The sequence below is a fragment of the Silene latifolia genome, chromosome 1 (genome assembly GCF_048544455.1).
Source record: "Silene latifolia isolate original U9 population chromosome 1, ASM4854445v1, whole genome shotgun sequence".
NCBI lineage: Eukaryota > Viridiplantae > Streptophyta > Magnoliopsida > Caryophyllales > Caryophyllaceae > Silene > Silene latifolia.
This window is the reverse complement of record NC_133526.1, coordinates 90,828,650-90,972,828: the sequence shown is the minus strand read 5'-3', so window position 1 is coordinate 90,972,828 and position 144,179 is coordinate 90,828,650.

Genomic DNA, 144,179 nt, shown 5'->3' with positions numbered 1-144,179 from the left:
CTGGTTATGTTAGCCGAGTATTGTTAATAAAGCGTGATTATTATTTAAAGGTTTCCGTCATCTTTCTTAATCACTTTTACTTTTCTAAAAACCTTTCAAAGAGAGAAAAGTGTTACGTTGCTTTATTATTCGCGTTATTGTCAAATCTCAAAAGCTAAGGTTGTCGGATCGTCGTGTTCTTTACGCCGTTGAGTTCTTCGTGTCAAGGGTAAAATCCTTGTATAGTTTTTATATTGTTTCGTTGATTTTGTTTAAAACACTAATTGGGTTGAATTGGGGGTTTTGGGAGTATTATGTTGATTAGATGGTAATTGTATGAATAGGTGATTATAGGAGGAGGTTTCGTAGAGGAGCATTACTGATTAGCTGCTTGTGATGGTCTCATTATTGTTTATTCCAGGTTGAGTTTCCCTACTCGGTTATTGGTTACATAGTGTTGTTGATGGTTGTTTGTTGTTTTTGATTCATATCGTATTGGAATCGGTAATCGGTAATTATTGTTGTATAATGTGATTGGTTGTGATTGTTTGTCTGTGGTTCTCGAGTTACGTCCTCGGCTGAGTGGAGTTACTTGCAGGAGTGGCTTCACGCCCTTGATTCGCCCTCTGTGGAACCCGCCACAGAAGGGGATGTGCACATTAAGGAACATGGGTTATCGCTCGGATTAGATGAACGGGGCTTAGTTGGGAACGGCTGCGGTCCCCCACTAGCTGTGTGGAATACTTGTTGCGATGGGTATTCTGGCAGGACTACACACTTTAGTGTGTAGTCATGTGTGTGGAGTTGTGATGGAGATTGGGTGATTGTGTATTGTTTCTGTTGTATTATTTTTGCTTATTCAGTAACTGACCCCGTTTAAATGTTTTTAAAACTGTGGTAATCCATTTGGGGATGGTGAGCAGTTATTGAGCAGGTATGAGATGGATGCGCATGTGATAGCTGTGTTGAATCACCACGAGATGCTAGAAGTCTTCCACTGTGTTTTGAACATTTATTTACTTTAGTTGGTTTAACATTTTTGGGAAACAGTTGTATTTTCATTTGACAGTTTTGGTTTAGACATGTATCGCTTTATCTTCATTTAATAAAGTACGTTTCGTTATTGTCTGTTTGATATACGTTGCCTCGGCTAACCGAGATGGTAGCATTCCTATGCTTTAGGTGGTCCTGGTAAGGCACTTGGAGTATGAGGGTGTTACAAAGTGGTATCAGAGCGATGATTTTGGAACCTGTAACTAATGAACCCAATGAATTTAGGGAGTCAAAATAAAATGAACCTGGGTAGGAGTTGTTAGGAGCTAATGCAAAGGCTTCAGAGACGTCCTAAAGTCGCGATCTCGCCCTACTACTTTGAACCGGTCACTATGGGGTGTGTCATGGAATCGCTATGTGACTATTTATGTTATATTGCATATCTATATTGAAAGTGTGTTTTATGAATCAATGGGTGAATAAATGTGGAGAATGGAGATAGTAGTGGCGAAAGGTGCGTAAGTAGCATGATTATATGTTGATATGAATACCGGAATTGCATGATGATTGATTACTAATGTGGCTTATTAGAAACATGTGAATAAGAATATATGTTGTTGTATATACGTATGCATGTCGATATAAATAAATAAATAAATATATATATATATATATATATTCTCCCTTCTATTCACTATATTCTTCCCCTTTCCTTTTTGCACAAGAAATAAGAAACTGATTTTGGACCACACAAAACACACTACCTCACATGTAATTTAATTCGGACCACACAAATCAACCCAAAAAAGGAAATAGGGAAGAAAAGCTGAATAATCCGAATAAGGAAATAGGGAAGAAAATGGTGAATAGGAGGGAGTATACACACACACACACACACACACACACACACACACACACACACACACACACACACACACACACACACACACACACACACACACACACACACACACACACACACACACACACACACACACACACACACACACACACACACACACACACACACACACACACACACACACACACACACACACACACACACACACACACACACACACACACACACACACACACACACACACACACACACACACACACATATATATATATATACACACATATACATATATATAGTTGTTGTGCAAAGTAGTTGAGTTGAGCATGCGGGTAGCTTACGAGTCAGCATGACTCGATCGAGTGAGGGGCACTCGCTCGAGTAGGTGAGGGACTAGATCGAGTGCGTAGGACTCGATCGAGTGGGGGTGTATGTTGTTTCTAAGCAATTGCTGCTGTTTTTGGGCACTCGATCGAGTTGGATGGGGACTCGATCGAGCAAGGGTTACTCGATCGAGTATGTCAGGGGCTCGATCGAGTGAGGTTTTTGATGCTTTCTGATCAAGTTCTAGAGCTGAGGCACTCCATCAAGTAAGTGGGCAACTCGTTTGAGTGGCCTCAACTCGACCGAGTGGGTAGAGAGCTCGGTCGAGTAAGTTTGGCACATGTCGTTTACGTGTTTAAGTTATGGGATGTGTGTTTATATTTACCTCTTCTCTTATATAGTTCAAAGATGCCGCCGAAGAGATCTAAATTGTATGCTAGGGCCGAGATGATGAGTATTGATGAGGTAGCCAAGATGCTTGAGCATCAAGAGGCGCTTACTGAGGCCTTGAAAAAGTTTGGGAAGGATAAAGAGGCTGGGGTAGATTTTTCTAAGATGAGTACTACCATAGCCCGATTCAACCCAAAAGATTACATGGGTACTAGAGCGCTAATTTTTCTCGATAATTGGCATAGGGAGATGGAGAATATTCTGAATGTGGTTCATTACCCTAAGGATTTTAGAGTGGAACAAGCTGCGTTCTACTTGAGAGACGCGGCGGGAGAATGGTGGGATATGGTTAGGGAGAGTGCCTTAAACCTGTATGTGAGGCAAGGGAAATCAGCTATACCTTGGGATGAGTTCAAGAGAGCTATGCGTCGATAGTTTGTGCCAGAGCATGTCCGTAATAAGTTGAGAGAGGACTTTGATGATTTCAAAATGACTCCGGATATGACAGTGGTTGAGTATTATCACAAGTTCAATGAGAAGTCTAGATATGTTGAGGATTTGGGGTTGAACCAGGAGAACCTAGCTTTGAGGTTTTAGAAAGGTCTGACCTATAAGATTATGGAGAAATTACCTGTGGGAGTCCTTACTGATGTTAAGGAAGTGTATGAGCGTGCCGGGAGAGCTGAGAGGTTGGTCAGGATGGCCAAGGAGAATAGGGAGAGCGGTCCCGAGAAGAGAAAGGCGGAAAGTGATGGTGGTGGTCAGTCCAGTTACAAGAGGGGCAACCATAGCCAAGCGAGGGCTTACTCATCGGGGTCAGGGTTCAGTGGTAGAGGTTCCTACGGGCGTGGCCGAGGTGGTGTGGACACCGGCCCATGAGGATGCTTGGGAACAAGCGTTTGCATTTGTGGAGTCGTCACAAATTTATTGTGGAAAATTGAAAACCGTTCGAATACCTCGTGTCATGTCAAGACACAAAGTAGTGACATGAACACTAAGAACTCGATACCCTTTGCATTCTATATCTAGAATGATTCTCGTGGATGCCAATGAACACGGATGTTCACAGAGATCTGGAGTAAGGGGTCAGGGTACGTATTAGGAAGTCCTTTTACTGAACACCTAATCCCGCCCGCCTCGATAGCGGCCTCTACTAATGATTAGGGAAATCGTTTGTATTTGATATGTTGTCGATTATATGCATGCAATGCAACAAACAACGTTTTAGTCCTAGCATGTGAATATTAACTAAGTCGGTGAACACGTAATTTAGCACTCATTATTGTCGAATTAGGGTTTAGAATTAATTACATGTGAAAACAAGTAAATAAATCATACATAATAATGATAAATACGAGAAATAAATAACGATAATTAAAATTACAATGAATTACAATTGGTTACATGATTTACGTCAAAAATATACTTAAGACGGATGATTTGGGAAAAGAAAGGAAAATACAAGGTTAGAAAATATGGATAGATTAAGAGGTGATAATATGATTATTAGTTGATTAATTACGCAATTAAGAGATTAGGTCAAAGCAAGAATGGAGTTCAGGGACAGAAGTCACCCTGGAACAGGCGCAGCAATGTTGCGTCTCTTGGAAGAGGCGCAGTGGTGACTGCGTCTATTCCCGAGTTTAATTCTGGCTGTGAAGTCAGAACTGCGGGTTGTTTACGTTCGTTGGTAATTTTAATGATTGATTATCGATATTGGACTCGGGTAAAAGTGATTTAGCATGTTATTTACATATGAAAGTGTCATAAAAGCGATAAAACACAAGTTACAACGGATTAAAACTAATTAAAACTAATTATAAATGAGTTAGGATTAATTACAAATTAATTAGGTTATTTACGAAAACAGAAATGAGTTAGACAAACTGGAAACAAACGGTAAAAAGTATGTACAAGGGCAAATTTCAGAAACTTGATATGAACGAATCAAGTCCCTAAAATCCGAGTTTGACTTAATGGCGAAAACCCGCAAATCTTGATTATAAGGTATTTAAACCGTGAATAAAACTTGTAATTATTAATAGTGAAATAGAACTCGTATTAGAATTATTATGTACGAAATAAAAGAAGAAAAACGAGAAAAGACGAAACCAACAATGAACAGAGGAAGAAGAAGAAAAGCAGGAACTGCGGCAGCCTCAGGAAGAGGCGCAGCAGTTGCTGCATTTCTTCTCGACGTCTGGTCACTATTAATCCGTAAAAGAGGGTTTAATAAAGGGTTTAGAAATCGGTTTTTAAATATGCTTTTGACGTAAATCTTACATTAATTGATACAAAAATGAAATACAGTAATAAATATGGGATTTACACCCTCAAACTTACATGTTTGACGAAACGAAATTAACTAAGTTAACATTTTAGTGATTGCTCGACTTGAATGTATGAAGAAAGTGCCCTCGTGAGTGGATTTAGATTAAATTGATTGATTAATTGAGGTGTAGTTGGTCAAATTGGTCGGTCATGTAACGTGAATGGTACTCAGAAGGATCCGAGTTTACGTGGTCGATTGATCAAGCACGTAGACGTCAAAAGCTTAGAGCACGGTCTTAGAATGCAAAGGGAGATGAGAAGGGCAGACACTCGCGTGAAAAATATGTGGGACGGAGGTCCCTATTTATACTAGAAAATATGAAGAGTTATTAAATGACTCAAACTTTGGAAACAAATCACGAAAAAATCTGAAAATTCGTACTCGAAAAGGCGCAGCAGGTGCTGCGTCCTTTCCCCAGAGGTTTCCTCCTGGGGAAGAAAGATTTCCGCGTTTCTTTTATGGAATTGCGGTAGATCTCAACTTCCTTATAAGATTTTCGAAATATATTTTGCCAAAAGATGTAAAATTAAATTTATGGAATAAATATATCCGGAATATTCTAGGACATTCCGACTCGGCATTTTAAACGGTTTATTAGAAAATGAAGCGGTTTTTGGCCCGGACTACAAATGAACTCTAATTACTGTCAAAACGACCGTATCGATGCGTAGATGACGACCAAGGGGTAGACACAATTATTTGAGCTATCACTTGACGATAAACTTACAAACTGTCATAAGTCGTTCGTGTACCAAACATGCGGCCCAATCATCACCGGGTGGCTTGCGGGAGGTGCAGAAATGAGGTATCTACAGGTGGTGGTAGTAGCAGCTTGGGTATATCTTGCTTTAACTGTGGCGGTATAGGTCACAAGAGACATGAGTGCAACAGTGCTGTGGGTAGGGGTTTTCAGAGGCCATCACAGGGGAGTTTCTCTCAGGGTCCGTCTCAGAGTTATGCTAGTAACAGGCCGGCTGGGTCATGAAACAATCAGGGTGGTCAGAATAACAACAACGGTGGGGCTAATCGCAATGGAGGTAATTCATATCAAAAATCGGCAACAAACAACAACCAGGGGTCAGCTGCTAAGTCGTCTGCTTCTGCTAGTACTGTCAGGTGTAGATACCTCATTTCTACGCCTTCCGCCAACCACCCAGTGATGATTGGGCTGCATGTTTGGTACTGTAGATACCCAGTATCTGCTGAGACTCCAACAAACACCCGATGATTATCGGACTACAACATGTTTTGGAATCGCGGCGTTTGATCGACAGTTTGTGTACAACTTTTCGTCGGAAAACTTAAAACGATTTCGAAAATAAAACATCTCAAAACATTTCAAAAATACCCGGAGTGTTAAATGCACGGCGACGGGGTCACAATGACACTAACTAGAGTCAAAACCGACACCAGACCAAAAACGACTCAAAAATTCAAATCCCGACTCCAACAACGAGTCAAACCGAGTCAAACACAAAAACCAAAACATTTCAAACCTTCTATGCTATGATTTCCCGGATTTATGTTTGGTCAAGTACCAATCATATGACTACAAATCCTAGGATAGAACAAATCATGATTGTATTTGTTGTGAAAGCGACAACACAGCTCGAAGACCCGCGACGTGGCTCGCGCCTCTTTGAGCAGCCCAGGTGGCCACGTCGCTCAAAACTCACACAACCACTCATTATCCTATAAATACCCCTCAAATGCCACGCATTTGAGACTTACGCGAGTGTTCGCCCCCTCTTTTCTCCCTTAAAATTCTCGACTCGACTTCTTAAGTCACAATCCGACGCGTATTTACGACCTACCGATCGTAAACACGAGCCTTACACATTGTTTGGTACCGTCATCGTGCATTAAACCACTTGACTGACCACTTCGACCACTACACCATCACTAAACTTTTAAAACACTCTTTTACTTAGCAAAACGGTTTTAAACCGAGTTTTTTCCGATCAAACGAGTTGTTACACTTACGTCGGTCACTCGCCATAACCAAACATGTAAGTATGAGGGTGTAAAAATCCTCTTTTATTATGTTTTCATTTGTTTCATGACTCTAACATGCTAAAACATGCATAACATGAACCAAAACATGGAATAAACGAGCCAAAACCGATTTTTGGTCTGAGGCAGAAGCCCCTTGGGTCGCCAACAGGCTCGCGCCTAAATGAGGTACTCAGACCAGAGATCAAACGTGTTTGTTCTCGTCATTTCCCTTAATCCATTTTTCATATTTGTAATTGGTTTTCACCATTTCAAGTATTTTCGAACCATTTTTATTTCATTTCACATGTTTTAACCATAAAGCATTTTTCACCCTTGGTTCCTCATACCATGACGGTTAAATCTGTGTTTCGGTGATAATATTTGGTTAATAACATTTAGAAGGTATTTTAAAGCCTTTTATTTCATTTCTTTACATTTCTAAACAAACATATTAGTCACCAACACAAAATCATCCTTGGTTCTACATACCATGCCGGATTTTAACCCGGATACGATGACGAGTATCGACTAATTACATTCAAAATGGACTTAAAACAATTAGTCTATAATCATTTTTCAAAACTATTCATGTCAAGTTTTTCAAATCAAACCCGACACCGAATATTATCAAATAATGATGATTATTCGAGTCTAGTTCTTCAAATCAACAAATGCGGTCTAAACGACCCTTTCAAATCAAACCGGGTTCAAATACTCATTTTCAACACGCTTTATAACGTTTTCTAAATAGTCAGAACACGGCATACAACCGTTGGCTAACCCGCGCCTAAACAGGCTCTCCATTTCTCATTTTCAAAACCAGAGGGAGGCCCCTTACACCGCCGGCTGGCTCGCGCCTCTTATAGCCGTCTGGTACAGGGCTTGTTCCCTTCCAGCATTAGTCCAGGACGATCCCGACTCCGGTTAATCCGGATATAGGATGGATCAGATGACTATCTGATTATTCAAAACCATATTTGCAAAATGCCTTACTAAGACAAATGGATCATGTTATGCACCCTAAACCTAATACGGTAAATGGATGTTTAATTTCCGTCTTGCATGCAAATCAACCATTAATCCAACTCGACATCTTATACTTGATACTTGGATTAAATCAACCGACTTAGAAAGCTCTCACATGTTAGGTTTAAATCATTGGATGCGCATTCATGCATTTAAACCGTTTTATCAAGTTTTGCATTCAACCAACCAAGATCGATCAGTAGAGGCCGCTAAACGCGGGCGGGATTGGGTGTCTGATTAAAGGGCTTCCCAATACGTACCTTCACCTCTTAATCAGAAACTTTGGATAGTGGACGACCTTATCCATGGCGTACGAGAGTCATTCTAGAGATAGGATGCTAAAGAGGGACGATTTCCTTATCTTTAGTACCTATGTCAAACGCTGCTTTGTTCTTCGATTTGACCGAGGTATAAAGTGGAATTCGAACGGGTTCCAGGCATCCCACAAATGCTTGGTGGCGACTCCGAATATCTCTAATCGTTTCGAGACCCTTACCGAGACGAAACCGACCGATCTAAAATGATCCGGTCGAAAGCACCCTTTACGCCGCCGAGCGTGGCTTTCAAAAGACCGCTGCATGTCCACAGATTGGCCTGGCTTGCAGGTGGCCCGTGACTACGGATTGGTAGGTGGCCCAAATCCACAGACCGAGACGTGGCCCATGTCCACAGATTGGCGACTCCGCTGGGGACGACTAGGACACTTACGTCTTTGTGATCCCTAGATGGTGAGACTCGAACGAGGTCTTGGTTGGAATGCATTAATTGATATTATGGTCACGGTCAGGTTCCTTCTCCGGGCCCACAACCTAAACCTTTTTCGACCAATTGGCCCATCTCGTCGGCGTGAGTTTTCTCATCCCCGCATTTCGAATCCTGATTGAGTTAAGCATACCGTTGACGTTACACATTTCTGTTTCGTTAAAGAGCTTTCATCACCTTCGAGCACGAGGCTAGGGCACCCTCCTTACACATTTTGTTTGGACTGGTATCCCTCTCGCAAATCGGGGTTTGATTGCTTGGTGTGTAACCCACCCTTTAAGCCAAAACCCATGTCAGCATAATGCGTAATATAATGAACTGTGAGTGCTTATGTGCTATCTGATCATAAGTCCTTCCGTGTAATTTTCAAACTTTCAAAAACACCTTTTTGCGCCGTTATAATGGCCATTTCAAACCTCGGTCTTTTGCCGACCGATGCACGCCTTTCTAGGCCGTCGTAATGACGATTTTCAAACCTGGTTTTGTATAACCATTTCAAATCACCTTTTTACGCCGTTATAATCGTCGCGTCTAGACACGGATTTTAACCCGTTTCGCGCTGACAATGGCTTTCTTTCAAAACCCGAGAAAAGCACACACCCTTTTCTCGAGACACTTCCGGGATCCCGAGGACCATACACAGTCCCCAAGACCTTTTCAAACATTTCAAACTCGATTTTCAAAACATACAATTTTGAATTTCAAAACCGTCTTGGGGAACAATGCACTGTCTTCCGAGCCGACTCAAACTCAAACCGTCTTTTGCAAATAAACTTAAGACAACCCCTTTTAACTGATCGACTTGCGGAGATCTCTATCTTCGGAAGCCGTCCATTAAAGCGACAAATGAATCTTTTTGAAAATTTCTATTTTCGAAAACTTCAGTCCACCATTCCAATTCCGCCTCGTGTCTATCGAGTCAAAGCAAACGTACTTATGGGTCTTTACTTATGAGTCGTCTCACCACGAGACCCGTCCAACGGCGTCACGCCGTCGTGTTGGACTCGTGTCAAAGGTTCGGTCAAACACCGTCACGTCATAAATCGAGTCAGCACCGAGGGACCACACCCGGTCACCTCGTCTTGTTGAGTCGATCTTTGTCTCGTCCTTTGTGTTGTCTGCGTTCAGTCTTGGAACCGTGTCGGATTGAGTTGTAATGTGAGCCGTTTTTCTGCCTCAGAGCCATGGCCCCGTCTTCAACTTCGTCTAACAACCACAACAACAATGATAACAACAGGGATGTCACAACTGATCAGCTAGCAAGCCTGCTTACCGCTCTTAAGGTCACCCTGGATCGCGTCGAGACCCGTATCGACGCCCTGGAGAATGATGCGTGTCGTTCAACACCAAAAATAAATGCCAACAAGCCTATACTATAAATAGCTAAGGAAGTCGGGTCGATTCCACAGAGAGGCTTTTCTATTAACTGTAGTCTAATCTGACAGTCACAACTGGGGGGTTTTGATTTTGATATTCTAACTACTAAAGATTAAGGGAAAGAGAAAACAAGGGTATGAGAGAAAAATAGAGAGAGGCGTAAATAAACTATCAGATAAAGAGGGATATGCCAGGATTTCGGTCTGCCGTGCTCTACACACTATCGGAATAACTAGGTTGGTAAGTTTATTAGTAGGAAGGGCTAGGTTATCTCCTTTCGGTCTCAAACCCGACTATACCTTTCGGTCTAAAGTCGCCCTAAGGTCATCCTATTTGACTTTCGCCCTCATAGGAGTTAATTATCAAAACTAAGCAAGTCTACCCTTCCAATCTTTCGATCCAGGTCGGGGGTTAACTAAACAGACGGTCTCCTGCGTGCACTCATTCAACCGAACTACAAATAAATTGCTTAGACCTGATTCCTACCGCATAACTACCCTAGTAGTCATCCTAACATGCTTCTAACACGGTTTCCCTCATCCCGGCATATAAAGAAATTAGCTACGCATGCTAATTATATTAACTAACGTAACTAATGATGAAATGCTAACGGAAAACATAATGTAACAACAGTATAAAGCAATGACGAGATTAAGGTAAGAATTAATAATGAACTTAAGAGAGCAAATATAAAACAAAACCAAGAGAAGAGATTAAGGGAAAGAATTATACTATAATAGCAAATCCGGCGTAAAGAACAACCGAATCTCCGATCGTAAAATTCCAAGCAGTGAACAGTAAAAAGCAGTAAAAATGTATGTGGAAGGTTGAGTGATACGTCAAAGATGATACCCTAGCAACTCGTCTAATAGTTTATATAACAAAACTCTCGAGTTGATTTATTAACCTACGGGCTGCAGTGGTGGTAACCGCTGGAGTGGTGGTAACCGCTGGAGTAATGATACCAACAGAAGGAGCAGCCGTCTGAGCACTAGCAGCGGTCTCAGGTACGGTCTCAGTGACGGGGATTTCTTTACTAGAATCCATAACTACAATAGCATCAAGAATAATTATTAAAATACGATTTCAATTCGGAAAATTCGTCCTAAACAATCACATAAACCCTAAATCACGAAAAGGGAAGGGGGATTGCAATTAATTGAAAGAGAAGAGTAAGGACGAACTTACTTGATGCTGGAATAGCCACAAAAGCTTAATTAATCAAAGCAATAAACACAAATTCGAAAAATTCGAATTGATAAACCATAAAAACACGAAAACTTGAATTAATCGAAAAAGATGGGGTTTGGGAGAGGGCTTTTGATTAATTTGGGATGGTAAGTATATGGGTAAATTATTGTAGAGGGATTTTGGGCAAGAAAAATCAATTTGGCAAGGTAATTGATCAATTGAAAAACGCAGGGGTGAAGAATTTGGGGTCGAGTAAAATAAAGAGGACGATCGAGAAAGAAACTCCCTTTATATACCCGTGGAGCTTCTCGATCGAGATACAAGTCTCTCGATCGAGAGCTTTAGCTCTCAGATCCTCTCGATCGAGTTAATTCATACCTCTCGATCGAGAGGTGGCTGTCCCTTGACCTTCTTCTTACTCGATCGAGATGGTATTCCCTCGATCGAGCTCTTTTTCTTCAAAAATCCCCTCGATCGAGATATGACTCCCTCGATCGAGCTCCTTCCCTGCTAGCACGCATATCAATGTATAATTTTTTGAGTGCGGCTTCCTGTACCTGCAAAATTAACAGTAAAAAAATATCCCAAAACACCAGCAAATTGTCTGCAGTCTACAATTGTCTTCTACGCTATAAATGTCTATAGTCTAAGTGTCTAACGTAAATAAAGAAGTTTTAAAAACAATAAAAGGAATTCAAAAATCTATTGTCTATTACAATTTGCACGGGGTTGCAAACCCGGCTATAGCTCAATTAAGTCCTTTAGGCCTCTGCTAGGCCTCTGGCTCACGGAGTTACCCTCAGCAGCGGTAACTTCCAACTTCCTTCTCCAGACATAAGTACCACTTTCCGACGAATGTCCCAGCTTTATTTCTTCCGCTAGAATACGTGTCATATTGCCACCGTCACCCTTTCCCATTCCAACATTGGAGCTCACTTCGCCTTGGTCAACCGCCAAAGCTCCCCATCCAGGTCCTGTACAAGTAACGACAATAGCACTGTCCTCCTTATCGCTCTCATTCCGAGGCGGAGGTGTAAGTGTAACAGGTAGAGTAGCAACACGTGGGGACTTAATATCAACAACGGGCATGGAAGGTGACTCAATCATGGGTGGTGTATCAATACCAACCACAGGAATAGCATGACACTCCAAAACACGCATGGAACCCCTATGAGTAGCGGGTTTAGCGAAAACCAATTCCTCACCACCGACATTAAACGTAAGAGTGCGCATCCCGACATCTATAACCGCTTGCGCAGTGTGCAAGAACGGTCTTCCCAAAATAATTGGGGTGTGATTATCTTCGGGTATGTCTAACACGACAAAATCAACAGGAATAAGAAATCTTCCTATTTGCACAGGAATATCTTGTAGCACTCCTAAAGGTCGTGACAAGGTCCGATCAGCCATCTGGACCGTCATGTTGGTGCAATGGAACTTAGTGAATCCTAACCGTTTGGCCAAAGACAAGGGTAACACGCAAACACTTGCTCCTAAATCACACAACGCATTATCAATTAATTGAACACCAGTGTGACACGGTATCGAAAAACTACCCGGGTCAGCAAGCTTAGGTGGGGTCCTATTTTGGAGGTGTGCAGAACACCCCTCCATCAGAGCTACTGTCTCAACATCATCTATGGTCCTTTTACGCATTAATACTTCGCGCATAAATTTTAAATATGAAGGCACCTTTTTTAGCTGCTCGATAAACGGGACACTCACATTGAATCCTCGCACAAGTTCACCGAAACGCGCGAACTCAGGCTCCGTCTTCTTGACCCTCTTCAGGCGCCCTGGGTATGGAGCATCTTCAATAGGTGCTCCGTTATGCGTGTCACGAATCAAAGCGTTATTAATCATACGCTTGCTCAATGGTCTCGATCGACCACTTTCATCATCAGAGTCTCTCGATCGAGTACACATCTCACACGATCGAGAGACTTCACCACCAACAGTGCTCGATCGAGCTATAGCAGCTTCTCGATCGAGCTCTTTCTCGTCATTTCCTCTCGATCGAGGAACACCAGCCTCTCGATCGAGAGCTGTTGGACTGTCAGCAGCAACGACTTTGGAATTCGTGCTAGAGATATCAGTACCAGCAACATCAGTATCAGAATAAGTCAGTCCGCTTCTCAATGTTTTCATATTCAGCGTTTCTTTCCTCTTTTCAGATTGAGAAGGCAACTGTCCGGGTTGCCTCGTGGATTGATTTGCGGCGACTTGAGCTATTTGGGACTCAAGCAATTTGATAGTAGCATTGGTTGCTTGGTCCGACCTACTCACTTGTGTAGCGAGAGCTTGAATCATGGATTTCAGCTCTCCTACTTCTGAAATTCCTCCAGATGAAGAACTTCCTTGCTGCGGAATTGGATATTGCGAAGGCTTTTGATAACCTTGTTTATGCGGTGGCACATAAGCCTGTTGTTGCGGTGGAGGAGTAGGATTAAGGACATTTTGACTCGACCATCGCAAATTTGGATGGATATAACCTGAATTATACCCTTGACGGTACTGTTGGAAAGAGAAGACTTGCTCCCTATCAGCAAAACAGTCAATAGCAATGTGTCCCGGCTCACCGCATCTCTCACAAAGATTCGTATCGTCTTTCTTTAGCATGTGAACCGTTTGTTGACTTTCTGGAGACTGCATCTCCAATCGGTCAAACCTATCATTGATGTTATCGAACTTAGCATCCATATCTTCACATTCGATATTAGCTATCGTCCGTGTACCACTCCGCGGATTCCCATATTTTGCGGTATGATTAGCCATCTCCTCGATAAGCTTCCAACCCTTATCATCATCAACCTCACGTTGGAATCTCCCATTGGCAGTAGCATCTAAAATAGCTCTATGATCATCATACAACCCATTATAAAATTGGTTGCATAAAAACCACTGTTGGAATCCATGATGGGGTACCGATCTCACAGCTTTCTTAAAGCGGCACCATGCTTCAAACAGATTTTCAGAACCCGTTTGTTTGAAATTAGTAATCTGGGCCCTCAATGCATTGGTCCTCTGCGGAGGAAAGTACTTCTTATAGAAGGCCAGAGCTAAAGTAGTCCAATCCGTGATACCTTCTGCTTCTCTATCCAAGTCTGTCAACCATTCCCTCGCGTTATCGGTCAGAGAAAAAGGAAAGAGAACTTCCTTTATCTTATCTTGGGTCACTTCCTTGGACGTGGGGATGGATGAACAATAATCAGCGAATCTTTCCATGTGATTCCTAGGATCCTCACCCGGGACCCCCGATACAAATTCCGTTCGACCAAATTGATATAGGATGGCCGAATGTCAAAGGTATTGCCGTCCTCATCAGTGGACAACTTGAACCCCTTCGGAATATAATCAGCAGTAAGCTCCGAATGACTTGCGATATTAGGCATTTTGACTGGAATAATAGTCTCTCGAATAGAAGTTCCCTCGATAACCGAACTGTCAGAAGTACTCAAGACTTCCTCCCGACGAACTCTTTCTAACTCCCTCTTTCTGCGTAAGAAGGACCTTTCGGGTTCAGGATCAGCCTCAACTAATTCACCCCTATGAGACCTGCGCATACACAGCTAAAAGGAAGTAAATAAGAACGGTCTTAAGGAAATAAAATTCCTTAAGACAAGATAGAAATAAATAATACAGATAATAAAAGTTGCCTCCCCGGCAACGGCGCCAAAATTTGATGCGTGTCGTTCAACACCAAAAATAAATGCCAACAAGCCTATACAATAAATAGCTAGGGAAGTCGGGTCGATTCCACAGAGAGGCTTTTCTATTAACGGTAGTCTAATCTGTCAGTCACAACTGGGGGGTTTTGATTTTGATATTCTAACTACTAAAGATTAAGGGAAAGAGAAAACAAGGGTATGAGAGAAAAATAGAGAGAGACGTAAATAAACTATCAGATAAAGAGGGATATGCCAGGATTTCGGTCAGCCGTGCTCTACACACTATCGGAATAACTAGGTCGGTAAGTTTATTAGTAGGAAGGACTAGGTTATCTCCTTTCGGTCTCAAACCCGACTATACCTTTCGGTCTAAAGTCGCCCTAAGGTCATCCTATTTGACTTTCGCCCTCATAGGAGTTAATTATCAAAACTAAGCAAGTCTACCCTTCCAATCTTTCGATCCAGGTCGGGGGTTAACTAAACAGACGGTCTCCTGCGTGCACTCATTCAACCGAACTACAAATAAATTGCTTAGACCTGATTCCTACCGCATAACTACCCTAGTAGTCGTCCTAACATGCTTCTAACACGGTTTCCCTCATCCCGGCATATAAAGAAATTAGCTACGCATGCTAATTATATTAACTAACATAACTAATGATGAAATGCTAACGGAAAACATAATGTAACAACAGTATAAAGCAATGACGAGATTAAGGTAAGAATTAACAATGAAATTAAGAGAGCAAATATAAAACAAAACCAAGAGAACAGATTAAGGGAAAGAATTATACTATAATAGCAAATCCGGCGTAAAGAACAACCGAATCTCCGATCGTAAAATTCCAAGCAGTGAACAGTAAAAAGCAGTAAAAATGTATGTGGAAAGTTGAGTGATAGGTCAAAGATGATACCCTAGCAACTCGTCTAATAGTTTATATAACAAAACTCTCGAGTTGATTTATTAACCTACGGGCTTTAATAGCCCATGATACAGTCGTTTAGTACCAAAATTAAATTTGTAATTCCAAACTAAAATTATAGCTAGTGATAGTAAGGGTCGAACCACAAAGAGACAAGGTTGATTTTGTTTGCTAATTTTCAGTCTATAGAAGTAACAATTAAATGGGGGGTTTTGAAGTTAATTAGCTAACAGGCTAATTGCAAAAAATGTATATTCTTAACAAGATAAAAAGGGGATCGGGAACTTCGGTTCACCATGGCACATGACAGGTCAGTCAAGCAGCGGAGATCTTTTAATACGGTCTCAGGGAAGATAAGCTAATCTTTCGATCAACACTCGAATAACCTCGCGGTCTAATAATTCCCGAGAATTTATCAAAGTTTTCACTCAAGAGAAATTCTAAGTCTAGCGACAAATTAAATTACCAATCTTTCGACCTAGCAAAGAAATCCATCAAAAGATAACAAGACCAACACGGAAGAACTCATGCTACACAACTATCCTACTTCAATACCATGGCTCACCTCATTCCCAATCAAAGGAATTACCTACGCATAATCATGACTACACTAATTATTAAATCAACAATAAAGAACGAATTCAAAATGATGGAATTTAGCTAGAACAAAGGAGAGAAATCAATTACTGAAATTAATTGAAGAAAACAAGAATTAAATCAACAAGGAAGAATAAAGGAAAGAATAATTGCATTAAAGGCTTACTAATTGAATCTCAAGAACCAAACATCCGAATCAAGGTCTCCGTCTCAAGCTAGATCTGAAAACTAAGTTTTTCCAGAATAAAATTACATAACCTAAAAGTTGCTGCGTTCAACTGATAAAAGATACCGAAAGTTAATTACAAGTTGGGCTTTTAAAAGTCTAACACGGAAAATTAAACATCAGCTCGCAATACGGTCGATCGACTGGTCTGCACGGTCGATCGACTGAACCTGTGGAACAGTAGTTCCTGTCTGAACTCCAGTGGTCGATCGACTGAAAAGCTTAGTCGATCGATCGATCGTTGTGCGATGGCTCCTTGATGCTTCCAAAATGAGTCTTCATTCCTTGCACGCATCTCAAGGTGAGTGAATGAGCTCTCCTTCCTCTTAGCTTCCTCAAACTCGCTTCCGGAGGACGAACATGGCTTGATTTAGCCTACTTCCACGCATTCCTACAATAAATCATAGAAAACGCAAAGTAAACCGTTTCGGGAGAAATAGCAGCCTTAAGCCACCAATTAAGCATGGAAATACGCGCCAAAACCTCAATTAAAGTGTATAGAATATGCACGTATCAAATCTCCCCAAACCAAACCTTGCTTGTCCCCAAGCAAGCACTATGACCCGTATAAAACTAAATGGAAAGGAGTACATTTCAGAGCTAACTACAAGTCAATGCCGAACCATCTAATGCCCAAGGTTATCTACTGCAAAGCTTAAATCAAGCGAACAAATTTATGCATATCATAGAATCAAATCGGGCGTTCGACCTTGCAAGACTCATACAGTCGGACTCTCCCGGATCGCTCTTCTCTCAGCAAAGCAAATGGTAAGATGATATGTAAAAGAGAGGGAAGAAAAATATAGTCTCTCACCTAGACTGCGACCGACAAAACATGTATGCTTGACTAGCATGAGTAATGATTCTATTCACCGTACATACGCATAACCACCGTCAAAGACTATCACATGCCGAATTATTGCAAAATTTGGATATGTGAGGCGAAGTGGGAAAGAAGGGGCAAAGCAAATATGGAAAAGTGAAGGTAAGAGCCAAGCTAGTACCTAATGAACCATCAGAAACCGAATCCCTTCCTCCAACTCAACTAAAACAAACAACCATGCCTTTATTGACTAGACAACACACAAATCCAAACGGATGCCTCCAAAACAAGAGATAAACACATGAGGCGTGTTTTTATTCCACCCAAGACTTTTTATTTCAAGACTCTCCTCTTTTTTTTTATTTTCTGTTCCTGTTTCTTTCTTTTTCTTTTCATCATTTTTTTTTTTCAAAAACTGAACTGGTGGTCGATCGACCACTGATGGCTGTCGATCGACCACCCTGCACACTTCAGACCATTCTGCCCAACAGCTTTCCTTTTTTTTTTTTTTCATTTTTCTGAATTCTTCCTTTCTTCATTTTTTCTTTTCAGGCTGAAACAATTCCTTCATTTCTCAAAATTACCCGCTCCAAAATTACAAGAGCGAACCAAAACGACTTAAATCAACGAATTCCTCTACTACTTCCTAGCTTGGCACAATGGTAGGCTAAGTATGGGATGTAGTTGAGGGCAACTGGCGATTTTGGCTTATAGTGGAGTTAATGGGGTAAAACGAGAAAGGGGACGATGCAATAATTCTCCAAACATGCAATACCGACCACAAACCAATGCGTATGGGCAAAAAGCAATCAAAACTCATACACGTGCAAAACATGAAATGAAGGGAGTAACTACTCTCAATCCTAATTTAACCGGTCATAAATGTCACCAGTTATAGGCTCTATATCCCAGAAGGTATAAGTAGTTTGCCAAAAGTAATGAGTCAAGTCTAATTGCCCGAAATAGATTCCATAACAAAATTTGAGATATCGCCTTTGATTCTTGCTAAGCAGCTATGAAAAGACAGGGGACGGCATGTTTGACTAATAGAGCAAAATCATCATTAAAAACTCCAATCCGACTCAACTACATGCAAAAATAAACGTGATATTTTGGTTTTTTATGCATTTTTTTCAATTTTTTTTTTTTTTTTTTTTTTTTTTAAAGGAAAGAATAAAACAAATGAAAGCAGAATTTAAACATGTGACGGAAATGTAATAGAAAACGAATGCAGATGCAAGACAAAAGGCATATGCAAATACCCTCCCCAAACCAAAACGCACAATGTCCCCATTGTGCTTAACAGCAAGTCACCAGCAGAAAAATGGGAGAATAAGAGCATAAAAGGTAAAAGGAAGCGAAAAGAGAGAGGAAAATACTCACAAAAATACGACCTCCCCAAACCAGCCAAAAACGGGGAGGTCACCAGCATCTAACCTCAGCCCTCGTAGTCAGGGTCACTGTCCTCCTCGGACCCCAACTCACTCTCCTCCTCCTCAGCAGCAGGAGTAGCTCTCCTGGAAATGGAGGGAGTGGGTCTCCTGGAAGTGGAGGGACCAAGAGTGGTGGTGGTAGGAGGGGGTCTCTAGCGCCGAGGGTAGCCACCCTCGGGGGAACAAAGTAAGAAGGGTGAGCCCAGTCACCCTTCGGGAGCAGCCCCCCTCGAGCTAGCTCGTCGTAGACTGGGAACAGGGCGATGGCCGTGTCCAATATGTGCTCGTTGAAGCTCCTGCACAAATCACCCAAAACACGTGACATTGCCCTCTGGTCCATGACCTGAGGGACAACTAAAGGAGTAGGTGCCCGAAAAGTAGCCGCACCAGCAGTAGGGGTGGTAGTGGAGGTAGGGGGTGCCTGTGAAGAGGAGGCATGAGCCCTCCTCAAAGTGCCAGCAGAAGGCGTGGCTGCCACCAAGGGAAACCTGTAACTAGGCAAAGGTGGCCTAGCAGATCCCTCAACAGTGGTGAGGGGCAAGATTGGAAGGTAGCGGTGATGGGATGCGGTCACGAGATGAAAGAGTCAATCTTCCACCGCATCTGTCTATCGACCCAATGGACGCCCCTCGCGTAAGGGAGGTCCATAAAACGCAGCTCGGGGTCAATGGGGTCCTCCTGGCGAGGGAAAAGTAAAACAAGGCGGTTGGCGATACGTGTCACCAAACCGCCACATGCAATGGTGGTCAAGCTGCCCTCACTTACAGTCTGAAAGTGAGCGGCAGTCAGGTAAGCAATGTTATAGATGCGGGCTCTCCGACGCTCAACATTCAGATAACCCGCCAAAATTGACAACTCAATGTTATTAACGTTATTAGACTCTTTACGGCCAAAAATGGTATTACCCATTAGCCGTAAGAAATAACGAAGAGGGGGCAAATGGACGGAAGTGCCCGTCCTCCGCGACCCGTAAGTATCACCAATGCAGGACCACATGGTCCGGTGAGTGTCGGAAGGGTCCGAGGTGCTGCCCTCGGAGTGAAGACCCAGAAAACCCGCAAAGTCAGCAAGTGTCAGCGAGTAATTGACATTAAAAAGGCGAAAGGAAATGCATGGTTTGGTCGCATCAGCCTCAAAGGCTTCGGAATCAAAAGCGTAAGAGGAAAAGAACTCAAGGGTCAGCACACAATATGTGAACTCAGACATGTCCACTAGACCTATCATACCCGTCCCATTTAGCAGGGACAAGACCGACTCATAACAGCCTAGTTTCTCCAAAGTGTCTTTGTGGAGAAACCGGGTAGCTGTGACCTTTACAGTCGAAACAAAGAAAGAGAATTTAGCGCGCTGAATAGATTTTTCAAAGATAACCTGCGGATAGTCAGGTAGACTATCCGTAGTGGTCTCTATCATCAGAGGCGGTCCGCGCGGGCGCTTAGCAGGCCGTTGACTCGACTGTCCCTCTTGCATTGGCGCTTTTCCCTTTGTCATTGTTATTCCTGCAAAAAGAGTCAAATTAGCAACAACAACCAACTCAAGCTACGAATTCCAGAAGCCCGCGTCAAAATCAGACCATCTACCCAAATTAAGGTTTTGAAATTTTTAGGGCAAACGGAATTAATCGCTCCTAGTTGCTAATTAGGGCCGAAAATCAAGGGGTAAAGGCTAGAATAAGCAATTAAAGCATGTATATTAGCAGAAATCAAACCCTAAAATCGTTTTCCCCAAATCGATTTTTTCGACTCAAGGGGTCAGTGCTCGAAAAAATTAGCGTGGATCTTCAGCAAAACTCGAACAAATAGCATAGAAATAAGATTAGAAGCATACCTTGATGATTTCTTTGAAGATTAAAGCAAGAATGGCAGAGAATGAGGCGAAAATGAGGTGAAAATCGCAGCAGTGGAAAGGAACTTAGGGTTTCTTTTGTTTTTTTTCAGAATTTAGGGAAGTGAATGAATGAGAAAAGAAGGATGTAAACTTCCCTTATTAACTTCCTCTGAACCCGCGGACCGGTCGATCGACCAGTTCACTTGGTCGATCGACTGATCCTTTAGTAACGTACCTTCTGGACTTTCCTTGGTGGTCGATCGACTATGTGACCCAGTCGATCGACCACTACTCTATGCACAGTAGCTTCTGTTCTCCTCACGTCAGTCGATCGACTGAACCACCTAGTCGATCGACTATTTGAACTGGCAATTGGAATTAAATTCTTCAAAATTCATTACGCCATCGTAACTGCCTGTCTATCCCTGTCAAAAATCCAGTAAACCACTTACGCACTTTGCACAAAATGAATTCCTGCAGAAATTATCAAAGGCGTAAAAATTTTCCCCAACCAGGAAATTACAAACTTAAAGGAAATAGAGAAAACAAAAGCAGTAAAAGTAAAAATGCAAAATGAATGAAATAACGAAAGGGAAAACCTAAATTACAAAAAAACTACAACCTGGGTTGCCTCCCAGTTAGCGCTGGTTTAAGAGGTCCCGCACGACCTTGTTACCTCACTTTTCATCATCTGATAGCGGATCGAAGTACAAAACCTCGACCTTCCCAACATATGCATGTGATCCGTGATAGTGCTTTACATATTGGCCATTTACCTTGAACCTTTCCCCAGCAGAGGTCTCCAATTCAACAGATCCGAACTTTGTGACAGCTGTGACCGTATAGGGGCCGGTCCACCTGGATTTCAGCTTACCAGGAAATAAACGGATACGAGCGTTAAAAAGAAGTACCTTATCGCCAATATGGAACTCGCGCTTTATGATTCTCTTGTCGTGCCAGCGCTTTGATTTCTCCTTGTAGATCCTTGCATTGTCATAGGCCAGCAGCCTAAATTCCTCTAGTTCATTCAATTTGTGTCATGCGTTTCTCACGAGAGAGGTTAGGATCTAAATTCAAATCACAAATAGCCCACCAGGACTTACGCTCTAACTCAACAGGTAAATGACATGTCTTACCATAAATCAATCGGTATGGTGACATCCCGATTGGCGTTTTAAACGCCGTCCTATAAGCCATAAGACATCAGCTAACTTTAGACTCCAATCTTTCCGTGATTTAGAAACAACTTTAGCTAAGACTTCTTTCAATTCTCTGTTAGAAACCTCAACCTGACCACTAGTTTGGGGATGATACCCCAAACCTCTACGATGTTGGACACCGAATTTAGTCAATAAAGCACTAAGTTGTTTCTCTTTAAAGTGCATTCCCCCATCGCTAATGACAACCCGAGGGACACCAAAACGGGGGAAAATAATCTTTTTAAACAATTTAATCACGGCTTTTGCATCGCAATGGGGAGTAGCAATAGCTTCCACCCACTTGGATACATAATCTCTGACTACGAGGATATATTTATTACCTTGATCGCTCGGAAAAGGTCCTTGATAATCGATGCCCCAGACATCGAAAATCTCGACCTCAAGAATGCCTACCTGTGGCATCTCATGTCTCTTGGAAATATTCCCCGATCTTTGACAAGCGTCGCATTCCGCAACAAAATTGCGACAATCTGCATGCAAAGTTGGCCAATAAAAACCAGATTGGAGTACCTTAGCTACGGTCCTGGACGGACCGTGATGACCACCATAAGCAGAAGAGTGGCAAGCCTCTAGGATATCCTTCACCTCCCACTGAGGTACGCATCTCCGGATGAGACCGTCTGCGCATTCCTTGAAAACATAAGGATCATCCCAAAAATATTGCCTAGCATCATAAGCAAACCGCTTCTTCTGCTGCCATGAGAGCTCGGGTGGTATCCTACATCACACAAAGTTAGCAAAATCAGCAAACCACAGAGGTGGATAAGAACCTGAAGTAGTAATAGCTAACAAACTCTCATCAGGAAAAGAATCATTAATAGGCAAAGAATCCTCCCTTTCTGTCAGCTGCAGACGAGATAAGTGGTCAGCTACCACATTCTCGGCTCCTTTCTTATCCCTGATCTCCAAATCAAACTCCTGCAAAAGGAGTATCCACCTCAAAAGCCTTGGCTTTGCATCTTTCTTAATAAAGAGAGTCTTCAACGCTGCATGGTCAGTGTAAACAATAACCTTAGAACCTAATAAATAAGACCGAAATTTGTCTAAGTCAAAAACAACGACTAGAAACTCTTTCTCGGTGGTAAAATAGTTGACTTGAGTCTCATCCAGAGTTCGGCTCGCATAGTATATGGCATTCAAAGCTTTATTCTTTCGCTGTCCTTAATCGCACCGATAGCATAATCGCTGGCATCACACATGATCTCAAATGGGAGGTCCCAATCGGTAAGTTGCTGAATGATTGGCGCGTAAATTAGGGCCTCCTTTAACCTGTTGAAAGCGACATGGCACTCATCAGTAAATTCAAAGACAGCATCCTTAAGAAGCAATTGTGTAAGTGGTTTAGCAATTTTTGAAAAATCCTTAATGAAACGCCGGTAGAAACCAGCGTGACCTAGGAAACTCCTCACTCCTTTAACATTCACGGGAGGAGGTAATTGCTCAATCACCTGCACCTTTGCCTTGTCAACATGTATACCCTTATCGAAATCGATGCCCTAACACAACTCCTTCATTGACCATAAACCGACACTTTTCCCGAGTTTAAAACAAGATTAACATCTATACAACGCCGCATGACTTTATCAAGGTTAGCTAAACAACGATCAAAGTCACTGCCATAAACTGAGAAATCATCCATGAATACTTCCATAATATTCTCTATATAATCAGAAAAAATCCCCATCATGCACCTCTGAAAGGTAGCAGGGGCATTACACAATCCGAAAGGCATTCTACGATACGCAAAAACACCCCTGTGGACGGGTAAAAGTAGTCTTACTCGATCGTCAGGATGAATAGGGATCCGAAAGAACCCCGAATATCCGTCTAGAAAAAGAAAAATTTGTTAGAAGCAAGTCTTTCAGTCATTTGGTCAACAAAAGGGAGGGGGAAATGGTCTTTCTTGGTGGCGGCATTTAACTGTCTATAATCAATGCACATCCACCACCCTGTCACTACTCGAGTTGGTATTAATTCATTTTTATCATTTTTAACCAAGGTAGTCCCTCCTTTCTTCGGGACCACCTGAACTGGGCTAACCCACTTGGATTTGCCAACTGTATAAATAATACCTGCATCAAGTAGTTTCATCACCTCGGCCATGACAACCTCCTCGCATCTTCGGGTTCAACTTGCGTTGACCCATCTCGTAAGGCTTGTGTCCCTCTTCCAGCTCTATCCTATGCATACAGACATCGGGGCTGATGCCCTTAATGTCATCCAAAGAGTAACCCAAAGCCTTCCAGTTTTTCTTAAGTATACACATCAAAGCAGATAGCTGGTCATCGTTAAGCTTAGAGCTAACAATAGTGGCAGTCTTGCTCCGTATCATCTAGAAAAACATACTTAAGATTAGGGGAAGTGGCTTACGCCGGCACCTTTACCTCTACAAAGATAGACAAAATCAGCTTCAATGGTGTAGCAAGTGTTCACCAAGTTATCATTGGCCAGGCTCAAAAGCATCTCATCTTCTTCTTCATTGAGCTCGTAGCTCTCCATTGAGGCAACCAAAGCATCCGGCTCCTCAAAGCATTTTCCATCAGATACCCGCACACTCATCCGAATGAGTTAGATCAGCTAAGGGATCCTTGGCTAAGGATTCCCTCCAATTACAAGTAACAATCCTGTCAACAACATCAATAGAATAACACGTATCCTCATCAGCAGGTTCAGTAGCCTTGTGAGCAAGACTGAACTCAATAGTGTCATCCCCTACCTCTAAGGTGATGGTTCCGCGTTTGACATCTATCCCAGTTTGTATGTAAGAACGGTCTACCTAAAATAATAGGTATCGACTATCCTCCGCAATGTCCAAAACAACGAAATCGACAGGAATAAAAAACTTACCCACTCGAACGGGTACATCCTCTAGAACACCTATAGGTCTCTGAGTCGATCTATTTGCCATTTGAACGGTAATATCGGTCACCTTAAGTCTACCAATGTTTAACCTTTCGCAAACAGAATACGGCATGACACTAACGCTGGCTCCTAAGTCACAAAGGGCCTTTCCTATTACGTGGTTACCTATAGTGCAAGGAATCGAAAAACTACCCGGGTCCTTTAATTTAGGTGGCACATTAACTTGTGAAAGAACATTACATTCCTCCACAAACGCAACATTACCATCATCACGAAAATTTCTCTTACGATTCAAAATATCTTTCATAAATTTAGCGTAAGAGGGTACCTGGGTAATTAAATCAGTGAAAGGAACCGTTACCTCGAGGTTGGACCATCTCCGAAACTTACCAAATTTACGCTCCACTTAGTAGCCTTCAAGCGCTCCGGATATGGGATCGCAACACACGGCCGTAGGATCGGTAACCTTCGGCTTTTCGAGGTTTAAAACCCCCGTCAAATCATCAATAAGTGATGGATCATGCAAACTAGTTGACGGATTTGCATCCTGCTCTGGAGATCCAGTCGATCGACTGGTATGGGTGGTCGATCGACCAAGTGAGCTGGGAGTGAACAGTTCCTGACCAGAATTAACGTCATCAGGTATTTCAGTCGATCGACTGATGAGGTTGGTCGATCGACTGGATGTGCAAGGAGTGAATAGTTTCTGACCAGAAACTATTTTATCTGACAATTCAGTCGATCGACAGGGAGTGTTGGTCGATCGACCGGAATCACTGGCATTCAGACTCGTTTTTGCATCAGAATTCAAACGAGCTTCTTCATCATTTCCCGAGTCTTCCTTTTGCTCGTCGGGGCCTCCATAAGAAAGGCCACTTCTGAGATTTATGGCATTGATCGTCTCAACCGGCCCTTCACATTTAATTGAAGAATTAGCGGCTTGCTTAACCTCCATATTCTCCAATTGTTTAACAAAATTCCGTGAGGACTCAATCCCGGCTGCTTCCATATTCGCCACTTGAATCAAAAGGAGTTGGACCATCTCATTTAACTTCTCGATCTCATGTGAGTTTTGAACAGGAACTTCGACTTTCCCTTTGGAAGCTTCAGAAGTCTCGAGTTTCTCGAGACGGGTAGAAATGGAAGTTATGAGTGACACAACAGCAGTCATGTCGTCACTTTGCTTTCGTGACTTACCACGTGAACTTCCAAACTCAGCTTTATGGACTGCCATCTCTTCAATGGTGTTCCAACCTTTACTTTGACCGGTATTGTTTTGGAACCTACCATTAGCGGCTGCATCCAAGATGACCTTGTAATCATCATATAAAGCATTGTAAAATAGGTTGCAAAGATACCATTGCTGGAAACCATGATGAGGGACAGCTCGGACCAAATGTTTGAAACGTCCCCATGCTTCACAAAAATCTTCGTCGGCTCCTTGCTGAAAACTCATGATTTTACCCTTCAAGGCATCAGTCTTTGAAGGCGGGAAGTACTTCTTGTAGAAGGCTAGTGCTAAAGATGTCCAATCAGTGACTCCAGCTGCTACTCTATCAAGGTAGCGATACCAATCTCGCGCCGAATCCTTCAAGGAGTATAAGAACATGAACCCCTTTACTTCATCTTGAGTTACCCCCTCCGGTATAGGTATTGAACAGCAATAGTCCGTGAAAATTTCCATATGTTTCAAGGGGTCTTCATCCGGTAGACCGCTGAATCGATTCCGTTCCACTAAATCAATATAAGAGGAACGAAACTCGAATTTACCGGTAGAAGGGGTAGGTAACTGTTGCCCCTTTGGAAGGTGGTGCTCCTTTGGCTGAAAATTATCATATATCGTAGCCATAACTTCCAAATGAGAGTACTCAAGTCTTCCTCTCAAAAACCTGTCCTCTAACTGTGCAAAAGCAAAACTAGAAGCAAAGGTAAGCAACGGCCTCAAGGAACAAAAGTTCCTTGAGACAAGGAAAATAAACTAAAATAAAGCAAACAGAATTACACCGTCTCCCCGGCAACGGCGCCAAAATTTGATACCGTCGTTTAGTACCAAAATTAAATTTATAATTCCAAACTAAAACTATAGCTAGTGATAGTAAGGGTCGAACCACAGAGAGACAAGGTTGATTTTGTTTGCTAATTTTCAGTCTATAGAAGTAACAATTAAATGGGGGGTTTTGAAGTTAATTGGCTAACAGGCTAATTGCAAAAAATGTATATTCTTAACAAGATAAAAAGGGGATCGGGAACTTCGGTTCACCATGGCACATGACAGGTCAGTCAAGCAGCGGAGATCTTTTAATACGGTCTCAGGGAAGATAAGCTAATCTTTCGATCAACACTCGAATAACCTCGCGGTCTAATAATTCCCGAGAATTTATCAAAGTTTTCACTCAAGAGAAATTCTAAGTCTAGCGACAAATTAAATTACCAATCTTTCGACCTAGCAAAGAAATCCATCAAAAGATAACAAGACCAACACGGAAGAACTCATGCTACACAACTATCCTACTTCAATACCATGGCTCACCTCATTCCCAATCAAAGGAATTACCTACGCATAATCATGACTACACTAATTATTAAATCAACAATAAAGAACGAATTCAACATGATGGAATTTAGCTAGAACAAAGGAGAGAAATCAATTACTGAAATTAATTGAAGAAAACAAGAATTAAATCAACAAGGAAGAATAAAGGAAAGAATAATTGCATTAAAGGCTTACTAATTGAATCTCAAGAACCAAACATCCGAATCAAGGTCTCCGTCTCAAGCTAGATCTGAAAACTAAGTTTTTCCAGAATAAAATTACATAACCTAAAAGTTGCTGCGTTCAACTGATAAAAGATACCGAAAGTTAATTACAAGTTGGGCTTTTAAAAGTCTAACACGGAAAATTAAACATCAGCTCGTAATACGGTCGATCGACTGGTCTGCACGGTCGATCGACTGAACCTGTGGAACAGTAGTTCCTGTCTGAACTCCAGTGGTCGATCGATTGAAAAGCTTAGTCGATCGACTGAGTACGCTGTGCAGTGGCTCCTTGATGCTTCCAAAATGAGTCTTCATTCCTTGCACGCATCTCAAGGTGAGTGAATGAGCTCTCCTTCCTCTTAGCTTCCTCAAACTCGCTTCCGGAGGACGAACTTGGCTTGATTTAGCCTACTTCCACGCATTCCTACAATAAATCATAGAAAACGCAAAGTAAACCGTTTCGGGAGAAATAGCAGCCTTAAGCCACCAATTAAAGTGTATAGAATATGCACGTATCAGCCCACGTAAAGGAGAACCTCTCGATCGAGAGGTTAAGGCTCCCGATCGAGTACAGGACAGCTCGATCGAGCACAGGGCAGCTCGATCGAGGGCTTGACAATTCGATCGAGCACAGGGCAGCTCGATCGAAGGCATGTGTTTCTCTATGTTCTCGATCGACAGCCAAACAAGGTCGATCGAGGTCTTCAGTCACTTCTCAGCTTCCGTAGTAGTTCTGACTTGCTTAATTTGGTTGACTTTCGTCTTCACGCTTTCCCATGCACGAGTCCTTCGTCTTCTCTTCCGTCCATCTTCCATAAATGCTATCTCGAGGCCACTAAAGGTTGGTTTCCGCTACAAATCTGCAAAATAGCAACAGACGCACAAAGTAGCCTATTCGGGGTATAAAGTGACATAATATCACTCAAATACATAGAAATGCGTGCCAAAAGAGGCCGTAAAAGTCTATATAATATGCACGCATCAGAGAACAAGGAAATTGGGGAACATAATACCCCACCTCTGACTGAAACTGAGAAGAGGCTGAAACTCTTGGAAGAACAGCTCCTAGCCCGGGGTAACAATATCTACCTTGAAAATAACCGAAGGTTCGAACCTGTTGGGGACCAGTTACCTGACAACTTCACCCTGACTGATGTGCCTAAGTTCAAGTGAGTGGAGGACCCACTCAACCACATCCGTGCTTTCAAGGACTACATGGCCATTAAGGGGGTCAAACAAGAGCTCTTTACCAGGATCTTCCCATCCTCTTTGGAGCCGATTCCTCGCCAATGGTACTACTCCTTGGACCCGAAAAACCTCACAACCTGGGATGAGATTGCAGTTGAGTTTGCCAAACAGTATGCCGACAACGTCGAAATCCAGGCCAACACCCGTACTCTCGAGGTGCTAACCCAAAACGACAAGGAAGGTTTCACTGAGTTCCTAACCCGTTGGAGGAGGTTGAGTACTCAGTTGGTCAGTAAGCCGAGTGAATCAACCCTGGTGGAAAAATTTGTCAACAACCTCCGCCCGGTTTATGCCAACCTACTGAGGTATCAGAACATCAAAACTTTTCAAGATCTGCAAATTCTGGGGACACGTATTGAGGACGACCTCCGAAAGGGTGTCTTAGCAAAGACCACTGGCAGGGGTTATCAAGGATCCACCTCAACCGGATCTCGCCCTTACGGTCGGACAAACAAGATTGATGAGGTTAACCTCGTCGAACCATCTGCCAGGAAAAATGAGCGCCCCCAGAGAGTGTTTACCAATATAGGGTCGACTTATGCAAGTGCCCTGAAAAGGCTCATGGACCAAGGGAAGTTACAACCGATGGGACCCACCCCGGATCTGACCGATGCCAAGAAGTCCCGATTTTGGAACCCCAACGCCTACTGCCAATATCATCAAGGGAAAGGGCATGATACCGAAAATTACTTCAAACTCAAGCACCTCATTCAAGACATGATTGAGAAGGGAGATTTGCCTATACCCCCACCAACTAAGCCGAACAACAAGACGAATCCCCTAGGAATTCACGCCATCTCTGATGATGAGCCGACCCTAGACTGCTCTCATCTCATCTTGCCGATTGACGACGAGGTGAATGTTCTGGAAAAGGATCCTTCAGACATAGTGTTTGTGTTCAGTGCTGCCACCATGCTCGCTATTTTTCAACAAGTTGAAGAGGCCATAGCCAGCCTCTCTGAAAGAATCACCCGACTCGACGACGCCTACCGTCGACTCATCTTCAATCCCCCAACACCGCGTCCGAGGGAGAATTCCCCAAGCATTCAAAATTACCCACCCTAGGATGGATTGCTCCTGCGACCATTCTGGCATAGACCTCACGAAAATCACCCTCAAAATAACTACCCTCAAAATAACTACCCCCACAAAAATCACCCTCACAAAAATATTCCCCACAAGAACTACCCACCGAGGAATACCCCTCCAAGGTATCCTCGAGACCCTGAAATTAACGGCATATGGCGGGATGATGTTGAGGATGTCTATGTCATCCCGGAGAAGAAAAAGCGGATGAAGGAAATCGGACATCTCACCCGATCCGGACGTCCCTATCAGAATCCGAGCAACCCAGCGGTCGTTCCAACAACGAATGACCAAGTCGTCCCGGAAGTGGACACTCAACCAAAGGCTCCCGAGAACTCAATCCTGAAACAGCTTCAGAAAGCAAAGGCCGAAATCTCAATATGGCAGCTGATCGCAACGTCTTTTGAGCATCGACAGGCCTTGCTGCAGGCCTTGGGAAAATTAACCGTGCCCTCCACCTCTTCCCCAGAAGAAATAGTGGCACACATGACGAGGGATGCCCCTGATCTGAGTAACCCGGTTGTCTTCTTCGACGAGGATATCCCCCTGTTCGGAGCCAATCATAACCTGGCCCTGTACATCACCGTACAATGCCTCCAAAAGAATATACCAATGGTCCTCGTGGATGACGATTCCGCCGTGAATGTCATTCCTCTTAAAACTGCCCACAGGCTGGGTATCAAGGAATCTGATTTGGTCCCAACAAATCAAGGAGTACGCGCCTACGTCGGCACACATCGTAAGGTCGCTGGGCTAGTCACTTTGACCGTCGCAACCGGACCCTTAGAAAGACAAACCAGTTTCCAAGTGGTCGACATCGACGCGTCCTTACACATGCTCCTGGGACGTCCCTGGATTAACGCCGTCAATGTGGTTATCTTGAACACCATAACTGATGAATCGGCAACCTCTCATGGTGACCCGTTCACCAACCTCACGATCAACCGTATCATGATGCGTCAGGGTTACTTCCCGGGTTTGCCGCTCAATCCACTAAAGGACCCGTTGCCTCCCTTGAAACAGGCTAAGGTCCCTAACATTCCCTTTGGACTGGGATACGAACCTACCAATGAAGACATCCAGGAGATGAACCTCCTAATCCGAAAACGCGAAAAGCACGGAGTCATCCTCCGTCCATACCACCTGACTCTCAACGGTACTTTGTCCCCGAGGGAGAGTCTGAACTCTACCACGGCTTTCCGGAACCAATATATGACTCTGTGGCCAGGGCTAGATACCCGGGAGTAGAAGTCTTCCAGGACTCCTACTTTATTCCCCACAACATCGAAGCTGCATCAACTGAGTCCAAACCATCACCATGCCTTGACGGACAAGCTGTCACACTACTCTTTGGGGAAGATAACATCAAACGCCTCGACTATGAGGATATCATCAACATCGCCCTGAAAGACAATCAGTTTGATCCAACCGCCTTGATCTCCGATACTGACCCGGAGAAAGCTACCCAGGGTTGGAGGAAAACCATCAAGTGGACCGATCGCCAAGGCCGCATTCTCAAGGTAACGACTGGAGAAGGCCCTATGTTCAAGGAGGGAGGTGAAGAAGGATCTGAGTCTGAGTCTGAGTCGGAGTCAGAGCCTGTCACTCCGGATGTCCCAGTCAAGGTCCCCTTCCCACTATTTTATCACAAAGTCGTGGCTGATTCAGAGGCTGAGTCTACTAAGGTCACCCCCACTCCCATGAAAGGTGACAACCTGGAGCCTGTTCCAGGGGCCACTTCCTCTGTTATGTCGCCTCTGACTGACCACGAGATGTCTGTCCTTTCCGAGCTTTTTGCTCGTGTCAACCGAATGAACGCTAAGTTTGCTTATGACTCGTCTCAATTTAACTGCAATGCAATTCTGAATGATTATGAAGAATTTGACTTGAGTGACTACCCACCTCACTTAGCCAAAGAACTTGACAAGCGGGAAACCAGAACCCCCATCATTGAGGAAACCGAGCCTATTAACGCAGGAACCGACAATACACCTCAAGAACTTAGGATAGGGACAACCCTGGACCCCTCGGAAAGACAACAGTTCATTGACCTCCTCCACGAATACAAGGACGTGTTCGCCTGGTCTTACAGAGACATGCCTGGGATTGACAGAGAAATTGCAGAGCACCGGATACCCATTAAATCCGGGGCTAAACCTGTGAAGCAGAAACTACGCCGGATGCATCCTGAATGGGCCCTAAAAATCAAGGAAGAAGTGGACAAACAGTTCAAGGCTGGGTTCATCAAAGTGTCTGAATACTCTGACTGGGTGGCCTACATTGTGCCAGTACCAAAGAAAGACGGACGAATTCGGGTTTGCGTCGACTTCAGGGATCTGAACAAGGCAAGTCCAAAGGACGACTTCCCTTTGCCACATGTTGACATTCTGGTGGAAAACACTGCCGAACATGCTCTCTTATCATTCATGGACGGGTATGTTGGGTACAATCATATTAAGATGGCTGAGGAAGACATGCACAAGACTGTGTTCACTACACAGTGGGGTACATATTGCTACACGGTCATGCCTTTCGGCCTCATCAACAATGGAGCAACCTATCAAAGAACCGCTACCACTCTCCTACATGATATGATGCACAAGGAGGTAGAGGTATATGTCGATGACATGATCGTCAAATCAAAGGAATGGAACGGCCACATCAATGCCCTCCGGAAGTTCTTCGCTCGTCTGCAGAAATATAACATGAGACTAAATCCTCAGAAGTGTGCATTCGGGGTCACCTCCGGAAAACTTTTGGGACATGTCGTCAGCAAAAGAGGCATTGAGATTGATCCAACCAAAATCAAAGCCCTTCAACAAATGCCTCGGCCTAGGAACGAGAAAGAGATTCGGGGATTTCTCGGTCAGGTCCAATACATCAGCCGGTTCATCGCCAAGCTCACTATGATCTGTGAACCGATATTCAAGAAGCTTCGCGCCTCCGATCACACCGATTGGGACGACGACTGTCAGAAAGCGTTCGATAGGATAAAAGAGATCCTATCCAAACCTCCTGTCCTCATGCCGCCTCAACCGGGGATTCCTCTATCCCTATACCTGACTGTTACCAACACAGCCATGGGAGCAATGCTAGCACAAACAGTTGGCAACGAAGAGCGAGCCATCTACTATATCAGCAAAAAGTTCATTGAGTACGAGACGAGGTATACCCAACTGGAAAAGACATGCCTTGCCCTAGTATGGTCAACAAAGAAGCTGCGACATTACATACTCAGCTACTCGGTCCACATCTACTCCAAGATGGACCCGGTTAAATACATCTTCGAAAAACCCGTACTTAACGGAAGGCTGTCTAGGTGGACACTGATGCTGTCCGAGTTTGACCTCAAGTTTGTACCCCTCAAGGTTATCAAGGGAAGAGCAGTTGCCGCTTTTCTGGCAGAGAATCCCGTCAACGAGGATCCAAGGACCCACACATGGTCACTTCCTGACGAAGACATCCTTTGTGCCGACTCCGACGCATGGGACCTATACTTTGATGGTGCATCTAATCTGAGAGGCTTCGGGGTAGGAATCCTTCTAATATCACCAGAGGGAGAACACGTTCCGATCTCGGTCAAGCTAGATTTTGCCGTCACCAACAATGCCGCTGAATATGAAGCATGTCTCATCGACCTGCAAGCAGCCATCACACTGGGCATCAAGAGATTGAGGGTCCACGGCGATTCCTCACTCATCATCAATCAGGTGTCCGGATCATGGAAAATCCGATCTGACAGCTTAGCTCCCTACCGAGCAAAGATCAATCAAGAGGCCGAATTCTTCGACCAAATCGACTACTTCCACTTGCCACGAGAGGAAAATCAGTTTGCTGATGCCTTGGCAAAACTTGCCGCGCTCGTCAACATACCTGATGACATGACATCGATGCCCCTATGTGTCGAGAGAAGGAGCGAGCCAGCTCACATTTGTGCCATTATCGACGACGAGCAAAGCCATGATGAACCTTGGTACCAAGCCATCCTCAATTACAAAACCAAAAACGAATTTCCTCCCAACTCTGATCAAAGAGGACAAAGAGCCATCCGTTTACTTGCATCACAATTCGTGATAAACCAAAATCAACTCTACAAAAGAACACCCCAAGGAATTCTCCTCCTTTGCATTGACCATCACAAAGCCAAGAAAGTCATGGGAGAGGTTCACGATGGAGAATGTGGCCCTCACATGAGTGCAATGATGCTTACACGGAAAATTATGCGGCTAGGTTACTACTGGACCACCATGGAAGCCGATTGCCGTAACTACGTCAAACATTGCCACAATTGCCAAATATTCGCCAACATACAACACATACCACCATCCCTTTTATACACCATGACATCGCCCTGGCCATTCTCAACCTGGGGCATCGACATCATCGAGAAAGTCAACCCGATAGGCACCAAGGGGCATTGCTTCATCCTCGTCGCCATCGACTACTTCACCAAATGGGTGGAAGCACAGTCATATGCAGTCTTGACCGCCAAACAAGTGGCCAAGTTCATTCAAAACAACATCATCTGCCGATATGGGGTACCCCATGAAATTATCAGCGATCAAGGCTCTCACTTCTGGGCGGAAACTCAAGCCTTGCTGGACAAATACAAGATCAAACGACATCGATCATACCCCTACCGTCCCCAAACTAATGGAGCGGTGGAGGCAACGAACAAAACTCTTGTTACCATTATCAAGAAAATGCAAGACAACTACCGCGATTGGCCGAGCAAACTCCCATTCGCACTCTGGGGATACCGAACCTCTATTCGAACACCGACAGGCGCCACACCCTTCTACCTAGCATACGGTATGGAGGCGATTCAACCGGTAGAGTTAGAGGTCCCATCTCTACGCATCCTACAGGAGAGTCAAGTCCCTGAGGCGGAATGGACCCGTCGAAGGTGCGAACAACTCACTCTTCTAGACGAACGGCGACTCAACGCCTTGCACAACGTCCAGCTATACCAACGACGTATACAACGGGCATTCAACAAGAAGGTCAAACCCAGAAACATCCACGAGGGCGACTTGGTCCTCAAGTCAGTTCGAGCACCACTACCCGTCGATCCGAGGGGAAAATTCAAACCCAACAGGGTCGGGCCATACCTGGTCAAGAAAATACTTTCGGGGGCGCAGTGAGACTGAGTGACCTAGACGGGGACGACTTTACAAACCCGACCAACCTAGACCAACTCAAGAAATACTACCCTTGAACCCTATCAACCAACAACCTAGCCTAGTTTTGCAACTAACAACGACCTCAACCCTTTTCAAGTCAAGTTCCTCAATATGTTCTGATTTGAAATTGCATGTTTTATCGAGTCTAAGCTGCGGCACCTTGCCCGTTTCGAATGTCCTTTGATCCGTCAAAGGCAACGTCCATTTGAATTACAAAAACAAACCCCCTGAACTACGAGCATGGTTTGATTTCACCTCTTCAGGTGGATACGTAGGCAATCCCTCTTATGCCTGAGGGATACAACCACAAAACCCAATTCAAATTCACAAAACATTTCGAACTACGATCATGGTTTGATTTCACCTCTTCAGGTGGATACGTAAGCAGTCCTTTCTTACACAAGAAGGATACAACCATTCCCACAATAAAAAAAAAACATCATCCCCACATACAAAAATATCCCAAAAAAGAGAAAGGGAAAACCATTCCCTTTCCCACCGAAATACAAAAATGAGCCTTTCTCTCTTTCCACAAAATACCACTTTCCCAAGTGCCAATGTTTAGGACGATTCAAATCGAATTGCCTTTACCAAAATGGATGGAAGAAACAAGCGTTCACAATTTTCGACACGGGCAATCCTCTTATTTAATTAATAATGGGAGGGATTACAATTTCGACAACAAATAAAGCTCGACGAGTCTACAACTTGTCAAGGCTAAGGTGTCAACTAACACACCTCACATAGTAAACCTAGCACAAAACACACAACAACTAGCTAGTACAACATAATAAAAACCTACAACAATAATTCAACATAATAATAAAGTGGGTAATGGGGATCTTCACTCTTCCATTGTACCCTTGCCTTTTCCTTCGGGGTACATCTTCCCCTTGTTCTTCTTGTTGGCCCGCCTAGCATGGACTTCCTCCTCGGAACGGATCCTACACGGATCTAAGACGGCGACGGCCTCCGGTCTAGCATAAGATCCCATACGAGCCAATGCACGGCCCACCATATTCTTGGGGCCGGAACTCCTCCTCATCGGTGGTCTCATCACATCGGGAGTAGCTCCATCAACATACTCCTCAAAGAAGGCACGGTTGGCCTTGCCAACCTCTCGGTACTTCAAATCGACGACCTCGTCCTTACGAAATTTGGATCTCTCTTCCAAGGACAGAGCACGTGACCACTTGACATAAGGGGGAGTCACCCATGTCGTGGCAACAGGGTTTGGCACCTCCCAAAGTGGCCGAATGGCCCACCACCTTTCGAAGACCTCCATAAGCTCGGAGTTCCGGAAAACATTCTCTTGGACAAGAGTATCTTGAGCGGGCACCTTTTGTTGACGCCCCATTTGGCTCATGAGCCTTTCGGGATATATGAAGGAAACAACCTTCAAACCCACCACCATCAAAGAACGAGGACTAGCACCAGAAGCGGGCAACCCCGTGAAGGACCTCAAGTGCCACCACGGCACCACCCAACGGATATGAGGACCACCCTCCTCCGCCAATCTTGCGGCCCGATAGGCCTCGGTGGAAGCAAAACTATCCGGGTACAACTTCTTCTTCATAGTAAGGTGACGGAAGGAGTAAGAAGAAGGATTAACCAGAGGCTCTACATACCTTAGCCTCTCCAATAGCCACACTTGGAGGATCCTTGGGGATCCAAAAGAGGGAGCTTCTCCACAAGAGCTTTCTTTGTCCAAAGCTTGGATAATCTCTCCAAGCACCAACCATGATGGATCTCTACCATGCTCCATTTGTTCAATCACATGGATAAGGGTCATGCTACCATGACATCTTGGCCCCTCCTTCTTCAAGACATCAACAAAGAGGTATACATGGACAAGGCAAAATGCAAGAGCCCTTCTCCTATCAACCTCCGAAACATTAGCATCTAACCGATTCGAGAAGATGTTGATAAGAGCCAACATATCCACACCATGTGGAGCAAGAAGAGAGTTGATTTGGCTTGTTGATAAGCCCAACATGGATTAGAATTTCTCCTTGTAGCACAACCGAGTCGCAGGAAGCACCGGAACACAACCCGGCCACCCACCAATGGCTCCAACTTCTTCGGCAAGAGGACAAATTTCACCTTTCGGGAAAACGAAAACATGATGTTTCGAATCCCAAAACCGAGAACGTGCTTCAAGAAACGAAGGTTGCACCTTGACTTGACGCAGCACCAACAATTGACCAACTCCCATGCAATCGAGTTGATACCTCTCGGGAGGCGACAAATCCCGACACCATTGTCGCAATGCGTTCTCAAAAGCATCCATGAAATATTTTTGTGGAAGAAGAAGAGGTTTTGTAGAGATGATTTTGTGTTTCGGATGATGAAACAATAAAGCGCAAACGTCCCTATTTATACAAAATGATCAGCGCGTTTTTCATAAAAAGGGGAGAGCCGGCTTCCATCGCCGAGCTGCTCGCGCCTTTTTTAGGCTCCTCCAGGATTCCCGCTGTTGACTTGTCTCTTTCAACATGTGTTTTCTCCTGACACCTCAAACCGCCCGCCGGGAACCTCGCGCCTCTTCGGGATGATCCGGGAAATTTTGTGTTTCCTCACACTCACATTTCCTTGTTTTCGCGTTTTACGAAATCCGACACGATTTCCATGACGCAGTTTTAAGCATACGGATTTTTCTTTCTTTTTTTAAGGGGGGAAGGGCTAGTCGCCCCGATCCGCGATGGATCGTTTCCACGTCAGTCGAATTCCGGAAATTTTTCGCTTTTTCGCAATTTCCAAACAAAAATCAATACCGAAGATTGATAACACGACATCAATTTTCCTCAAAAATTCAAGCGCTCACAAATTCGAGTCTTGACCTCAAAAGCCAAATATACTCGCAAAAATCCTTTTCTAAAATTCTTTCCTGACGGTTTGAGTTTTGTTTTATTTTTTCGAGTCACTTTCAAAAAATTTCGATGCAATTTAATTCACGACGCGAGTTAATTGCTCAAATTTTCAAATCAATTCCTTTTGAATTCCGAACGTGACGACTTGTCATGGAATTTTCAAAATTCATTTCAAAATTTCAATTTTAACTTCAAGTCATCTTGGTTAATTTTGGTTTTCAATCAAATGCTTCTACGTGTTTGCGTTTATGTATACATGCTATATGTTGCCTGTTTTCTACACTAACGATGCAGGAACTGGTGCAAAGCAAATGGAGAATCGACAGCCGACAACGCTCCTCCGAAACACAACACAAAAAAGCCAAAAATCACAAAATAATCCACAATCCAAAAACACATATATACAAACCGCCTTACGCAAAATACATCGACAAACGTCTATCATACAGACACTGGCGTAAAACAAACGTCTATCATACAGACACTGGCCTAAAATAAAACGTCTATCATACAGACACTGGCCTAAAACAAACGTCTATCATACAAACACTGGCCTAAGACAACGAACTGGGGGCTATCTGCCACCTACCAAACTAAGCACCTCTATCCTCTCAAACGGAAAAGACAGAGAGCAACACAGGGAACAGAGGAGCAACAGCGAAAGTAGAGGAGGTTACCATAGCGATAACCCCGCGTTCCTCCTCCGCAACAAAAAAGAAGACAGTGTCTTGCAGACTTAGGATGATGAGGAGGCCAAGAACCATGATGCGATGCACCACTCCGATGCTGAACCCCACTCATCAGCCACCCTGTCTATGAGCCACAACGAAAAGGACAGACCGGCCACGTCAGCCGCCTCTCCTCCTCTACGGAAGCATCCTTCACCACCCCCTCGAATACGGCAGCCTCCTCGGCCGCTACAGCCCCTCTAGGATCGACTTCTGTAGACACCTCGTTTCTGCACCTCCCGCAAACCACCCGGTGATGATTGGGCCGCATGTTTGATTCGCGGAACGATTTGTGACAGTTCTTAAGATTATTGTCAAGTGTTTGCTCAAATATTAATGTCAACCTCTTAGTTGTCATCTACGTCCTGATATGGTCGTTTTGGCAGTAATTAGAGTACATTCGGAGTCCGGGTCAAAAACCGTCTCCATTTTCTGATAGCTGTTAAATCCCGAGTCGGAATGTTCTGGAATGTTCCGGATATTTCTATTCCATATTTTACAAATTTTATCTTTTGGCAAACAATACCCCGTAATATTTACAAGATAATCGAATTATTTCCGTCCTACCATAACTCAAACGCGGAAATCTTTCTTCAGCAGGAGGAAACCTCCTGGGAATAGACGCAGCAGGTGCTGCGCCTCTTCCAAGGGACGCAGTGGCTGCTGCGCCTCTTCCCAGGCCCTTCTTTGCATGATTTACGTATCTTTTTCATATCATTCCGAGATTCACTTCCAAAGAGTCTCCGAAACCCTTTTCCTCCGTGTGATTAGTATAAATAGGAGCTTTCGTTCCTCATATTTCTCACGCGAGTGTCCGCCCTTCTCTTCTCCCTTTGCATTCTAGACTTCGTTCTTACTAATTGGCGCCTACGTGCTTGGACTTCCGACCACGTAAGCTCGGATCTTTCCGGGTACCAGCCTCTCCGTTGCATGACCGACCAATTTGACCAACTACACTCAATCAACTTAATTAATCAATCGTTTTCCTCTTACGAGGGCACTCTCTTTGCATTCGCGTCGAGCATTCACTAGTCGATTCTTAGTTCATCTCGTTTCGTCAACATGTAAGTCTGAGGGTGTAATCTCCTTTTATTTATTGTATTTTACTTTTCGCTTCACCATTGTAAGATTTATGTCGAAAACACCATTAAAACCGATTTCTAAAACCGTGCTTTAAAACTCTGTTTTTGCGGATTTCCAGTAGACAGACGTCAAGAAAAGACGCAGCAACTGCTGCGCCTCTTGAAGGAGCGCAGATTCTGCTGCGCCTCTTCGTGAGGCTGCCGCAGATTTCGCTTCTTTTCTTCTTCTTAAATCCTCGTAATTCGTTCTTGTTCGTATTTGATTTGTATTTTTGTTTGTTCTTTAATTCGTTCACATGATAGTTTAATAATCACATGTATATAATTCGTCATTCATTAACATGTTTTAATACATCATAAATCCGACTTAAATCCCTTATAATCCAATATTTACGGGTTTTCGTCATTAAATTCAAACCCGGATTTTAGAGATTCAATTTGTTCATATTGAGTTTCTGGAATTCGTCATTGATATAGTTTTCATCTGTTCATTCACGTGTTCGTCATTAATTTATCATCAATTCATCATGTTTAGTTTGTTCTATTCACCGATGTCACTAATTAATCATTCATTAACATCGCCCCTTCATGTAATTAATCCATTTGCATCCGCCTCATTCATGTTTTACTGTTTTTATGACTAATTCACATGTTAAATAACCTATTAATCGCTTTCATCCGAGTAATTATATCTAATCAATCATTAAAATCAACAATTAACCTTAACGATTTGCAGTTCCGGCTTCACAGCCAGAACTCACCCTTGGAACAGACGCAGCAACTGCTGCGCCTCTTCCAAAGGGCGCAGTCCTGCTGCGCCTGTTCCAGGATGAGTTCTATCTCTGAACTCCTTTTCTGCCTTGACATAGATTAATTAGTTTACGTATTTATTAACTAATATCCGTAATATCGCTAATTCCTGTTCGTTAATTTATTTTTATTCTTTTTTTTATTCCTTTTTCTCAAATTGTCCGTTTTAAAGGTATTTTCGACATAAATCGCCTATCCGTTGTAATTAATGTAATTTTCATTATTGTAATTTTCAATTATTGTATTTATTTTATTGTTTGTATGTTTTCACATGTAAATGAGCATTAAATCCTACTTCGACTCAATTGTATGCTAACTACGTGTCAACCGACTTAGTTAATAATTCACATGTTAGGATTAATCTAATGGATGTTGCATTGCATGCATATAGCCGACGATATATCAAGTACGAATAACTTCCCTAATCATTAGTAGAGGCCGCTATCGAGGCGGGCGGGATTAGGTGTTCGATCAAAAGAGCTTCCTAATACGTACCCTCACCCCTTACTCCAGATCTCCGTGAGCACCCGTGTTCATTGGCATCCACGAGAGTCATTCTAGATATAGAATGCTAAGGGTAACGATTGCTTAGTGTTCATGTCACTACTTTGTGTCTTGACATGACACGAGGTATTCGAATGGTTCCAATTTCCCATAAAAATTGGTGGCGACTCCATACAAAATGCAAACGCTTGTTCCCCGTTTCTCACCAAGCGCCCCCGTGGGCGGCCCGCTGTCCACAGTTTGGCGACTCCGCTGGGGATATTACACTTACGTGTAGCAAGGGTGAAACTTGAACAAGGTTAGGGAATAAGTTTGTACAAGGCAATTGTCGGTTCTCATAACTCGGTCTTCCTAGACCGTTTATTCGGCCTTCCTAGGCCCAACCCAACCCATTCGACCAATCGTCCCGTCTAAACGGTCGTAATTCTTATTTGGGCCTAAGGATGGATAGCGATTGACGTCATCCATACCATGATGCTTACTCTTGTTCGTATCAAGGGCCTTCACTACTTGAGGAAATGGACTAGGAATCGGCCTTACTCTTGTTTGGCACGAGCCTCTCCACAGACTTCGGGTTTGATGGTTCGGTATGGCAACCCACCTTTTAAACCAAAACCCTTTTAAATGCACTCAGCATCCCGTTATAATGCTTGTATAAATGTGTAAAACTTACGTGATCACCAATTCTAAACAAAACCATGACGAATTTTCAAAAAAAATCAAAATCCTCATTTTCAAACAAGAATTTCGAAAAAATCGGCCTTTAATTAGCGCAAAATCTGGTCAAGACTCTGTCCGTTTGTCGCGTCAAAATTCGGGCCACAAGCCCATTTCAAACCTCACTTCGAGTCCACTCCTACAACTACACTACAGTTGGCTAGGACACACATTTTCAAAGACCTTGTCTTTCTTCAAAACTCACTCAACACAAGTGGCACACACCCACTTCACGAGTCAAAGCTTTTCCTCTTTTAGCAAGTGTGATAGAATGGTCGATCGCGTTTTGATTCGTCGCCGATCTCTTATCCAGTTTCCAAGATGCCTGGGTCAAGTGATGAAACAAACCTTCAGCAAATTCAAGAAAGTAATGATCGAATCCTAGCCGCGATAACCCAAATGCAAATCACTCAAGAACAAACCTATGACCGCCTTGAACTTATCGAAGGCCGTATCTTTGATGTAGAGGGAAGGTTGCCTCCCCTTAAAGGTGAAGTACTACAATTTTCCGATGACGAGTCTAAAGATGAGAATCCTGCCCTAGGGGCAACCGCAGCTGAGAAGAGACTCCAATACCTAGAGGAGCAATTGATGTACCTCAAGGGGGATGACATTTACAGGGAAAACAATCGCAAGTATGAAGCCGTCAATTCCAAATTACCCACTAACTTTAGCATGACGGATATCCCTAAGTTTAAAGGACATGAGAACCCTTTGAACCACATCCGCGCCTTCAAGGACTACATGTCTATCAAAGGCATCAAACCCGAGATGTTCTTAAGGATCTTTCCTTCATCTCTCGACACCATCCCGAAGCAATGGTTCTACACTTTAGATCACAAAAAGGTCGCTACTTGGGAAGACGCCGCAATCGAGTTCTCAAAACAATACGCGGATAATGCCGAGATCCAAGTCAATATGCGTACTCTAGAGGTTCTTACCCAAAATGACAAAGAAGGATTCACCGACTTCCTAAGTAGGTGGAGGAAGACTAGTACTCAACTAGTTGAGCGCCCGGATGAGGCTACTCTTGTGGAAAAGTTCGTGGATAATCTCAAACCCATATATGCCAGTCACTTGAGATATCAAAACATCAAGACTTTCAAGGACTTAACCGTACTAGGGACACGAATTGAAGATGACATCCGTAAAGGACTCTTGTCCAAAACGGTAGGTCGAGGATATCAAGGGTCCACAAGTTGTTCATACGGCTCTACTAGCAAGACCGACGAAGTTAACCTCCTCGAGCCATCCAAGAAAACTAGCCCACCAAGGAAGTTCACAAACCTTGGGGACACGTACTCCAACGCTCTAAAAAGGCTAATGAAGCAAGGTAAACTTCAACCCATTGGACCTACTCCCGAACCCGAAAAGAAGTCCAAGTTCTGGGATGAAAACTCCTACTGTGAATACCATAGGGGCAAGGGGCACGACACAGAAAAATGCTACAAGTTGAAACACGTGCTTCAAGATATGATCGAAGATGGTCGACTTCCAATTCCACCAGGGGGTAAGCCCAACAACACTCAGAATCCTCTTGGAGTTCTAGTGATTACAAGTGACGAATCTACCTTAGATTGCTCACACCTAATTTCTCCCACCGAAAATGAAATTCATGCAATTGAGAAAGAAAGGCTCTACTCTACCATCTCCCCTACCATTTCCGACTTCATCGCATGGGCAAGGAGTGTAGATAGACAAGTGTGGGAACTAGAAAACATGGTAACGGCCTTAAGCCATCCCAATACAATACCTAAGGAACGTGTATCATTGATCTTCTCTCAAAATGCCACTATGCAAGAAGTAGTCGCCGTGGTCGATAAGCTAGTCGATCAAATCATACAACTAGAAAGTGATATCATGAGAATGAAGGAACTAGCTGCAATCAATGGAGTTTGGGCCGATGATGATGAAGACGAATATCTCATTGAAAACTCCTTGGTCAAGGAAATAGTCCAAAATGGTGAAGACCAAGATGTGGATCACCTAACTCGTTCGGGTCGCCCATATCAAAGCACTACTCAAAACGGTCCAACCAATGTCATCACACCAAATGATAACGAAGATGACCCCACTGACCATTTGCTCAAGCAATTACAAAAGACCAAGGCTGATCTTTCAGTCTGGCAACTAGTGGCAAGCTCATTTCCGCATCGCCAAGCTTTACTGCAAGCTTTGGCCAAGCTAAATGTAGCACATAACTCCACTCCTGAAGATGTAGTCAACTTGGTCTTCCAAGAATCACCGAGGCTAAGTAATCCTATTACTTTCTCAGATGAGGACTTGCCACCTTTTGGCGCTAGTCACAACCTTGCTCTATACATCACTGTCATTTGTCTAAAGAAGAACATGCCAATGACTTTGGTAGATGATGGCTCCGCAGTCAACGTCATACCCCTCAAAACGGCATACAAACTAGGCATGAAGGAGTCGGATTGGACTCCTACAAATCAAGGTGTACGTGCATATGACGGTACACGACGAAAAGTGGTTGGACTTGCTAGCCTAACCATAGCCACGGGACCAATCGAACGAAAAGTTAACTTCCAAATCTTTGGACATCGAAGCTTCATTCAACATACTGGGAAGGCCTTGGATTCACGCTTCCAAAGCGGTAACATCCACCCTTCATCAAAAGATCAAGATCCCACTAAATGGCAAAGTTGTGACGATCACTTCGTCACCCATCAAGGCAATAATTGAAAAGCAATCAAACAATCAAGTCCTTGCGGATCCCATATACGAACTTGGGGGCTTCCAAAGTGTGAATGTCATAGAAAGTGAGTTGGCACCCTTATACTATAATCCCTACTCCAACTTGGTGGTCAACCACATCCTCAAATCTCAGGGATACTTCCCTGGAATGCCTTTGAACCCAATTCGGAAGAACACCTTCGCACCATACAAGAAAGGTAACTCGACAAGGATACCACTTAGACTAGGATACAAACCCACAACTGAAGAAGTTCTCGAAATGCTCGCTCAAGTCCAAAATCGCAAGTACGTGGGAGTCCAAATGAGACCGTATCTCCCCACTTTAAATGGATACTTCGTTCAAGAAGGAAGTTCAGAACTCTTCCATGGGTTTCCCGAACCTTGGCATTATCTTGAGAGGAAGTTAGCCGGAATCGAGATCTTTCACGATTGCTACTTCATTCCTCCCGAAACGGTTCCTACCGTCAAAACCCGTCAAGCACCTTGCTTCGACGAACAAGCTGTTAGCCTATTGTTTGGAGAGGACCGATTCATTAGGGCCGCGCAGGATGAGATCATTACTATGATACTTCAGGACGATCGCTTTAACCCCACCGCATTGATCATATAAATCGACACAAAGCAGCAGAAAGGATGGAGAAAATCTATCAAGTGGACCAACAACCAAGGAAGGCTCTTCAAGCTCACTACTGGAGAAGGAGAAATTTTCAAAGGAGAACCAGAAGACGACGAGTTCGAGTCGGAGTCAGAGTCGGAGTCTAGAGAAGTCGTTAGAGAGTCTACTCCTGTTGTCATCCCCACTCCCTTCGTTTCTCCTAGTCTAGCCTCGAGTAGTCACGGTAGTTCGGGAAATGCCCCAATTACTGTTCCTTTGCCGCCACTGACCATGGATCAGTTGGCTCATTTGTTTCAACTTTACTCAAATCTTAATATGAATAAATCAAGTTCTGCTTACTCTCTGTGTTCTTTCGAGTGCAATTCTGTTTATGATGATACTGAGGATGACCAAGACCCAGACTTGACCAAAATACCTCCCTACGTAGCCAAAGAAATATTACAGGAAGAGGAAGGGGGATCAGTAATAGAAGATACCGAACCCATCAACGTAGGAACCGAATTAGAACCCAAAGAACTTAGGATAGGGACTACCTTGAGCTCTACCGAAAGGGCCGATTTCATAGACCTCCTAAATGAATTCAAAGACGTTTTCGCTTGGTCCTACAAAGACATGCCAGGGATCGACAGGGATATCGCCGAACATAGGATTCCGATTAAGCCGGGTTTCAAACCTGTGAAACAGAAGCTTCGACGAATGAGAACGGAATGGGCTCTAAAGATTAAGGAAGAAGTTGATAAGCAATTCAAAGCCGGGTTCATCAAAGTTTTCGAGTACTCTGACTGGGTAGCTAACATAGTACCTGTGCCCAAAAAGGACGGGAGAATCCGTGTTTGTGTTGACTTTAGGGACTTAAACAAAGCAAGTCCAAAAGATGACTTCCCTTTACCTCACATTGACATATTGGTGGACAATACTGCAGACCACGCATTACTATCCTTCATGGATGGATATGCGGGTTATAACCAAATCAAGATGGCCATTGAAGATATGCACAAGACCGCATTCGTCACCCAATGGGGAACATATTGCTATACAGTAATGCCATTCGGATTGATTAACGCCGGAGCTACATACCAACGAACCGCAACTACACTCCTACATGACATGATGCACAAGGAAGTTGAGGTATATGTAGATGACATGATCGTCAAATCCAAGGAAAGAGAGGGACACATTGCAAACCTTCGCAAGTTCTTCGCAAGACTACGAAAGTACAACATGAGACTCAATCCTCAGAAATGCACATTCGGGGTAACATCCGGAAAACTCCTGGGATATGTCGTTAGCCAACGCGGTATAGAAATAGATCCCTCAAAAATCAAAGCTCTGATCGAAATGCCACAACCTCAAACAGAAAAAGAAGTCAGAGGATTCCTGGGCAAGGTACAATATATAAGTCGATTCATATCGAAACTTACCATGATTTGCGAGCCTATCTTCAAGAAGCTCAAGAAAACATACCACACCATGTGGGATGATGATTGTCAAAAGGCGTTTGACCGAATCAAGGAGATATTGGCCAAACCACCAGTGCTCATGCCACCACAACAAGATCAACCTCTTGGTTTATATCTCACAGTAACCGAAACCGCCATGGGTGCCATCGGCTCAAAGCTGTAGGAAGTGAAGAAAGAGCTATTTACTATCTAAGTAAGAAGTTCTTGGAATATGAGTGCAAATACTCGCAACTCGAAAAGACATGCCTCGCTCTTGTGTGGGCAACGAAGAAGCTACGTCACTACATGCTTAGCTACTCCGTCAAGATATATTCCAAAATGGATCCAGTCAAATACCTCTTCGAAAAACTCGTCCTCAACGGACGTCTTGCAAGGTGGACTCTGATGCTCTCAGAATTCGACCTCAAATACGTGCCACTGAAAGTTATAAAAGGTCGCGCCGTCGCCGAATTCTTCGCAGAAAATCCTATCAATGACGCACAGACCATAGACACTTGGTCATTTCCCGACGAGGATATACTTCAAACAGACGTAGACTCTTGGGATCTATACTTTGATGGAGCATCAAATTTAAGAGGATTCGGAATAGGAGTGTTGCTCATTTCTCCCGAAGGTGAGCATACACCGATTCTTTGTCAAACTCGACTTCGAGGTGACAAACAACGCCGCAGAGTATGAAGCTTGTCTCATTGGACTACAAGCGGCAGTAAGCTTAGGCATCAAAAACCTCCGAGTACATGGAGATTCATCACCGATCATCAACCAAGTTACAGGATCTGGAAAATCCGGCGAAAGCCTCGCGCCCTATCAAGCTAGGATAGACCAAGTGGCTCAATTCTTTGATCACGTAACCTACTTACACCTACCTCGAGAGGAAAATCAATTTGCAGACGCTCTTGCGAAACTTGCATCTTTGATAAATATGCCAGATCACATGATGGAAATGCCTTTGTGTATCGAACGACGATCAGAGCCGGCTTATGTCCACCAAATCACCGATGAAGAAGAAATCGCACAAGAACCCTGGTTCCAAGAAATCCTGAATTTCAAGCTTAATGGTACCTATCCGCCGGATATGGACAAAAGGGGACAACGTGCTATACGCCTATTAGCTTCCCAATACATTCTGATGCAAGGAGAGTTATACAAAAGAACACCTCTTGGTGTAGTCCTACGTTGCCTTGATCATTCACAGGCACGAAAGGTGATGGAAGAAGTCCACGACGGAGAGTGCGGTCCTCACATGAGTGGGCCTATGATGGCAAAGAAAATCACACGCTTAGGGTATTATTGGACCACCATGGAATCTGATTGCATCAAATACGTGAGACATTGCCACAATTGCCAAATCTTCGGGAATGTACAACATGTCCCTCCTTCGTTGCTATACACAATGACATCTCCTTGGCCATTTTCCGCATGGGGAATTGATATAATCGGGAAGATAACCCCGGTAGGAACAGGAGGTCCTTTGTTTCATTCTAGTAGCAATTGACTATTTCACCAAGTGGGTAGAAGCGGCTTCCTACATTGCTCTTACGGCTAAAAATGTGGCAAAATTCATACAAAACAACATCATCTGTCGATATGGTTGCCCACATGAGATCATCAGCGATAACGGGTCACACTTCCAAGCTGAAACCGAGCAATTGCTAGCCAAATACAAAATTAAGCATCACCACTCTTCGCCCTACAGACCACAGACTAACGGCGCGGTAGAGGCGGCAAACAAGAACGTTGTCACAATTCTCAAGAAAATGACTGACAACTACAGAGATTGGCCAAGCAAGATACCCTTTGCTTTATGGGGGTATCGTACATCAGTTAGGACGCCCACTGGGGCTACTCCTTTCTATTTAACCTACGGCATGGAGGCTGTACAACCAGTCGAGCTAGAAATACCATCCTTGCGTATTCTACTAGAAAGCCAAATCCCTGAGGCCGATTGGAAGAGGGATAGGTATGAAGAACTCATCCTCCTGGATGAACGTAGGCTACGCGCCTTACACAATGTCCAAACATATCAAGCACGTATCAAACGAGCTTTCAACAAAAGAGTTAGGCCAAGAAACATCAAAGAAGGAGACTTAGTACTCAAATCGGTTAGAGCTCTTTTACCTGTCGACCCAAGGGGAAAATTCAAACCTAATTGGGCCGGACCATATCTAGTCAAATCCATACTCCCAGGGGGTGCGGTAAGAATCACAGACCTAGATGGGAATGAGTTTTCAAACCCCACAAACCTTGACCAACTGAAACGATAATATGCCTAGATTAGGACAAAAACGCGCCTCGCGTAAACCCATGTGTCGCTCTTGTGGCACTAAATAAACGGCCCCTGGCCAAGCTGAAATAAGCTAAGTGTCACTATGCTCATGCATTTTGACAAGATTGTCATCCTCATATCATCAAATGAACTAAATTCGCACCTTGAGAACAAGCAAAAGCTCATGCTTATTTTCTATGTTCATTACAAGCTCTTGCTTCGAACAATTATTCTTTTACATTTACTCGAACTACGCGCAAGGGTTTGATTTCGCTTTTTTTAAGTGAATACGTAGGCAATCCTTCACCGGATTCAACCCAATATACCTAAAATGTAAATAGAAGGACATCTGCATTGCATTTGAAATTCGACAAGAATAATAAAAGAAAATCACGGTGGTTTCTTAACCATTTAACCTTTTTTATTTCATTCATTTTCTAATAATAATAGTACGTTACATAATAAAAATAGAATAGGCTAGGATTCTAAAAATCCCTCCTTTTTATTACAATAATAATAATAATAATAATCAAATAATAAATAAGGACTCGGGCTATTCCTCCATCTTCCCCTTGCCCTTGTCATTCTTGTCATATCTCTTGTCACGACCTCGAGCCGGGCGCTCTTGCACCACTTCAGACCTAATCACCAACGGTCTTTCTCGAGGCCTGACTCTTCCATTCTTGCCAACCACCATTTCCGCAACAGAAGTAGTCTTTGATCTCTTCGAAGGACGAACGACCTGAAGTCCAGCTTCTTCTTCTCCTTCTGTCAAATGCTTCTCCTTCTCTTTCTCTCCCTCGCGCACCTTGTAGTCAACAGGCTCGCGTTTCCTCAGTCTTTCGCGTTCCTCCGAAGTTGCAGCCTTTCTCCACCTCAGATAGGAATCCGACACCCACAAAGCATTGGCGGAGAAGCTCAAGAACCACATGTTCCTTTGGGCCCATTTGATAGCCCACTCCCTTCGGCTCTCGGTGGTAAGCGCTACAGCAATCTGCGGAACGGTATCAAGCCTCGGGATAGTCTGCTTCAACCCAACTTGCCTCATCAACCTTTCGGGAAAGATGCATACCATGAACTCCAATCCCGGAATGCGCACGGACCTAGTAGGATCCAAAGAAGACACTCCGAATGAGACTTGAGGTGCCACCACGGTACGACCCACCTAATCAACGGGCCATCATCATTCTTCAGCTTGTTCTTCCAATAGTCGCAGACCCGAGTGAAGTCCACCATGTACAACCGCGTCCTCATCGCAATCATACGGGAATGATAGGAAAGTGCATGAACTGGGGGCTCGAGCAGTCGGAGCCGTTCCATAAGCCAAACCTACCAAAAGCAGGTATTAGACACCCAAAAAAAAAAAAAAAAAAAAAAAAAAAAAAAAAAAAAAAAAAAAAAAAAAAAAAAAAAAAAAAAACGAAAAAAAAAAAAAAAAAAAGAGAAAAGAAAAGAAAAGGTGTCTTTTACCTGTAAGATAACGGGACTCCCCAAAAATGGAAGATCGCGGTTGGATTTCCTATTATCCAAACCCAAGATAATCTCCCCTAAGCACAAGCAAGCTGGGCTCCTGCGCAGCTCCATTTGCTCGATAAGACCCAAAAGACGGGGATCACCTCGCAAATCTTCATCCACGTGTCCATGGAAGACATACACATGCAGCAAACAAAAGCCAAATGCTCTCCTCCTAGCAACATAAGAGACAGTGGGGTCGTCACCTGTTGATGAATCGGTCTACAAAGTCCAGCATTCTCACGCCTTTCGGGGTAACTAAGCGATCCACCTCAAGTCTAGTCAATCCGAGCAGGTCTCTGAATTTTGTCTTATACCCTTGTGAAGTGGAAGGAATGGCAGGTAGATGCTCGGGGTCCCACCCACCAATAGCAGCAATTTCCTCCAGGAAAAGGACAAATATCACCCACGGGAACGCGAAAACATGATAATTTGGGTCCCAGTAGTCAAGGCAAGCATCCAAGAACGGTTTTACAACCTTAATGAGTTTCAAACTCAATAGAGACCCAAGGTTATGAGCACCCATGTCGTGCTTCTCAACATTCGAGAATTCATTAGTCCATTCCTTCAAGCGGATCTCCAAAGTATTCATAATGACAATTTTCTCTTGAAAATTTATTTTGGGAGTTTTTATGTGGATTAACGGAGAAGAGACGGAAGAATTATATGATTTAAAGCTTCGTCGACGCTTCCATTTATACTAATTGCTGTTTCCAAAAATCCGCCAGAAGAGACGAGCTTGGGAACAGGCGCAGCTCCTGCTGCGCCTATTCAAAGCGACGCAGCTCATACTGCGCCTCTTCCCCAGACTAACTTCCTGCGATTTCCGCGTTTGGATCTTTCCTAATTCTATAACGAATAATTTCCTATTCCTACGGGATTTTATTTTGGTAAATACGAGCAATTTACCATGTTTCGTGTTTCCTAAATTCGCGGACACGCATTTCGAGGCGCCATCGACACATTCGCCATTTTCATCGCACTTAATTCTTCCTTTTGTTCTTATTTTAATTCATTTATTTATTTCATTTTTTAGGAAGTAAATTTCTTTGTAGGAAATAATTTTCTTTTGTCTTCATTTCAACATTTTCATTTCTACACTTGTAGATTTCTCTTTTTTTCTTTTTTTTTAGGGGGTAGCCCTCCCTACCGTCCGGTCATTTCCGACAAAATTTTTGCATTTTTTTAGTTTTTGTCCTTTTGAGTCTCATTTTTGCGCTAATTAAAGCCATATGTGTATAAAATGCATGTTTTGCGTGATTTCTATGTAAATTTCGGCAGCATGACGGCGTAAACCGTTGTCTACCAAACCTGTTCAAGAACTAACCTGCAGGTACAAGCAACACAACCCAACAGCAAAGGCACTCAGGCCATCATATATACAAATGTACAAGCAAACTGGGGGCTTGCGCCCCGAATCAAATCCAAAGTCCAGGCAAACTGGGGGCTTGCGCCCCAAACAAGTCCAAAAAATGTTCAAAATCAAATGTACGAGCCTACAGAACTACGCAGACTACTGCGGGGCACCCTCCAACTCGGCAATCCTCGCCGTAAGAGCAGCAATCTCGGCGTCCCGAAACTCGAGCTCCCTCGACAAGCGAGCCGTCTCCTCCCGAGACTGGGTCAGCTCTCGCTCCAGCTCACGATCAGCCTGTGGACGACAAGAAATTGGCTCATGTCAATCAACTCAAACAAAACTGAAAACCAAAAAAAATCAAAAGAAATCAAATGAGGCTCATACCTGATGACCTCGACCACCGACGAGTGCCTCGATGGCGGTAGCTCGTAGCCGGTTGGCCACCCTCCATAGTGCCACGAACCGAGATGGCGTGACCTACATGTCAAAAGAAATTCTCAGTAAAGTGAACAAGTTCGAATCAAATGTGTTCTTACGCGAAAGGTATATAAGCTGGAGGCTCACCCTCCGAATCAGATGTTGCCAGTCGTCTAGGCCAACATCCGTCACAGCTACGTCGAAGTCACGCAACTCGGAGATCGTCGTCCTCCCAGTCGCGTCAGTGTACTCAAGGGTCTCGGGGTACGCTGGGGGCTCGATGCCCGCCGCCTCAACCTCCTGCAAAGACAAATAGCTCTCATTAGTCGACGATCTTTCGTCGTAGTTCCCGAAATCAAATCAAGAAAAACAAAGGATACTCACCACTACTGGCCAGTACGCCAACCTCCCGTAAAGGAACGCCGAGTAGTCCTCGCCAGGCAGAAGAAGGTCGTCGCCACTGGCACCAGCCAGGTCCGCCTCCCTCTCAGCCTCAGTAGGCTCCCTGAACATCGTCCTCGGAGGGTCAATAGGAACCGTCAAGGCGCCCCGAGAGCACTGACGAGCCAGACGCTCGCCCAGATACCACACAGGACCCATCGACGTCCTCAACAGCAGCCGACTCGGGCTCCTAGGTCTAAGGACCTCAACAACAAAAGGAGGCGCTCTAGCGTACTCCGCCCAAGGTCTGGGCACCCACTGCGACAAGATAGGGCAAAGATCATTCCTATGATCAATTAAAAGCAAAGGATAAGAAATGTAAATGAATACAAATGGGATACTCACGCTGCTCAGCTGAAGGGCGTTCACTTCCCGCCGGTAGACATTGTGAGAAGAGCGCTTGCTCTTCGTCCGGCACATCACCCAATCCCTCACCACGGGATAGGCCCTCTCCAGCGGCTCCGTCCTCTTCGGCGCGAGACTCGGGAAGTAAGAATACACCCAGGCCTATAAAACAGAATAATCAATAACGATCTTTCGTAATTCGATAAAGAAAAGAATTTACTTTGGTCTAAAGAAAGGTTCATACCTCCAACAGTAGCCCAGGTCCGACAGCGCCAGGAGAAGTCCCCTTCTCCATCAACTCCGGACGAACCATGGCCCTCATGAAGCGGATGAGGACCGCAAAACCAGCAGTGACCCAGTCCCAGCGTCCTAGGGAACTCAGGTCAGAAAAAAAGGGAAGAAGCTTCGTCGATAGCCTCTCGCCCTTGTCTCCGAGGTAAATCGAAGACAGACACCACCAAAGCCACAGACGAGCTCTCTGCTCAGCTGTACAAGGAGGAGGAGCAGTCTCCCTCCCATCGATCGTCACCAGCTCCGGGGTCTTCCCCGCAAAGTAGTCTCGGACATAGGTACTGGGTACCAAACCCGCAAGATCGCAACAGACCTTCGGCGATAAGTTCCAGCCGATCAACCTCCTCGCCTCGGCCGAATCCACCCTCATAGCAGTCTCCGGCCACACCATCTCCTCGGTCCCACACGGCAGACCAGAAATCATGCCGTAATCCTCCAAAGTAACTCCCACCTCACCGAAAGGCAGGTGAAACGTGGAAGTCGTATCCCAGAATCGATCCAAGAAAGCACGGACCAGGCTAAGGTTAGCCCGCAACTTCCTCTTCACGATATCCCTCCAAACCTGAACCAGAGGACCGAACGCTCCACGATCGATCATGGCCCTCTCCTCCGCCGACAGCCGCTCGTAGTGCTCCATCGCTGTCGTGTAGCCCGAGAACGGCCTGATGTTCCCGGCCTCCTATTATGATTTGAAACAAAGCTATCTTTAGTTTTGAACGAAATTTGCAAGAAGTTTGGACAAAAAGAATGAAAGAGAATAGGTAATGAGTAGTGAATTCCTATTTACCAAACTCTTCACCGTCCTGTAGGACAGGTGGCCCTCTGCAGCCCACACAAGGTGCCTACTCTCCCAGGTCTCGGCCCACGCAGGAGCTCTCCTCAGATGACGACCTCCTAGCCTGACGTTGGCCCGTCTCGGGGCCTCCTCCTCCTCCTCGTGAGCCTCGTCTCTAGTAGCCATCACCGCGTCGGTGAAGACCTGCTCCAAGGCCTCCTCAACAGCAGCGTCTACCTCCATGGGAGTCCTCCCAGAATTAGAAGCCTCGTCACCTGCAACATTAAAGTAAATTTAGGCCGCGTCACATGACGACAAGCCTTTGTTAAGGAGTTTTCGAGCCCTCGGAGCCCTGAAAACGCCCTTTCCATGCCATCTTTGGCCATATTCCCGCCAACCCAATCACTCATGTGATAAATTGGGTCAAGTCATGCCCAAGTCAAAGCCTAGTTCCAGGTTCAAGTCGAAAATTCGGCAGCATTTCGTTATAACGACGATTATGCCCTAGAAAGGTGCCCCGAAAAGTTGTCACAAACCAAAATTTCGAGATGGCAGGAAGTTTACCCATCATCCAAGGATCCCAAATATCAAATTTCATCGTCAATGGGCAATCCTAAGGCTATTTTCGAAGCAATTTACGGTTCAGCTGTGAAACCGTCTCAAAATTCGCTCAAGGGCTCAAAACTCGATGAAAATTCAAAACAAATACATGGTTATGTTCCTAACATTGCCTACTATCCGTTTCTAACATCAATTTGGCAAAACAAATCCATTTGGGGGAAAAGCCCCAAATTTTCGATCAAAAGGGTCGAAAACCCTAATTCTCGCGGCTCAAAATTCGACAAATGTAGATGATTAATGCAAGATTGAGATACATACCTCGATTAGTCATGTTTAGTACAAGCTTTTGAATCCAACCTCGACGGAAATGGTGAAGATTTGAGAGAGAAATTGAAGGAAATGTGTTTCGAAATAATGAAACATAACCCGTCTGATTTCGCGTTTTTACGCGGAAATAGCCAAATTGGGGAAAAGACGCAGCAGGCGCTGCGCCTCTTCCAAGAGACGCAGCTCATGCTGCGCCTCTTCCTTATGTTCCCTCCATACGAATTTTCAAAAACTCGTTATGAGTTCGTTATTAGTGGGCCCATCTTTGGTGCGCCTCTTCTTCAATGTTATTATATTCTTTTGGTCCGTTTCGACGATTTTCTTTCGTTTCGGTCCGCATTTTATCCAGCGCAGCAGTATTTTGCAGTATCGCTCAGCTCATTTTATCTGGCGCAGTAGTATTTTGTAGTACTGCTAACTCAAGATTCTTTCATGACGATCAAGATGTTCCTAATCGTCTGTCCCCAGCGCAGTAGAATTTTGCAGTACTACTCATTCGAGATTCCTTCCGCGACGATCCAGATGTTCCTAGTCGTCACAATATACCACCCAGCAAGAATTTGTTTGAGACCGACGCAAGCAGATTCAACCTCAAATTTCGCCAGAGTTCGCTTGAGACCGACGCAAGCGGATTCCCCAGCAGTTTCTACCGACGTCCTGCTGCTTTCAATATTTCTTGTTTCCCCGCGAAGTTCGACTGAGTCTCAGGTATGATCTCTCCTTATGGCTGGCGAGCTTCCTTACGTAGTCTAATGGACTTTAAACGACCCTCCCCGATAGTCGACAGACTATAAAATGTTCCCGACGACAGGTCCTTGGCTCAGACCCCTTGAGCCGCCTCGCGTCGCCATAGTCGTCAGGTTGTAATCTTCGATTGACCTGATGGCTATACTTTGACTTTCGCCTTGTCCAAGCCTCAGTCAAAGTGGGGGCTCAGAGACACCTCGCTTCGCACCTCCCGCAAACCACCCGGTGATGATTGGGCCGCATGTTTGATTCGCGGAACGATTTTTGTGATTCGTAAGATTATCATCAAGTGTTTGCTCAAATATTAATGTCAACCTCTTAGTTGTCATCTACGTCCTGATACGGTCGTTTTGGCAATAATTAGAGTACATTTGAGTCCGGGTCAAAAACCGTCTCCATTTTTCGATAGAATTTGTTAAATCCCGAGTCGGAATGTTCTGGAATGTTCCGGATATTTCTATTCCATATTTTACAAATTTTATCTTTTGGCAAACAATACCCCGTAATATTTACAAGATAATCGAATTATTTCCGTCCTACCATAACTCAAACGCGGAAATCTTTCTTCAGCAGGAGGAAACCTCCTGGGAATAGACGCAGCAGTCTTTGCGCCTCTTCCAAGGGACGCGATGGGCTCGCGCGCCTCTTCCCAGGCCCTTCTTTGCATGATTTACGTATCTTTTTCATATCTTTCCGAGATTCACTTCCAAAGAGTCTCCGAAACCCTATTCCTCCGTGTGATTAGTATAAATAGGAGCTTTCGTTCCTCATATTTCTCACGCGAGTGTCCGCCCTTCTCTTCTCCCTTTGCATTCTAGACTTCGTTCTTACTAATTGGCGCCTACGTGCTTGGACTTCCGACCACGTAAGCTCGGATCTTTCCGGGTACCAGCCTCTCTGTTGCATGACCGACCAATTTGACCAACTACACTCAATCAACTTAATTAATCAATCGTTTTCCTCTTACGAGGGCACTCTCTTTGCATTCGCGTCGAGCATTCACTAGTCGATTCTTAGTTCATCTCGTTTCGTCAACATGTAAGTCTGAGGGTGTAATCTCCTTTTATTTATTGTATTTTACTTTTCGCATCACCATTGTAAGATTTATGTCGAAAACACCATTAAAACCGATTTCTAAAACCGTGCTTTAAAACTCTGTTTTTGCGGATTTCCAGTAGACAGACGTCGAGAAAAGACGCAACAACTGCTGCGCATCTTCGAAGGAGCGCAGTTCCTGCTGCGCCTCTTCGTGAGGCTGCCGCAGTTCCTGCTTCTTTTCTTCTTCTTCGTCCTCTGTAATTCGTTCTTGTTCGTATTTGATTTGTATTTTTGTTTGTTCTTTAATTCGTTCACATGATAGTTTAATAATCACATGTATATAATTCGTCATTCATTAACATGTTTTAATACATCATAAATCCGACTTAAATCCCTTATAATCCAATATTTACGGGTTTTCGTCATTAAATTCAAACCCGGATTTTAGAGATTCAATTTGTTCATATTGAGTTTCTGGAATTCGTCATTGATATAGTTTTCATCTGTTCATTCACGTGTTCGTCATTAATTTATCATCAATTCATCATGTTTAGTTTGTTCTATTCACCGATGTCACTAATTAATCATTCATTAACATCGCCCCTTCATGTAATTAATCCGTTTGCATCCGCCTCATTCATGTTTTACTGTTTTTATGACTAATTCACATGTTAAATAACCTATTAATCGCTTTCATCCGAGTAATTATATCTAATCAATCATTAAAATCAACAATTAACCTTAACGATTTGCAGTTCCGGCTTCACAGCCAGAACTCACCCTTGGAACAGACGCAGCAACTGCTGCGCCTCTTCCAAAGGGCGCGATCTCTTGCGCTTTGTTCGAGATGAGTTCTGTCTCTGAACTCCTTTTCTGCCTTGACATAGATTAATTAGTTTACGTATTTATTAACTAATATCCGTAATATCGTTAATTCCTGTTCGTTAATTTATTTTTATTCTTTTTTTTATTCCTTTTTCTCAAATTGTCCGTTTTAAAGGTATTTTCGACATAAATCGCCTATCCGTTGTAATTAATGTAATTTTCATTATTGTAATTTTCAATTATTGTATTTATTTTATTGTTTGTATGTTTTCACATGTAAATGAGCATTAAATCCTACTTCGACCCAATTGTATGCTAACTACGTGTCAACCGACTTAGTTAATAATTCACATGTTAGGATTAATCTAATGGATGTTGCATTGCATGCATATAGCCGACGATATATCAAGTACGAATAACTTCCCTAATCATTAGTAGAGGCCACTATCGAGGCGGGCGGGATTAGGTGTTCGATCAAAAGAGCTTCCTAATACGTACCCTCACCCCTTACTCCAGATCTCCGTGAGCACCCGTGTTCATTGGCATCCACGAGAGTCATTCTAGACATAGAATGCTAAGGGTAATGATTGCTTAGTGTTCATGTCACTACTTTGTGTCTTGACATGACACGAGGTATTCGAACGGTTCCAATTTCCCATAAAAATTGGTGGCGACTCCATACAAAATGCAAACGCTTGTTCCCCGTTTCTCACCAAGCGCCCCCGTGGGCGGCCCGCTGTCCACAACTTCCTCCTCCAAAGCCTCAACAACGGACCCCACCGGTCCCAGACAATACCCTGCGATCAAAATAAAAAAAAACAACAAAAAAAACGTCAGCCTGAAATTTCGGCATTACGACGGCATGAAATGGGTAAATCCCAACAAAAACACAACGTGCAATACAAAAAAACAAGGAGCAATCCCGCCCCAAACCATTCACAAAAAAAAAACAAAAAAAACACACAAAAATGACTCGCCCCTCTTTTCAAGCAAAAGACGAGTCAAAACCACAAAAACGGCATTTCAAGACCCATACAAGGTCCGCCTACAACCCAAAATGCATTCCCGACACAATGGGGATTTCTCTACGGCTCAAAAAGGCAATTCAAACGCTAAATTGCGCCCAAGCCGGTCAAAATTCAAAAACGACCGCAAAAAGGCAAACGTGATTTTATCACGCCTGAATGTGACCTAAAATACCAATAAGGTCCATTTCAAGGCAAACTGACTCAATTCAAGCCCAAACAGGCGCTTATTTTGTCAGACGTAAGACCGTCGCAAAAGGCAAAAATCCAATTTTGCCCACAAACATCCAACGTAGGTCCTTAAATGGCAAATACGGGTTTTCCCAACTACAATGCAACCTAGTGGGACCCACTACCCGAGCAAATAAACTTGGCATTGCAAAATGAGACGGTTTCTCGCCTCACTCACGTTTTTTGAGCATAGGGAGCGGGAACGGGGACCAAAGTGCAAACTAAAAGCACCCCTATACTCGTAAACAGGTTTCTAACCTAATGCAAACATCAATTTCACTCGAAATTGGCTCAATCAAAAACGCCCAATTCGATTTTTTAGGGCAAAATGCGCCCTAATTCAATCGAGCTAAAAATCAACAAATTTGAATGGATTCAAGAGGAAATACTTACCTTGAGATGACATTGTTGATGAAGGCAAGAACTCGGACAAGCAAGAAGGTCCTTCAATGGCGATTTTCGCGGGTTTGTGTCGAAAATGAAGAAGGCGAGGTTATGAATGATACGCGGCCTGACCTCGCGTCTTTTACAGAAAAATAGGGAAGCCGGCTTCCATCGCCAGATGGCTCGCGCCTAAACCAGGCCTCCCCTTTGCTTTTCAGCGGATTTTGGGCTTTGGCCAAATTCCCGTTACAAACTTCAAGCTTTTCATTTGACGATATTAAAGGTCGTCATTTCTCTCAAAAAACAACAAATAGTGAAAATTCAAATTCACTATTTTCAAAGGCTTTCAACGACGGCACATAAACCGTCACTCCAGTCGAATAGTGAAAATTTAAATTCACTATTTTCGAGAGTTTTCAAGCAAACGGCGATCAAAACCGCCAATTTCAATAATAATGGTGAAATCAAATTCACTATTTTCCTTCAATTTCAAGAATAAATAGCGAAAACTCAAAAACCGCTATTTCTCCAAATTTTAAACGATGGCAATTAAAACCGTCAATTTCAAAATAATAGTTGGAATTTGAATTCCACTATTTCCATCAAATGTCAACGGCGGCACATAAACCGTCACTTCAATCAATAGTGAGGATTCCAAATTCACTATTTTCATCACATGTCAACGGCGGCACATAAACCGTCACTTCAATTAATGGTGAAGATTCCAAATTCACTATTTCCATCAAATGTCAACGGCGGCACATAAACCGTCACTTCAATCAATAGTGAAGATTCCAAATTCACTATTTTCATCACATGTCAACGGCGGCACATAAACCGCCACTTCAATTAATGGTGAAAATTCCAAATTCACTATTCCTTCAAATACCAGCAGGGGGCTTCCTCGCGGAACCCGCTCATTCCAAAAACAGCGATAGTGAGAATCCATACTCACTATTTCCCCAGCGACATCACGAGTTCGCTACTTTCAAAACAAGCCCATTCGACGCGGCTACTCCCATGGTCCATTAACCGACCGTACCATTTGGCTGGCGAGCCTTTGTCCGCAAACATTCGAGGATAGATCCCGAAGATGCCTCGGGTACATTTCCTTATCATTGGCTGGCGAGCCTTTGTCCGCACCCTTTCAAGGACAGATCCCGAAGATGCCTCGGGTACATTTCCTTACATTTGGCTGGCGAGCCTTTGTCAGCAAAACATCAAGGACAGATCCTGAAGATGCCTCGGGTACATTTCCTTATCACAGCTGGCAAGCCTTTATCCGCAAATGCGCAAGGACAAATCCCGAAGATGCCTCAGGTATGACTCCTTCTTATGGCTGGCGAGCCTTTGTACGTAGTCTAACGGACTTTAAACGACCCGCACGGACAGTCGACAGACTCTAAACTGTTCCCGACGACAGGTCCATGGCTCGTACCCTCGAGTCGCCTTGGCGTCGCCCTTCCCGACGGCAGGTCCTTGGCCCGAATCCTTTCGAGCCGCCTCGACGTCGCTTGGGTCTTCAGGTGGTAATCTTCGATTGACCTGGGGACTCTACTTTGACTTTCGCCCTGTCCAAGCCTCAGTCAAAGTGGGGGCTCTGTAGATACCCATTATCTGCTGAGACTCCAACAAACACCCGATGATTATCGGACTACAACATGTTTTGGAATCGCGGTGTTTGATCGACAGTTTGTGTACAACTTTACGTCGGGAAACTTAAAACGATTTCGAAAATAAAACATCTCAAAACATTTCAAAAATACCTGGAGTGTTTAATGCACGGCGACGGGGTCGCAATGACACTAATTAGAGTCAAAACCGACACCGGACCAAAAACCGACTCAAAAATTCAAATCCCGACTCCAACAACGAGTCAAACCGAGTCAAACACAAAAACCAAAACATTTCAAACCTTCTATGCTAAGATTTCCCGGATTTATGTTTGGTCAAGTACCAAACATATGACTACAAATCCTAGGATAGAACAAATCATGATTGCGTTTGTTGTGAAAGCGACAACACAGCTCGAAGACCCGCGACGTGGCTCGCGCCTCTTTGAGCAGCCCAGGTGGCCACGTCGCTCAAAACTCACACAACCACTCATTCTCCTATAAATACCCTTCAAATGCCACCCATTTGAGACTTACGCGAGTGTCCGCCCCCTCTTTTCTCCCTTAAAATTCTCGACTCGACTTCTTAAGTCACAACCCGACGCGTATTTACGACCTACCGATCGTAAACACGAGCCTTACACATTGTTTGGTACAGTCATCGTGCATTAAACCATTTGACCGACCACTTCGACCACTACACCATCACTAAACTTTTAAAACACTCTTTTACTTACCAAAACGGTTTTAAACCGAGTTTTTTCCGATCAAACGAGTTGTTACACTTACGTCGGTCACTCGCCATAACCAAACATGTAAGTATGAGGGTTTAAAAATCCTCTTTTATTATGTTTTCATTTGTTTCATGACTCTACCATGCTAAAACATGCATAACATGAACCAAAACATGGAATAAACGAGCCAAAACTGATTTTTCGTCTGAGGCAGAAGCCCCTTGGGTCGCCAACAGGCTCGTGCCTAAATGGGGTACTCAAACCAGAGATCAAACGTGTTTGTTCTCGTTATTTACCTTAATCCATTTTTCATATTTGTAATTGGTTTTCACCATTTCGAGTATTTTCGAACCATTTTTATTTCATTTAACATGTTTTAACCATAAAGCATTTTTCACCCTTGGTTCCTCATACCATGACGGTTAAATCCGTGTTTCGGTGATAATATTTGGTTAATAACATTTAGAAGGTATTTTAAAGCCTTTTATTTCATTTCTTCACATTTCTAAACAAACATATTAGTCACCAACACAAAATCATCCTTGGTTCTACATACCATGCCGGATTTTAACCCGGGTACGATGACGAGTATCGACTAATTACATTCAAAATGGACTTAAAACAATTAGTTATAATCATTTTTCAAAACTATTCATGTCAAGTTTGTCAAATCGAACCCGACACCGAATATTACCAAATAATGATGATTATTCGAGTCTAGTTCTTCAAATCAACAAATGCGGTCTAAACGACCCTTTCAAATCAAACCGGGTTCAAATACCCATTTTCAACACGTTTTATAACGTTTTCTAAATAGTTAGAACACGGCATACAACCGTTGGCTAACCCGCGCCTAAACAGGCTCTTCATTTCTCATTTTCAAAACCAGAGGGAGGACCCTTACACCGCCGGCTGGCTCGCGCCTCTTATAGCCGTCTGGTACAGGGCCTGTTCCCTTCCAGCATTAGTCCAGGACGATCCCGACTCCGGTTAACCCGGATATAGGACGGATCAGATGACTATCTGATTATTCAAAACCATATTTGCAAAATGCCTTACTAAGACAAATGGATCATGTTATGCACCCTAAACCTAATACGGTAAATGGATGTTTAATTTCCGTCTTGCATGCAAATCAACCATTAATCCAACTCGACATCTTATACTTGATACTTGGATTAAATCAACCGACTTAGAAAGCTCTCACATGTTAGATTTAAATCATTGGATGCGTATTCATGCATTTAAACCGTTTTATCAACTTTTGCATTCAACCAACCAAGATCGATCAGTAGAGGCCGCTAAACGCGGGCGGGATTGGGTGTCTGATTAAAGGGCTTCCTAATACGTACCTTCACCTCTTACTCAGAAACTTTGGATAGTGGACGACCTTATCCAAGGCGTACGAGACTCATTCTAGAGATAAGATGCTAAAGAGGGACAATTTCCTTATCTTTAGTACCTATGTCAAACGCTGCTTTGTGCTTCGATTTGACCGAGGTATAATGTGGAATTCGAACGGGTTCCAGGCATCCCACAAATGCTTGGTGGCGACTCCGAACATCTCTAATCGTTTCGAGACCCTTACCGAGACGAAACCGACCGATCTAAAACGATCCGGTCGAATGCACCCTTTACGCCGCCGAGCGTGGCTTTCAAAAGACCTCTGCATGTCCACAGATTGGCCTGGCGTGCAGGTGGCCCGTGACTACGGATTGGTAGGTGGCCCAAATCCACAGGAGACGTGGCCCATGTCCACAGGTACGCGGAACGATTTATGGCAGTCCGTAAGTTTATCATCAAGTGATAGCTCAAATACTTGTGTCTACCCCTTGGTCATCATCTACGCGCCAATACAGTCGTTTTGACAGTAATTTGAGTTCATTTGGAGTCTGGGTCAAAAACCGCTTCATTTTCTGAAGAAACCGTTTACAATGCCGAGTCGAAACGCTCTAGAATATTCCAGATATTTATTCCATAAATTAATTTTATATCTTTTGGTAAAATATATCCCATAAATCTTATTTTACGAAATAAGGTAGTAGAGACCCACCGCAATTCCCTAAAAAAACGCGGAAATCTTTCTTCCGCGGGAAGAAACCTCTGGGAAAAGACGCAGCAGATGCTGCACCTCATGGAAGGATCGCAGCAGCAGCTGTGCCCTTTCCCCAGCTCGTTTCTGCCTGTTTTCAGATTTTTCCGAGATTTCTTTCTAAAGATTGAGTCATTCCAAAACTCTTCACATTTTTTAGTATAAATAGGGAGCTTCGTCGTCCATAATTTTCACGCGAGTGTCCGCCCTTCTCTTCTCCCTTTGCATTCTAAGACCGTGCTCTAAGCTTTCGACGCCTACGTGCTTGATCAATCGACCACGTAAGCTCAGATCATTCTGAGTTCCAGTCACGTTGCATGACCGACCAATTTGACCACTATACATCAATCAATTTATTCTAAATCCTCTAACGAGGGAACTTTCTACATACATTCAAGTCGAGCAATCATTAAACGATAGCTTAGTTAATCTCGTTTCGTCAACATGTAAGTCTGAGGGTGTAAATCCCATCTTTTTATTGTATTTTATTTTTTGTACTCATTATTGTAAGATTTACGTCAAAAGTATGTTAAAACCGACTTCTAAAACCCTCTAATCAAAATGTTTTTACGGATCAGCAGCAAACAGACGTCGAGAAGAAAGACAGCAACAGCTGCGCCTCTTCCAGAAGCTGCTGCTGTTTCTGCTCTTCTTTTTCTTTCTCGGTTTTTCTGTTGTTTTCGTTCCCTTTGTTTTATCCTTCTTATTTTCTTTTATTTCTATACTTCAAATAAATTTTAATACATCCTTTTTAATTATCACGTTATATCTCGACTTAAATCCCTTATAATCAATACTTGCGGGTTTTCGTCATTAAATCAAACCCGGATTTTAGAAGCTCGATTTGCTCATATCAAGTTTCTGGAATTCGTCCTTTGTACATGTTTTTCATCGTTTATTTCCAGTTTATCATATTCTTTCAAGTTCGTTTCCGTTTGTAAATAAACCTAATTAATTTTAATTAATTTTTATTCGTTTCTAACTCGTTTTGATCCGTTTTAATTCGTATTCATCGCTTTTATGACGGCTTCATATGTAATTAACTTGTTAAATCACCTTCACTTGAGTCAAATGTCGATAATCAATCATTAAACACAATAACGAATATTAATCAACTCGCGATTCTGACTTCACAGCCAGAACTCAGCCCAGGATCAGACGCGGTAATAGTTGCGCCTCTTCCAAGGGACGCGGCAGTGCTGCGCCTGTTCCGGGATGAGTTATGTCCCTGAATTTCCGTTCTCGTTTTGACCTATCCTTTAATTGCGTAATTAATTGACTATTAATCATAATATCAGCCTTAATCTGTCCATATTTTCTAACTTTATTTTTTTTATTTTATTTTCTTCAAATTGTCCGTCTTAAGTTTTGACGTAAATAAATTAATTCATTGTAATTTATTGTAATTATCGTTGTTTATTTATCGTATTTTGTATGATTTATTTATTTGTTTCTTTTAACATGTAATTAATTCTAAACCTTAATTTGACATTAATAAGTGCTAATTACTTGTTTACCGGCATAGTTAATTTCACATGTTAGAATCAAAACGTTGGATGTTGCATTGCATGCATAAAATTGACAACATATCAAATACGAACGATTTCCCTAATCATTAGTAGAGGCTGCTATCGAGGCGGGCGGGATTAGGTGTTCAGTAAAAGGACTTCCTAATACGTACCCTCACCCCTTACTCCAGATCTCTATGAACATCCGTGTTCATTGGCATCCACGAAAGTTATTCTAGGCATAGAATGCTAAGGTTAACGAGTTCTTAGTGTTCATGTCACTACTTTGTGTCTTGACATGGCACGAGGTATTCGAACGGTTCCAATTTCCCATAAAAATTGGTGGCGACTCCTCAAATGCAGGCTTATTCAACCTTTTACCGGTTTCAATGCCTCACAAATCGGTAACGGCCCATGACGTGCTTTGCTATCCAAGGTTCCGTGGGATAAGTGCCGCCACCTTAATCGATTTCACGATCGAAACACACGGGTTCGCGCGGCGCGGGTGGCCCATGTCCACAGTTTGGCGACTCCCTAGGGATGATACACTTACGTGTTACCCAGGGTGAAACTTGAACGAGGTTAGGGAATATTTTATACGAGACAGTTGTCGGTTTTCATTACTCGACCTTCTTAAGTCGTTTTATTCGGCCTTCCTAGGCTCAACCCAACCCATTCGACCAATCAACCCGTCTGGACGGTCCAAATTCTTATCTCGGCTAAGGATAGATAGCGATTGACGTCAACCATACCATGATACATACTCATGTTTGTATCAGGGGCTTTCACTACTCGAGAAAATGGACTAGGAACCGGCCTTACTCATGTTTGGCACGGACCTCTCCACAGACCAGGGTTTGATTGCTCGGTATGGCAACCCACCTTTTAAGCCAAAACCCTTTAAATGCACTCAGCATACCGTTATAATTCCTGTATGAATGTCTGTATGTGATCACCTTTTGTAAACAAAACCATGACAAAATTTCTGTAAAATCAAAATCCTTTTTAAAATGTAAATACTTTCAAAAAAATGGCCTAAATAAGCGCAAAATGAGTCGAAACTCTGTCCAAGTCTCGAGTCAAAATTAAGGCCTCAATACCCATTTCAAAATTTCACTTCGAGTCAACACTCCTACAACCACACTACAGTTGCTTAGGACAAACATTTCAAAACTTTATCATTTTCAAACCTCACAGTGGCACACTCCCACTTCACAAGCTGAGTCTTTTTTGAGTAGGTGTGCTAAAATGGTTGATCGTGTTTTGATTCGTCGTTGATCTCTTATCCAGATTCCAAGATGCCCGGAACTAGTCACGCGCAAGCGTTAATGGTCAACCCCAACAACCCGGAAATGGTAATGATCTAATCCTAGCTGCGATCATCCGTCTCCAAACAAGTCAAGACCAAGCTTATGCTCGCCTCAATGCTATTGAAGGCCTAATTGTTGCTGTAGAAGCTAGACTTCCTCCTGCGGAGAATGATGTCCTGACGCGAGCGTGCATGATAACATTCCACCCTTTGTTGGACAACAAGAAATCAACCCTCCACTAGGTCCTAGTTCCTAACTGAAAATCGACTCCAATACTTGGAGGAACAACTAATGTACCTTAAGGGAGATGACATCTATAGGGAGAATAATCGTAAGTATGTGGCCGTGAATGCTCAATTGCCGACCAACTTCAACATGACTAACATTCCAAAGTTCAAGGGGCATAAAAACCCTTTGAACCACATTCGTGCTTTCAAAGATTACATGTCTATCAAAGGCATCAAACCTTAGATGTTCCTAAGGATCTTTCCTTCATCTCTCGAAACCATTCCTAAGCAATGGTTTTACTCCTTGGAGCACAAGAAGAATGCCACTTGAGATGATGCCGTAATTGAATTCACTAAGCAATACGCGGATAATGCTGAGGTCCAAGTTAATATGCGCACTTTAGAGGTTCTTACCCAAAATGAAAAAGAAGGCTTCACCGACTTCCTAAGTAGGTGGAGGAAGACTAGCACACAACTTGTTGAACGTCCAGACTAATCCACTCTTGTGGAAAAGTTCGTGGAAAACCTGAGACCCATTTATGCAAACCATTTGAGATACCAAAACATAAAGTCTTTCAAAGATCTAGCTGTGCTAGGGACAAGAATTGAAGATGACATCTGTAAAGGGCACTTATCCAAAACGGTAGGTCGTGGATATCAAGGTTCAACGAGTCGTTTTTATGGCTCTACTAGCAAAACTGATGAGGTTAACCTTGTCGAATCATCAGAGAAGAATAGCCCACAGAGAAAGTTCACAAACATTGGCGATTCATACTCTAACGCTTTGAAAAGATTAATGAAACAAGGTAAGCTCCAACCCATAGGACCTACACCCGACCCAGAAAAAAAGTCTAAGTTCTGGGATGCGAATATATATTGCGAATATCATAGAGGCAAGGGACACGATACAGAGAAATGTTTTAAACTAAAACACGTCCTTCGGGACATGATCGAAGATGGTCGTTTACCCATACCTCCCGGAGGTAAGCCTAACAATACTCAGAATCCTCCTGGAGTTCTGATGATCACAGATGAAGAATCCACCTTGGATTGTTCTCACCTCATTTCTCAAAGCGAGGATGAGATTCATGCACTAGAAGAAGAAGGGAGCTATTCCACCATTTCTCCCACCATTGCCGATTTCATCGCATGGGCAAAGAGTGTGAGTAGGCAAGTTTTAGAGTTGGAAGCTGTAGTAGCATCTCTACGCAATCCCGGCACCATAACTAGGGAAAACGTGTCATTAACCCTAAGTCTATCTCAAGAGTCTACGATGCAAGAGGTAATCACAGTAATTGACAACCTAGTCGAGCAAATAATCAGTCTAGAAGCTGAGATCATCAGGTTGAGAGAGCTTAGTATCATCAATGGAATATGGGCCGATGACGATGAAGATGAATACCTCACAGAACACTATCTAGTCAAAGCCAGTGAGGATATAGTCAAGGCTAGCGAGGACCAAGATATAGACCACCTTACTCGCTCAGGGCGTCCATATCAAAATGTCTCTCAGAATGGTCCCACGACTAATGGTCCAGTTACTAACACCAATGTCACCACACCAAGCGATAGCGAAGATACATCTACTGACCACTTGCTAAAACTACTGCAGAAGACAAAGGCTGATCTTTCAGTCTGGCAACAAGTCGCGAGTTCATTTCCCCATCGTCAAGCTTTACTGCAAGCATTGGCTAAATTGAACGTAGCGCACAACTCTACGCCTGACGACGTAGTCAACTTGGTTTTCCAAGATTCAGTTAAACTAAGTAACCCAGTTACTTTTTCAGATGAAGATTTGCCTACCTTCGGCGCCAGTCATAACCTCGCTCTATACATTACAGTCATATGCTTAAAGAAGAACGTACCAATAACTTTGGTGAATGATGGCTCTGGAGTCAACGTCATACCACTAAAGACAACATACAAATTGGGCATGAAAGAATCAGATTGGACTCCTACCAACCAAGGTGTTCGAGTATACGATGGAACACGACGTAAAGTAGTAGGACTAACCAACCTCACTATAGCCACAGGGCCAATTGAACGAAAGGTTAATTTTCAAATAGTGGATATCGAAGCATCATTCAATATACTTCTGGGAAGGCCTTGGATCCACGTTTCCAAAGCGGTCACATCCACCTTGCACCAGAAGATTAAGATTCCTCTAGATGGCAAAGTAGTGACGATCACTTCATCACCTATCAAGGCAGTAATAGAGAAAATGTCAAGCAACCAAGTAGTCACAAACCCCATATATGAGCTTGGGAGCTTTCAGAGCATAAATCTTGTGGATAGCGAACTAGCACTTCTATACTTCAACCCATACTCCAATTTAGTGGTCAACCACCTACTTAAGTCCCAGGGATACTTCCCGGGAATGCCATTGAATCCTGCCAAGAAGAATACCTTCGCACCTTACAAGGAAGGAAACTCTCAAAGGATACCAATAGGATTGGGATACAAACCCACGAAGGAAGAAGCCTTAGAAATGCTTACCCAATTCCAGAACCGTAAGAACAAAAGAATCCAAATGCGATCCTACCTCCCTACCCTAAATGGAAACTTCGTTTGAGAGGGGAGTCAGGAATACTTTCACGGGTTTCCCGAACCTTGGAACTATAGAGGAATGCAACTAGCTGGAATCAAGGTTTTCCACGATTGCTACTTCATCCCTCCAGAAACGGTTCCTACCGTCAAAACTCATCAAACACCTTGTTTAGACGAACATGCCGTTAGCCTCCTATTTGGAGAGGACCGATTCATCAGGGCAACACAGGATGAGATCATTGCCATGATACTTCAAGATGACCTTTTCAACTCGACAGCTTTAATTACCGAAACCAGTTCGAATCAGCAGAAAGGATGGAGAAAGTCGATCAAATGGAGTAACAACCAAGGAAAGCTCTTTAAAGTAACCATTCGAGAAGGAGAGATTTTCAAAGGAGAACCTGAAGACAACGAATTCGAGTCAAAGTCGAAGTCGGAGTCGGAACCAGAGTCTGAGTCTAGAGAAGTCGCTAGAGAGTCATCTTCTGTCATCACTCCTCATCCCCTTATATCTCCTAGCATAGCATCGAATAGTAACAGTATCTTGGGAAATGTCCCGGCAGCTGTCCCTTTACCGCCACTGACTACTGAACAGATGGCTTCTTTGTTTCAGCTATTTTCAAAATTTAATATGAATAAATCAGATTATGCTTACTCTTTGTGCTATTCTGAATGCAATTCTATTTACGATGATAATGAGGATGATCTCGACCCAGACTCAGTCGAATTACCTCCCTACATAGTTAAAGAAATACTACAAGAGGGGGAAGGGGCACCAGTTATAGAGAACACCGAACCCATCAATGTAGGAACTGAACTAGAACCCCAAGAACTTAGGATAGGGACCACCTTAAACCCAACTGAAAGGGAAAATTTCATTGACCTCCTACATGAGTTCAAGGATGTTTTTATTTGGTCTTATAAGGATATGCCAGGAATCGATAGGGACATTGCAGAACATCGAATTCCAATCAAACCAGGTTTCAAACCTGTAAAACAGAAGCTTCGTCGGATGAGGACCGAGTGGGATCTTAAGATCAAAGAAGAAGTCGATAAACAATTCAAAGCCGGGTTCATCAAAGTTTCCGAGTATTCAGACTGGGTGGCTAACATAGTCCCCGTACCCAAAAAGGATGGGCGAATCCGGGTTTTTGTTGATTTCAGAGATTTAAACAAAGCAAGTCCCAAGGACGACTTACCTCTACCATGTTGGAATTGTGTCCTCCACAATAAGTGCGTTTACATATTAAATCTCGTGCAAGGAATATAAGGGACTTATTTTATATATTTGTCACTTGATCAACGTTAATCGGTAACGCTCGGCTGACTAGAGTTTGACGTTAGTTTCGTGTGACGGCGGTGATCAACTGATCCCTTTAGGTCACACCTATAGGATGACGCCCAAATTGAATGAATTAATTGTTTGTATGAGATACGAGTTAATTAATTCCTTGCATTATCTGATTTTTAATTAGTCGTGTGAATGTATTATTTGATGACGAGTTACGAACTCGGGATAAGAGGATTTATTATTTAATTATGTGATAATTAATTAATAAATAAAAATTAGAATTTAGTAATTAATTGTTAATTAATTAATTTCATAAGATATGTGTATAAGTTTTGAGGTGGAGATAATTAGCTATTTAAATTTACAAGAGGTTGTAAAATTAGCTAATAAGGGTTTATAAGATACATTTTATATTGCGAAAATGGTCCAATAATTACTTAATGGTTAAGTGGTTATTAGTTGTTAATTTATATATTTAATTGTTAAATAATCAAATTAATATTTAATTATGTCAGATAATTAAATATAAGACTTATAAGCATTTGTGGGGCAAATGTCGAAAATCGAAATGGACCCGGAGAAGACCATTTGGACAGGTTTTTACACCTACTAATACACTTATTGTGAGTGGAAAAAGTAGGCAAATCCCACTAACATTTATATGTGAATTGTTTACATTTGCATGCCTATAAATACCCAAGTCATTCCATCATTTCTAAGGTTGCAAATTTAAAGAAAAATTGGTCTTTATGTACTTGTTGTGGATGGTTCATATACACCATCAATAGATCATATTTTTCTTCTTATTTTGTTCATCCTTTTATATTAAAACACATATAGAAGTAGACTAATAATATTATCAAGGTAATAATATTAATTAGTATATCAAATATACATACATAATACTCAAATAATATCTAGTTAATATTATTTGTAGTAAGCTTTGGGTGAACTCTTGGGTGCATCTTAAAGGAGACCATCATCTTGATGGTTTGGTAATATTGGAGGATCATCCATTCACAATAAGCTCAAGATATACTTAGGTAGGAGACCTAGTAGTTCCCATTTTGCCTAACAACCGATGTAAGGAATTTTTGTCTTAAAATCTTAACATGCATGTACTTTTAGACCATCTTATAAAATTAGTTAGTAATTTTATTATCATAAGATGAGTATTATATGGTATAAAATACTAACAAGTGGTATCAGAGCATTGTTACATACATGCATGTAGTCATAAGACGATTTTATGAATTTACGTGATAAATTAATAAAATTTGATATTTTGTTGTTAAAATTAGTTCTATCACAAAATATGGTCTTGCATGTAAATAATCTGGTCTTAAAATGATATGGGTCGAAAATTTGATTTTTGTTATATTTATTCACTCTTTATGACTTAAAATGACATAAAATTGACAAAAAATGCACTAAAACTAATTAAGAGTTAATTAAATTATGTTGCATGTTAATTTTATGAAACTTTATTTATAAATAACCACATACATGTTCTATTTATGAAAAATAGAAATTTTAATTAAATGTGATTAATTTATGTAGTTTATTGATTTTTATTTGATAAAAATTGGTAAATAATGGTTAATTATTTTAGAAATAAATATTGATTTAATTTTTGGGCTCGAAATTGTGAATTTTTAGCTCCTGGAAATTGTTCCAATATGTACACAATTTTATTTTAATGTCGTTTGAAATTTTGTGATTTGATTTAGAATTAAATCGTAAAAATTGCCATTTTATCGAGAAAATTGTAAAATTATTTTAAATAAATTTCAAAACCAAAAAATTTTCACATGCATGTCATTTTGGTGAAAGACCAGAATGTACGGAAATTTTAATTAGTCTTATATGTGGATGACATATTGATCTTAAGTAGGACATCAATGAGTTGGAATCAATGTTTTGATCATGTTATAAAACTTTTCTCGATAAGTCGAGAAGTTGTATTTATACATAGAGTTTAGTGGGAGTTACAGAAATTTTAATTAGTCTTATATGTGGATGACATATTGATCATTGGGAATGATTTAATACTTGAAGATATAAATAATACATCTTTAATATCCTGATTTATGGAGATAAATCCAAATGATATTAGAGTCAAATAAGAAGTCTTATGTTGATAAGATTCATGACTAGTTCAATCAAATTGAACATATTTGATTAATTCCATTTGCTTCCGCTACCGAATCATTTAAATGGGAAATGATGTATAACACTTCATATACTTTGAGTATGATGAATTGTTTCAAATCGAATTTAAGTAATAGTTACCAAGTAAGCCATAAAGATTACCGATATGTGCTTGCAGAAGCATTAAGGATGTAAAGCAAGGTGTTTTTGATGCAATTTTGTGTAAGGGTGTTACACAAATGACAATTGACAATTGAGATTGCGCATGGTTTCCGACAAAACCATAATCAAAACACATTAGGATGGTTAAGATACCATTGTGGCTATGTTATTTAAGAAATAGATTTTCTAGAATCGTTCTAGGCAATAAAGAACAATGAGAAATATTTACAACGGAAATTGAGTACACTTGCAATCATGAGATGTGCAAGGAGGATGAGTCCCGCACACTGTGAAATCAGTGGGAGCTATTCTATGGCTAGAAGGCCTATGTCTTGATTGGATCTCGACACGTACTCAGAAAGTTTTGTAATGAAAATGTATACATTACAAAGGAAAACGAGTATGTAGTAAGGTTGAGTAAGGTACAAGAAGTTGATAAAGCCTACTAACCAAAGCCTTCTCATAGGCTTAACATGATGAGTCATGTTATTTCAATTGAATTGAGATGAACAACTACATTCAAGACCAAACTGGATTATAGAATATGAAGTAGTAATCAAGTATTGACTACTCATATGATAATCAAATTTATCGTTCGAGTTTTTAAATCTGAAAAAAAACTCCTTTTATACTTTGTTACATCCAAACGGGTTGTAGAGACAATTTTGAACCCCGTTAAAGTGAACCCGGATTAACATGGTATTCGCTCATAGTCACTTATATGAGGTGACGTCTCGAAGTGACTAGAGTGTGATGCGATTGATGGCAAGTTCAAGTGCCATAGAGTCATGTGAGATGACTAGTCGATCACATAAGCAGATTGTTAGGAACACTTTGTCGGGCCTGATGACCGCTTATAGAGTTCTGGCAAATTTATATAGCCTGGTCGTGGCGAGAGCTATTATAGTATTCTAATGAGTCGATTCTTTTGACTAAAGACTGTTCGCCTAAGGTGGCACAGTTTATGATTAGCTTTGATTTATGTTACTACGACCTTCGTAAATGGGGTCAAATGGGCATATTTTGGGTTATGATGGCTGTGGCTAGTCGAAAGGAATAAGTGCGATAGGAATTATCCACCCCCTTGTCAGGGTTAAAACAATATCTCAGGGCCACTCGAGGAGTAATGAACTGGAAATGTGTGGCCACGCTCGGAAGGTATCTATGGTAGATAACTCCGGTCAATCAGTTGTTCTCCAGATAGAGGAAACCACTCTCGATATGATCACTTGCAAGTACGACCCGAAAGACACCTTGCATTGAGTGGGATATAGTAATAGGACAAGAGAATTAGTGACGCACACTTGTCGAGGACAAGTGGGAGATTGTTGGTGTAAGTGTCCCCGACAATAATGCGATCACAATTGTCGATCATATTAATCACATATTTAAATCTCATATCAAGAATACGAAAGGGATGATACATTACATATATAGTCAACTGGTCCACACATATCGGTAATGATTGGTTGACTAGAGTTTGACATTCTTTCGTCGTGCGACGGTGGTGATCGGTTGATCCCTTGAGGTCACACCTAAAGGACGATTCCCTTAATTGAAAAAGGTTAATTAATTGTATGTCGATACAGATTAATTAATTCCTTAAAATTGGACAAATTATTATCATAAGAGAGAAAATGACATCTTATTATAATGTGATTAAATAAGATTTTATTTAGTAATTTAAGAAGTTATATAACTAATATTAATCGGTGTTTGCGAAACACGCAAGATGAGAATGATAAGTTAGTTATAATTACAAGATGTTGTGAATTATACTAACTAGTATTTAAATGACCATTTTATGAGAAAGTAATTTTGAATTACTAGTCAATTTGTTAAATATGATTTATTTAATTTGTAAATGATATTTAATTTGTTAAATTATGCATTTTAAATTAAAACATGACATAAGACATGTCACATGTCACATGACATACAATTGTACAATTGACAAAAATAAAATGGACTCCATATTACACATGGTGACCGAAATTGGTGGGCTTTTTTAGAAGTTTTTTCTTATTCATTTGTCTATGACACTTGATAGTGACTTGACCATGACAAAGCCTTACACTAGTTTGTCTTGTGAAGACAAAAAAAGTAAAAAGAAAAGGGTCCAAAAGACCTACCCCCACCGGTTTTGTCTTTAAACAATTGAGAGTTTTTCTCTCAATTTTTCCCTATTCTCTTATGTTTTATAAAAAAAAAACATTCTCTCTCTTGTTCTTCATAAATTCAAGTTTTATGAATCAAATTTGTTCAAATCAATCACTAATAATACTAGTAGTAGTATATGAGTATTAGTAACCGATTTTAAGGTAAACCATATTACAAATATCTAGTACATGTTAGTTTGTGGGATTTTGGGATAGTCTTGGGTGCTACTTATTGGAGGGCTTCTATTTTGAAGTCATGAATGTTCATCCATTATTGGAAAGCTCAAGAACTAGCAAGAAGGAGATCTTGTTGGTGCCTATAAATGACCGAAATTTAGATGGTGAGAAATCGATTTTCTTATCTCTTCTTATTTAGTTTGCATGCATAAGATCAACAATTTATTTTATGACTTAATAAATTTTAACATATATGAATATGTTGAGTATAATGAGATTAATAACAAGCGGTATCAAGAGCCTTAGGTTGTTTGCATGCAAATCGGTTATTGTTTTTCCGAGTTATACGATTAACAAACAAAACATATAAATTTGTGTTTATTATGAAATATCACGAAATTTATTATGCATGTTAAATTTTCTGGTCCTAAAATGTATTTAGGATATTTTGTTTAATTTATGGATTTTTATTATTCATTTTATGAAATAATGGCATTAAAATGTGATTTTATGATAAAAATGTCATTTTTGGACTAAAATTAGCTAAACATCATTTTTTCCAGTGGTTTTTTGATATGATTTCACATATATTATATTTTGATGACCTGTAAATGTTCATAATTGTATGAGTTCTTATGCTCGAAATATGGATTTTTCATGATAAAATCGAATTTAAATAAAAAATAGGTTAATATGAGTTATATTTCGAATCTGGTCATAGAAATTTATTATATTGTCACATGCAATTTGATAAGATGTGTGTAAAATAATTGGCTATAATGATGTCTTTATGCATAATTTATGAATTTTTGAAAAAAAATCACATAAATAGTGACTTTAATTAGTAAAAATTGCTAAAACATATTTCATGACTAAAGAAAAACGTCACATGTTTCATTTTATCACCTATTTCAGATCTAAAAGTTAAAAGTAAATTAAAATAATTTTTCTCATATTTTGATGATAATATTTGATAAATCCGATAAACCGCAACATTGTTTTTCTCGATAATTTTCGAAATTTTTAACCTATGGTTTTTGAGCATTATGAGTGTCATTGTATTTTTCTAGAATGTTCATGAATTTAAATTTTAAATTTCAAATTTATTTGAAATTTTTATGATTTATTTGAAGTTTATGACATTATATTGTAATTTTAAGTCCTTTTATGAACAATATTAAGAAATATAAGTTAGTTATTGTCAAATGTTATTGAAGACTAATTTTGAGTCCTAAGATGGTTAGGGTAATTAACTAGTACATAAATATGATTTTATGTAATTATTGTGATTTTTAAAAAGTTTAAATCACGCAAATCCATAAAAACCGATTAATGTACGATATTTGCTCCTTAAAGGCGATTTAGCATAAAATTGGGCATGTTCATACTTATTATAATGCTGCATTTTATTTATTATTGTCATAATTTTATTTTATGTAATTTTTGAATTATGTAATTTTACTTAGTATGGCCTTAGTTTTTTAATTGATATTACCCGAAATGTATGGGAATATCGATTCGGTTGTAATTTATTGTGATCTCGTATCACCGTTTTGTAATTTAATAGATTTATTTTATTTTAATTACAAATGTATAATAGGAAATTATGAAATTTGTTATGTAATTTATTTATTCCGGAGTTCCTTGAAGACGGAGCCACACGAGAAGGCGACCCATTAAAGACGGTGTTACCTCGAGAAGCGTGCCAAGACCGAAGTTCAAGGGACCAAAGGAGTTGGTTTCCGAATTTGTAAAATAGTTTATTAGATTTACTATTTTAGGAAGGCCATACTAGGATTTTATTTATGCTTTGCATTTTATTTATATGTTGCATGCATCGCTAAATCGCCATAACTAAAACATGCATTATCATTTAATCGAGTTTATCGACCGTGTCAATTACAATTATCGTAGTTCACCGCTTTAGTTCACTTAAAACGTGATAGATAATAAATTGACATGACCTCTCGCTAAAATAAACAATTGAGACTTAGCCTTACCAAAAAGTAGAAACCATGAAAACCTATTTCGTGAGGGAGTGCGCTCGGCCACACCGGGGTACAAACCTTTTTACGTAGGGGAAGTGGGTGATAAATGTCTATCCACCGAATTCATGTTGATAAGGGATGAATCGGCTACACCGTGCCCAAGTTAATGTGGATTTGGATCATGGACACATTTATTCGAAATTTGGGTTGAACTCAACAAAAGTATTGATAAGGGATGAATCGGCCACACCGTGCCCTTGTCGGATGTGTTTTGGGCTAAAGATAAATGTTAATGTAATTTTATCGACCAAGAGTTCTAAAAGTAGAGTCGATTAAAGAGTTAATCCACCGAGTTATATTGATAAAGGATGAATCGGCCACACCGTGCCCAAGTTAATATGAATTTGGATCTTGGAATCATTTATCATAGTTAGGTAGAGGTCACTATGTAAATGTTATACTTGTTTACAAGTATTATTATAACGATAAATGTTTTGTTTTCACCGTTCCGTTGTCATTTTGTTCTATTTCTTTACCTCAATTTATATACGACATCATTTTGATTTAGTTCAAATCTCCATTAAAACATCGTAACTAAAGACAAATATGATTTTTCTTCTAAAAACCTCGTATTATCCATTGTAAGGACCTCTTGTGAAGTGTATAGATAAAAGTTATTCGTGGTCAAAAGGGTTTTTGATTTTTGACTAACATATCTACTTACAATGAATTGTTTCTCATATGCTTAATTGAATTAAGTACTTTGAAACGTTACATCATTTTGGTAACTAGATTTGTTAGAAATCACAATTGACCAAAATACCGCAATCACTTCAATTAAAGTTTTAAGACTAAACGGATAAATTGAAGAGTAGTCTTCATGAAATTCAATTTTGCTTCTCTTAGCAAAGACTTATTGAAATGAGTGGGAGCATTCTCTTAAACCGTTAAGAAAAGGACAAGGTTTAAAGAAGTAAAATTAGAATGGAATTGATACAAGGTAATGTTAAAAGTAACTTTATTGAGAATAACAATACTAAACCTATCAATCCCGACCGATAAAGTTTCCATTGTCTTAATTGTTGGACGCTAGGAAGGAAACTACCCCAAATTATTGAAGAATCAACAAGTTAGTTGTGGGACATCTAATGAGACCTTCTTCTTTAAATGTTTATTTGATTGACATAAATTTTGCTAGTACTACTTCGTCAATATTAGAAACCGGTGGTGGTTTTCATCATTATGTTTGATACATAGGATGATTAGAATATGACGACTAGCAACAATGATGTCGAGAGGTCATTGTGTACTCAATCTAGTTTTTGGGTTTAAAGTTGTAATTAATTATGACTATTAAGTGCATAAACTCTGAATAAAAATATAATCTTGTTAAGATACAAAAGAGGTTTCACTTTTGTGACCCTATACACCATGATTTGATGTATGGCTAGCCCATTATCAAGGTGATTATATTCTAAACCAAACTAGAATGATATATCATGTAGATGATGCAAGACACAAATTGGTAACCCAAAGATTAAACCTTAGATTCTGGAATGATGAACGCAAAGAGTTATCGAGTACTCTTGAAACCATTAGATCTTATGGTATATGCGTATCTTGTATTCAAAGAAAGATTTCTCGTGTCTTTTGGTTAAAAAGGAGATCGAGGTTATAAATAATTGATCCAAAATAGATTGATCATCACTTAATAAGGTAAATAGAGAAATCTTTGAAGAAGTTCAAAGAGTTCAAAGAATCACGATTTAGTCGTGATGTGATTATCAAAGTGAAGACATTGATATAAGCCAAAGGAAATGTGATATAGTATCACAAATTAATCTCTCTTAGCACACATTATGGGATAATGTGTGGTTGAATAAAGAATTCAAACTCCATTCGATATGGTTTGAACTTCAATCAAATTACTTTGAGTTACTTGATCCTTTTGGGGATTTTATCATTTTGTCTAAGTTGTTTTTCCACTAAATCTAAACGATTCATATGAGATATGAAATGGTAGAGTACCATGCTTGTAAATTTTCACAAGAAACAAATGCTCATTTTTCCCTTTCAATTATCACGAGTACAACGGGTTTGCGGCTCGTGAAGCTGTCTTTCTAAAATACAAGTTTATTTCTAGAAGACAGAGTGGGAGAAATTATTCAAGAGCCACAAATAATTAGCCACAAAGAATGTTATGTCCCAAGAAACTGGTCTTTCTTGACTACATGAGACGTTTTGTGTAAAACGCTGTTTCTTCAAAACCTGGGAGGTTAAACTCATCACTTGTTGAGGATGATGAATTAGTGTTACTTTTAAGAAAGTAAAGAGCTTACAACTTACAAAGAAATTGTTTGATTCAAGTTAATTACTTCTGGAAAGTAATGAACATATGACTTACATGAGAGTGTTTAAGTCACAACTCCATACAAGGCTTAGAGCCATGAAAATCCGAAATCAATTCCGAGTGAAATTGTTGGATATCTAAGAGAGATATCAAAGCTTGATTGGTTGCAAAGGGTTTTGCACTAGTTGAAATGCTTAAGTCTATTTGGATCTTCTTAGGGATTATGTTTTATTATAAGATATATAGCGAGTGAATCTAAAACCCACTTCTTCAATTAGAAGGAATGTATTCAATACATGTCTTGAGTTTTGTAGATTCTTGCAATCCTAAGATAATGTACAACTTAAGAGATTGTCTTAAGTAGGTCATCAATGAGTTGGAATCAATGTTTTGATCATGTTATAAAACTTTTCTCGATAAGTCGAGAAGTTGTGTTTATACATAGAGTTTAGTGGGAGTTACGGAAATTTTAATTAGTCTTATATGTGGATGACATATTGATCATTGGGAATGGTTTAATATTTGGAGATATAAATAATACATCTTTAATATCCAGATTTATGGAGATAAATCCAAATGATATTAGCGTCAAATAAGAAGTCTTATGTTGATAAGATTCATGACTAGTTCAATCAAATTGAACATATTTGATTGATTCCATTTGCTTCCGCTGCCGAATCAATTAAATGGGAAATGATGTATAACACTTCATATACTTTGAGTATGATGAATTGTTTCAAATCGAATTTAAGTAATAGTTACCAAGTAAGCCATAAAGATTACCGATATGTGCTTGCAGAAGCATTAAGGATGTAAAGCAAGGTGTTTTTGATGCAATTTTGTGTAAGGGTGTTACACAAATGACAATTGACAATTGAGATTGCGCATGGTTTCCGACAAAACCATAATCAAAACACATTAGGATGGTTAAGATACCATTGTGGCTATGTTATTTAAGAAATAGATTTTCTAGAATCGTTCTAGGCAATAAAGAACAATGAGAAATATTTACAACGGAAATTGAGTACACTTGCAATCATGAGATGTGCAAGGAGGATGAGTCCCGCACACTGTGAAATCAGTGGGAGCTATTCTATGGCTAGAAGGCCTATGTCTTGATTGGATCTCGACACATACTCAGAATGTTTTGTAATGCAAATGTATACATTACAAAGGAAAACGAGTATGTAGTAAGGTTGAGTAAGGTACAAGAAGTTGATAAAGCCTACTAACCAAAGCCTTCTCATAGGCTTAACATGATGAGTCATGTTATTTCAATTGAATTGAGATGAACAACTACATTCAAGACCAAACTGGATTATAGAATATGAAGTAGTAATCAAGTATTGACTACTCATATGATAATCACATTTATCGTTCGAGTTTTTAAATCTGAAAAAAAACTCCTTTTATACTTTGTTACATCCAAACGGGTTGTAGAGACAATTTTGAACCCCGTTAAAGTGAACCCGGATTAACATGGTATTCGCCCATAGTCACTTATATGAGGTGACGTCTCGAAGTGACTAGAGTGTGATGCGATTGATGGCAAGTTCAAGTGCCATAGAGTCATGTGAGATGACTAGTCGATCACATAAGCAGATTGTTAGGAACACTTTGTCGGGCCTGATGACCGCTTATAGAGTTCTGGCAAATTTATATAGCCTGGTCGTGGCGAGAGCTACTATATTATTCTAATGAGTCGATTGTTTTGACTAAAGATTGTTCGCCTAAGGTGGCACGGTTTCATATTAGCTTTGATTTATGTTACTACGACCTTCGTAAATGGGGTCAAATGGGCATATTTTGGGTTATGATGGCTGTGGCTAGTCGAAGGGAATAAGTGCGATAGGAATTGTCCACACCCTTGTCAGGGTTAAAACAATATCTCAGGGCCACTCGAGGAGTAATGAACTGGAAATGCGTGGCCACGCTCGGAAGGTATCTATGGTAGATAACTCCGGTCAATCAGTTGTTCTACAGATCGAGGAAACCACTCTCAATATGATCACTTGTAAGTACGACCCGAAAGACACCTTGCATTGAGTGGGAGATAGTAATAGGACAAGAGAATTGGTGACGCACACTTGTCGAGGACAAGTGGGAGATTGTTGGTATAAGTGTCCCCGACAATAATGCGATCACAATTGTCGATCATATTGATAACATATTTAAATCTCATATCAAGAATACGAAAGGGATGATACATTACATATATAGTCAACTGGTCCACACATATCGGTAATGATTGGCTGGCTAGAGTTTGACATTACTGTCGTGCGACGGTGGTGATCATTTGATCCCTTGAGGTCACACCTAAAGGACGATTCCCTTAATTGAAAAAGTTTAATTACTTGTATGTCGATACAGATTAATTAATTCCTTAAAATTGGACAAATTATTATCATAAGAGAGAAAATGACATCTTATTATAATGTGATTAAATAAGATTTTATTTAGTAATTTAAGAAGTTATATTACTAATATTAATCGGTGTTTGCGAAACACGCGAGATGAGAATGATAAGTTAGTTATAATTACAAGATGTTGTGAATTATACTAACTAGTATTTAAATGACCATTTTATGAGAAAGTAATTTTGAATTACTAGTCAATTTGTTAAATATGATTTATTTAATTTGTAAATGATATTTAATTTGTTAAATATGCATTTTAAATTAAAACATGACATAAGACATGTCACATGTCACATGACATACAATTGTACAATTGACAAAAATAAAATGGACTCCATATTACACATGGTGACCGAAACTGGTGGGCTTTTTTAGAAGTTTTGTCTTATCATTTGTCTTATTCATTTGTCTATGACACTTGATAATGACTTGACCATGACAAAGCCTTACACTAGTTTGTCTTGTGAAGACAAAAAAAGTAAAAAGAAAAGGTTCCAAAAGACCTACCCCCACCGGTTTTGTCTTAGACAATTGAGAGTTTTTCTCTCAATTTTTCCCTATTCTCTTATGTTTTATAAAAAAAACAACATTCTCTCTCTTGTTCTTCATAAATTCAAGTTTTATGAATCAAATTTGTTCAAATCAATCACTAATAATACTAGTAGTAGTATATGAGTATTAGTAACCGATTTTAAGGTAAACCACATTACAAATATCTAGTACATGTTAGTTTGTGGGATTTTGAGATAGTCTTGGGTGCTACTTATTGGAGGGCTTCTATTTTGAAGTCATGAATGTTCATCCATTATTGGAAAGCTCAAGAAATAACAAGAAGGAGATCTTGTTGGTGCCCATAAATGACCGAAATTTAGATGGTCAGAAATCGATTTTCTTATCTCTTCTTATTTAGTTTGCATGCATAAGATCAACAATTTATTTTATGACTAAATAAATTTTAACATATATGAATATGTTGAGTATAATGAGATTAATAATTTCTAACAATTATATAAATGGGAACTTGATAAAATAGTTTTACAAGTAAAATGTTTAAACGATAAATGTTAAATTTTCCTTTCATTTCTTTTTGTAGTAATCACGATGGCTTCTACTAGTCAAATCGCCACTATATCTAAAGATTCATGGCTTCGTTCTTTTATGGACAAATATGTTTTAAAAGCCGACGGTAGTAATTTTAAAGATTGGGAAGAACAACTTCGATTAGCTGCCGCAGGTGATGGCAAATTACGCTACCTAGTCGATCCCTCTCCCCCTTCGCCTAGTACTAGGGCCACTGTCGATGTAAGGGAGGCTTTTAATGAATATCAAAGAGAATCTGCTGCCATAAAAAATGTTTTGATTTTTGCAATGGATCCTCCCTTACAAAGGCAATGCGTCAAATTCCGCAATGTTCATGAGGTGTTCTCGAGGCTTTCTACCATGTTTTCTCAAGCCCCGAGGATAATCCAATTTGACACCGCAGTCCATTTCTTTGGGGCTAACCTCAAAGATGGACAACCTGTGAGTTCATACGTACTTAAAATGATTGAGTACATGGAAACTCTAGATGGGTTGGGATGTAAGATCCCTGATGAGCTTGTGGTGGACCAAGTGCTCCACTCTCTTTCACATGTTAAAGGATTTTCCCAATTTAGGGTAAATTATAATATGACAAATATGAAGAGAAGTCTACATGAGCTCCAATCTCTGCTTGTTCAAGTAGAGAAGGACATGGGATTGAGTGGGAGTACGAGGAGGGATGTACTTGCGATTAATGTGAAGGGGAAGAAGAAGTTTAAGAGGAATATAGGTAAGAAGCCCGTACAGGTATAGGGCAAAGGTAAGGCTATTGCGAATAGCTCTACCAAGCCTAAACCTAAGAAGGGTAATCCTCTTAAAGACACTTGTAATTATTGTAATAACAAGGGACATTGGAGGCGTAATTGCTCAAAATACTTGGATGACATCAAAGCTAGCATTGTGAAGCCAACATGTAGTTTCTCAACCGAATCTTTTATGATAGACATAAATTACGCTTCAAATACAACTTGGGTATTAGGTACTGGTTGTGGTTCTCACTTGTGCAATCATTTACAGGGCCTAAAAAGCGTAAGTAAGCTAAATAAGGGAGATGTTGATCTCCGAATGGGTAACGGGTCTAAAGTAGCCGCCGTTTCAGTAGGAACCTATGTACTTAATTTAGCTTCGGGTTTGCAGTTATTTCTAAATAATTGTTATTTTGTGCCAACGTTGTCTAGAAATATAATATCAGTATCTGTGTTAGACACAGAATGTTTTGATTTTGTAATCAAAAACAAGTGTTGTACTTTTTTCCCTTAATGGGATTGTATATAGCCAAGCTATTTCAATCAATGGTATTTATATTCTAGATAATTGCAATGATGTTTATCATTTAGATAATAAAAGACTCAACAGGTGATCCCGATCTCTCTTATTTATGGCATTGTCGATTACGACATATAAACGAGAAGCGCATTAAAAGACTAGTGCCGGCTGGTATAATTAAACCTTTTGATTTCGAATCATTTGGCATATGCGAATCTTGTCTTCTTGGCAAGATGACTCATGCACCTTTTCTAGGAAAAGGATCTCGAGCTAGTGAGTTGTTGGGTTTGATACACACCGATGTATGTGGTCCAATGACTATCACTGCTAGAGGTAATTATGACTGTTACATTACTTTCACCGATGACATGAGTAGATATGGGTATGTCTACTTAATGAGGTATAAAAGTCAAGCTTTTGACAAGTTCAAAGAGTTTCAGAATGAAGTAGAAAACCAATTAAATAAGAAGATTAAAACATTACGATCAGATCGTGGTGGGGAATATTTAAACAATGACTTTAGAGATCACCTTAAAGACTGTGGTATTATATCTCAGTTAACTCCTCCTGGCACACCACAACTGAATGGTGTGGCTAAAAGGAGGAATCGAACTTTATTAGATATGGTCCGATCAATGATGAGTCAAACTGAGTTACCTAAGTCATTTTGGGGATTTGCCATTTTATCTGCTATACGCTCACTTAATCAAAGTCCCACTAAAGCAATTTACAAAACTCCATATGAGATATGGAAAGGGAAGGTCCCAAATTTGCGATACATGAAAGTATGGGGTTGTGATGCTTATGTCAAGAGTAAGTCTGATGATAAGCTTGCACCTCGTTCTGATAAATGTATTTTTGTAGGCTACCCTAAGGAAACTTGTGGATACTACTTCTACAATAGTAACGAGAACAAAGTGTTTGTGGCTCGTGAAGCTGTCTTTCTAGAAAAAGAGTTTATTTCTAGAAGACAGAGTGGGAGAAAATTTGAACTTGATGAAGTTCAAGAGCCACAAACTGAAATGACAGTATAGGAATATGTTCCTTCTACGTCTAAATCGGTTCCTTCTGAACCTAGGAGGTCAGGAAGGGTGAGTCACTAGCCTGATAGATACCTTGGTGTTATCGAGGAAGATGGTGACTATGAGGTTTTGATTTTAGAAAGTGATGAAACTAAGACCTACAAAGCAGCTATTACTAGTTCTGACTCTAAGCTATGGCTCGAGGCCATGCAATCCGAAATGGATTCCATGTACGATAATCAGGTATAGGACCTGGTTGACTTACCTAAAGATGTTCGACCTCTTCAGTGTAAGTGGATATTTAAGATTAAAATCGGCATGGATGGACATAAAGATGTCTACAAAGTTAGATTGGTGGCAAAAGGTTTCACCCAAGTTCATGGTTTACACTATGATGGGACTTTTGCACCAGTTGATATGCTTAGATCTGTTCGGATAATGTTAGCGATTGCTGCATTTCATGATTATGAGATATGGCAAATGGATGTCAAAACCGCCTTCCTGAACGAGTTTCTGGAAGAGGAAGTGTTTATGACACAACATGAAGGTTTTGTGGATCCTAAAAATCCTAACAAAGTATGCAAACTTAAGAGATCCATTTATGGTCTTAAGCAAACGTCCAGGAGTTGGAATCATCGTGTTGATCATGCTATTAAACAGAATGCTTTTTCTCAAAGTGTTGAGGAACCATGTTTATACATGAAGTTTAGTGGGAGTAGAGTGGTCTTCTTACTTTTATATGTAGACGACATATTAATCATTAGGAATGATGTAGATATACTTACTTCTGTCAAGAAGTGGTTAGGAAAACACTTCCAAGTGAAAGATTTGGGAGAAGCTCAGCGCATCTTCGGCATCCGGATCTATAGGGATAGATCTAAAAGGATATTAACTTTGAGTCAAGAAGCCTATATCGATAAGATTCTTGACCGATTCAATGTGAAAAACTCCAAGAGAGGTTTTCTACCTATAGGCAGTGGGATTACATTGAGTAAGCCACAGTGTCCTACTGAGCCTAAGGATATTGAACGCATGAAATCGATTCCCTATGCTTCCGTTGTTGGATCGATCATGTATACTATGATGTGTTCTCGTCCTGGCGTCTCGTATGCTTTGAGTATGACAAGGCGTTATCAGAAAAATCCAGGTGAGAGTCACTGGATAGTCGTCAAGAATATTCTGAAGTACTTGAGAAGGACTAAGGATTCATTCTTAGTGTTTTGAGGAGAATCTGAATTACGTATAAGAGGTTATTCGGATGCCAATTTCCAAACCGATAGGGATGATTTGAAATCCTAGGCTGGTTTTGTTTTTTTGTTGAACGGAGGGGCGGTTTGCTGGAGAAGTTTTAAGGAGTCTGTGACTGCTGATTCTACAACGGAAGCTGACTACGTTGCAGCCTCTGAAGCTGCGAAGGAAGCTGTTTGGATTAGGCAATTTTTAGAGGGACTGAAAGTAGTTCCCACCGCCGAAAATCCTATCACTTTATATTGTGATAACAGTGGGGCAATTTTTTAAGCAAAAGAGCCCAAGTCTAGTAACAAGTCTAGACACGTACTTAAAAAATTTCATGTAATTAGAGATTTAATTGAAAGGAAGGAAATTGCAGTATGTAAGGTTGGGACAGCTGACAACATCGCTGATCCTTTAACCAAGTCATTGTCTCAAGCTAAACATGATAGTCATGTAGTTTCTTTAAGATTGAGACGAATGCCAGAACTGTTGTAAATTATACGATATGTAATAATAATAAGATATTGTATTTATTATTTCATATATTATAATTACATTTATCGTTGTATTCAATTTTTATTTCTGAATTTAAATACTTTGTTTTGTCCAAATAGGTTGTAGTGACAACTTCGAACCCTATTAAAGTGAACTGGATTAACATTGTATTTTTGTCCCGAGTTACTTAATGAGGTGACGTCTCGGAGTGACTAGATTGTAAGGCGATAGATGACAAGTTCGACTGTCATATGGCCATTGAGATGGCTGGTCGATTACATAGGCAGATTGTGAAACGATTTGTCGGACAGTGATCGTTTATTGAGTCCTTGGTTTCTAGGTCATGGCAAGGATTTCTATTTATTCGTTCGAGTCAATTCTTTAGACTAGTGACTATTTGTCTGAGTTGGTGCAGTTTTCTGGTGGCTTAGGTTTTTGTTCTAGGTCGCGCCGTAAAAGGAGGCCGATGAGCACTTACTGGGTCATTGTGATCTGTATCGAACGAAAAAAATAGGTCAACGGGATTGTCCATTTATGTCATATTTTATATCAAGGCCACTCCAGAAGAGGTGACTGGAAATGCGTGGCCACGCTCGGATGAGATCTATAGTAGATTATTCGGTCAGACAGTCATTCTCCGGATCAAGGAAACCACTTTATGATATTATCACGCGAAAAAACGACCTGAAAGACATCTTGCATTGAGTAGGAGATATTATTGGACAAGAGAATTGGTAGCGCACACTTGTGTCGGACAAGTGGGAGATTGTTGGAGTAGTGTCCTCCACAATAAGTGCGTTTACATATTAAATCTCGTGCAAGGAATATAAGGGACTTATTTTATATATTTGTCAGTTGATCAACGTTAATCGGTAACGCTCGGCTGACTAGAGTTTGACGTTACTGTCGTGTGACGGCGGTGATCAACTGATCCTTTTAGGTCACACTTATAGGATGACGTCCAAATTGAATGAATTAATTGTTTGTATGAGATACGAGATAATTAATTCCTTGTATTATCTGATTTTTAATTAGTAGCGTGAATGTATTATTTGATGACGGGTTACGAACTCGGGATAAGAGGATTTATTATTTAATTATGTGATAATTAATTAATAAATAAAAATTAGAATTTATTAATTAATTGTTAATTAATTAATTTCATACGATATGTGTATAAGTTTTGAGGTGGAGATAATTAGCTATTTAAATTTACAAGAGATTGTAAAATTAGCTAATAAGGGCTTATAAGATACATTTTATATTGATAAAATGGTCCAGTAATTACTTAATGGTTAAGTGGTTATTAGTTGTTAATTTATATTGTTTAATTGTTAAATAATCAAATTAATATTTAATTATGTCAGATAATTAAATATAAGACTTATAAGCATTTGTGGGGCAAATGTCGAAAATCGAAATGGACCCGGAGGGGACCATTTGGACAGGTTTTTACACCTACTAATACACTCATTGTGAGTGGAAAAAGTAGGCAAATCCCACTAGCATTTGTATGTGAATTGTTTACATTTGCATGCCTATAAGTACCCAAGTCATTCCATCATTTCTAAGGTTGAAAAATTGAAGAAAAATTGGTCTTTATGTGCTTGTTGTGGAAGGTTCATATACACCATCAATAGACCATATTTTTCTTCTTATTTTGTTCATCCTTTTATATTAAAACACGTATATAAGTAGACTAATAATATTATCAAGGTAATAATATTAATTAGTATATCAAATATACATACATAATACTCAAATAATATCTAGTTAATATTATTTGTAGTAAGTTTTGGGTGAACTCTTGGGTGCATCTTATAGGAGATCATCATCTTGATGGTTTGGTAATACTGGAGGATCATCCATTCACAATAAGCTCAAGAACTACTTAGGTAGGAGACCAAGTAGTGCCTATTTTGCCTAACAACCGATGTAAGAAATTTTCGTCTTAAAATCTTTGCATGCATGTAGTTTTAGACCGTCTTATAAAATTAGTTAGTAATTTTATTATCATAAGATGAGTATTATATGGTCTAAAATACTAACATACCACACATCGATATATTGGTAGATAATACAACGGATCACGCGTTGTTATCCTTCATGGACGGATATGCGGGGTATAATCAGATCAAAATGGCCATAGAAGACATGCATTTGACAGCCTTTGTCACTCAATGGGGCACATACTACAAAGAAGGGGATTTGGTCCTCAAATCAGTCAGAGCTCTCCTACCTGTCGATCCACGAGGAATGTTTAAACCTAACTGGGTCAGACCTTTCTTAGTCAAGTCTATACTCTCGGGGGTGCGGTTAGGATAACAGACCTAGATGGGAACGAATTTGCTAACCCAACCAACCTTGATCAACTAAAACGATATTACCCTTAGTACAGGATAGAAAACGCGCCTCGCGTAATACCCTCGTGCGGCATGAAATAAAAATGGCCCTTGGCCTGCTGAAAGAAAGCTTATGTCACTGTGCTCTTGCATTTTGACATTTTGACATCCTCATATCATCAAATAAATTGAATTGTATTTTAGGAGTAAGTAAAGCTCATGCTTATTTTCTAAAATTTCATTACAAGCTCTTGTTTCGAACAATTATTCTTTTACATTTATTCGAACTACGCACAGGGTTTGATTTCATTTCTAATGAATACGTAGGCAATCCTTCACAGGATACAACCCATTATTTTAAAATGTAAATAGAAGGACATTTGCATTTGAAATTCGACAAGAATAATAAAAGTAAATCATAATAGTTTCATAAATAATAATAATACTTCAAATACATATAAAAGTGAAAATGCTGAAAATAAATGCTAGGCTAGGATTCTAAAAACCCTGCCGTTTATTACAACATAAATAATAATAAATAATACTATAATAAAAGACTAAGGCTATTCTTCTATCTTCCCTTTGCCTTTGTCACCTTTATCATACTTCTTATCTCGACCAGGAGTCAGGCGCTCTTGCGCTGTCTTTGACCTAATCACCAACGGTCTCTCTCGCGGTTTAACCCTACCATTTCGATCCATCACCTCTACGGCAGAAACGGTATTCGGTTTCTTCGACGGATGAACAACTCGGAATATGGCCTCTTTTTCCTCCTCAGTCAAGTACTTCTGGTTCTCCTTTGCTACCTCACGAACTTTGTAATCCACAGGCTCATGTTTCCTCAGCTTCTCACGCTCTTTAGGAGTACGAACGTTCCTCCATTGTAAGTATGAGTCAGATACCCATACGGAGCCAATAGGGACTGGTATGAACCACATGTTCCTCTGAGCCCACTTGATTAGCCATTCCCGACAGATCTTGGAAGTATGTGCCAATGCGGTTTGAGGGACGGTGTCAAGTTTTGGAATCTTCTACTTAAGGCCAACTTGCCTCATTAACCTCTCCGGATAAATGCAAATCATGAATTCCAAGCCAGGGATACGAACTGACCGTGTCAGGTCCAAAGATGAGACTCCAGTGACTGACCTGAGATGCCACCACGACACGATTCACCGGATCAGAGGACCTCCTTCACTCTTCAACTTATTTTCCCAGTAATTGAAAACCCGAGTGAAGTCCACCATATAGAGCCTAGTTCTCAATGCAATTAATCGAGCATGATATCCTGGAACATTAATTGGGGGCTTGATCAATCGCAGCCGCTCCATCAGCCAAACCTACAAAAGAAGACGAGAATTAATACCCTTTTATCAACCAAAAAAAAACGAAAAAAGAAAAAGAAAAATATGGTTGAAATATATGAAAAGTGGGTTCTTACCTGCAGGATGATGGGACTTCCCAAGTAAGGAAGCTCGTGGTTGGTCTTTCTGTTATCCAAACCAAGAATGGTCTCTCCCAAAACTAGGCATGCTGGGCTCTTGTGCAGCTCCATTTATTCCACTATGCTCAGAAAACGTGGATCCCCTCTCATCTCCTTATCAACATGCCCTTGAAGGATATAGCGATGAAGTAGACAAAACCCGAAGGCTCTGCGCCTCACAACATAAGAAAGGTTTGGGTCCTCCCTATTTATAAATCGGTCAATAAAGTCAAACATACGGACTCCTTTCGAGGTCACAAGACTGTCCACCTCGGCCTTGGTCAATCCGAGTAAGTCTCTGAATTTACTTTTGTATCCTTGAGAGCTAAAGGGTGTAGTTGGTACATTCTCTGGGTCCCATCCTCTAACGGCAACTATTTCTTCAAGGAAAGGGCAAATATCGCCTCCAGGAAAGGCGAATACATGAAAATTTGGGTCCCAATACTCAAGACAGGCATCCAAGAAAGGCTTCACGATTTTCACTAATTTAAGACTCATGATCGATCCCTATTAAAAGCACCCATATCATGTTTCTCAAACATTCGTGAACTCGTTTGTCCATTCCTTGAGACGGTTTTTCAAAAGCATCCATAATTTTGAATTTTTTTTGAGAAGATATGAGAGTTTTTAGGTGATAGACGGAAGAAAGATGAGGGAATTGTGTGAATAAAAGCTTCCCCGAAGTCTCTATTTATACTATTCGTTGTTTCCTAAATTCTATCGAAGTCTGTCTAGCTGGGGAAATGATGCTGCGCCTCTTCGAAGAGTCGCAGCTCTTGCTGCGCCTCTTCCCCAGGCTTTTGCCGTGATTTTCAGATTTGGATCTTTCCTAATTTGCTTTTGCTATAATTTCCTATTCCTATAGAGTATTATTTTGGTAATTCTGCCAAATTACCATGTTTTATATTTCCTAATTTTTCCGGGTTCGCTTTTCGAGACGAACTTGACATTTTCGCCAAACGAGCACACTTATTCATTTTTTTATTTATTTCTTTTTTTAGGGGAATAATTTCATTTCTCCTTTTCAACACTCTTCACACTTAGACATTTCTTTTTAAGTTTTTTTTAGGGGGTAGCCCTCCCTACCGTCCGGTCATTTTGCTCATTTTGGGCATTTTTATATTGCTCATTTTTGGTCATTTTTGTCAGTTTTGCTCATTTTCGGGCACTTTTTTTACTTTTTTCATTTTGCGCCAATTTAAGCCACCTATATGCTATATGTTTTACTTGTAAATTCTATGTAAATTTCGGCAGCATGACGGCACAAACCGTCACCTACTAAACCTGCTCTTTTAAGCTAACCTGCAGGAACAACAAACACCTAGTAACAAAGGCACTCAGGCCACTATATATATACAACCAAAAGACGATATATACATCAAACTGGGGGCTCATGCCCAAAACAGGTCTGAAACGTCCAAAATGAGATCCAAAATGTACAAAGTATATACAAGACAACAACAAAAAAAGAAAGCAACTACTCCTGGTGGCCACTCAACTCAGCTACGGTCGCCTCGAGACCAGCGATCTCAGCGTCCCTGACCTCCAACTCCCTCAACAGACAAGCTGTCTCCTCTCGGGACTGCGCCAGCTAGCGCTCCAGGTCACGCTGTCTCTGCAAATGATGAAGAAATGCCTCATTTCAATCATTTAAAAATAAAATACGAGAAATTCCAATAAAATTTTGAAGTATCAATGAAATAAAGAAGAGAATGAGAGGTTCATACCTGTCGTCCTCGGCCACCTACAAGTGCCTCGATGGTCGTGGCTCGTAGCCGGTTGGCCATCCTCCACAGCGCCACGTGCTGAGATGGTGCTACCTGCATTTCAAATAACAAAAAGGTTCAAGAAAAGGAATAAACGCATTCTTATGCACTAAGGCAGCCACAACTTGAGGCTTACCCTCCTCACTAGATGCTGCCACTCTGTGGACATGGCCCACGTCTCGGTCTGTGGATTTGGGCCACCTACCGGTCCATAGTCACGGGCCACCTGCACGCCAGGCCAATTTATGGACGTACATTGGTCTTTTTGAAAGCCACGCTCGGCGGCGTAAAAATGCTTTCGACCGGATCGTTTTAGATCGGCCGGTTTCGTCTCAGTAAGAGTCTCGAAACGATTAGAGATGTTCGGAGTCGCCACCAAGCATTTGTGGGATGCTTAGAACCCGTTCGAACTCCACTTTATACCTCGGTCAAATGGAAGCACAAAGCAGCGTTTGACATAGGTACTAAAGCTAAGGAAATCGTCCCTCTTTAGCATCCTATCTCTAGAATGACTCTGGTACGCCCTGGATAAGGTCGTCCACTATCCAAAGTTTATGAGTAAGAGGTGAAGGTACGTATTGGGAAGCCCTTTAATCAGACACCCAATCCCGCCCGAGGTAGCGGCCTCTACTGATCGATCTTGGTTGGTTGAATGCAAAAGTTGATAAAACGGTTTAAATGCATGAATGCGCATCCAATAATTTAAACCTAACATGTGAGAGCTTTATAAGTCGGTTGATTTAATCCAAGTATCAAGTATAGGATGTCGAGTTGGATTAATGATTGATTTGCATGCAAGACGAAAATTAAACATCCATTTAGCAAATTAGGTTTATGGATGCATAACATAATCCATTTGTCTTAGTAAGGCATTTTGCAAATGTGATTTTGAATAAGCAAATAGTCATCTGATCCGTCCTATATCCGGGCTAACTGGAGTCGGGATCGTCCTAGACTAATGCTGGAAAGGGAACAGGCCCTGTACCAGACGGCTACATGAGGCGCGAGCCAGCTGGCGGTGTAAAGGGGCCTCCCCTGGCTCTGAAAATGAGAAAGAAAAGGCCTGCTTGAGTCGCGGGTCAGCCTACGGTTATATATCGTGTTCTGACCATTTGAAAAACGTTATAAAACGTTTTGAAAAATGGGTGTTTGAACCCGATTTGATTTGAAAGATTCTTTTAGACCGCATTTGTTGATTTGAAGAATTAGACTCGAATAATCATCATTATTGTGATAATATTCGGTGTCGGGTTCGACTTTGACAAACTTGACATGAATAATTTTGAAAATAATTATGAACTAATTGTTTTAAGTTCATTTGAATATAATTAGCCGATACTCATCATCGTACCCGTGTTAAAATCCGGCATGGTATGTAGAACCAAGGATGACTTTGTGTTAGTGACTAATATGTTTATTTTGAAAAATGTAAAGAAATGATGAAAGACTTTAAAATACCTCCCAAAAAGAAAATAAAAGGCTTTAAAATACGTTTTAAATGTTATTAACCAAATATTATCACCGAAACACGGAGTTGACCGTCATGGTATGAGGAACCAAGGGTGAAAAATGTTTTATGGTTAAAACAAATGAAATAAAATAAAAAGGGTTTGAAAATATTTGAAATGGTAAAAACCAATTACAAATATGAAAATGAATTAAAGGGAAATGACGAAAACAAACACGGTTAAGTTCTGAACTTGGCACCCCATTAAGGCGCGGGCAAGCCGGCGAACCAAGGGGCTTCTATCTCAGGCCAAAAATCAGTTTTGCCTCGTTTATCCCATGTTATGGTTCATGTTATGCACGTTTTAGCATGTTATAGTCATGAAACAAATGAAAACATGATAAAAAGAGGATTTTTACACCCTCATACTTACATGTTTGGTTATGGCGAATGACCGACGTAAGTGTAACAACTCGTTTGGTCGGAAAAAACTCGGTTTAAAACCGTTTTGGTAAGTAAAAAGAGTGTTTTAAGATTAGTGACGGTGTAGTGGTCGAAGTGGTCGGTCAAGTGATTTAATGCACGATGACGGTACCAAACAATGTGTAAGGCTTGTATTTACGATCGGTAGGTCGTAAATACGCGTCGGATTGTGACTTAAGAAGTCGAGTCGAGAATTTTAAGGGAGAAGATAGGGGGCGGACACTCGCGTAAGTCTCAAATGGGGGGCATTTGAGGGGTATTTATAGGGAAATGAGTGGTTGTGTGAGTTTTGAGCGACATGGCCACCTGGGCTGCTCAAAGAGGCGCGAGCCACGTCGCGGGTCTTCGAGGTGTGTTGTCGCTTTCACACAAACGCAATCATGATTTGTTCTATCCTAGGTTTTTTAGTCATATGTTTGGTACTTGACCAAACATAAATCCGGGAAACTTAAGGTAGAAGGTTTGAAATGTTTTGTTTTTGGTGGTTGACTCGGTTTGACTCATTGTTGGAGTCGGGATTTGAATTTTTGAGTCGGTTTTTGGTCCGGTTTCGGTTTTGACTCTAGTTAGTGTCATTGCGACCCCGTCGTCGTGCATTAAACACTCTAGGTACTTTTGAAAAGTTTTGAAATGTTTTATTTTCGAAATCGTTTTAAGTTTTTCGACGTAAAGTTGTACACAAACTGTCGATCAAACGCCGCGATTCCAAAACATGTTGTAGTCCGATAATAATCGGGTGTTTGTTGGAGTCTGAGCAGATACTGGGTATCTAAAGAGCCCACACTTTGACTGAGGCTTGGACAGGGCGAAAGTCAAAGTAGAGCCCCCAGGTCAATCGAAGATTACAACCTGGAGACCCAAGCGACGTCGAGGCGGCTTGAAAGGATTCAGGCCAAGGACCTGCCGTCGGGAAGGGCGATGCCGAGGCGACTCGAGGGTACGAGCTAAGGACCTGTCGTCGGGAACAGTTTAGAGTCTGTCGACTATCCGCGGGGTCATTTAAAGTCCGTTAGACTACGTACAAAGGCTCGTCATCCATAAGAAGGAGTCATACCTTAGGCATCTTCGGATATGTCCTTGCGCGTTTGCGGACAAAGGCTCGCCAGCTGTGAAAATGAGTTATACCCGAGGCGTCTTCGGGATATGTCCTTGGGTGTATGCGGACAAAGGCTCGTAAGCTATGGTGCGTAGTAAGGCTCGCCAGCCATGGCGCGTAGGAAGGCTCGCCAGCCATGGTGCGTAGTAAGGCTCGCCAGCCATGGCGCGTAGTAAGGCTCGCCAGCCATGGCGCGTAGTAAGGCTCGCCAGCCATGGCGCGTAGTAAGGCTCGCCAGCCATAGTGCGGTCGGTTAATGGACCGTGAGAATAGCCGCGTCAAATGGGCTAGTTTTGAAAGTAGTGAACTCGTGATGCCGCCGTGAAAATAGTGAATTTTGAATTTCACCATCAATGTTGTTGAAATAAGCGGGTTCCGCGAGGAATCCCCCTGTTGGTATTCGAAGGAATAGTGAATTTGAACTTCCACTACTTGTTTGTTTGAATTTGAAGTGGCGGTCTTGATCGCCGTTTGTTTGAATTTTGAAGGAAATAGCAAATTTTAAATTTTGCTATCACGTTTGGAGTGACGGTTTATGTGCCACCGTTGACATGTGATGGAAATAGTGAATTTAGAATCTTCACTATTGATTGAAGTGACGGTTTATTGTGCCGCCGTTGACATTTCATGGAAATAGTGAATTTGGAATCTTCACTATTTATTGAAGTGACGGTTTATGTGCCGCCGTTGACATTTGATGGAAATAGTGAATTTGTAATCTTCACTATTGATTGAAATGACGGTTTATGTGCCGCCGTTGACATTTGGTGGTGAAAATAGTGGAATTTAATTTCCAACCATTATTTTGGAAATGACGGTTTTAATTGCCGTCGTTTGAAAATTTGAAGAAATAGAGAAATTTAAAATTTTCACTATTATTTTTGAAATTGGAGAAAATAGCGAATTTTGAGTTTGCACTATTATTTTTGAAATTGGAGAAAATAGCGAATATTGAATTTTCACTATTATTGGCGGTTTTGATCGCCGTCTGTTTGAAATTTTTGAAAATAGCGAAGTTTGAATTTTCACTATTTGTTTTTGTCTTTGAGAGAATGATTATTTTTGATATCGTCAATGAAAATTTGAAGTTTGTTATGTGGAAATTGGGCTAAAGCCCAAAATTCGCTGAAAGAGTAAGGGACGCCTGATTGAGGTGCGAGCCACCTGGCGAACCAAAGGGGCTTCCCTTTTTTCTGTAAAAAGACGCGAGGTTGGACTGCATTTCATTCCTCATTCATCTTCAACCTTTGACATAAAAACCCGCAAAAAATGGCCATTGTAGGAATTTTGCTAGCTTCCATTCGTGCCATCAACAATAATGTCGTTTCAAGGTATGCATTTCCTCTCGAACCCATTTGTTTTTGTTGATCTTTAGCTTAATTGAATTAGGGCGAAATTTTACCCTAGAAAATTGATTTGGGCGTTTTTGATTGAACCCATTTCGAGTGAAATTGATTATTGCATTAGGTTAGAAACATGTTTAGGAGTATAGGGGTGCTTTTAATTTGCGTTTTAGTCCCCTTTCCCGCTCCCCATGCTTAAAAAACGTGAGTGAGGTGAGAAACGGTATCATTTCACAATGCCAAGTTTATTTGCTTTGATAATGGGTCCCACTAGGTTGTATTATAGTCGGGAAAGATCATTTTTCCCTTTATGGACCTTTGTTGGGTATTGTGGGCAAAATTTGGAATTTTGCTTTTTGTGACGGTCTTATGTCTGACAAAATAAGCGTCTGTTTGAGCTTGAATTGAGTCAATTTGCCTTGAAATGGACCTTGATGGTAGTTTAGGTCACCTTGATGCGTGATAAAATCACGTTTGCCTTTTTGTGGTCGTTTTGAATTTTTGACCGGCTTGTGCTCAAATTGGCGTATGAATTGCCTTTTTCGAGCCGTAGAAAAATTTCCCATTGCATTGGGAATGTGTTTTTGGTTCGTTGGCGGACCTTGTATAGGTCTTGAAATGCCGCTTTTTTGTGGTGGTTTTGACTCGTCTTTTGCTTGAAAAGAGGGGCGAGTCGTTTTTTTTGTGTGCTTTTTGTTTTTGTTTTTTTTTTTGAAAGGTTTTGTTTGGTTGGATTTTGGGCGGGATTGCCCTTGTTTTGCTTTGCAGGTTGTGTTGTTTTTTTGGGTTTGTCTTTTTTACGCTGTCATAATGCCGAAATTTCGGCTGACGTTTTTTCTTTTAATTGCAGGGTACCATTTGGGACCTATGGGGTCTGTTGTTGAGGTACTGGAGGAGGAGGATGATCCTGGTGGGGAAGAGACGACTGTTTTTTGTTACAGGCTTGGTTGTGTTTCTGCCTGGCGGCCTCTGTCCGGCCAATGATCGGGTGTTGATCGTTGGTCGTTGTCTGCAGAGGTTCGGATGACCGATGAGTGGGGTTCAATACGGGCGTGTCATCCCATGTTGTCGCTTTCAATCGTCGTTGAATTCAGCTGATTGGGGTTCAACATCGGGGTAGTATCCGTTGTCCTGGTCCCTTTTCACCCTTGAATTTTGACGATTGGAGGCCAACGTCGGGGTAGCGCGCTGAGGTACGATCCTCGGTTGTCGTGTCGTCTGAAGTCTGCCAGGCATCATTTTTCTTTTTGTCGTGGAGCAGGAACGAGGTATTACCGTCATGGTAACCACCTCTGCTTCCGTTGTTGCTCCTCTGTTTCTTATGTTGCTCCCTTTCTTTTCTGTTTGAGAGGATAGAGAGTGCTTAGTTCAGTAGGTGGCGGATAGCCTCCAGTTCGTTGTCTTAGGCCGTGTCCGTATGATAGACAGTTGTTTAGGCCGATGTCTCGTATGATAGACAGTTGTTTTAGGCCGATGTCCGTATGATAGATGTCTCAGATCGGGTCCTGTTTGTACGGTCAGTTGTCCGTATCAAACGTGTGTCGATGTATTTTGCGTGAGGCGGTTTGTATATATGTGTTTTTGGATTGTAGCTCATTTTGTGATTTTTGGCTTTTTCGTGTTGTGTTTCGGAGGAGCGCTGTCGACTGTCAATTCTCCTTTTGCTTTGCATCAGTTCCTGCATCGTTAGTATATAAAACAGGCAACAGGTAGCACGTATGCATAAACGTAAACACGTACAAGCATTTGATTGAAAAAAAAATTAACCAAGATGACTTGAAGTTAAAATTGAATTTTGAAAAATGAAATGAATTTTGAAAAATTCGCGACATGTCGCCACGTTTGGATTCCAAAAGGAATTAATTTGAAAATTGAGCAATTAACTCGTGTCTTGAATTAAATTACATCGGAAATTATCTAAATTGATTTGTGACTCGAAAAATTCAAATTCAAACCGTCATGGATGAATTTCAGAAGAGATTTTCACGAGTGTATTTGATTTTTGAGGTCAAGACTCGAATTTGTGAGTGCTTGAAATTTGAGGGAAATTGACGTCGTGTTATCAATTTTCGATTTTATTTTGGTGGAGAATTGTGAAAAAGCGAAAAAATTTCGGAATTTTGATTGACATGGAAACGATCCGTCGCGGATTGGGGCGACTAGCCCTTCCCCCCTTAAAAAAAGAAAGAAAAATCCGTATGTTTAAAGCTGCATCATGGGAACCGTGTCGGATTTCGTAAAATGCGAAACAAGGAAATGTGAGTGTGAGGAAACACAAAAATGTCCTGGATCATCCCGAAGAGGCGCGAGCGTCCTGGCGGGAGGTTTGATGTGTCAGGAGAAAACACAAGTTGAAAGAGACTAGTCAACAGCGGGAATCCTGGGGAAGCCTTAAAGAGGCGCGAGCAGCCTGGCGATAGAAGCCGGCTCTCCCCTTTTTCTGAAAAACGCGTTGGTCATTTTTTTATAAATAGTGATGTTTGCGCTTCATTGTTTCATCATCCGAAACACAAAAACATCTCGACAAAACTTCTTCTTCTTCTTCCACAAAATATTTCATGGATGCTTTTGAGAACGCATTGCGACAATGGTGCCGGGATTTGTCGCCTCCCGAAAAGTATCAACTCATTTGCATGGGAGTTGGTCAATTGTTGGTGCTTCGTTAAGTCAAGGTGCAACCTTCATTTCTCGAAGCATGTTCTCGGTTTTGGGATTCGAAACACCATGTTTTCGTTTTCCCGAAAGGTGAGATTTGTCCTCTTGCCGAAGAAGTTGGAGCCATTGGTAGGTGCCCGGGTTGTGTTCCGGTGCTTCCTCCGACTCGGTTGTTCTACAAGGAGAAATTCCGTTCCATGTTAGGTTTGTTGACAAGTCAAGTCAACTTTCTTCTTGCTCCACATGGTGTGGATATGTTGGCCCTTATCGACATCTTTTCAAACCGATTAGATGTCAATGTTTGGAGGTGGCTAGGAGAAGGGTTCTTGCCTTTTGCCTTGTCCATGTGTACCTCTTTGTTGATGTCTTGAAGAAGGAGGGGTCAAAATGCTATGGTAGCATGACCCTTATTCATGTGGTTGAACAAATGGATCATGGTAGAGATCCATCATGGTTGGTGCTTGGAGAGATCATCCAAGCTTTGGACAAGGAAGGCTCTTGTGGAGAAGCTCCCTCCTCGGATCCCCAAGGATCCTTCAAGTGTGGCTATTGGAGAGGCTAAGGTATGTGGAGCCTCCGGTTAATCCTTCTTCTTATTCCTTCCGTCACCTTACCATGAGGAAGAAGTTGTACCCGTATAGTTTTGCTTCTACCGAGGCTTATTGGGCCGCAAGATTGGCGGAGGAGGGTGGTCCTCACATCCGTTGGGTGGTGCCGTGGTGGCATTTGAGGTCCTTCACGGGGTTGCCCGCTTCGGGTGCTAGTCCTCGTTCCTTGATGGTGGTGGGTTTGAAGGTCGCTTCCTTCATTTATCCCGAATGGCTCATGAGGCAAATGGGGCGTCAACAAAAGGTGCCCACTCAAGATACCCTTGTCCAAGAGAATGTTTTCCGGAACTCCGAGCTTGTGGAGGTCTTCGAAAGGTGGTGGGCCACTCGGCCGCTTTGGGAGGTACCAAGCCCTGTTGCTACGACATGGGTGACTCCCGCTTATGTCAAGTGGTAACGAGCTCCGTCCTTGGAAGAGAGATCCAAATTCCGTAAGGACGAGGTTGTCGACTTGAAGTATCGAGAGGTTGGCAAGGCCAACCGTGCCTTCTTTGAGGAGTATGTTGATGTAGCTACCCCCGATGTGATTAGACCACCGAAGAGGAGGAGTTCCGGCCCCAAAAATATGGTGGGCCGTGCATTGGCTCTTTTTGGGTCGAACATGGGGTCTTGTCCTAGACCGGAGGCCATCGCCATCTTAGATCCGTTGAGGATTTGTTCCGAGGAGGAAGTCCATGCTAGGCGGGCCAACAAGAAGAACAAGGGGAAGATGTACCCCGAGGGAAAAGGCAAGGGTAGAATGGAAGAGTGAAGACCTCAATTACCCGTTTTATTATTATGTTGTATTATCGTTGTGAGCTTTTATTATGTTGTATTAGCTAGTTATTGTGTGTTTTGTGCTAGTTTTATTATGTGAGGTGTTTTAGTTGACACCTTAGCTTCGATAAGTTCTAGACTCGTCGAGCTTTATTTGTTGTTGAAATTGTAATCCCTCCCATTATTAATTAAATAAGAGGATTGCCCGTGTCGAAAATTGTGAACGCTTGTTTCTTCCATCCATTTTGTAAAGGTAATTCGATTTGAATCGTCCTAAACATTTGCACTTGGGAAAGTGGTATTTTGTGGAAAGGGAGAAAGGCTTATTTTTGTATTTTGTTGGGAAGGGGAATGGTTTCCCTTCCTCCTTTTTGATGGGGATGTTTTTCGTATGTGGGTAATGTGTTTTTTTTTTATTGTGGGAATGGTTGCTTTTTTTATTGTGGGAATGGTTGCTTTTTTGATTGTGGGAATGGTTGCTTTTTTGATTGTGGGAATGGTTGTATCCTTCTTGTGTAAGAAAGCATTGTCTACGTATTCACCTGAAGAGGCGGAATCAAACCATGATCGTAGTTCGAAATGCTTTGTAAATTTGATTGGGTTTTGTGGTTGTATCCCTCGGGCATAAGAGGGACTGCCTACGTATCCACCTGAAGAGGTGAAATCAAACCATGCTCGTAGTTCAGGGGTTTTTGTTTTAGTGCAAATGGATGTTGCCTTTGACAAATCAAAAGACATTCGAAATGGGCAAGGTGCCACAGCTTAGACTCGATTAAACATGCAACTTCAAATCAGAACGCGTTGAGGAAATTGACTTGAAAAGGGGTTGAGGTGGTTGCTAGTTGTAAAACTAGGCTTAGGTCGTCGGTTGCTATGGTTCAAAGGTAGTATTTCTTGAGTTGGTCTAGGTTGGTCGGGTTTGTAAAATCCTCCCCATCTCGGTCACTCAGTCTCACTGCGCCCTCCGAAAGTATTTTCTTGACCAGGTATGGCCCGGCCCAGTTGGGTTTGAATTTCCCCCTTGGATCTACGGGTAACGGTGCTCGAACCGACTTGAGGACCAAGTCGCCCTCCTTGATGTTCCTGGGTTTAACCTTCTTGTTAAATGCCCGTTGTATATGTCGTTGGTATAGCTGGACGTTGTGTAAGGCCTTAAGTCGCCGTTCGTCTAGAAGAGTGAGTTGCTCGTACCTTTGACGGGTCCATTCCGCCTCAGGGACTTGACTCTCCAGTAGGATGCGTAGAGAAGGGACCTCTAACTCTACTGGTTGAACCGCCTCCATACCGTATGCTAGGTAGAAGGGTGTGGCGCCTGTCGGTGTTAGAAAGGAGGTTCGGTATCCTCAGAGTGCGAATGGGAGTTCGCTCGGCCAATCGCGGTAGTTGTCTTGCATTTTCTTGATAATGGTGACAATAATTTTGTTCGCTGCCTCCACCGCTCCGTTAGTTTGGGGACGGTAGGGGGATGATCGATGTCGTTTGATTTTGTATTTGTCCAGCAAAGCTTGAGTTTCCGCCCGGAAGTGAGAGCCTTGGTCGCTAATGATTTCATGGGGTACCCCATACCGGCCGATGATGTTGTTTTGAATGAACTTGGCCACTTGTTTGGCGGTCAAGTCTGCATATGACTGTGCTTCCACCCATTTGGTGAAGTTGTCGATGGCGACGAGGACGAAGCAATGCCCCTTGGTGCCTACCGGGTTGACTTTCCCGATGATGTCGATGCCCCAAGTTGAGAAAGGCCAGGGTGACGTCATGGTGTATAAAAGGGATGAAGGTATATGTTGTATGTTGGCGAAGATTTGGCAATTGTGGCAATGTTTGACGTAGTTACGGCAATCGGTTTCCATGGTGGTCCAGTAGTAACCTAGTCGTGTGATTTTTCGAGTAAGCATCATTGCGCTCATGTGAGGGCCACATTCTCCGTCGTGGACCTCTCCCATGACTGTTTTGGCTTTGTGATGGTCAATGCAAAGGAGGAAAATTCCTTGGGGTGTTCTTTTGTATAGTTGATCTTGGTTTATCACGAATTGTGATGTAAGTAAACGGATGGCTCTTTGTCCTCTTTGATCAGAGTTGGGAGGGAATTCATTTTTGGTTTTGTAGTTGAGGATGGCTTGGTACCAAGGTTCATCATGGCTTTCCTCGTCCTCGTTGATGGCACAAATGTGAGCTGGCTCGCTCCTTCTCTCGACACATAGGGGCATCGACGTCATGTCGTCAGGTATGTTGACGAGCGCGGCAAGTTTCGCCAGGGCATCAGCAAATTGATTTTCCTCTCGCGGCAAATGGAAGTAGTCGATTTGGTCGAAGAATTCGGCCTCTTGGTTGATCTTTGCTCGGTAGGGAGCTAAGCTGTCAGATCGTATTTTCCATGATCCGGACACCTGGTTGATGATGAGCGAGGAATCGCCGTGGACCCTCGGTCTCTTGATGCCAAGCGTGATGGCTGCTTGTAGGCCGATGAGGCATGCTTCATATTCAGCGGCATTGTTGGTGACGGCAATGTCTACCTTGACTAAGATTGGAACATGTTCTCCCTCCGGTGATATTAGAAGGATTCCCACCCCGAAACCTCTTAGATTAGATGCACCATCGAAGTATAGGTCCCATGCGTCGGAATCGGCACAAAGGATATCTTCGTCAGGAAGTGACCATGTGTCGGTCGTTGGATCCTCGTTGACGGGATTTTGAGCTAGGAAATCGGCAACTGCTCTTCCCTTGATAACCTTGAGGGGTACAAACTTGAGATCAAACTCAGACAGCATGAGCGTCCACCTACACAGCCTTTCGTTTAGTACAGGCTTTTCGAAGATGTATTAGACGGGGTGCATCTTGGAGTAGATGTGGACCGTGTAGCTGAGCATGTAATACCGCAGCTTCTTTGTCGACCAAACTAGGGCAAGGCATGTCTTCTCCAGTTGGGTATACCTTGTCTCGTACTCAATGAACTGTTTGCTGATGCAGTAGATGGCTCGTTCTTCATTGCCGACTGTTTGTGCTAACATTGCTCCCATGGCTGTGTTGGTAACAGTCAGGTATAGGGATAAAGGAATCCCCGGTTGAGGTGGCATGAGGACAGGAGACTCGGATAGGATTTCCTTTATCTTGTCAAAGGCCTTTTGGCAGTCGTCGTCCCAATCGGTGTGATCGGAGGCACGAAGCTTCTTGAATATTGGTTCGCAAATCATGGTGAGCTTGGCAATGAAGCGGCTGATGTATTGGACCTGACCGAGAAATCCCTGAATCTCCTTCTCGTTCCTAGGCCGAGGCATTTGCTGAAGGGCTTTGATTTTGGTTGGATCAATCTCAATGCCTCTTTTGCTAACGACATGTCCAAAGAGTTTTCCGGAGGTGACCCTGAATGCACACTTCTGAGGATTTAGTCTCATGTTATATTTCCGCAGACGGGCGAAGAATTTCCAAAGGGCGTTGATGTGGCCGTCTCGTTCTCTTGATTTGACAATGATGTCATCGACGTACACCTCTACCTCCTTGTGCATCATATCATGTAGGAGAGTGGTAGCGGTTCTTTGATAAGTAGCCCCGGCATTGATAAGACCGAAGGGCATGACCGTGTAGCAATATGTACCCCACTGTGTAGTGAATGCTGTCTTGTGCATGTCTTCCTCAGCCATTTTAATCTGGTTGTACCCAGCATACCCGTCCATGAATGATAGGAGGGCATGTTCAGCGGTGTTGTCTACCAGAATGTCAACATGTGGCAAAGGGAAGTCATCCTTCGGACTCGCCCTGTTCAGATCCCTAAAGTCGACGCAAACCCGAATTATTCCATCTTTCTTTGGTACGGGCACAATGTTGGCCACCCAATCAGAGTATTCAGACACTTTGATGAACCCAGCCTTGAACTGTTTGTCCAATTCTTCCTTGATTTTCAGGGCCCATTCAGGAAGCATTCGGCGTAGCTTCTGTTTTACGGGTTTAGCTCCGGGTTTAATGGGTATACGGTGATCTGCAATCTCTCTGTCAATCCCAGGCATATCTCTGTAGGACCAGGCGAATACGTCCTTGTCGTTCCGAGGGGTCCAGGGTTGTCCCTATCCTAAGTTCTTGGGGTGTATTGTCGGTTCCTACGTTAATAGGTTCGGTCTCCTCAATGATGGGGGTTCTGGTTTCCCGTTTGTCAAGTTCTTAGGCTAGGTGAGGTGGGTAGTCACTCAAGTCAAATTCCTCGTAGTCATTCAGAATTGCATTGCAGTTAAATTGAGACGTGTCATAAGCAAATTTAGCGTTCATTAAGTTGACACGAGCGAAAAGCTCGGAGAGAACAGACATATCGTGGTCAGTCAGAGGCGACACGGCAGAGGAGGTGGCCCCTGGAACAGGCTCAAGGTTGTCACCTTTCATGGGAGTGGGGGTGACCCTAGTAGACTCAGCCTCTGAATCAGCCACGACTTTGTGATAGAACAGCAGGAAGGGGACCTTGACTGGGACATCAAGAGTGTTAGGAGCTATGACAGACTCTGACTCCGACTCAGACTCAGATTCAGGTTCTTCTTCGCTTCCCTCCTTGAACATAGGGCCTTCTCCAGTTGTGATTTTCAGAATGCGGCCTTGGCGATCGGTCCACTTGACGGTTTTCCTCCAGCCCTGTGTAGCTTTCTTCGGGTCAGTGTCGGAGATCAAGGCGGTTGGGTCAAATTGATTGTCCTTCAGGGCGATGTTGATAATGTCCTCATAGTCTAGGTGCTTGATGTTATCTTCCCCAAAGAGGAGAGTGACAGCTTGTACATCGAGGCATGACAACGACTTTGACTCGGCTGATGCAGCTTCGGTCTTGTCGGGGATGAAGTAGCAGTCCTGGAAGACTTCCACACCCAGGTACCTAGCCTTGGCCACAGAGTCATAGATTGGCTCCGGAAAGCCATGGTAGAGCTCTGACTCTCCCTCGGGGACAAAGTATCCATTGAGGGTCAGATGATAAGGACGGAGGATAACTCCGTGCCTCTTGCGTTTTCGGACTAGGAGGTTCATCTCCTGGACATCCTCTTCGGTAGTTTCATATCCCAGTCCAAAGGGGATGTTGGGGACCTTAGCCTGTTTCATGGGAGGCAAGGTGTCCTTCAGTGGATTGAGGGGTAAGCCCGGGAAGTAACCCTGGCACATCATGATACGGTTGACTGTGAGGTTGGCAAATGGGTCACAATCAAAGGGTGTTGATTCATCATTTATGGCATTCACAGCTTGGAATCCCCACATTTCGTTATCATCTTCCTCAATGGTTTGGGAGGCTATTCCCTTTCTCATGACAGCTTTGATCGGGGAAGCAGGAATTGTGATTGTTTTCCCGTTGAAGGGGACCCTGATCTTCTGGTGGATAGTTGAGGTAACTACCTTGACGGCGTGAATCCAGGGACGTCCCAGGAGCATATTGAAGGAGGTGTCGATGTCGACTACCGGAAAACTGGTTTGTCTTTCTAGTGGTCCGGTTGCGATGGTCAGAGTGATGAGCCCCGCGACCTTGCAACGAGTGTTGTCGTAGGCGCGTACTCCTTGATTTGTTGGGACCAAATCAGCTTCCTTAATACCCAGCTTGTGAGCAGTCTTGAGGGGAATGACATTCACTGCGGATCCGTCGTCTACAAGTACCATGGGCACATTCTTCTTGAGGCATTGTACGGTGATGTACAGGGCAAGGTTATGATTGGCTCCGAAGGGAGGGATATCTTCTTCAGAGAAGACGAACAGGTTGTTCAAGTAAGGGGCGTCCCTCGTCATATGTGCCACTATTTCTTCAGGGGAAGAGGTAGAGGGCACGGTTAATTTTCCCAAGGCTTGTAGCAAAGCCTGTCGATGCTCAAAGGACATTGCGATCAGTTGCCAGATTGAGATTTCGGCTTTTGCCTTCTGAAGTTGTTTGAGGATTGAATTCTCAGGAGCCCTCGGTTGAGTCTCTACTTCCGGGACGACTTGGTCATTCGTCGTTGGAACGATCGTTGGATTGTTCGGGTTCTGATAGGGGCGTCCGGACCGGGTAAGATGGCTGATCTCTTTTGCCCATTTCTCTTTCTCTGGGACAAGGTAGACATCTTCAACATCGTCTCTCCAGATGCCGTTGATTTCAGGATCTCGAAGGCGCCTTGGAGGGGTATTCCTTGGTAAGTAGTTTTTGTTAGGGATATTCTTGTGAGGGTAATTTTTGTGGGTGTAGTTTTTGTGGGGTTGATTATTGTGGGGTTGATTATTGTGAGGTGCATGCCGGAATGGTCGTAGGATCAATCCGTCCTGGTGTGGGTAGTTTTGGGCGCTCGGGGGACTCTCCCTCAGGCGTGGCGGTGGAGGATTGAAGATAAGTCGACGGTAGGCATCGTCAAGTCGGGTGATCCTTTCGGAGAGACTGGCTATGGCTTCCTCAACCTGTTGGAACATGGTGAGCACAGTGGCAGCACTGAACACAAATACCCCGTCCGAGGGATCTTTCTCCAAGGCATTTGCCTCATCATCCACTGGCAGGATGAGGTGAGAGCAGTCCAGAGTTGGCTCATTGTTGGAGATGGCGTGGATTCCCAAAGGATTTGTTTTGTTGTTTGGCTTAGTCGGTGCGTGGGAGTAAAAGCAAATCTCTTTTCTTAATCATGTCTTGGATGATGTGTTTCAGTTTGAAGCAGGTTTCAGTATCATGCCCCTTCCCTTGATGGTACTGACAGTAGGCATTGGGGTTCCAGAACCGGGACTTCTTAGCATCGGTCGGATCCGGGGTGGGTCCGATTGGTTGTAACTTTCCCTGGTCCGTGAGCCTCTTTAGAGAACTTGCGTAAGTTGACCCTATATTAGTGAACACCCTCTGGGGGAGCTCAGCTCTCTTAGCAGATGGTTCAACGAGGTTAACCTCATCGATTTTGTTTGTCTGGCCGTAAGGGCGAGATCCGGTCGAGGCGGATCCTTGGTAGCCTCTGCCAGTAGTCTTGGCCAAGACACCCTTCCGGAGGTCATCTTCAATGCGTGTTTCCAGAATTTGCAGATCCTGGAAGGTCTTGATATTTTGATACCTTAGTAGATTTGCAAATACTGGGCGGAAATTGTTGACGAACGTGTCCACCAAAGTTGATTCACTCGGTTTACTGACCAATTGAGTACTCACCCTCCTCCAACGGGTTAAGAACTCGGTGAACCCTTCCTTATCATTCTGGGTTAGAACCTCAAGAGTACGGGTATTGGCTTGGATTTCAACATTGTCGGCGTATTGTTTGGCGAATTCAACTGCGACCTCATCCCAAGTAGTAAGGTTTTTCGGATCAAGGGAATAGTACCACTGGCGAGGGATCGGTTCCAAAGAGGACGAAAAGATCGGGGTGAAAAGTTCATGTTTGACCCCTTTAATGGCCATGTAGTCTTTGAAGGCACGGATATGATTGAGCGGATCCTCCACTCCTTTGAACTTAGGCACATCAGTTAGGGTAAAGTTGTCGGGTAATTGATCCCCAACAGGTTCGAACCTCCGGTTGTTCTCAAGATGGATATTGTTACCCCGGGCTAGGACCTGTTCTTCTAAGAGCTTTTGCCTCTTCTCAGTTTCAGTCAGAGGTGGAGCATTATGTTCCTCAGTTTCCTTGTTCTCCAGGGCGTCGATACGGGTCTCGACGCGATCCAGGGTTACCTTAAGAGCGGTGAGCAGGCTGGCTAGCTGATCAGTCGTGACATCTCTGTTGTTATCATTGTTGTTGGACGGGGTCATGGCTCTGAGGCAGAAAAACGGCTCACATTATAACTCAATTCGACACGGTTCAAAGACTAAACGCAGACAATGCAAAGGACGAGACAAAGATCAGACTCAACAAGACGAGGGTGACTGCGTGTGGTTCCTCGGTGCTGACTCGATTTATGACGGGACGGTGTTGACCGAACTTTTGACACGATTCCAACATAACGGTGCGACGCCATTGGATGGGTCTCGTGGTGAGACGACTCATAAGTAAATACCCATAAGTACGTTTGCTTCAACTCGATAGACAAGAGGTGGAATTGGAATGGTGGGCTGAAGTTTTCGAAAATAGAAATTTTCAAAAAGATTCATTCGTCGCTTTAATGGACGGCTTCCGAAGATAGAGATCCCCGCAAGTCGATCAGTTGAAAGGGTTGTCTTAAGTTTATTTGCAAAAGACGGTTTTGAGTTTGAGTCGGCTCGGAAAACAGTGTATTGTTTCCCAAGACGGTTTTGAAATTCAAAATTGTATGTTTTGAAAATCGGGTTTGAAATGTTTGAAAAAGTCTCGGGGACGGTGCATGGTCCTCGAGATCTCGAAAGTGTCTCGGGAAAAGGGTGTGTGCTTTTCTCGGGTTTTGAAAGAGCCATTGTCGGCGCGAAACGGGTTAAAATCCGTGTCTAGACGCGGCGATTATAACGGCGTAAAAAGGTGATTTGAAATGGTTGTGAAAAACCGGGTTTGAAAATCGTCATTACGACGGCCTAGAAAGGCGTGTTGAAATGGTTATAAAAAACCGGGTTTGAAAATCGTCATTACGACGGCCTAGAAACGCGTGTTGAAATGGTTATAAAAAACCGGGTTTGAAAATCATCATTACGACGGCCTAGAAAGGCGTGTTGAAATGGTTATAAAAAACCGGGTTTGAAAATCGTCATGACGACGGCCTAGAAAGGCGTGTTGAAATGGTTATAAAAATCCGGGTTTGAAAATCGTCATTACGACGGCCTAGAAAGGCGTGTTAAAATGGTTATATAAAAAAACTGGGTTTGAAAATCGTCATTGCGACGGCCTATAAAGGCGTGCAACAGTCGGCGAAAGACCGAGGTTTGAAACGGCCATTATAACGGCGCAAAAAGGTGATTTTGGAAGTTTGAAAATGACACGGAACGACTTATGATCAAGTAGCACATAAGCACTCACAGTTCATTATATTATGCATTATGCTGACATGGGTTTTGGCTTAAGAGGGTGGGTTACACACCAAGCAATCAACCCCCGATTTGCGAGAGGGATACCAATCCAAACAAAATGTGTAAGGAGGGTGCCCTAGCCTCGTGCTCGAAAATGATGAAAGCTCTTTGACGTAACAGAAATGTGTAACGTCAATGGTATGCTTGACTCAATCGGGATTCGAAATGCGGGGATGAGAAAACTCACGCCGACGAGATGAGCCAATTGGTCTAAAAGGGTTAGGTTGTGGGCCCAGACAAGGAACCCGACCGTGACCGTAATATCAATTAATGCATTCCAACAAAGACCTTGTTCGAGTCTCACCATCTAGGGATCACAAAGACGCAAGTGTCCTAGTAGTCCCCACCAGAGTCGCCAAACTGTGGACATGGGCCACATCTCGGTCTGTGGATTTGGGCCACCTACCGGTCCATAGTCACGGGCCACCTGCACGCCAGACCAATCTTTGGACATACATCGGTCTTTTCGAAAGCCACGCTCGGCGGCGTAAAAATGCTTTCGACCGGATCGCTTTAGATCGGCCGGTTTCGTCTCGGTAAGGGTCTCGAAACGATTAGATATGTTCGGAGTCGCCACCAAGCATTTGTGGGATTCTTGGAACCCGTTCGATCTCCACTTTATACCTCAGTCAAATCGAAGCACAAAGCAGCGTTTGACATAGGTACTAAAGATAAAGAAATCGTCCCTCTTTAGCATCCTATCTCTAGTATGACTCTCGTACGCCCTGGATAAGGTCGTCCACTATCCAAAGTTTCTGAGTAAGAGGTGAAGGTACGTATTGGGAAGCCCTTTAATCAGACACCCAATCCCGCCCGCGGTAGCGGCCTCTACTGATTGATCTTGGTTGGTTGAATGCCAAAATTGATAAAACGGTTTAAATGCATGAATGCGCATCCAATAATTTAAACCTAACATATGAGAGCTTTCTAAGTCGGTTGATTTAATCCAAGTATCAAGTATAAGATGTCGAGTTGGATTAATGATTGATTTGCATGTAAGACGGAAATTAAACATCCATTTACCAATTTAGGTTTATGGGTGCATAACATGATCCATTTGTCTTAGTAAGGCATTTTGAAAATGTGATTTTGAATAAGCAAATAGTCATCTGATTCGTCCTATATCCGGGCTAACCGGAGTCGGGATCATCCTAGACGAATGCTGGAAAGGGAACAGGCCCTGTACCAGACGGCTACATGAGGCGCGAGCCAGCCGGCGGTGTAAAGCGGCCTCCCCTGGTTTTGAAAATGAGAAAGAAAAGGCCTGCTTGAGGCGCGGGTCAGCCTACGGTTATATGCCGTGTTCTGAACATTTGAAAAACGTTATAAAACGTTTTGAAAAATGGGTGTTTGAACCCGATTTGATTTGAAAGTGTCGTTTAGACCTCATTTGTTGATTTGAAGAATTAGACTCGAATAATCATCATTATTGTGATAATATTTGGTGTCAGGTTCGACTTTGACAAACTTGACATGAATAATTTTGAAAATGATTATGAACTAATTGTTTTAAGTTCATTTGAATATAATTAGCCGATACTCATCATCGTACCCGGGTTAAAATCCGGCATGGTATGTAGAACCAAGGATGACTTTGTGTTGGTGACTAATATGTTTATTTTGAAAAATGTAAAGAAATGATGAAAGGCTTTAAAATACCTCCCAAAAATAAAATAAAAGGCTTTAAAATACCTTTTAAATGTTATTAACCAAATATTATCACCGAAACACGGATTTGACCGTCATTGTATGAGGAACCAAGGGTGAAAAATGTTTTATGGTTAAAACAAATGAAATAAAATAAAAAAGGTTTGAAAATATTTGAAATGGTAAAAACCAATTACAAATATAAAAATGAATTAAAGGGAAATGACGAGAACAAACACGGTTGAGTTCTGACCTTGGATCCCCATTGAGGCGCGGGCAAGCCGGCGAACCAAGGGGCTTCTATCTCAGGCCAAAAATCAGTTTTACCTCGTTTATTCCATGTTATGGTTCATGTTATGCACGTTTTAGCATGTTATAGTCATGAAACAAATGAAAACATGATAAAAAGAGGATTTTTACACCCTCATACTTACATGTTTGGTTATGGCGAGTGACCAACGTAAGTGTAACAACTCGTTTGGTCGGAAAAAACTCGGTTTAAAACCGTTTTGGTAAGTAAAAAGAGTGTTTTAAGATTAGTGACGGTGTAGTGGTCGAAGTGGTTGGTCAAGTGATTTAATGCATGATGACGGTACCAAACAATGTGTAAGGCTTGTATTTACGATCGGATTGTGACTTAAGAAGTCGAATCGAGAATTTTAAGGGAGAAGAGAGGGGGCGGACACTCGTGTAAATCTCAAATGGGGGGCATTTGAGGGGTATTTATAGGGAAATGAGTGGTTGTGTGAGTTTTGAGCGACGTGGCCACCTGGGCTGCTCAAAGAGGCACGAGCCACGTCGCGGGTCTTCGTGGTCTGTTGTCGCTTTCACACAAACGCAATCATGATTTGTTCTATCCTAGGTTTTGTAGTCATATGTTTGGTACTTGACCAAACATAAATCCGGGAAAACTTAAGGTAGAAGGTTTGAAATGTTTTATTTTTGGTGGCTGACTCGGTTTGACTCGTTGTTGGAGTCGGGATTTGAATTTTTGAGTCGGTTTTTGGTCCGGTGTCGGTTTTGACTCTAGTTAGTGTCATTGGGACCCCGTCGTCGTGCATTAAACACTCCAGGTACTTTTGAAAAGTTTTGAAATGTTTTGTTTTCGAAATCGTTTTAAGTTTTCCGACGTAAAGTTGTACACAAACTGTCGATCAAACGCCGCGATTCCAAAACATGTTGTAGTCCGATAATCATCGGGCGTTTGTTGGAGTCTCAGCCGATACTGGGTATCTACACACTCCTCCAAGCCAGCATCTGTCACCTCCTCGCCAAAGTCGCGGATCTCCGAAATCGTCGTCATCCCCGCCGCGTCGGTGTACTCGAGTGTCTCTGGGTAAGCTGGGGGCTCGACACCTGCCACCTCAATCTCCTATAAGGTTCAAACAAACTCTTTATGTGACGATCGTTCGTCATTTGTCGAAATAATGCAAAAACAGGGAAAAGTAAGATACTTACCACGATCGGCCAAAACGCAAACCTTCGGTAAACGAACTCAGAGTACTCTTCGCAAGGTAGGAGAAGTGCGTCACCGCTAGCGTCCGCCAAGTCAGCCTCTCTCTCAGCATCAGAGGGCTCCCTAAATATTGTCCGTGGAGGATCGATAGGAACCGCGAAAGTGTCACGAGAGCACTGACGAGTTAAACGCTCGCCCAGGTACCACACAGGTCCCATGGACGTCCTTAACAACAACCGACTCGAGCTCCTAGGATGAAGGACCTCGGCCACAAAGGCTGGAGCGTCAGGGTAGTCCACCCAAGGTCTAGGCACCCATTAAAACAAGCAAAGAAGGGGTCATTCCTATGATCGGCTCTAAGAAAGTAGGGAAAGGGGATCATTCCTATGATCGCTTCTAATTAAAAATAAAAGACATAAATAAACGAAAGTAATCAAAGGTACTTACACTCTCCAACTTCAGGGCATTCACGCCCTTCCGACAGACATCGTAAGAAGAGCGTTGGCTCTTCCTACGACACTCTACTCAGTCTCTCACAACCGGGTACGCCCTCGGCTCAAGCTGCGTCCTCTTGGGCACGAAGCCGGGAAAGTAGGAGTACACCCACTCCGCAAACAAAATAATCATTGCTGATCTTTCATAATTCGACAGAAATAGAAATAAATGAAGAAGTAATGATCTTTTATAAATACATAAGTAAAGGTTCATACCTCCAACAAGAGTCCAAGACAACCGGTAGTAAGAGAAGTCCCTTTCTCCATCAGCTCAGGACGTACCATGGCCCTCATGTAGCGAGTAAGGACCGCAAAGCAAGGAGTAACCCAGTCCCACCGACCCAGGCTACTCAAGTCAGACAGAAAAGGAAGAAGCTTCGTCGAAAGCCTCTCCCCTTTGTCTCCGAGGTAAATCGAAGACAAGAACCACCACAGCCTAAAGCGAGCCCTCTACTCTACAGTACAAGCAGGAGGACCATCTTCCTCCCGTCCATCATCACCGTCGCCGGGGTCCTACACGCAAAGTAGTCCCTGCCGTAAGAACTCGGCACCAACCCGGGAACGCTAGCAGCACCCTCTGCCAGGTTCCAGCCGATCAGCCCCCTAGCCTCGGCTGAGTCCACTCTCATGGCCGTCGACGGCCACACCAAAGCCTCATCTCCGCACTGCAGACCCGAGATCATGCCGTAGTCCTCCAGAGTGACCCCGACCTCTCCAAAAGGCATATGGAAGGTCGAGGTCGTGTCCCAGTACCGATCAAGGAAAGCTCGAATCAGGCAAAGGTTAGCCTGAATCTTCCTTTCCCTGATCGCCCTCCAAGCCCCCACCAAAGCTCCGAAGGCTTCCAACTCGATGATGGCCCCATCCTCCTCCGACAGTCTCTCGAAGGCGTCCATTATCGTGGTGTAGCCGGAAAAACACCTCTTGTTCCCGGCATCCTGCATCGATTCGAAGCAAACACTATCTTTAGTACAAGGCAAGTAAGAAATGAAACGATAAACAAATAAGGAAGGTAAATAAGAAATGACAATTTTGAAATTTACCAGACTCCTCACCGTCCTGTAAGACAGGTGGCTCTCTGCCGCCCAAATAAGATGTCTACCATCCCATTTCTCAGCCCACTCGGGTGCACCTACTATCTGGCGACCACCACGTCCCACGTTGGCCCGCCTCGGGACCTCCTCAGCCTCCTCCTCAATCATCTCCTCTCTCTCACCCCCTACAAGAGCGAGAGAAGGGTCGAATTATAAGTCTATGGGATCCCTCCCCAACGTAGAAGGAATGTCGCCCGCAAAATTAAGGTAAATCAGGCCATGTCAAGCCACGATAAGCCTCGATGAGGTCATTTCGAGCATTTTCAAGCCCTAAAGGTGGCTTTTCTCGCCATCTTTGGCCATTTCTTTCAAATCCCGACCACTCATGTGGAATGTTGGGTCAATTCAAGCCTAAGTTCAAGTATAGTCATGGGTTTGAGTCGAAAATTTGGCAGCATTCCGCTATAATAGCGATTATGCCCTAGAAAAGTGTCCTGAAAAAGCTATCATAAATCAAAAATACGACATGGTAGGAAGTTTACCCATTATACAAGGGTTCCATACAACCAAATTTCATCAAAAATGGACAAGCCTGAAGGCATTTTCGAAGCAATTTTCGAAACAGCTGAGAAACCGTCTCAATTTCGCTCAAATGCTCAATACTTGTCGAAAATTCAAAAAGAATGCATGGTTATGTTCCTAACATTACCAATTATCCATTTCTAATGTCAATTTTATCAAAATAATCCATTAAGGGCAAAACTCCTAAATTTTCGACATAAGGGAGGGGAAACCCTAGATTTTTCGGCTCTAATTGATCAAAAAACAAGAATTAAAAGCAAGAATATGATGCGTACCTCGATTAGTCAAGATTAATGCGACGGATTGATCAAATTTTGACGGATTTTAGTTGGAATTTGAGAGAGTTTAGAGAGGATTTGTGTTTTGTAAATTGTAAATAATACATGGTTTTAATCGCGTTTTACTCAGACAGGGACAAGCCTGGGAAGAGACGCAGCACCTGCTGCGCCCTTTCCTAGAGCCGCAGCTCTTGCTGCGCCTCTTCCCCAGCATCCTTCCAGCTCGATTTTCAAAAGTTCGTTATAAGTTGGTTATTTGTGGGCCCATATTTTGTGCGCTTCTTCTCCGACACCTTATATCGTATATTTGGTTCTTCTGGGCATTCATTTTGTCCGGGTCCGTATTTCGCTAAGACAGACTGCAAAATCGTCACAGTCGATTTATCTCCCAGCAAGGATCTTTTATCAGGATTTCGCTTGCAACAACGAGCGGATTTCCAGCGGTGCTTAAGAAGCACCATTATCAGTTAAGCCTCTTCATTTTCCTTAACGGTGTTTTAAGACACACCTTTATCAATATATTATTCTCAGCGAGAGTTCATGACAGCGGATTGCACTTCTAGAGAGATGGAGTTTGTTTGGAAGCAGACACAAGCAGATTCCCAGAAATGATTCAATCCAGACAGAATCATCAGCATATTCCCCGACGAGGGTTCGCTTGAGACCGACGCAAACAAATTTCCTCAGCAGTTTCTACCGACGTCCTGCTGCCTTCAATATTATTTGTTTCATCATGGAGTTCGGCGAAGGTGTTGCTCTCCAGAAGTTCTTATACCAACCTTCTCTTAGGTTCCTAAACTATCCAGGTTCACACACCTAACCTCTACCTATAGGATCATAAACCTTTAGGATCACCTTTTCTCAGGGTTCATACACCCAGATCATGGTTACCATATAGGCCGCCCTCTCACCGATGTTTTCCTTTTAGGGTCTCACGCCCTAGCGCAATCCTTACATATATCTTTTAGGTCTTAACCTTAGCTCTCACGCTTACCCTTAGCTCCTATGCAACTCCGGAAGCAACTCGAGAAAGAAGTCTCGGGTATGGTTTCTTCTTATGGCTGGCGAGCTTCCATACGTAGTCTAATGGACTTTAAACGACCCTCCCCGATAGTCGACAGACTCTAAAATGATCCCGACGACAGGTCCTTGGCTCAGACCTCTTTAAGTCGCCTCGCGTCGCCATAGTCGTCAGGTTGTAATCGTCGATTGACCTGATGGCTATACTTTAACTTTCACCTTGTTCAAGCCTCAGTCAAAGTGGAGGCTCTGTAGATACCTCATTTCTACACCTTCGGCCAACCACCCAGTGATGATTGGGCCGCATTTTTTGTACGCGGAACGATTTATGACAATCCGTAAGTTTATCATCAAGTGATACCTCAAATACTTGTGTCTACCCCTTGGTCGTCATCTACGTGCCAATACGGTCGTTTTGACAGTAATTAGAGTTCATTTGGAGTCCGGGTCAAAAACCGCTTCATTTTCTAAAGAAACCGTTTAAAATGCCGAGTCGGAACGCTCTAGAATATTCCTGATATTTATTCCATAAATTAATTTTATATCTTTTGGTAAAATATATCCCATAAATCTTATTTTACGAAATAAGGAAGTAGAGATCCACCGCAATTCCCTAAAAGAAACGCGTAAACTTTCTTCCGCAGGAGGAAACCTCTGGGGAAAAGACGAAGCAGATGCTGCGCCTCTTGGAAGGATCGCAGTAGCTCCTGCACCCTTTCCCCAGCTCGTTTCTGCCTGTTTTCAGATTTTTCCGAGATTTCTTTCCAAAGTTTGAGTCATTCCAAAACTCTTCACATTTTTTAGCATAAATAGGGAGCTTCGTCCTCTATAGTTTTCACGCGAGTGTCCGCCCTTCTCTTCTCCATTTTCATTCTAAGACCGTGCTCTAAGCTTTCGACGCCTACGTGCTTGATCAATTGACCACGTAAGCTTAGATCATTCTGAGTTCCAGTCAGGTTGCATGACCGACCAATTTGACAACTACACATCAATCAATTTAATCTAAATCCTCTAACGAGGGCACTTTCTACATACATTCGAGTCGAGCAATCACTAAACGATAACTTAGTTAATCTCGTTTCGTCAAACATGTAAGTCTGAGGGTGTAAATACCATCTTTTTATTGTATTTTATTTTTTGTACTCATTATTGTAAGATTTACGTCAAAAGTATGTTTAAAACCGACTTCTAAAACCCCTTAATCAAACTGTTTTTACGGATCAGCAGCAAACAGACGTCGAGAAAAAAGGCAGCAACAGTTGCGCCTCTTCGAAGAGTCGGAGCATCTGCTGTGCCTCTTCCAGAGGCTGCTGCTGTTTCTGCTCTTCTTCTTCTTCCTCAGTTTTTCTGTTGTTTTCGTTCCTTTTGTTTTATCCTTCTTATTTTCTTTTCTTTCTATACGTAAAATAAATTTTAATACATCCTTTTTAATTATCACGTTATATCTCGACTTAAATCCCTTATAATCAATACGTGCGGGTTTTCATCATTAAATCAAACCCGGATTTTAGAAGCTCGATTTTCTCATATCAAGTTTCTGGAATTCGTCCTTTGTACATGTTTTTCATCGTTTATTTCCAGTTTATCATATTCTTTCAAGTTCATTTTCGTCTTTGTAAATAAACCTAATTAATTTTAATTCGTTTTTATTCGTTTTTAACTCGTTTTGATCCGTTATAATTCATATTCACCGCTTTTATGACGGCTTCATATGTAATTAACATGTTAAATCACCTTCACTTGAGTCAAATGTCGATTATCAATCATTAAACACACTAACAAATATAAATCAACCCGCGGTTCTGACTTCATAGCCAGAACTCAACCCAGGAACAGACGCAGTGATAGATGTGCCTCTTCCAAGGGACGCAGCAGTGCTGCGCCTATTCCGGGATGAGTTTTGTCCCTGAATTTCCGTTCTCGTTTTGTCCTATCCTTTAATTGCGTAATTAATTGACTATTAATCATAATATCACCCTCAATCTGTCCATATTTTCTAACTTTATTTTTTTTAATTTTGTTTTCTTCAAATTGTCCGTCTTAAGTGTATTTTTGACGTAAATCAATCAATTCATTGTAATTTATTGTAATTATCATTGTTTATTTATCGTATTTTGTATGATTTATTTATTTTTTTCTTTTCACATGTAATTAATTCTAAACTCTAATTTGACATTAATAAGTGTTAATTACTTGTTAATTTTCACATGTTAGGATCAAAACGTTGGATGTTGCATTGCATGCATATAATCGACAACATATCAAATACGAACGACTTCCCTAATCAGTAGTAGAGGGCGCTATCGAGGCGGGCGGGATTAGGTGTTCATTAAAAGGACTTCCTAATACGTACCCTCACCCCTTACTCTAGATCTCTGTGAACATCCGTATTCATTGGCATCCACGAGAGTCATTCTAGACATAGAATGCTAAGGATAATGAAGTCTTAGTGTTCATGTCACTACTTTGTGTCTTGATATGGCACGAGGTATTCGAACGGTTCTAATTTCCCATAAAAATTGCTGGCGACTCCACAAATGCAGGCTTATTCAACCTTTCACCGGTTTCAATACCTCATAAATTGTAAACGACCTATGACGTGCTTTGACTATCCAAGGTTCCGTGGGAGAAGTGTCGCCGCCTTAATCGATTTCACGATCGAAACGCGCGGGTGCGCGCGGCGCGGGTGCGCGCGGCGCGGGTGGCCCATGTCCACACCAGGGAGGTGGACACAAGACCAGTGGCAAACTATTCATGATGGACAAGAAAGCTGTTGAGGATGATGCTCACGGAATCACGCACTACTACAGATACAAGCTATAACAACGGTCAAAAACCGTTGTTATATAAAAAAGCGGACGTTGTTAAAGCGTCCGTTGTAAAAGGTTTTAACAACGGTTGGTTTTCTTAAGGAAACCGTTGTGAAAAATATTAACAACGGTTTTAAGTATAAAAACCCGTTGTGGAAAGTGTGACTCAATTTTGGGGGGAAAGTTATAACAACGGGTTGTTTGTAAATAACCGTTGTTGTTTGTTCTTAAAAAATAAAAAAAAAAATTAAATTAAATATTACTAGCTATAAATATTAAAGCATCCTTTACCAAAATATTAAAGCATCCTTTACCAACATATTAAAGCATCCTTTACTAACATTCATTAATTGAAACAACATGGCAATGAACCCTAATTTTATCAACAACGAAGAATGGCTTACACAAACGATTGAAGATGATGGGAAGGTTCTCGCCGGGCTTCCCGCCGATCAACACCCATTAATCAAAGCATCCCTTGAACATCAACGGAATTATTGGATTAAGAGGCGTGAAGCAGTCCGGCTTGTCAACAAAGCCTCATCATCATCATCATCTTCATACCCTAGTCGGCCTGTTACTCGCAACTTGGCTGCAGCCAGAGATATGTTGAGTTGTACTCTTCCAACCTTATCTCCACATGCAAGTCGTGTCCTTGCATATATTCAATCTGTTATTGCAAAATATGAAGCCAATGACCCGGAAGTTAGCGGTATACCAGAGTGGCGTGATTGGTGGCAGGTTGAGAAGCGCTTTTTACGCTTAACCGGGGTTGTTCCGGCTTATTATACATCTTTTGATTTCTGATAATTGGTGTAATGTATTTGGTTTAAAATTAAATGAAATGATCATTTTGAAAGTGTTGAGTTATGCTTGTTTGATTTGCTTCCATTTTTTCAACTCCATAGATCTATCAGTCATCATCAAGATCCAGATTAGTATAAATACATTGCATTATCTCAACTAACATGCATTTCCATTATCTCAATATATTCTCCAAACCCTAACTGCTAAAAAAAACTCCAACAAAATGAATGATATATATATATCATCCTTAAGACTCTTACTATGCTCGATCCGTACTGAAGGACGCCAAAGAAGATGGAAATGAAATAATTAGAAACACATACATGGAAATGAAATAATTAGCAGAGATCTTTGAACGGAACCTAATGGTCGATAAAAACACATACATGGAAATGAAATAATTAGAAAAATAAAATAATGACGATGAAACAAAACGATAATTACGTAACGTACGTATAGAGACGATGAAATCAACAAAGTGTGGCGAGAAGATAAAGAGACGATGAGAAAGTGTGTGTTTTGTGTTTGTGTTTGGCTGCTGCTAAGTTTGTGTTTGTGTATTAAGGTTTGTGTTTTGTGGCTGCAGCAGACTTGTGTTTGTGTGGTTTATAGTATGGAAGGTATTGACAACGGTTATTAAACAACAACCGTTGTGAAATATGTTTTGACAACGGTTGTAGAAAACACCCGTTGTTAAATAAGTTTTAACAACGGGTTTCAAAAATAACCGTTGTGATTACTTTTCACTAACTTTGCGCCAATTTTGCGCCAAATTATTAACAACGGTTGTGCATGTGTGACCCGTTGTTAAAACTAATAACAACGGTTTTTATAACCATACCCGTTGTAATTGATTTTAGTCAAATTCGTGCCATACATTCTACAACGTCTATTGTGATTTTCGTGAATAATCGTTGTTAAAGGGGCGTTGTAGTTGCCTGGATTTGTAGTAGTGACGGGTAATTTTCTTGTTAATGGTGTCTTTACCTTTGTTTTGTTTGATTCGGGAGCGTCACATTCTTTTGTATCGTCAAGTCATGCTAAGCTTTTGGGTTTGGGAGAGTTGAGTCTGTAAAATATGAAGTTTTTATACCGTCGGGTGAGTCTGTATCTTGTGGGAGGTTATATAAGGGTGTGTCTATGATAATTGGGCAGGTTGACCTCCCAGTGGTTTTGTTAGAGTTTCCTATGAATGGTTTTGAGATGATAGTTGGCATGGATTGGTTGGGTAAGTACAAAGCTAGAATAGACTGTGACCAAAAGAGAGTCTCTTTCAGGGGTCCTAAAGGAGTTAGTGTGTTTTATCGTGGGTTTGTTGTCAAACCCAAAGTCAAAGTGATTGCAGCGGTGACATTGATGCCTTATTTGAGGAAGGGGTGTCCTTTGATCTTATATCATGTGAGAGACCATAATATGGTGAGTTCAACAGTTTATCAGATACCAGTGGTGGTAAAGTTTCCAGATGTTTTCCTGGAGGAGATACCAGGTTTACCACCAATGAGGGAGATAGATTTCAGTGTGGAGCTGAAACCAGGGATGGGACGGGACCAATCTCTAAGGCCCCTTACCGCATGGGTCCTAAGGAGTTGGAGGAGCTGAAAAAGCAGCTGGATGATTTGATTGATAAGGGATACATTAGACCTAGTGTATCACCGTGCGGAGCACCAGTTCTGTTTGTGAAAAAGAAAGATGGGAGTTTGGGGTTATGCATCGACTATAGAGAGCTGAACAGGGTTACGGTGAAGAATAAGTATCCTTTTCCAAGGATAGATGACCTGTTTGAATAGTTGAACGGGGCAGCAGTCTTTTCCAAGTTTGACTTGATGTCGGGTTACCATCAGGTGAAGATTCGAGACGAGGACATACCAAAGACAGCTTTTACATCGATGTATGGTCACTATGAGTATGTGGTAATGTCGTTTGGGTTATCTAATGTGTAATACCCCCATACACCAAGGTGTCTTACTAAGACCACCTAATGCATGGAAGTTCTACCATCTCGGTTACCCGAGGCATAGTAATTAAAAGTGACCATTAAGAAACGTGCTTTAAGTAAATTAATTTAAAGTGATTACATCAAAACCAAAACTATAAAGAAAATACAACTGTTTCCCAAAACTGTCAAACCAACTAAAGAAAACAAATGTTCAAAATACAACGGAAGACTTCTAGACATCTCGTGGTGACACAACCCAGCTATCCCACGCGCATTCATCTCATACCTGCTCAATAACTGCTCAACATCCCCTAATGGATCACCAAAGTTTTCAAAACATTTAAACGGGGTAAGTTACTGATTACACAAAATAATACAACAAAAGCAATACACAATTATCCAATCACCATCACAACTCCACACACCTGAATACACACTAAAGTGTGTAGTCCTGCCAAAATACTCATCGCAACAAGTATTCCACACCGCCAGTGGGGGACCGCAGCTATTCCCACCTAATCCCCACTCATCTCATCCGAGCGATAACCCATGTTCATAAATGTGCACATCCCCTCTGCGTGATAATCAGCTATATTGAAAGTTGTCTAAGTGTGAGTTATGGCTCGAGGTGGTTGCCTTTCTGAGTCATGTGATTTCTAAGAAGGGTGTAGTTATGGATCCGGCAAAGATTGAGGCAGTCACTCGGTGGGAAACACTGAAGAATGTGGCAGAGATCAGGAGTTTCTTGGGTTTGGCAGGGTACTATCGTCAATTTGTGAAAGACTTTTCTAAGAAAGCCAGGCCTATGACAGCGTTGATGAGGAAAGAGAACAGGTTTCGTTGGGATGAAAGTTGTGAGACGGCGTTCCAAACTTTAAAGGAGCGTTTGACCACGGCTCCAGTCTTAGCATTACCTGAAGGGTGTGAGAACTTTGAGGTATATACAGATGCTTCAAAGAATGGTTTGGGATATGTGTTGATGCAGACTGGGAAGGTAATTGCCTATAATTCTAGGCAATTTAAGCCTTATGAGGAGAACTATCCGACACATGATTTAGAGTTGGGTGCAGTTGTGTTTGCTCTCAAGATTTAGAGGCACTATATTTATGGGAGCGACCTTTAAGGTGTTTTCAGATCACAAGAGTCTTAAGTACATCTTCACTCAAAAGGAGCTGAACATGAGACAAAGGAGGTGGATGGAGCTGATAGGGGACTATGACATGGATATTATATACCATGAAGAGAAGGTAAACGTGGTTTCAGATGCGCTGAGCAGGAAGAGTGTGTATTCTCTATGCACAACTATGTCTTTGATGAGATTTAGAGATGAGGTGGGGAAGATGGGGATACATGTGTTATAGAAAGGGGATGCTAGAAGTGACTTGACAGTGGAACCAGATCTTTATGATGACATTCGCAGGAAATAGGCTTTGGATCCTAAGATTGAGTAGTGGAGAGCTGGAGTAGAGAAAGGGACAGTGTCTCGGTTCTTTATTCATACAGATGACAGTGTGAGATTTGATGGCAGATGGTGTGTTCCTAATGATGAGGAGTTGAAAAATATGATCATGACAGAGGCTCATTGCACACCATATTCGGTACATCCAGACGGTGACAAGTTGTATAAAGATTTGAAGAAAACTTTCTGGTGGCCTGGGATGAAGAAGGAAATAGCTGAGTTTATGGCTCGATGTTTGACATGTCAGAGGGTTAAGGGAGAGCAACGATGACCACAAGGTAAGATTCAGTCTCTTGAGGTACCTGAGTGGAAATGGGAATCTATCTCTATGGACTTTATAGTGGGTTTGCCGAGAAGTCAATAGGGTAACAACATGATATGGGTGATAGTTGACCGTTTCACTAAGTCATCTCATTTTGTTCCGATGAAAGATACTTGGACCAAGATACAGTTAGCTTTGGCTTATAGGAAGCATATGGTTCGCTTTCATGGGGTGCCTAAGGATATAATGTCAGATAGAGATGCGAGATTCATATCACAGTTTTGGAGAGAGTTGTAGGATTTGATGGGAACTACTTTGAAGATGAGTACTGCTTTTCATCCTGCGATAGGTGGGCAGACAGAGAGAACTATCAAGACCTTGGAGGACAAGTTGAGAGCCTGTGTGATGAAGTTTGGTGGTAGTTGGGAGGATAGGTTCGATCTGATCGAGTTTTCTTATAACGACAGCTACCACACGAGTATTGGGATGGCACCGTTTGAGGGTTTGTATGGGAGGAGGTGTAGGAGTCCGATTTGCAAGGATGATAGAGCTGAGGCCGTGGTTTTAGGACCACAGATGGTACAGGACATGATAAAACATGTTAAGCTGATCAGGCAAAAGATGAAAGCGGCCCAGGATCGACAAAACATTATGAAGACTTACACCGCCGTGACATAGAGTTTCAGGTCGGGGACAAGGTTCTTTTGAAAGTGTCTCCTATGTGTGGGGTTATGATTTTTGGTAAGAAAGGGAAGCTGAGCCGGTAGTTTATCGGACCATATAAGATTTTGGATCGTGTGAGTGAGGTTGCTTACCGGTTAGCGTTACCATCAGCTTTGGATAGGGTGCATAATGTGTTTCATGTGTCTTAGTTACGAAAGTATGTGAGCGATCCTTCACATGTGCTAGAGGTGGAGAACATAGAGTTGGATGAGTCATTATCTTATCTTTAGCTTCCAAAATTGATTCTTGATCACAAGGTTCACAAAACTAGGAACGAGGAAGTAGTGTTGCTTAGGGTTCTATGATCTAATCATGAGGTTGGGGAAGCTACTTGGGAGGCGGAAGAGGCTGTGAGGGAACGGTATCCGTCTCTTTTTGATCAGGTATGTGTGGTTACGGGGACTTAACCATGTTTCCTTTAGGGGGGTAGGAGGTGATCGTATAAGGTTTTGGCATGGTTTATGTTTGTTTTGGTAAAGGTACTAGTTGTTTTGAGTCGGTTTGAGTTCTAGTTGGGAGTTTTTTTTTTGAGTTTTTAGTTGCGTTGTTGTGTCGTGGTTGAGTTATTATGTTTTGTTTTTGTGTATGGGTTGAACTTCGGGGACGAAATTCTTTTTAAGGAGGAAAGACTGTAATACTATGGTTTTCTATGTCTATGGGTACTCTATCGAGTGGCGCTTACTCTGTCGAGTAAGTATGTTTTTATATGAAACAGTAGGCTGCCTAATGGGTACTCGATCGAGTACGTGTGACACTCGATCGAGTAAGGGGCACTCGATCGAGTAAGTCACTTACTCGATCGAATAAGTTGGTCTTACGGGTTATTTTAGCCGGGTTTTGTTAATAACGCGTGATTAGTATTTAAATATTTCCGTCATATTTCTTAATTACTTTTACTTTTCTAAAAACCTTTCAAAGAGAGAAAAGAGTTACGTTGCTTTATTCTTCACGTTATTATCAAATACCAAAGGCTAAGGTTGTCGGATCGTCATGTTCTTTACACCGTTTAGTTCGTCGTGTCAAGGGTAAGATCCATGTACAGTTTTTATATTGTTTCGTTGATTTTGTTTAAAACCCTAATTGGGTAGAATTAGGGGTTTTGAGAGTATTATGTTGATTAGATGGTAATTGTATGAATATGTGATTATAGGAGGAGGTTTCGTAGAGGAGCATTACTGATTAGCTGCTTGTGATGGTCTTGTGATTGCTTATTCCAGGTAGGGTTTCCCTACTCGATTATTAGTTACATAGTGTTGTTGATGGTTGTTTGTTGTTGTTGATTCATATCGTATTAGAATCGGTAATTGGTAATTGTTGTTGTATAATGTGGTTGGTTGTGATTGTTTATCTGTGGTTCTCGAGGTGCGTCCTCGGCTGAGTGGATTCACTTGCGGGAGTGGCTTCACGCCCTTGATTCGCCCTCTGTGGAACCCGCCACAGAAGGGGATGTGCATATTAAGGAACATGGGTTATCGCTCGGATGAGATGAGTGGGGCTTAGGTGGGAACGGCTGCAGTCCCCCACTGGTGGTGTGGAATACTTGTTCGATGAGTATTCTGGTAGGACTACACACTTTTAGTGTGTAGTCAGGTGTGTGGAGTTGTGATGGAGATTGGGTGATTGTGCATTGTTTCTGTTGTATTATTTTTGTGTAATCAGTAACTGGCCCCGTTTAAATGTTTTGAAAACTGTGGTGATCTATTCGGGGATGGTGAGCAGTTATTGAGCAGGTATGAGATGGATGCGCATGGGATAGCTGGGTAGAGTCACCGCGAGATGTCTAGAAGTCTTCCGCTGTGTTTTGAACATTTATTTACTTGAGTTGGTTTGACATTTTTGAGAAACAGTTGTATTTTCATTTAAAATTTTTGGTTTAGACATGTATCGCTTTAACTTCATTTAATAAAGTACGTTTTGTTATTGTCTATTTGATATACATTGCCTCGGGTAACCTAGATGGTAGCATTCCCATGCTTTAGGTGGTCCTGGTAAGGCACTTGGAATATGAGGGTGTTACAAAATCCCTTATAATTACCTATTAATCATCCATATTAATCACACATATTATACATGCTAATCACTAATTAATTAACCCAATAAAAACCCCCAAAATTCAGGGTTCATAAGAAATAGAAAAGTGTAGATTTCAACTTACAAGGTGAATGGAAGGAGGAAGGAAGGTGCACAATGTAACACCCCACGTTAATTGAAGAGGTCCAGTGATAGGCTTAAATGACTAGTGCTTAAAGGGATTGCAAGTAATACTCATATCAACAAAGTGCACTTTCTTTTCCCGATTCGTAAATATCGACGACGTTTTCGTAAATATCGACGCTAACTACCCCTACGCTCTCACTAACTAACTAACCATCCTCTCTAATTCAAAAAACCCAAACAATAACTCACCAATCTACCAATTAACCACCACCACCACCAACACTCCACACCACCACACCACACCACACCACACCACCACACTGCCGCACGCCGCCGCCACCAGCCTGCTTCCACCACCACGACAGCCGTCACTACTTCCATCAAGTAAGTGGCAATTTTTTTAATTTTTTTTGTTAAATTTAGCTAAATTATTGTTTTTAATTGTTTGTTCCCCTTCCCCTTCCCTTATTGTTGTTGTTAATTGATTATATGACTTTAATTTTGTTTTGAAATTGAATTAGTTAATAAATTAGGTTATGTGTTAGGTTTTATTAAAATTAATTGAATTAGTTTTGAAATAGGTTAGTTTTTCTTGTAAAATTCATGTTAATTAGTTCGTATGATGTAAATTTTATTATTGTTTGATGTTGTTTGCGAAATAGACTAGATTTTGAGTCGATTTTTGGTGTTGTTAAATCGGATTGGGAGGTGATTTAGGGTCGATTTGGGGCGAGACCATGGCAAACGGTGGGAATTCACGTTTGGCCATAGTCTGAACGTGATTTTCTCACGTTGGGCTGCGGTCAAACGTGGGTTTCTCACGTTTGGCTGTGGTCAAACGTTGGGAAATTTGGTTTGGCCATGGTCAAACAACGTGATTTTACGTTTGGCCGTGGTCAAACCAAGGAATTTTCTGTTTGGTAGCGGTAAAAAAAAAAATCGTTTGGCCATGGTAAAAAAAAGTACGTTTGACCACGGTTAAACAAGGGTTTTTTATTTTAGTCCGTGATCAAACAAGGGGCTTTTTAGTTCGTCCGTGGTAAATTAATTTTTTTTTAAAAAAACCGTGTTTTTTGCTATTATTTGCCGATTTTTGTTACTTTATATGTTTTTTAGTCGATGAACGTGTGTTCTAACAACTTTTATTTTCTTAATGCAGATGGCAGATCGAAATGAGAGAGGAGAGGTCATCATGAACGCTCCGCCTCCACCGAACGTACACGACCGTACCGCCGGGCGGGTTGTTACGGGCTCGAAGCGTCTTTTGCGTGTTAAGCAGGCCCAAAAAGAGCCACCGCCACTTCGAGAGACGTCTCGAATGGTTAGGATGCCTACTCCCGATCACGTCCGTTGTGAGTCGGAGGAGGCGGGGTCACGGGAGGTTGCTGGTAGTTACCAGCATGATAGAGAGGATGGGCTGTCGGATGACGGTTCCGAGGAGGAGGAGGTGGATGCTGGAGAGTATCGGGTCCAAGAGAACCCGTCATCGCAGAGGTTGTTGAGTCTGAGGTTGGGCCGGGATAGTAGAGGACGTTATTCGAGTGTTAGAGAGACGTCCTCTAGCACCGATAGGTCGAGGATGGATAGTTCTTGGATCCTGAGAGAGCCCGTTCCTGGTGGTCCTAGTAACATTGGCACCCTACGGAGTTTTGGTGGACACGTTCCGTTCAACTCTTGGTCGGACCCTAACCCGGAGAATATAAGGTCGTGGATCAAGCTCTACGAGAGGCCGAAAGCTGCGAGGGAGATTAGGCATATATGTCTCAGTGAGGCTATTGCATCTAGGGTACAGGCGAGTGGGCTTGGAGTTTTGAGGGAGTGTTTTACCAACGGTCTAGACGATAACCTCCTTAGTGCTTTTATCGAGAGGTGGCACCCGGATACTAACACTTTCCATATGCCGTTTGGAGAGATTAGTATCATGCTCCATGATGTCCAGCATATTCTTGGGATACCTGTTAGTGGTGAGCGGGTGCTTGTGGACGGTTTGGCTGAGGTTGATGATAGTGGTCTGAGGGGGAAGATTGCGAGGTTTTATGGAGTTCCTGAGTCCGATGTTGTACCACCGCGCTACAAGAATGGCGGTTTACTTACATCGGACTTGAGGAATGTTTTTTACCTAGGGAACGAGCATGACTCGTTACAGGCTTACCTCTTGATTTTACTGGGTCATACTCTTTTCATGGATAAGAGTGGTGATAGGGTGTCCGCTCAGTTGCTGCCCTTGTTTCATAGTCTTGATCGGGTTGGTTCCTATGCTTGGGGTGCCGCTTGTTTGGCTTACTTGTACCGACAGTTAGGGATAGCATCGCGCCGAGATAGTACTGGTGTTAGTGGGTGTCTACCGTTACTCCATGCATGGATATACGAGTACTTTCCCACTTTCCCACAGAACCTCAGGAACACCCGACCGTTTTGCCCATGTTTATATAAGGCCAATGGTAAAGTTCCTTCCCAAAGGAGCACCGGGAGGTCCTGATTCGAAATAACCAAGTCTTTGTTGTGATTGATCTGCATTTGTAGAACCGTGAGTACTTGGTGTCTCGAACTTCCTTTCTGCATACTCGAAACCCGACTTGTTTCTAGTTGTTGAACCTCTCGGACGGCCTTTCGGTTGCTTATTAATAGGGGTGGCAAAATCTCTTGGTCCTCCGGGTGTTGGAAATCACGCAACAAGTCTATGGCCGCCCTTAGTTTAACAGGGTCACTGTTTCTCACACCGTCAACTAATTCCTCCCACAAATCACCGTCATTTTTCGGCATTTGTTGAGGAATATCATGCACCAATGTCTTCCAAAAGACATGAATATCCTCGAGATGGACCCTCCTACCTCTTTTGGGCAAAGATACCAAATTGCATGCACAAGGTAATCCATGAGTCGTTCGTAGCACGTGTCGGCATCGATCCACCAACCCGATACCCAAACCAAGGCCTCTCGTAAGTTCTTCCTCCATTATCTTTATGGCCTTAATAGACACGTTTCCTTGCAATAAGGAGAAAGTACGAGATGTTATCCTTGGTTTACCCATTTCATCTTCGAGTTCTTTCTTAATCTTGGAGTGTTGACCTTCTAGCATGTCGTGGATACGGGACCACATGGTGTCAAGTGTGAGATGATTTGATTTCAACCAAGCCTTCAATAGAGAATGTGCTGACTCAACACAGGAAGTTGCCGTGTTACCAAGATGGAAGACCTCGTTTGTATAGCATAAAAAGAACTTCCCTGCGTGTTCACCCCAAGCTCTCCGTATATAATCGGACATACATGCCCACTTACAACAGAAACACACCAAGCGTGCTGAAACGCTTCCTCGATAACTGCATTGATCACCTTATTCCAACCGTCTTCTGGATTTATGATGACATGTTTCTTCATATCCTCGGTGCCGAATAATGTCAAGGCTTTTGCATTGATGGCTTTGTTCACATGTCATCGACACAACAAATGATCAACCCCGGGAAATACTGCCGCAAGAGCGCTGATCAAACCCAATTCCCGGTCGGTGACAAAAACAGAAGGGGACGCTCCGGCGACATGTAAAATGTCAGCTAACTTCCTCAACAGCCACTTGTAATTCTCGTCAGACTCAGTAGGAATCATCGAACATGCAATTAAGAAGGACGATCCCGTGGGTGTCACACCAACCATCTCAATGAGTGGATTCTTGTAAATGTTGGTTTTATAAGTCGAATCCATGATGACCACATACGGATAAGCCCGGAACAACTTAATCGCTTCAGGATGTGCCATGAAAATGTGAGTTAACTCTTTTGACTCGGAATCAATCTCATGCCAATGGACGTATTTCGCTTTTACCGCTAGAGCCAACATTTGCTGAGCGGTGTTTCTTTCACCTCTAACTTCTTTCCTAATTTTCCTTGTTTAATTATATAGTTGGGTGCTTGACGGTTGAGGTTTTTCGGGGGTTCTCAAATGAAGACCATTTTTAATATCCCTCGGTAGAACCCCGGCCAATGTTTGTTGCCTAACATATTCCTTCTCTTCCGCGTCCAATCCCGCAAAGTGCCGATCCCCGTCCTTATAAACGGCTACATTGTGGTTGTGTAGTCTAGCACCCTCTGAGGTTACAATGTTCCACACTACCGTCTCTTGATCATTTTTAGACACGAAATTTTGAACGGCACGAATAGGAAACTTGCATGAACACTTCTGCGACCTCCTTGGCTTTTCAAGATCATCCGATTCTTTTGGTAACCCATGTCTTTTACATCGAAAATAACTTGCCAACAACCCGTTATTTTTTCCTGTTTTTAGCTCCGTTATTTGCTTTAACCAAAGCAAACCCATTTTCGAATGCGATTTTCTGAGCCCAATTGAAAGCATCGTCACGCGTTTCGAAATCTATAGTAGTCTCGAACAACGGGTTGTAATCAACTGAATTCTCACCAAAAGTCTCCCACGATTCGTATTACAAGCAATGCGGACTATAGTAAGACAATAAAAAGGATTCATAACCTAAATAAATTGCGTAAAACGAAAGAAAAACAAGTTAAAACGAGTGGAAACGAGTAATTCATGCCTAAAACACGAGACTCGAGAAATGACCGTGGCCAAACATTACTTTCCAACGATCGACCTCGGACTAACAAGGAAAACGGACTTTCATCCACGGCCAAACAATGAAAATCAACGTTTGACCATGGCCAAACCAAGGATTTCAACGTTTGACCATGGCCGAACCAAGGATTTCAACGTTTAACCGTGGCCAAACCAAGGATTCCAACGTTTGACCATGGCCAAACGTGGAAATCCAACGTTTGGACCATGGCAAACGTGGAAATCCATTGTTTGGTCCATGGCAAACGTTGATTTCCACCGTTTGGACCATAGTCTAAACGTTGGATTCCAACTTTGGTCCATGGTTCATCTTTCGGGGGATAATTTTCAGATTTACGTAAAAAAATCAAAATTTCGCTACTACTAAGTTAATACGTCAAGTAAATCAACTATCGAATAGAATTAACGATGCGCAAAAAAAATTGAAAATTAAGCAAATATTGAAGTGATTAAGTTGTTTATGTACCGTTGAATCGGGATCCGACATATTGTTAATTGTTGTTGTTGGTTTTTGTTTTTAATTTAGTTGAGTTTGAGAGAAATTTTTTTAGAGAGAGAAAGTCAAAAGGGCAGTTATCGTCTTTTTTATGAAAAACGTCGTCGATATAAATCAGCTCTCTCTTTCTTTTATGGGCATCCATGTAAAAGAACTCCACAGTTAAGCGTGCTTGGCTGAGAGTAGTCTTAGGATGAGTGACTGATGTGACTCTTAATTGCGTACATTTAGTCCCCTAATTGAACCCATTTTGCATACTAATATAGTATTTCATGACCATTTTATCCGTCAATTCCTTCCTAATCTGCTTTCCTATTGCATTGTATATGTCTTGTAGGAAAGGAGATAATGATGCAAAATTCCCATCTCCCGTGCATATTTGGAAGCTTGTTGACGATTTTGGATGGACTAGTATGAAGAGGAGGCAAGAACGATGACCAATGAAGTAGGAATAAAGAGTATACGTATGTCATGGGTTACTAAAGCAAGAAATGGAAAACTGCTTGAAGAGCCGTGCGTCCTAAGCACAAGACGGGCGGATTTCCTGGTCCAGATCCAAGCGGCCCGTGCTAGATCCGAGCGAATCCAAGACCTGTGATCCGAGCGTCTTCTCCTCTAGACGGGTGGATTCTATAGCAGAGCCAGCCGTGCTTCAAGCTGGCCCAAGCGTATCGTGGTGGGAGTAGCTACGTGATATGAGCATCTCCCTAGAGACTTGCATTTCCCTACTCAACACTTAGCAATGCTATTTACTAATCTATCCTTGCTTAACCTAATGATGTACCACTATGTATACTCCATTTGTAATAATCAAGAGGGGGTACTCTTAGCTTAGATCAAGTTTCCTTAGATTAAATCAACCTCTCTTAGATTAGATTAGGAGTAGACTACAATAGATTAATCTCAATCATTCCACAAAATTACACATCAATCTTTCCTTAATTATTGTTCAAGTTTATTATTGGGTAATTGAAGATTATTGGGTTATTATTGGAGAATTGACAACTCTTTATCAATCAATCAAGCTTTCTTCTATTATTCTTTGTTTTATTATTTGGATCATCTTAAGTTTGGTATAATCTCTTTACTCTTTACTCTTTATTGTTTATTTCCTCATTTTCTTATCATGTCTATACTTGTTGTAATAATTGACACCATTAATGACATGTTTCCCATGATAATGAGCGAGTATTTCTTTAGCTAGGATTAATGGGAAATTAAGGGTAACCAACATGAGGATTGATTCATGCTTAATCTAATATGTTTTCATAATTAAATTGCTTACTTGTTGTGATTTCAACTTATGCACATGTTATGTTTGATGAAATGCGAGCCTATGAATCCTTACATTTTTTATCCATCACCTATCTTTTCAATGAGGCTTGTAAGCTTATACACCAACTCTGGTCTCATTAGACCATGCATATAATTGAATAGGAAGGATTAAGTCGACTTGTAGGTGTTGTACAATCTAATCGATTCGGTTCCGGGACCCAAACCTTCTTAGGGATTGTAAGCTTACACCAACTCGATCCCATCACAACAATAAGTGCTTGCCATATAATTGAGAACATGTTTGTATGATTTACTCCCATGAACCCCCTATGAACCCATGACATCCTAGCACTTTTAGTCATTTGTTTACATCCTTCCTTTTATTGCTTGTTCTACTTTATTGCTTGCATTAGTCTAGGACACAACTACAAACCCAAAACAATTGTGACACTAGCATAAATTGAGATAGATAGACTTAGAACCCAAAGCAAACCGTCCCATGCATCGACCTCGACTTAACCACTAACTAGTTGTTTATTGAGAAATATAAATGTGTTTGATTGAGAGCCCCCAATGACACTCTTCATCAAAATGGCGCCGTTGTCGGGGACGGGGTTATGTGATTAAGTTCTTACTTGTTTGTCTATTTTAATTGTGCTTTAACCTTGAGGAACTTGTTCCTCAAGGTCCCTTTTTACCGTTTTGTTGTAGTTTCCATGTTTGTAGTTGTATCTTTATCTTGGTTCTAATGATGACCCAAGACTTGACATATGGAGTATGTGGTGGATCTTTTGAGTATGACTATGGGTATAAGAAGTTTGAGGAGTAAGCCAACACAAACCTACCTTACTACTCGTACAATGAAAATCCTAACTACTACCCCAATTTTTCCCACCAAAATCCTCACATCCAATATCCACAACAACCACCCACTCAATACCCACTTCATAATGAATTTTAATTGCCACAATACAACCACTTTCACATCCACCCACAACAAGAAGATGAATACATTCAAAATGTAATTCTCCAAATGATGGGAGATCAACAAAATTTCTTCAAACAAGTGCTAGAGGAGAGCCAAAATAGGGACAATGTTCTTCAAAGCATTGTTACCCATGGTGAGGAGTTGGCAATTCAAATTGCCCAAATGAAAGAAGCCTAAGTAACTACTCCTCGCCATTCCTTAGACATTGATCATGAATGCGAGTTTGAAGGAGTTACCTTTGATGGGAAATGGGAAGAGCCACTCTCTTTGAGCTCTTATGAGTATGAAAGTGTGGTATTTGATGAGGAAGATATGAGGTTTAGTAAGCTAAATACTCTTAACCTTTGTGAGTATGAAGGTGTGTCTTTTGATATGAATATTGAGATGATGGAGGATGAACTATTGAAGAAAATTGAAGTCCCCATTCATGATTCTTATGAAGATAGCCATGATGACAAGACCACAAAAGAGGCTTATGCGGAATATGTGTCTTGCAAGAACTTATGGAATGAAGAAGAAGAATGGACTTGTGAATCACCTTACTTGAGGAGTCTATCCTTGAGAAATTTGAGATATGCTTCCATGAGGAAGATGAACTTCTCTTTCCTATTGACCATAAAGACCTTTTCGCACCCATCATGGAACCTATGATTGTTGGAGATGATACGGTGGACCTTCTCTAAAAAGTCAAATCATCATATAAAGGGTACTTGGTGGAAAAGCTCGGGAACAAACATGCGAATGAACTTACTTGTGGGAATTAGGCACCCACAATTTCAACTCCTAAGGTGTTCGGTCATCAATGTTATGAGAATTCTCCTTCTACTTTTGAAGGATTGATAAATCCAAATGTTATCGTCATCACCAAAATTGAAGAAGAAGGTGGTAAGTGGAAGTCTCCGGATGAAAATGAGCCATAATTCATTCCTCATGTTGACAAAAATCATGGGCTTATAAATTTCAAGCATTGCGAAGACTAAAGTGCTAAGGGCAAAGTGAAAGAAAGAATATATGACAAGCTTCATTGGCCAAATTTCGTATTTACTTGGAGCAACCCATACTTATGCTTATTTGGAGCTTGCTCACAAGCCTTTGATCTTCTTCTAAGAGCCTTGATCTCTATGGACAAAGCAAAGAATTTCAACAATTCAAACTAGTTTGGTGGAGTCCTATCTCAAACCACCATTTTAAGATAAACCTTCCCCTAATTTTCGCATTGTATAATATTGTATATACCTTGATTTTTCTTGCATGAGAGAAGTAAGAGAGGATTGCTTACCCATTCATTGAACATATTTTCAGAAAATGGTAAGGAGGAATCACAAAGGGTGCAAGGGAAACAAATTCAAAAGAAAGGAACAAGGGATTGACGAAGAACGGCAGAAGACGCCCGTCCTCCCAGAAAGACGCTCGTCTTGAGCCACGCTAGGAGCACGAATCAGCACTGTTTATGAATCTGCCTGGATTGTCAAGAAGACGCGCGTCTCCGACAAAAGACGCTTGAATTGGCCTTGAGACGCTCGTCCTGAACAACGCCATGAGAAATATCTTGCACTTAATGAGGATCCAAGCGGATTGTGCATGATCCGCTCGTCCCAGCAGACACGCTCGTCTGCCGAGGGATCTTCTCGTCTTCAGCCGGGTGTAATTTTACATAGCTCCCGGACTATGAATCCACGCGTCTCCAGCGCAAGACGCTCGGATTGCTGCCTCAAGACGCTCGTCTCTCACACGGGACGCTCGGGTTTACTCAATTTCTAGACGGATTCTAAAATCATCCGCCCGAGCCCGGCCCTGGTCCGCTCGTCTCTCATCCCGTCTCCTTTATAAACACCCTCACCATCCCTCTTTTTCCTTATCTTATCTACTAAAAATCTCACATCATCATCTCTCAACAAACCCCATCACAAAAACCAACCCAAAACCCTAACTTTTCAACACAAAATGATGAACCTAAGAGGCAAGGGCAAGAAATCCGCCGAGGCCGCACCTAAGAAGCGCAAGGGTACCTCTTCATCCACTCCGAGGGAGGCAAGGGGCCATCACAATGTGGTGATACAAGGTGTTGAACAACTCGAATACTTCCCTGAGGTAATCTTCACTTGCGATGAACACCGCCAAAAATTCGTTCATTTTCTAGGTAAGCGTTACAAGCCCACTCAATTTATTGATACCGCTGTTTTAGAAGTTCTCGGTATAAGGTATCAAACCGAGGTGTACTTCGATGGTTTGGGTCTCGGGAAGTTATTCTATGCTCATGAGGATACCTACCTAAGTCTTACCCTCGAGTTTTTGTGTAGTCTCCGAATCGTCACTAATACACAGAGAAGTGTTTGTTTGGAGTTCCGACTTTGTAATCAAGACCATAGGTTAACCTTGGACCAATTTGCAAACATTTTTGGTCTTGTAGTGCCAAATGAAAACACCGATAAGCCCTCCGACTTCAATGTTAACCACATTTGGAGAGCCATTTCGGGGAGGGAACTCTTTGTCTTAAAACAATGTTATACCTTTGCCATCCAGCATCCGGTGATTCAGATCGCCGAGCACTTTATAGCCGGAACCATCAATGGGAGGTTAGAACAAGATAGGTGCACCCTTCTTGACTTGACCTTCTTAAAGTCCTACTTCAATTTTCAAGGGACAAGGGCTTACAATTTCAACATGCCCCTTGAGATGCTTACAAGGCTCTTTGATTATGCTCAAGGGAACTCTAACATTAAGTCATTTGTGATGGGAGGCCTAATCACAATGTTGGCAAATGATCTTTGCCCCAGGTTTAACCTTCATGGGACCTATGAGATGCTCCAAGGAAGCACTTTGATTGACGAAGACGCTATCTTTAGCCACCACCGGTGGTGCACCTACACTCAAACCGGAAGTGTGGAGTGATTTACAAAGGGATGCGCTTCAATTGTCCTCATGAGGTGGAACGAACCACCTACCGAGCCACGGTTGAGTCGGTACTCACCTACACCGAGCTACCTCCTCGATATCGAGATTCATTCCAACCCACCACAAAGAGAAGAATCACCTCGTCAACCTCGTGAGTTGCCGGAACGGGGTAATGCACCACCATCCTATGTACCCATTCCGCCCTACCCGACACGACATGTGCCTTTCGCTCCCCAAGATCCAAGGGCTCCAAAAATGAATGATCTAATGAAACTCATGCAATGTGTCGATCTTCGAGTTTACAATAGGAGGTTTGACAACTACTTGGCGCAATACCCCTCCTATTACAACATGGCTCAACAAAGGTATATCAACTCTAGAGGCCCTCTCCCATCTTGGGCTCAACCGCACCTTTTGTTCCCCAATCAAGGGAACCAAGACGGGAACTTTGGCGGCCAAGGTGGAAGATTCTTTGGCCAAGGAGGAGGGTATGACCAAGGAGGTTCTAGCGGGCGTGGATACCGCAATGATGATGATGATGATAATGATGATGACGAATGAGATGGCAAGAGGTGTCTACCACACCACCTCTAATTGTAAGATATTCTTTCTTTTCCTTTCTCTCATGTTTAGTTGCATTGCACTAATAATTACTATTTTTCACTAGTTAGTCCATATAGTATAGTTGGATTGTAACATATCTCATATGATTAGGTTAGTTTGCATTATAATATATCTCACATGATTCATATAGTTAGTTGCATATAGACTAGAATGCATGTATAATCACTAATGACCAAACCTATTCATTTTTACACTAGAAATAGTGCTTAAATCGGTTTGGGGAGGTTTGATCATAAGTGACCATAGATCAATAGCATTTAGCATGCATCATCTAGTGTAGTTTAGATTGCATTCATTTGTTATATATGTCATATAGAATTGCATTTAGTTAAAGCATGCATCCATTCATATCATATCATTGCATTTGTACTTCATTTCCATAAAATCAAAAATCCAAAAACATGTATTTCTTTTTCATTCCTACACCTACATGTACATTGAGGACAATGTCCAAAATAAAGTGGGGGATGGGAATTTATATTCCAAAACACATAAAAATTGAAAAATTTCGAAAAAACTCAAAAATATGTTCTTTAATTTCATTAAAACAAAAATCCAAAAAAATTTGAAAAATTCAAAAGCCAAAAACATGTTCTTTAATTTAGTAATGTAGAATTGTATATACTTGTGTTCTTGTTCTATTCTCACATAGATACAACACTACACTTGAGACATTAGCAAGGGAATGTGAAGACCGCTAGGTATGATCGCTCTAATATCTATTTCCCTCACATTTATTTTCATTATTCATATGAGGAGGATGGGCCTACATGTCAAGGAGGATGTGGTGTATTTTGTTGTTGCGGTTTGTGTATCTATGTGTTGTTAGGAGTTGAATTTATTTTATATGGCATAATAGTTGATAGAAGCATATGGATTAGAGTTGTATATATGTTAGTTGCATCATGGCATGTAGTTGCATGGTTAGAAATTTTTGTGAAAATGCCTATTTGGGAATCTTGACAAGTGTATATAAGGCCCTTGTAGATAATTTTTTCCCTTGAGACTTTGTTTGCTAGAATACCCTCAAGACACCCTAGGATGTGTCATACTAGTATCTTTTGACCCATAGACTAAGGCCTAGTCAAGAGTACCTTGTGGTGTGATAACTCCTTGGCTACCGTTTATTCCAAGGTGACCTTTGAAGCCATGCAACCGTTCTTTCACTTCTATCATCATATTTTGTCAACAAAAAAGGGAATGGGCACAAAAACATCAATTTGAGTTCAAGCATCAAAATGAAAATTTGCAAAATACATCAAAGAAAAGAGCAGTACAAAAATAAACTCCTATGCTTCAATAAAAGCACCCTCGTTACAAATTAGGGTGACCTTGAAAAATGTTCAAAAATGCAATATTGAAAAGAATTGCCAAGTACAAAATTGCCAAAATATCAAAAGTGGCAAGAAACGTTCTCAAATGTCAAAATGCCACAACAATTTGGGGGGAAAAACAAATCAAAAAGCAAACTACAAATGTGAAACTCAAAACATCTTGATCCCTTTCATCCATTGATCTTATTTGTTGCATGGTGGAAAGGGGACGATCCTTCTTCTTGCCTAGGCAAGAGGGGGAATTCCGCGATCCTACAGTGTATCTAACACCATAGGGAGCCTACTCTTGACAAAAGCATTTAGCGATTGTGGACAAAGGTAACCTAGTTTAACACAACTTGGAGGTGATTTGTTGGTATCATTTTAGACTTAGTAGCTTGGAGAAACAATATCTATGATGAAGTGTGTACCCTTAAATTGCTTCCCTTGTAGATGATTTCCGCCACTTAGATGAGGAAAGTGGCTATTCTTTTGTAGATGCATCCATTACTTGTTTTGTGTGCTTAATGATTGGATGTATCGCCATTTTGGCAAGCTCCACCTTGCCTTGGAAGAAGGCATCTTACCTCATAGATGACTTGTTGAGAGTTGAAGGGGCGGAGTGAGACCCGCTAATTGTCTCACATCGGTTATATTATTAGGATAGTTTAAATAAAGGTCTAGTTCTAGTCACCTCTTTACTCGGCACGAGTAAAGGTTCGGTTTGGGGATGTTTGATGTGACTCTTAATTGCGTACATTTAGTCCCCTGATTAAACCCATTTTGCATACTAATATAGCATTTCATGACCATTTTATCCGTCAATTCCTTCCTATTATGCTTTCCTATTACATTGTATATGTCTTCTAGAAAAGGAGATAATGAGGCGAAATTCCCATCTCCCGTGCATATTTGGAAGCTTGTTGACGATTTTAGATGGACTAGTATGAAGAGGAGGCAAGAACGATAACCAATGAAGTAGGAATAAAGAGTATACGTATGTCATGGGTCACTAAAGCAAGAAATGGAAAACTGCTTGAAGATCCGTGCGTCCTAAGCATGAGACGGGCGGATTGCCTGGTCCAGATCCGAGCGGCTCGTGTTAGATCCGAGCGGATCCAAGACCTGTGATCCGAGCGTCTTCTCCTCAAGACGAGCGGATTCCATAGCAGAGCCAACCGTGCTTCAAGCTTATCCGAGCGGATCGTGGTGGGAGTAGCTACGTGATATGAGCATCTCCCTAGAGACTTGCATTTCCCTACTCAACACTTAGCAATGTTATTTACTAATCTACCCTTGCTTAACCTAATGATGTACCACTATATATACTCCATTTATAATAATCAAAAGGGGGTACTCGTAGCTTAGATCAAGTTTCCTTAGATTAAATCAACCTCTCTTAGATTAGATTAGGAGTAGATTAGAATAGATTAATCTCAATCATTCCACAAAATTACACATCAATCTTTCCTTAATTATTGTTCAAGTTTATTATTGGGTAATTGAAGATTATTGGATTATTATTGGAGAATTGACAACTCCTCATCAATCAATCAAGCTTTCTTTTATTATTCTTTGTTTTATTATTTGGATCATCTTAAGTTTGGTATAATCTCTTTACTCTTTACTCTTTGTTGTTTATTTCCTCATTTTCTTATCATATCTATACTGTTAGAAATCTATATCTCTTTACTCAACATATTTATATATGTTATAATTTTAATTTAGTCATAAATTAAAATATGATCTTATGCATGCAAACTATAAGTAAAATAAGGAAGAAATCTTTATTCTTACATTGATATTTCGGATCAAAGGGCACAAGAGAGTTCTCCTACTCTCTTGTTCTTGAGCTTTCCTTAATTGGATGAACAAGTATTCAAGTGTAGAATCCCTCCCAAGGTTTTATACCCAACATAAAAACTTAATAAAATTAATATTAGTATTACTAGAACAATATTAATTTTGTATAAAAATGACCCAAAATATTATTGGTCTCTCAATTATTTCGGTTAAGAGAGAGGGAAGAGAAGGAAGATTTTATCTCTCTAAAATTCTAATTTTTAGATGATATGAATGAATAATCCACTAGCTACTTTTAGTAGTGTATAATAGGTAAAAATAAGGAGAAAACCATTGTGTTCTCCTCTTTGAAAAACCGGGTGGCATGGGGAGGAAGGGACCAATGCATGCACAAGGTGGTCTTCACAAGATTATGTAGGGTTGCATGGCTAGGTTTAGAAGGTAATAATTATGTTTACCACTAACATAATCAACACAATATATTCCTAATCCTCCCCTTAATTTCGGTACATATAGATAAAATGGACTCCATTTTATTTTTGTCAATTTGTCACATGTCACATGTCACATAAAATTGTTATGTATTTTTAACATATTAAAAATCAACGCATTAATAAAAATACGTCATATACAAAATCGACTTAGTAATTCATAATTACTTGTACCAAAATATTTTACCAAATATAAATCACAACATCTTGTATTTATAATAATTTATTCACTGAATTGCAATTGTTTCTTTAAACAATAATTTCATCTAAGTAATAAAACAATTCGATTACTTAGACCGTATCTTATTTAATCAAATTACAATGAGACACGTAAATATTACTTCCAAAATCGTCCGTCAATTTTAAGTAATTTAATTGACCCGTATCGTCATACGATCAATTAAATGATCAATTAAGAATGTTATCCTTTAGGTATGACCTAAGGGGATCAACTGGTCACCACCGTCTCACGACAGTAATGTCAAACTCTAGTCAGCCAATCATTACCGATATGTGCGGACGATTGTGATAAAATATTACTTCCCAATTGTATTCTTTAAAATGAGACTTAAACATGTGATCATCATGATCAACAGTTGTGATCGCATTATTGTCGGAGGACATATTCCAACAATCTCCCACTTGTTCTCGACAAGTGTGCGTCACCAATTCTCTTGTCCTATTACTATCTCCCACTCAATGCAAGGTGTCTTTCAGGTCGTACTTGCAAGTGATCATATCGAGAGTGGTTTCCTCGATCTGGAGAATAACTGATTGACCGGATTTATCTACCATAGATATATTCCAAGCGTGGCCACGCATTTCCAGTTCATTACTCCTCGAGTGGCCCTGAGATATTGTTATAACCCTGAAAAGGGGTGGACAACACCTATCGCACTCATTCCCTTCGACTAGCCACAGCCATCATAACCCAAAATATGTCCGTTTGACCCCATTTACGAAGGTCGTAGTAACACAAATCAAAGTTAATCTGAAACTGTGCCATCTTAGGCGAATAGTCTTTAGTCAAAAGAATCGACTCATTAGAATACTATAGTAGCTCTCGCCACGACCAGGCTATATAAATTTGCCAGAACTCTATAAGCGGTCATAAGGCCCGACAAAGTGTTCCTAACAGTCTGCCTATGTGATCGACTAGTCATTCTCATATGACTCTATGGCACTTGAACTTGCCATCAATCACATCACATTCTAGTCACTTCGAGACGTCACCTCATACAAGTGACTATGGGCAAATACTATGTTAATCTGTTGTTCACTTTAACGGGGTTCAATTGTCACTACAACCCGTTTGGATATAACAAAGTGAAGGTGAGTTAATAATAACTCAAACAACAAATGTCGACATCACATTCGGGTAGTCAATACAATATTACAACCTTGTGATACAAGTCGTAAGTGTGTAAACACTTGTTGATTGCAATAGAAGTTTAACATACCACGTGTCCATGTGTTCAAACTTCTTATAATCGCATTTTCCTTTACGTTCATATTATCTATCATAGCATGAACCTTACCAAGTACACATCTAGGTTCCCAACCTCGGTTTCGGCTCTTTATCTTGAAAGAACTTCCTTGTCGATTATCACATAACAAACGAATTTGTGGTGAATGATATAACTTGTACTGATCAAGTACTCCACCCACACACAATGCACTAGGTATATGTTTTGTAGAATCTTGCAACAATTGTCAAGATGATTAGCCTAGCACTTCTCACAAGTCCTAGCATATTAGGAAAAATTAGTTTTGAGTAACTTCTTAATCAACTAAGTATCTTTCCAAACTTCCTATTTCTCCTTTTAGCTTGAAAAGCTTAGTATTATCATAAATCCTTACGCGTGTTTGGATTTTCTTTAATATGTGCAACCTCTTGACACATAACAGAGTGTTCTGTCCAACACTGAAATCGCTCATCGGATTCTCCTCGAGAATACACGACGATTCTTTTATGGCTTGCCAATGAATCATCATGCTCTTATACATATGATTTATTATTGGACATGTGCATGATTATTCTAATGGCGGAAACATTAGTAACTAATAATCATGAGATCAACCATTCTTGGGTTCAATGAACGACCATGACTGCTTATGGTAATTCCATTTTCATCGATATGAATAACCTACGTTTCTTGTTGATTTGATGTGTATATCTCAATATTTATCCAACATCTCATGATGTGATTGGATTCATCATAGTCCATTTTCATCCAGAATTGAAAACTCAAATACTTCTTTGTGAAGGAAAGTATTAGCTCGTCGATCTCAATGAGTTAGTGAGTTATAAATTCTACAAGATGATAGCTCCCACTAAATTCCATGTCTTCACATGATAATTTCCAAACTCCCACTTAATTCCACATATTTCGTAATTGACTACTCAATTGAAACATTTCAAGAATTGAGGTTTGTTGCTTTGCTAAGTTATTGAGATACAACCATATATGTTCCCATCATATCCTTTCAAAATACCTATTTTGAAGTGGTCTCATCTTAACCTTATGGAAAAAGATTTTAATCTCTAACTCATTCATATCATAATGATGTGTAGCAATGTCATCATTTAAATATGAATAATATCTAATACACGTCCTTCAAAATACCCTTTTCGGAAGGAGGTTTAACTAATTCATATTCATAATGAGGTTAAGTAATGACATTGGCGTGGTTAATACTTAACATAGCTATTGAGGTTATCGGTATATCAATCCTTGCAGCTTCTAGTCATAAATCTCATTTATTTTCTAGGATGTAACTTTGATTCATTTAGGCTCTTAAGTAAATATCAATGTTGAAACTATTGGTCAAAAATTATCATAAACTAGTCAAAACTCTTGTTAAGACTTTACATTAGTCATTTTTTCTTCCAAAACTTTCTTTTGGTCTCCTCGTGTAGTTATCTTGAGAAAATATTCTTTTGATTACTTCACTTGGTCTCTTTTGTCATGTAGATCTATTCGAGACCATAGAACTCATCTATTGGGCATACTATATAAATAGATATACCTTTATCCAAATCATTCTCCTTTGCGTAGATCTCATTTACACAAGTACACAAATTTATCTTGGTGTTGTGTCCACATTTTTCTCCCACTCTATCTTTAGAATAAATACACTAGAGATTCAAAGATAGCATATGAGACACAAATAATGATTTTTGAAGTATAAGGAGAACTATCTCATAG